Below are 137161 nucleotides of genomic sequence, written 5' to 3' on the forward strand. Positions count from 1 at the left end.
TCCACAAATCATTGTTTAGCGGGTCTGTGAGGCACATCTGGCACAGTTTCTCCATTCTTTGTGTCGAAGGTAAAGATAAGCCTGAGCCGGAAAACTTACCGTACATCTCTATGCCTCTTTTGCCCTGTATACTCTGTGGTTATCACAAATGAAAAAAAATGCACCGGGGGCATGCAGCCCGGGCGATGGAGATGGTGAAGCGTCTGCACAGAGGAGCCAGAAGCCAAGACAGCGTCCGTGGCTTCAGTCGGGCCTCGTCGTGTGACGTTTAGATGTTCTCACTGTACATGCAGGAGTTTTCTGAGCAAGATGGGTGATAGGGACAAAGAGTAAACAAAGAACAGAAAAACGAAAAAGGTAAACGTGAGTGTGATCATGCATGTAGCGTTCAGGCCTGAGAAGGATTTAGTGGCGTCTTCTTCGGAGATGTCCCCTCACTGGTTTGTGTCCCTCTGGACTCCCAGGGTGACTTTTGTTCACCACTCTGTGTCCGGTCGTCCCCGGCTGCCAGAGAGACACACATCGTGCGGATACCTGGAAACAATCAGTGTTTTTATTTCGACCAGTTGTAACTCTGAGGTTTTTCTCCATGTTTGGGCTGACTGGTCCCGTCCCGGTTCCTCGAGGGCCGATGTATGAGTCTGGCAGCATCGCTGAAACATTTTCTCCTCCTGTTGGTAATGGGCCTGGAAAGAAACGAAGTGACCTAACGGCACCAAAGCGCCGAGAGCCCGAGGACGGGAGAAAACACTCGAATCCCCTTACACGGATTTCTGTGCTCATCTTTTTGGCAGAAAAACGCTGCTCCACAGCGGATATACGATAACTTGCCTGACCTCCTGGGAAACAACATAAGGCTCACGTCCCTATATGAACCGCTCTCTTCTCTGGTCCTCTGACCCCTGGCGTAGCGCCGTCCGGCTGAGACAAGCAGGATTTTCTCGTTATGAGCGCACAATTAACAAAATTACTGTATCAGATCCGCCTTCAGTGGAGTTTTCAGACTTTTCAAAATTTACTCTCGACCATTAAATGATAAACAGCTCATCAGTTATGCTGCTCTTGAACGTGGAAATTCCTCTGCAGTGTGATCATATAGGAGCCTCTGTACAGAACAGCTCAGTTAGTAAATGGCTGTATTGTGTAGTTGTATTTCTGCACAATACTATATCACTACTTGTGTGTGTGCATGTTAGAGAGAGAGAGAGAGAGAGAGAGAGAGAGAGAGAGAGAGAGAGAGAGAGAGAGAGAGCTACCTGAGCACCCATAATTGGTCCTAAAGTGAAGTTTTATTGCTCCCTTTTCAGACGTGGTATGTTTTGTGTTTAGCTTTGATGGAACTACATAGTTATGCAGTGAAATAATCCTGCAGCAATAATAATTGAAAAATGAAGGGAAAAATGAGAAGAACATGCTTGGAGCCATGTGTACTTTTCAGCCTGGGGGTCTCAAATACAGGTGTGAAGTCGAGACAGAGAATAAACACGGAACATGCATTTCAAATTATGGCCAGCGCGTGCAGCCCTGACCATATGCTGGCTTTGATATTTCACTTGTGCAGTGATGGTATGGACGGTCATGCTCGCCCTCGTAACACTTATGCAAACTGAAACAAGCTGACACCTTTAAGTGGGAATGACGGCTTTGACCCACTGTAAGACGGGAGAGCGGGAGTCTCGACGCACCTCAAACAGTGGAAGCAGTCAGACGCATGGGGATTATTCAGGATTACAACCATTAGAAGTGTTTGTTTACTCTGCGTGTGAGTTTCCATCAGCTCCTCGTGGTGACGTTACGACACCCTCATCTGCATCTGTAAACACACAGCACAACACATCACTTTTGCATTTCAGTAGTTTAGTTGTTTTTCCCGTGTGGAATTTTGCATGTTTATGTTACTTTCTGCCGCAAAACCGAAAAAATATGAAAGTTTGATGAAGTCATGTTTAGAACTGCAGAAGGGAGCTTGTTTGTGGCGCAGTGGACAAAGCCCTGTTCTTCACCCCGAAAGGCTTTCAGGGAAAACTTTGCAGCAGCTAAAGTTGACAACACAACAATTTAGTTTTATTCCTGGGTTTAAAACTTGGAGTTGGACTTCTAGGTCCCCTCTTTGTGGAGTTTGCATGTTCTTCTTCAGCTTCTTATCACAGTCCAGTGCTGGTCGGCAGCGGTGTGGCCCGGGTGTTACAGCAGACCGTCTGGATCAGCTCCTGAGTGTTCCCAGTCTGTAGTGACCAGTGTCTTTCAAAAGTCAAAAAGCCCAACAACGGGCAGATGGGCATCAAACTGACGGTGTGAATGACCAGTTCAAAATGCCTCCAAATTCCCCGGATTTGAATTCAGCGTCTATTTTGATGAGCAACACTGATACAGCAGGTGGATCTTCAGAGACCTGGAGGACCACATAGTTTGATGTGTCTGAGCCGTTTCAGAAGACACCATGTTTTACAGGTGGTCATAAATTTTTTTGCTGGTCTGCGTGTCACTCAAAAAACTGAATCCACTTTTGTCAGCTTTGTTTGATTTGACTGTATCAAGAAAACAGCGCAGCTCAGAGTATTGGTGGCGTGATAGCGCCGTTCGCCCTGCTATCAGCCTGCACTGTAGCCACGGTGCAGACGTGACGTCATGCTCGTCCCACAGGAATCGGGAGAAATTACTTCTCACCAAAAGTGGGCACAGAAATATGACTTTTCCTGCCAACAATCCTTCAAGCGAAGTGAGAGTTGTTATTCCTCAGATACACACGAGCGTCGGACTGTAAATAGCGTGATTGAAATGAGGCGTGACAGCCATCAACAACACGCTCTCGTCCACCTGTTGTCCACCTCTCTCAGCCTTGCAGCGCCGTCCGTCCGTCCGTCCGTCTGCCAGCTTCACAGGAGCGTATCAGCGTTACAAATAAAGCAGCTGACTGAGCAGCGCCTGTTTGGAGTTTACCTAACGTCTACCTTGCGTTTACCTAACGTCTGCTGCCTATATATGGGCGTGTGCGGGCCGCTTCCACTCTGCAGATTGACCCCTCTGAGCGCGAGCGCAGGCGATCCGGAGGAAAAAAAGGAGGCGAAGCCAGAGGAGGGAGGCCGAAAAGGTGTGACTCAGCCAATAAAACATGTGGCCTCGGTCTTGATAGTCTGGCTGGAGTGGGACTGACAGTCTGACGAGTGATCTCTGCCAGGCAATTTCACCACCACAATTCATGGCAACAATGAGATTATCTGTGGAATTTACAGTCTGGTTTGCACCCTTAATAAGCAATAAAAAAAAAAAAAAAAAAAAACAATTGATGGGTATTTTTTTATTCTTTTACAGCACGGTGAGCTGCAGCCAGGTGATTTATACACCAAGCTGGGAATCATTTGGCTTGTAACATGAGTCAATCAGGCATTGTCAGATTAAATCAGCATCGATCCGGAGAGGAAGGGATGAATTGTAGGTTCACACTCAGGTTGTGTTACCAAAGCTTTACAAAAAAAATAAACGAGTGGAGTTGGCTGCTCTTTCATACCGGGGAGAACCACTGGTGTAGAAACTCGCCAAGTCTACGGTGCAATTTTGCACCGGTGGAAAACCAGGCAAGGTCTGACGACAGATGCTCTTCATGTGGTGACGGGGATTCAAACCCAGGCCGCCACAGCCTGGCTCGACTCCACGTGTGAACAGAGGGATATCGTAAATAAGCAAAATGTGTAATGTGTTTATTGAGTGGTGGTTTCAATAGAAGAGTAGACTGTCGCATGAAGACGCACCACACACACACTTCAGCATCACTTTGGTCAAAATAATTTATTAACTTTTCAATCTTTTTCTTCACATTTTGGCGAAATTCAATGAGGATTACAGTATTAATGCATTTTCTGGACAGCGATTCACATATGTAGCCGTCTATGCAGCCTGTAATAAGAAGCGAGCATCGTGACCTATATATGTGTTTTCTTCATCGCACATTGAAACTATTTCTGCTCTATTTTTTGCGAGATGCAGCCTGTCCTCAGGTGTGACTGACAGAAGTGCAAAACCTGGAATATTGAGGCTATTTGTGTGTCAGTGATTCACAGAGGACTGACCTTGTTTGAGTGTGGCACAGTGACCCAGTGGTTTGCAGGTCTGTCGGCTCACGGGCCGCTCCGGCGCTCCCTCCCTCACGTGCGCTTAATGCCCTATATTGTAATGACAGACATGCAGAGTCACGTGCGGCCTTCGTTGCCTAAGACTGCTCTCATTAGAACGAAGGGATGAGTCACCTGCCAGCAGAGATCACCTGAGATAATTCACCTGTCACTTCGTCTGCGCCGCGTTTGCATAATTCGCATCGCTGAACTCTTGACAGGCGCACGTGCCGTCGCACGCTCAGGCCTCGGCTGTTACTGTTTTTCACCCCATTCTGTCTGTCAAGGCGCTATCTGTCCTGATAATGTGGGGAAAAGTAGGTCAAACGACATGCACAAAAATAACTCTTTTTTTTCTTCTTCCTTTCATACTGGTAAAGAAAGACAAAAAAAACAAACATATTTAAGTCATTTCAAACAGCCATTGGACATCTCCAGTTTCACAAACAATGGAAGAAACTTGGGGCATACTCGAGTTATTAGTGATCCCACATGTGGCTGAAGACAGTAAGCGTTGTGTAGAAGTGCTTTAATTAAGTAATTGGGACAGAATTACATCATGATTGCATGGGAGCACTTATAATCCCCAAAAGGGGTTTCTCTACCTATTTTGACACAGACGAAGAGCACTGGAGTGATTTACACACATGAGAAAAGGTGCCTGATCGCACACGTTTCGCGTAGCGAGACGCGGCCGAGGAGCGTCGCAGGCGGGCGAGCGACGCCGAGCGCCGTCGCACGTTCCTCGCAGGCCTTTCTTCCCATGACTCACGGCGACCCTCGGCACAGAGGGGAGAGGCTTCTCCTCCCCGGAGGGTTGAAACAACACCGAATCAAGAGCAGCGCCTTACATAAACACCGCCGCAGTGTGACATATGGGGCAACAATCCATCAGGGCGCAGCGAGGAGAAACAAGAGACTGAAAGACACGAGGGAAACAGGAAGACAGAGAGAGAGAGAGAGAGAGAGAGCTGGGTAAGGAGGTCATGCATGGACGAGTGAGGAGGTCAGCTCGCTATGAGAGTGAGTGAGGGACAAGCAGTGTTCGTCTCGTGTCCACTGTGAAGTTCAGAACCAGAGAGAGATCTGAGCTCTTTTGATTCTGCAGGAATTTCAGAGTCACGCATGCTGTGAACCCAGCATCAGTCAGAGGGTGAATGTCCTGTGATGCGTCAGAGATAAAAGTTCAGATATCCAGGTGTGTGTGTGTGTGTGTGTCACTCTCACATCAGATGTTTTGCATTGGAGACTGATTTATGAAGTCAGTGCTTCTCCTCATTCCAAGGAATTCACTGCCTGCAACACAACATGTCGTCATTACATTCATCAGCTCTGAAGCAAAATTGCATTTAATATTAGAAATTTCGATCACATCATAACTTTTCAAATAAACATGCATGGTTTTACAAGTTTTCTGTCTCTCTTTTTTTTAATATGAAGATCAACCTCTTCTGTGGTGGGTGTTGCTCTGTGGATGCAGTGTTTGTGCCCTTTTGCCTTAACGATACATTTTACCAAGATGTTTTCATTTCATTCAATACAGATCATGCTTAAAAAAAAAAATCTTAATCAAACCAGTGTTTGTTTAAATCAGACCAAACCTAAGGCTGTGTTCTCAATGCCAGTGGTTTTTGGTTTGGACAAAAGTTGGAAATAAAAGAAAAAAAAACTTCTCGATTTGCGCTCACACAGTCGTTTTTTTAACATCAGAACAAAATAAGTGAACAAATCGCATACCGGAGAGCTCATATATTTATATATGTTCTCCCACTTCCAATCAATCTGGAATTTTTTTACCTTTCTAACAACTCACCTGTTGTCCATAAAATATATAAAATCGTCAAAACATCAGCAGGAATTCCTGTGGTATCCACACCTGAGTATCTAAAATCCATCATGCTGCCTTCATACCTCAGCCAGCCTTTCATCAAACTGTCAGTTTGTTTTGTAGCTTCAGGCTGTTTGTTGTGTTGTCGGCGCGTACCACGGCGAGAGCGGCACCGTTATCGCAGCGCTCTGAAATATCGCTGAAGCATCTGCGCTTCTTGACATTTTAATGTAAAAGGATAAAAAATCAGGTCATTCCTGCTTTCAGGAGAAGGTGAGACAGGAAGAAAGAGGTTTCTATTGAATCGGGTCTGTGCTGAATAAAATCAACAAAATCTTTTTCAGCGCTACTTTTAACTTTGAACCTTCGCCCCTCATTCTTTAATTCTCACTACGATCAGTGGCAGACCGTCAGGTATGGGGGATACGGCCAGTACCACCGCGATAATCCATCCAGAGTCACGCAGGCCTCAGGCCTCAAGTCAGCCCCGAGTCCCAGCTGACTGAAACTCAACGCAGCAATGGCGGCCGCCAGCATGCACTCTGACGTCATGCGGCCCCGCCGTTTAGCGGACGGCCGCCCGGCCGAGGCCTTGAAGACGAGTCCCGCTCTGTCGTCGCTGCGACGTCAAGACCGGGGCGAGCAGATGGAGGCAATCATGACGCGGGGAAAGCGTCTCACGAGAGGAGCCCAATTAGCCAGCAGGCTGCTCCGTCATCCCGCAACATCAGACGGCGGTTTGCACTGCTGTGTGCACGCTGGAAAAAAACCCAGAAAGAGCTGTCTGCAGTCGGCCTGTGATCAGCCGAGAGACGGTGATGAGTTGGGTGACGTGACGATGAGGAGTGTGTGTGTGTGTGTGTGTGTGTGTGAGACTGAAGAGACGTTTTCACCAAGGCTCTCCCATGGCTCCGTTCGTTCTGTCAAAGGTGCTGAAAGTGCCAATCCGTCCGTTTCCACGCCGCCTGGAAACGCGGCTTTTGGTCCCTTTCCAAGTGAAATGTGCTGCGTTTGACCCGGACTGAGAGCATAATTGCGCCAGATACAGGAAAATTCCCTCAAACACACCGTTTTACCGTCGTAGGGAGGCAGACGCTGACATCTGATAGCTGGTAATTATTCACTCTGGGAAGTTCAGCACAGAAATGATTCATGATGGTGAATTAATCTTTTTTTTTTTTCATGAAGACATCTGAGAGGTCACACTGAGACAAGCTGATCAGTGAATACACAAGGTCAAGGTTGATCAGTCTCATTTTCACTGTGTAAACAGCGAACACTTGTAATCAGACAACTTGGACTAAATGTATTTAACAAAACGGTAATTTTTGCATCTGAGTTATGTTTACGTTCAGATGATGCTCACAGATTATGATCCTTAATGAAAAGAGAAAGCATAATATAATACAGCTTTAGATTAATAATTTGTCAAACCGAAATATACCGGAGAAGATGCTGCACACCTTTAGCCAGCGCGTCACACAGACCTGGACTCTGCTCAGCCTCACACGCCAGCCCCACACGGCGCGCCGGCTCCTTATCGCCGTGATTAATGGCATCTGGATGCCACTGCTGCGACGGGCAGGTGGCGGGCGGGGCCCGGCGGCCCGGGGGCCCGGGGGTCCGGCGCGCATGACGTTACCCAGTCACGCAGCCCCTGGGCGCACTGGGCCCAGTGAACACATTACCCTCCGTTTAAGTACAACATCCCGCTCGGGCCGAGACGTTTTAGTTGGCACAGGAACCTGTTTCGATTTCTGTTTTACTGTTGTTTTAACTACTGTGAGAAAGATCTGACAGGGCTATATTTTTCGATAGGAGCACAGCTAAAACATAGGGGGAAAAGCGTCGTAGACAAATGGAAACACCATAGCTCATGTTTGTAGACTCAGCAGATGGAGTGGGAAACTGTAGCGTGCATCGAGCCGGTCGCGTTACTCACCTGCAAATCCATCAAGTGACATGTGTCACCTCACTTTAAATGTATTAATGACTGATATTAAATAAATTAAGGATTTTTTAATTACTTTTCAATGATCTGAGCTGTTGTTTTTTTGAGAAACTGGCAAAATGATTCACATACTTCTGTTGCAAATCAGCAAATTCAAAGACGGAAAACTCTGCCACCAGTGACCTTCAAGGAAAACATTACAGCGTACAAATTCTCATGCAGTATCAGCGTAGAGCTCTCCCTTTCTCTGTTCCTTTTCCCCCTTTGGCCACTAGGTGGCAGTGTTGTATTCTATCCATGGGGAATTTCTTTCAGGGAAGAAGTCAGAGACAGGAAGTGAAGCCAGGTCTGGCTCCTGGTCATGTTGCACACCTGGCCAACAGGTAACCCAGCTGGATGTGAAACAGGAAACTCTAGATATACAACAGATAAAGCCATCACTAAGCTTTATCCTGCCCAGCGGCGTGGGCTTTAAAGTAGATAACACCTTTTTTGTACAGATGCATGACAAACTGTGATTTAAAGGCAGATAATCAGGAAAGCTCACCCAGTGTATTGATGTAACATCAACAACTGGTACACAGAGGAGGGAGAATGAACCGGGTGTGTTCGAACAATTGGTTCTGTCTTCTGTGAAATTGGAACAGTCTGAATGGAGTTAGAGGAGTCTGAGTGAATCCCAGACTTTGTTGACTTGCACAGGGAGAGAAACCAGCTTGAGTTCTATCAGACTCTGCAGAAGATCTGATAAACAGCTCATTTCACTCGGATGTCTTTGTTGGAGCAGGAAGATGTTTAAAGCATTCCGGACAACCCCAGAATAAACCTCAACATCCACATAAAAGTAATCGCAAATGTGGGAAGATGAAGCCGCCGGGTTATAGCCTGGTCTTTTACGACTACCGGACCACGAATTCAAATAAAAGGTGGGTTAAAAGTGTTTGTACCAGTTTAGACTCTACCTCAGAGTTTACCTACAGCTCGGTAGGTAAACAGTTCGTCCTTCAGACCATGAGCACGCATTAATCCTCGCTTGTCTTGTGTGTTTGTGTGTGTGTGTGTGTGTGTGTGTGTGTGTGTGTGTGTGTGAGCTGAGCTGAGCGGGTGTAGCCAGAGCATGCCACAAGCATGACTGTAGTGTGTCCCGCCTCTGCGTCCAGTCCAGAGTGTGATCGGACGGTTCAGGCTGAGGGAAGGGAGAGACGCGAGACGTGAGCTGCCACTCAGACCCCGGCAGCAGAGCGCACGGCTCCGCGACGCGTCCTCTCCTCCTGACCATACATAGAATCAGGCACAGTCGTGCCGCCCTGACGCGAACATCGAGCTGAGACAAGTTGGCAGCTGAAGCCGTGACCTAAATGCTGAAACTATGAAGAGCGCTGATGGCTGTTTCTTAGAAGCACCAGGGAAAATAAAACTAATGAAGTTACTGTAATCTTTTTATAGTCGATCCCAGCGGTCTGCTCAGCTGCGCCATTAATCAGACGGTGACAGAATCCGACCAAAGGGGGGAAGCTTTGGTTCGACATGCACTCTCGGCTCTGATGGTCATCTGCACAGACCTGTAGCTCTTACGGTTTGCTTTCCATGTGATCTCTCCATTCTTGGAGATGTTCCTTGACTTTATTGGCACCTTGAGGTCTTGTTTCAAATTCAGTCTTGTGGTTGTTGAGCTGGTGTCTTTTGGTAGTAAGTCCAGCCTCTGTGTGATGAAGGAATTATTAATGAAGTGCTTTAAACCATATGTGAATAAGTGGATAAATGATAGAAACTGCTTGTAAAAAGTAAACCATGGTTCCTTCCTCTCTGTTATTAGCATGAACATTCTTTAGATGTCTTCTCTCGTCGAATGTTTGGAACATCTGATTGAGACCTTTAGTGTTTGCAGACGTAAACTTGAGCAAAATTTAGTTTACAGAGTGGAGTGAAATTGTAATTTCATGGCTTTAAACATGTTAAAATGCAGGATTGTTTGTAGTCTCGGTGTAATGTTTACTCAACCTGAAACAAAGCCTGTTTTTAGACCGGATGCAGCTTTATGCTCTCACGGTCTGTAGGATTTCTGTCATTATTTATTTAATTATAGTCATTATATGACAAGTAGGTCGACAAAAATACGTCATATGCATTTTAGTTTTTGGTGATTCATTTGACTTAATGTGTCTGGATGATGTACAGATGGCGAATACTGAATACGCTCCTGTAGCATCACATGTCGACTTCTTTGTTTTTGAATAAAACGAGTCTTAATTTATTGATTGCTAAGTAACAAAACTGAATTGTGGAGTCGTGGGACGTTGCATTAACTTAATGTGAGGATCACATGTGAACAAAGCTGCGTCGTCTTCAGAAAGATAAATCCGTCTGCCGTCAGGTCTGACAGCAGAGGCTCGTCCAGAGCACGTTTCTGGATAATTGCTGTGGATTTTATGTGCTCAGCCGGGCTGACAGAAGTGTAACGTATATAAAAAGCTCAATGCAACCCAGCTGTTGAAAACATTTCCCAAAAAGCAATCATTGCTCATGTGTGTCCAACATCTTTACAAATGTGCTCCATATTTACTGCTTGAGTAATTTTTTTTTTTTTTTTTTTCAGTCGACTGGTATTTGAAGACAAATCAGTGGAGACTTGAAGTTGTCTTTTGTGTGTGTGCGTGCGTGTGTGTGTGTGTGTGTGTGTGTGTTCTGAGATAGCTGTTCATTATCTGCCGAGGTCTCAGTGCACTTCAAGCCAAACCCATGAGCTCAGTGCACTGTGGGAAATGTCGGTGATGTACTGCCTCCATCGCGGTTTAATTCAATCATGTTTTCCCTCTGTCAGTGGGATGATATAGATTCACGCAGAGGTCAGTGGGATTCCCATCAACCCTTAAAGCAACACCACATCAAAAGTCCTGGAAGTGAGGCTGACATGTCGGAGCGTGGTGAACTATCCGCAGAGGAATCTTGAGGGGAAATCTGTGACTTTGGAGAGCTTTGCAGTAAGCTTCAGATTATTGTTACACCAGCCGGCTGGACGTCTTCTCTTAGGGAGCAGCTGTGGAAAGTAACGCCTCAGGTAAACCACCAAAAGGTGAAAAACGCAACAATCAGTTGGACTTTAGGGTGTTCAAACCACCATTAAAAATACGTATTCACAGACTCTTCTGCTGTTATTTGAGTTATTACATTCTTTACTAAATCCCTGAATCTATAAAGTTTTGAACTGTGACTGAGGCTTGTTGAATTCTTGATGAGTTTACAGCAGCATGGCCGCTCCGCTCGCTCAGCCGGAAAGCCTCTCCTTTCCTGCACAGGTACTGACAAGAATATTACCTCCACGGAGCCGCAGAGGCCCGTTAAGCGGCGGGCCGGCCGCTTGCCGCTCCACTTAGACGGAGTATTCGCTTACAGCGAGCGCTGCGCAAGGTCAGGGGGCTGGCAGGGGAGGCAGGAAGAGGTGAGATCATTAGCCGGGGAATATCTCCCAATCCCTCCCGACTGTGGATGTTTAATTTACAGCACATTAGCCAAAGTGATACCACATTGTTACCTATGACCTACTATAGTGCTTAATGTGTGCTCGTGGTCCAACATACGGCACCGGACGCGTCTGGAAAGCCGCTGAAAGCCAGGTGACATAACTCAGCTGCTCGCGGTGCAGGAACCTCCACTCAACGCTTTAAAAAACAAACAAATAAAACATTCATGCCTGCAAACTGTGAATTAAACATGCAACTGATACTGAGAGTCCGAGACACAAATTCTAGACGTTATGCTGTTATAGACTGAATTATAAAACTCTTGACTGACATTCAGTCTTTTAATTTTTAATTTGTGTTGTGACTTTTAAGCCATCTCCCAGGACTTCTGCCTTGTGTGTCTGCTACACGCGAGCGGCGCTGTGTGTGGAGTGTTTTGTTGCTTTGTGTTTGTTTTGTTTTGAGTGTTTAAGGCCGATGCTTCAGGAAGATGACTGCTGCAGAGGTTTTTTATTAAAAGTAAGCTTCTGGCCTCTGCGGCTCTTCAATTAGACCGAGGGTTGGCAAACCAGAGACACACAAGTAGCAGCCTTTGTGTTTTCTATTCCGGCGGAGTCAGTGTGTGACTCTGTTCTGTGTTTGGATGGACTGGATTTTTTATTTATTTATTTTTTGTGAATGACTGAAGCCTTGTGATATCTTCGTGAGGGTTGTTTTCTTTTCTTTTTTTTTTTGGATTGTTTGTTTGGTTTGTTTCTCTGGACGTCGAACTGCCACATTTTTTTTCTCCTTTCTTTTCTTGTTTTTGTAAATAAAAACACATCATTTGTTAATTGAAGCCATCGTGTTCACATGGCTCTTTGTTTGAGAGCGCAGGCCTCCTCCTCACTGCAGACTGGAAGTTATTAGCCCAGTTTGGGTTCCTACAAGTCTTCTCACAACACAATCACATCTTCAGCATCAGAGGGAAACAGAGGAGACACGGTGGAGCAGTGGTTAGCACTCTCTCCTCACAGCAAGTGGGTACCAGTACAGAGCCGCTCTGTACAGAGTTTGCATGTTCTCCCTGTGCATGTGTGGCTTTTCTCTAGCAAGCCAACTCATAAATCACTCTATACGGTCCTTTGTGCATATCCGAAGCATGTAGAGACGTCACAGAGGTGTTTCTCTCCCGGCAGACAGAGCGCCACAGTCGCACTCAGAGGAAACTTGGCTCGATCCTCCGCATTTAATCCAGGAGAGCTGGATAATATTTGTGAAAATACTAAATGATTTATGCCCCTCTCCCCCGAGGAGCCACAACTCCCAGCTGATGTCATGGATTCGAGTCCGTCTGGGCGCCGAGCGAGTTGTGAACTCGGATCGCAGTGACACGTTAACTTACCTCTGAAATGTGGAATAAACAGCAGCTTTGCGTTATCGTCATTAGCTGTGACAGGGCGCCGCGTTCGCGGCGTGAGGGTGGAATCACACCACGGCGGCGCTGCGGGTGATGATGGTGGAAGCGGGATGGAGCAACAGCTACGAGGTGAAACCCTGACAACCGGCGCGGCTCTTTGAGTTGTGTCAGTCAGATCCAGCTGACGCTGAGTGACGAAGGCCACACACACCGCAGGCCTTCCACATCAGCCGACAGCGAACCAGGAAAACCTGATTACTGACGCATTTACGTGCACCTCATAATTCCATAATTGAAAAACTCTGGTTTCCATGTTTCAGACCATCTCCGGGTTTCTCTCAGGGCATCGATGTTCGGAGTGACGCAAGATTTAAAATTCTGAACACAAAGATCATCTTTTCGTTCCGGGAGTGGCGTTTCTTTGACTTGTTCATTGTTTTTTTGTTTGTTTTTTTTTGTCTTGAGACAAAAGAATGAAATACCGGTAAATCAGAAACATGCACAAAAACAAGAGAATGTTAGGTAGAAATCAAGGTGTGTCAGTCTAGTTCCTCATTACGAAGTGTAAAAATTGATGTGTGTCGTGAAAGCTCTTGTTAGAGCGCTGCGGATAAACTCTGGCCATGTGACGGCGTTCCAGAAGAGAGCCTGAAGAGTCCGCAGGTCAGGATCACAAATCAGAGCTGGACAAACACGCTGCTCGGGCTGCTTGGCTTCACGTCCAGACCGCATGTTTAACACGCCACGCGCCGCGCTCGCCTCGGGCATCAATCACCAGTAACAACTGTAACAGTGAAGATGGGAGGCGGGGCGCGTCGGGGACAGACAGACAGACAGGCAGCCGTCTCCGTCCGTCCGTCAGCAGCTCGCTTTAACGCTTGGCCTCGGCCCAGAAAGGGGAACATTAACCCTTCGGTCAGTCCAGCGTGAAAACAAACACATTAGCGCTCCGTTCCATGACTCACTGCCGTTTCACATCCGCCGCCACTGCTTGCGGCGCTGAGCGTTTTCCTGTCCGCCGTGCCTCGCCCTTCCTCGGTCGTCGCTGCGCTATCGCACTGTCAACTTTCAGCCCTCCGCGCCGCAGGCCGAACGAGACGGCCTGGCCTTATCGACTCCACCGCCCGAGAAGGCGGGGGGATCAGAGACAACGCTCCATATCTGACCTATTAAACATGTTCTTCTGCATATTTTGATGATGACAATGAATTTATTAGTTTACTATGATGATCATTTAGTTTATTTAGATATTTTTTTGCTGTTGTCGCATGTTTTGGATTCATTTTGTCAGTAGTTGGACGCAGATTTTACAGTGTTCGCGGCCGTAGGGCAAACAGAACAGGAACAAATCCAACAAGTCAGCAGCCACAGTCAGAAACAGGTACGACTTTTAAACCGCGACGTTCATCATTTGCCTTTCACAACAAATAAACCATCAGCTAAAGTACGGGAAGGCTGACTGGAAATTCTGTTTTTGGTTCACGCTATATTACACCTGGGTGTTAATGACAGTTACTGGACAATGGGTTTTCTTTAAAATAATTAATTTTTGATACTAATTCAATGTCACCCAGTGATAAAAGAATCTGGAAACTGCATAGAAAGTTTACTTGTGTCATATAAATATAAAGAAGTGTTGGAAGTGCAGCAAAAAAAAAACAGTACCTGATGAACATGATATATATATATGGCTGCAAAGGGAGGAGAAATATCAATATTTACACAAAAGCAACCAGTTATTGCAGAAAATTGCCACAGCTATTTTCAGTCATGCTGTTTGGTGCAAAATCCGGTGAAATGTCTACGAAACCTTCTCCAGCCTTCATGCCGGCATCACCAACATCGCACTGTTGTGTCTGGTTCGCTTAGGAGATGTGTTCAAAGAATCCTATGTTTACGTTTTCACAATTTCCTTAGTGGTTTGGCATGCAGGGGTAAATAATTAAGCCCAATAGCAGAGGACAGTGTGAAGAATTCGCCTCCAGTCTGTGTGATATTATGACCCTTTCATAACCTTTAAAACAAGGAAACAGGCTCTCATAACCACATCTTCCCACCATTTCCAAAAGTAACTCAGCTTTCCCCGGCTTCACAGAGACCCCATGCGCGGATCCTGAGGGCTCGTCTTAATTCACCAACAGGCTCGGTCAGAATCAAACACAAACACTCGGGCTAAATAGTCTAATCTGTTAAACAAATGCCATATCAGGAGACAGATAACTCACACCGGAGGATATAGGCCAACAGTCTTCCAGCGTTTTAATCTGAGAATATAAAACCAGCTGATTAAGAGGTCAGCGTGTTATCATAGAAAACATAAATGTGCAATCAGAATATGTGTATGGGCTCTCTGGCCTCTGCCTTATGTCACAGCAGCAGTGCTTTCACATGATTCAGAGCTGATAACCAGCCACGTCAAGCCTCTCCTATGTAAAAACACAGGCTTCATTTGCAATTAGATATGTATGTGACTATCTCTGGGTAAATATTGTAATATAGAGGCCATGCGATTGGCATTCGCCGTCTCACCCTCCGATTTGACAAGAGGGAGATTGAGATTGAAAGTAAGCTGCTCTTGCGGGTTTTCACATCATAACTGTGTAATATTTTATAACCTCATACCGACATGTGGCCGTATGAGCTCCGTGGTGGCGGGCGGCGTTATGCAGCACCTCCAGTCTGACCCACGCTGCTCAGCGTCACCTCAGCTCCGCGGTACCTGTCGGACAGCGTGAGCCGCGTTTCTAATGTAAACGGCCTCAGTGCGTTTGAATGAGGCAGACTAAAGTTGGAGAATGCGGTAATTCTGGCAGGGATAAATCAACGCTGCACTGCCTTAAATGGGAAACAGAGACCCAGACTTGTGCTCTACTACAGCACGGCTCTGATTAAGACCAGATTGGTCCGCCTGTGGTTGGCTCTGAGCTGCGGCCAAGGCCGACTCAGGGACGGACCGTTAACGGCGTTGGTTGAATGCATTTACGTTGATTTCTCCCCTGCTTTGCAGTCATATATATCATATTCACGGAACCTGCGGAGGCGCTCATATCACTGCCTCGTGGCTGCATGGACTGTTGGTCATCTAGCAGATGTTATAGACAATAACAAAAACACAATAATTAAAACATATGCATGTTACAGGGTTAAAAATGTGTCTTATTTTTAAGATTACAAGTTGTTATCCTGTAATAACTGGCTAATAAGTGAAATTATTTTAAAAATAACTTGAAAAATATGTAATCATAGGATAGTTTCATTCATTTGCTTCTCATACATGTAGCCCTGGGTAACATACAGTACTATTAACAATCGAAAAATATTAATCAAGTCATTAATCCTGTCTTTACAGAGGTGTTGTTTGGTTTTAGTGAAACGTATTACCTGGGTAAATGAAATTTGATAGAAAGTTGATGTTTGGAATGACATCAAAGTAGTTAATAAAAGTCTTCTGAGTTCCTAGTTGGGTCGTAGTTGTTTTCTGATGACAAGAAGAAAAACAAAACGTTCATTGTTGAGCCTTAATCCTCCATATGAAGCAGCTAAACCAGCAGATGGATGTTCTGCTGTGTTTTTCTGCTCACTTAGCAGGAATCAATGAATAATCTGTAGAGCACTCTTCCTACGGTATGATGCAGCACTGAGTGCTTCAGCAGGATTGATACGTTCCAACAATACACAATACAATTCCTGCTCCAGGCTCAATTTCTTTACCATTTTCAGAATAACGCTGCAAACAATTTATTTTTCTTGTTGTTGTTGTTTTTTGTTGGTTGTCTCTCTTTTAATTAAAATGACCAGTAGGCGTCATTTTTAATTAAAATGACCAGGTGCAGCTCAAAGTCAGGGTCACACACGACTTTCATGGGTCGGAAATGATTTGGCTGCTTTGATATGATTTCTTTTCATGCCTCATATTTTATCTTTGCTTTGCAGTCTTTTCTCCTCTCTTCTCCTCTTCCCTTCTCTCTTCTCCTCCTTTCTCTTCTCTTCTTCTCTTTTCTCCTCTCTTCTCAGTCTTTTAAGGGTCTGTCTTTAGGGAGAGATGCTACCATCTTGTGGCCACAACTTAACAGTCCTAGAAGAAAATTTAAAGTGACGGTTTTGTTCTTTCATGTCCTCTTTTACGTTTCAAATTTTTTTTATGAAGTAGTGAAAGTGAACTGAGGAACCTTTACTGTGTGAAAATAATCAGATCCACCACTGCTAGCTGACAATTTTGTTCCCTGACAGAAGATTTGTGAATGTTCAGTCTATACTCGTATGTATGTGTTTGTGTATGTTGTTTTAGTAATTATCTTAACTTTAACAATGCTTACAGTAGTTTCCATCTGTATATATCTGTTTTTATTTCTATTTAAATTGTTGTAACAGCAGCTGAAATATGATATTTCGCTCCACGCCTGCAGCACCTATGTCTTTGCCATAGGCTGGCAGCATTTATAGATGTGCCGGGTGATTGTCACTCAATCTGTGTAAGACACACAGATGACCCTGTCACTTTCCGAATGCCAGCATCTATAATCAGCTCTCAAAGAAGTTCATGTAGAAAGTGGATTTGAAACAAAAACTGAACATGTAATTCAATAAAGAGTTTTATGATAATATCTTATGAATGCAGTAAAACAAGAATTTTGTTTAAAAAAAAAACAAGAAGAAGAGGAAGAAGAAGAAGAAGAAGAGGAAGAGTTTGGGAAACTTTCTTACATTGTGGCCCCTTTCGTACCCCCTTATCCCACCCCCTTCAATTGGAAATTAAAAAAAAAAACAAAAAAACATAGCAGCTTGTCTACTTGTTGATACAACATAAATATCCTGATTGAAATTTGAACTTGAGAAAGAAAAACATTTTTGACATGGACTCAGTGATCTCTGATCCTTGTCCTCGAGATCCTGCACGTTTTTGGTGTCTCTCATGTTTCATTGATGAATAAAGTTTGACATAATATAGTGAAATCAAACGGACAATAAGGCTCTTACAGTTTTTCACAATTGCTAAAACACATTTCTTGAAACCTCCATCCATTTTCTCAAAACCTTAAACACAAATCCAAAAATCCACACTACATTCACAAAAACCTCAGACATTTCTGTCAAAATCGAATTATCGCCTCAAAACCAGTTCTCTTGTGATCAAAACCACACTATGCGTTCAGATCTTACACACAGCAAGTAAAAACATGCTCACCTCAGATCATTCATTAGACACTACATGAAATAACTGAGGACACAGCAGCAGTCCACACTTTTAAACCTGCTGGGTTATTTTCCCAACCCATTTCCTGGGTAGCCCTAGATTTTGTGCAGATTGAGTCACTTTTACCCCAAATTAGATGAATTGTGTCGACCCAGCAGAGTGAATTGATGATTTGAACAAAATCACCATTTTGAACACTCCTGCAACTCCTTCTCCTTCTTGCATCTGGAGACTTCTGGCAACAAATGCAACAGAAAACTGGAGTCCTGTGTTCTCGCAGAAGATTATTGCAATGGCTAAGAACGAAAAGACATATGACATCCCCCTCCTTATACTTCTGTGGCTGTGGCTCAGTTGGTAGAGTGGTTGTCTAGCAGTTGTAAGGTTGTTAGTTCAAATCTTTTCCTCTACATGTCAATGAACTGCACTGAACCCCAGCTGGCTTCCAGTGGAGGGTTTGACAGCCTTGCATGGCAGAGGGCACGTGTTTCTGAATTCTGAGGGTTTACATTTTTACTGTAAAGTAACTTTCCCAGACCCGCTGATAAATCTTGACCCAGCATCAGGGTCAAATCTTCAGCCCAAACAGCTGGGTAGAAATAACCCAGCATTGACTCGGTCCCTTTTGGGCCCAGCGCTGGGTCAGCAATTCCACTCAATGTGGGTTATTTTTACAGTAACCCAGCAGTTTTCAGAGTGTGTAGCACAGAAAATTTTTATTTTACGTATTTGAAATGCATTTAGAAAAAAAAAAACCCATCTAAGTCAAAGTGATATCTAAATTCACTGTCATAACACAAAATAAATACAAAACAAACAAAACAAAGGCAGACTACTGCATGGTCACGGTCCTGGAGATTCAGTCTCCAGCATCTTGTCTTTGTGCACACTTGGTCTGATCACATCATTAGAAATATGTGTGTTCAGTTTTGAGTTGTTGTGTGTAAAAGATGACAGCTTTGTTGGAGTTGTGTTCACATTTTGCTGCTAGTGAGTACAATTTTGCAAAAATGTTGTGAAATGTGTTTAGTGACTGAGAATGTGTCTAAGGTTTTGCAAAAAAGAGCAGATGGGTTTTGAAAATTGAGCATAGGACCTGAACAGTGTTTAAGTTTTTGCCAAAAGAGTGTTTGATTCGAAAAATGAGTTTAGGCCACTGAGAGTTTGGTTCAGGCAATGGGGTTTAGTGTTTTAGCAATTGTGAAAAACTGTAAAAGTCAAGCATGGTGTGTTCATGAGTCACTGGAAACTGGAAAACTTCCAAATCCCCTCAGGTTAGGAATATCTTCAAACTAGGATGTTGCTACTGGTAAAGTACAAAATACCTTGAAGTTCCCAGTATTAATATGTCACAGCTCAATACAACCACAAATGCTGATGTATGATATAATAAATACAGACTTTCTCACACCATATGCAGCAGTTTTCATTATAAGGGAGATCTATCCACATTACTGACTTTGCTAGCTTTATTTCATCCCTGTCAGGGCTGTCGTTGTTCATTTATTTTTCGATTTTCATGGAGCTTAGTGGCAAGTGGAACATTCACAACTGGGAAGTTTAGGAGTTCCCAATTATTCATGAACTTTAGTCCTAGACTTTTTTTCTTTTGAATGCTTTTTTTTTGGGGGGGGGGCGGGGGGAAGTACACTTATATCAATCTTCGAATATTACTTCACGAAACTAAATATTTATTCATAAGCAGGAACTAATTTGAGAATCGCTTCGATTTTAGTCCCTCGTCAGCTTCCGTATGACGTCATTATTAGGTGACGCGCCGCAGCATGGAGGAGCTGTCTCAATGAGCTCTTTTTGACCTTCTCGTGTTTATAAAGTCTGCTAAACTCAGTGAGTATTGCGCTCATTCAGTCATATCACCACTGTGCACCGCTGCACCGACAGAGGAACTCAGTGTTTTTTCATTTATCGTTACGATGTGGAGTTATAACACAAGTTAGCTAAAATGCTATCTGTTGGTCTCCTCATGTCAACTTCTACTTGTGAATCACATCGGTTTGTGGGAATGACTAGTCGTTATTATTATCTCCCTTTGCTGCAGGATTGAGTGAAACGTTGCAGGATGTCAGTCAAACACGCCTCGGTTCATGCTAAATGGGTCATCGGCAGAGTAATCGGCACCAAGATGCACAAAACTGCCAAAGTGAGGGTGACCAGGCTGGTGCTGGACCCCTACCTGCTCAAGGTGAGGCTTCTCATCACACCTGAGCGCGCTCTACTGTTCTGTTGTTCAACCTGGGCAAGCTTTACAAAGTAAGTGGTAGATAATGACAGTCTGTTTAGTGTAAGGATGTCAGAGTTCAGGGAACATATTCACCTTGAGTGGGCCGGGACGGTAAAACTGCTTAAATCACCTTTGAACTTTAAAATTTCTCTTTGTTGTGTGTCTATTTTTTCACAAAATCAAACAATTGCTACTTAAAATGATCACGATCTCAACATAAAGCTGATTTTAATGAAACTCTCAGGTGCAAAATACAGTGAAATGGTAATCATACAGTATAACATCAGTATAGCACCTTATTGCATTCCACAAACTAGATTTATAACCCACACAATTAGTATGTAAATATGTATCAAGTGAGGCGACACAAACAATATCTCAGAACTAGGAATTAGTGCAAGTACATTGCCAATTCAGTTTTTACATGTGTTGCTCTCATTTCATTCTTTAATACTTTTTTAGTAACGTTACTACAAGTCTTTTTTAAACCTACACTAAGGAACTTTTCAACCTTAATAAAACATTTTAATATCTTTTGTGATGATACTTCGACTTATAACTAGTTGAATGACCCTCTGTCACGGCCTGAGGGCGTCAGTATTGCTTTCACTTGGACTAAGCAGCTGTGAGGAGGGTGGTAGGAACCCTGCACACTAAAAAAAACTCCAAATGTGCGGACTGCTTTACGGCATGCGTCACATCACGATATAACATTGTTTAGCCACCATTAGATTCATTTAGATTCATTACCTCTTCGTTATCCGTCCTTCACACAGCCACTGGAAACAAATGTAGGCGAGTTCAGTTAGACAGCACGCCACCCGGAGCAGCAATTTACGAAGCCACGCGCTAGTCCTCATGGGAACTGTAGTATTCCTTCAGGCAAAACACTACTGCTTTTGTCCACTGGCGCCGCCAAAATCAACGAAGACTGAAATTTCCTTAGTGTTGCTTTAATTTGTATGTTTTTAGAAGTTACTTGATGCTTTCTATTTGTGTTGTACACATAAACATGTGACACATACAAAGTCTTAATCCATTGTCTCAGGTCTCATTTGTCTTAATTATGTTGTTGATTCTTCCTAACATTTCATATCACTGTTTGGAAAAGTGTTTATTTTTACTTAGGGTCATTTTATATCAAGTTTTATGTCATTTGTGGCTCACAGTAACGTTGTTCCACATTACCCTGTTGCCTTCAACCCTGTCTTTTCTTCTCTTGTAGTACTATAATAAGAGGAAGACCTACTTTGCCCATGATGCTTTGCAGCAGTGCACAATGGGAGACATCGTCCTCCTCAAGGCTCTTCCTGAGGCCAGATCGAAACACGTGAAGCACGAAATGGTTGAGATCGTGCACAAAGTGGGCCGCGTGGTGGACCCTCTGACAGGAAAGCGTGCGGCAGGGACAGAGTTTTTGGAGTCTCTGAGTGACCTCGAGGTGGAACAGGACACTTCGCTGGCAGAAAAACTGCAGGAGCTCAACATCTCTGCTGCCTCCAGTGCAGCGGACTCTCCACCAGTGCAAACGTCCTCCTCATGACAGAGAACCAGTCTGCACTGATTTAGTTTTCACATAATGTGTCTCTGTAAAGCAGTAGTCTTGTCATGCAAGTGGTATATATGATCTCTTTGTTATCTCCCTGGGTTACGGGTGGATTATAAGACATGAAAAATATCCAAAATCTGTCCTGCTTTGAAACAAAATATTAAGAAAACATGTTTGATCTGTTGTGGTTCATTTGATTTTTCTGTTATTTTGCATGTATAAGCTGTTCTGTGCTCAGCATTTATTTGTGTCCTTTTTGCTTTTCTTTTAGCTTTTCTTTGTTTTGGTTTCCTTTTTTTGTTTCTTCACACTCTTTATTCTCTCTTTGTGTGAGTCTTTGTAGTAATTGTGAGCCTTATGTTTTCAGATGTTCTCTGTATCATTTGTTTGATATATAGACTCAAAACATTTAGACTGACTTCCAACAGAAGGTCTGGTCCTGTTTCTCTGCTTTTGAATAATAGTGATCTGTTGTTCATTACTTTGATAATTTGAACTCAGATGACTTGTAGTGATTTCTTACACACCAGACAACTGGCAGGTGTCAGAAGAATAGGCGCAATTAAGACTTAACAAGAAAAACTGGTTCATGGAGTTTAGGAGTGCCTAAAGTGACTTAACCATGAAAACAAACAGATCTACTGAAGAAAGATGCCAGATGACTGAGGAGACAGCTACCACAATGTGACTTAGAACAACAATTTAAGGACATTACCATGAAAATGTAAAGGAAGGATTAGGGTCTTTATCTGTAATATGGAAACAAGTTATTTTATTTCATTCCTGACCCAGATGTGTGTTTAAAGGATATTGCATAGTCATATTAAAATGTATGTACCTCTAAGTGAGTTGTGGATTTTTTTTTTATTATTTTTTATTTAATTTATTTTTTTACTGTTAACTCATCTTACACTTTCTAACACTTTTGACTGATTTTTCAGTCTTTTTGTGGACACAACCTTATACCAACCAGCACTGGAAGAAAATTCATACATCTGCTTATACAGATGTTTCTCAAGAAAAAAAAAATCAGTATCATTTTATGAAGTTTTTTTTTTTTTTTTTTTTTTTTTTGCTCATCTAATTTAAAAAGTTCAATAACTTTTTGGAGGATGCAGGTGAAATTAGGTTTTCGGTACATGTTTTAAGTTCACTTTCGGATCATGTGTGATTCGCATTTTCATCAGGAGTTTATTAATTATTATAAAGTCAAACCATTTTTTTCTCAGCAGGATCTAATCTGGTGGGTGACCTGTGCCGGGGTGCCTTCAAACACGTCCGCTCCTCGCAGACTTGCTCGCGTTCGTGCGCGTGCTCGCACCAAATCGACTCAAACCTCCGCGAGCCCTCGGCGTAAACATGGCGACCCGAGTCCTTCAGAGAGTCGGCAGAGGCCTGAAAGAGACGAAACGCGGGCTTCGGGCGAGCGGACAGCCGACCCTCACCGCGAGGTTAGACTTCTACCGACTGCGTCTGCCGCCCCGGGGGGTCACAGCCACTTTGAAGCGTGTTCGCTTTGAGTTAAGTTGACAGCAATGACAAAGTGCCGGATGCTAGGTGGCTAAGCTAGCGCAGTTAAAGTGAACGTTGGTGACGCTCATAACTGTGGTTAACGCAGCTTTAGCAGCGGAGACCGAAACCTGCTAGTTTTTTTTGTATTATTTTTTTAAACTGTGGAAAAAGTAGTGCTTGCAGGGAATAGTTTCAACCTAATACAACAGACCCGTTGCGATAAAAAGTTAATTATAACTTTTTGTGAGTGTTAAACTGATAACAACTTCAAGGTCATAAAGCAGTGAACGCCTCTTCTCAGTGTGTGTGTGTGTGTGTGCAGCCGCGTGTGTGTGTTTTGCATGCTCGATCTCTGCATTAACCCGACACTGTGCTGTGTTTAATAATTATTAAAAGGGAAAACTGCCGGGTGAGCACCTCCCTGTTAAAGAGCAACTTGAAAACCCAGTTTCTTTACCAGAAGCTAAAGTCCTGGGCATGTGTCAAAGCTGCTTACAACTTCATGGAGACTAATCTTAAGACCCTTTGCAGCATGCACAGCTCACACGAGCTGAAACCCCAGGGTTTTATAGCAGCAAACTATACTAAGTCCTTTGTTTTGATGTGGATTTCATTACTTTAAAGTAAAACTAAAGCAAAATGTGCATAACAGATTCTGATTCATAGTATTCAAATTAAATTGTTTTTCAAGAGAGAATTAAAAAAATGAACAGTCACAAGCCAAAGCCCAATACTCAGCAGATATAATTGCAGTTTCTGTTCTGAAGTTTACCTGTAGATCGGAAATTCGTTTGCATTGTGCTCTTTTGCATTAAGTTGTATGTTTTTTGCTACTTAGATCCATTCATAGTATTGATCACATGCATTCCACAAGACCTGAGACGCTTTAATTGCTTAAATCAAGTGTTATACTATAAGTATTATAGGTTTTCTTAATCCACTGTAGAAAAAGCCTTCAAGTAAATACTCCTGACTTTGAAATAAGTAACATTTAGTAACAAAATTACACTCGCATGACTACATTCATTTAACACTGAGAAGACGGATAACTGTCATAGCATTCCACAGCACCATTTGTTAAAACTGCTTGGACATTTATTTATCGTGCTTTCACAGCAGTTTGTGTGGACGAGCATACCCGGTTTGATTGAGCTTCACTAGTTTGGATTGGCTGCTTTTACATACTTCACTATTGTCTGGAGACCAAACGCTGCACTTTGCTCTTATGGGGATTTTTACACCGTCTACATGCGACATTGTTGCCGATATAAAGCGATGAAAGCCTCTTTCCATGAGATGTTTACTGAGCTGTGCTTACACATTCCTGCGTGTTGTGGATTACTGTGCATTTATTAAGTCGTCTGCATTGCTCATCAGACTACAGAAGCCTTCTTGGTTCAGACTAGTGGGCCGTTTGGGGAGAACTGAAGGTGTTTGGTCCACATTGAAATCCCACATTTCACCTGGTTGAGGGGCGGAAGTGTCCCTGATGAAGACAGTGGCAATGAGGTTTCTGTCAGTGGTGTGTGAGCAGCATGGCTGAGTGTGAAAGGTCATTTAAAGCATGTTGAGACTGAAGTGTTACCTTTCATCTGTGAGTTTCCTGAGCCGAGAGTGTTTTCACTGACTGTGGGCTCGATGTACGACTATTAAGACAGCTATAGGATTATACAGCAGGAGGAAAAGTGAAGTACATTTTTAGGTTCCTTCCTCGCTGGTTAGGTTTTCTGCTGTTTATGTGGAGCAGATGAGACACTTGTTGAATGTGCTGCTTTTATTTATTTTCCTGTCCACAGGAGCTTGGCGGCTTTCAGAGAAGACAGCTGGTTCAAATCTCTTTTTGTGAGGAAGGTGGACCCGAGAAAAGATGCTCACTCTCATCTGCTGGCCAAGAAGGAGGACAACAATTTGTACAAGATCCAGTGTATGTGGCGCTGTGACTAATCCTGTGAAACCCCCGATGAGAGGCTTGTTGTTCACTCCTGTTTTGTGTGTTTCTTGCAGTTCATAATGTGAAGCCCGAGTGCCTGGAAGCCTACAATGAACTCTGGTACGAAGTTCCTGTTCTCCTGTGAACTCTCAGCCGATCCTCATTAAAGTCGCCCTCCAGTAAACTCTGTATTGTTTGTCCTTTTTCGCATGTTTGCGCGTGTTTATCCGCAGTGAGGGCGTCCTGCCTTCCATACACGAAGACCCTGAATACCCGTGTGAGCTGGTGGGCACCTGGAACACCTGGTACGGAGAGCAGGATCAGGCGGGTAAGAAAACCGTGGTCACGTTTAAACACATTCAAGGCAAGGGCTCCGCCTGAATGATAGCAGCCAACAGCTTTAAATAACTGCAGAAAATGTTCTTATAGAAACGTATCAGTTAGTAAAAATTCACAATGGAGTAATTGAAGCAAAATTGAGATGGTTGATATGTAGTTTATTTAAACTGGGACTCACTAATTTCAATGTTTTCTTCACACTTACAAAAAAATAAAGCCACCTAATGTCTATTTAAAGAAAACAAAAGAATGTAAAAGGTTTTAAACGTCATAAGATACCTTCCAAGCATATTTCATCCCTGAATCGACACCATTCAAACTAATTCTGGTTAAAAAATTGTACGAAATTAAGAAAATTGATTAATGGAGTCCCTCTCATGCCTGGATTATTTTTTCATCTTTCCATTTGTGCCAAATTCTTCAAACCGCATTGTTGTATTATTGTCATACTGGATTTCCACTTTTTCACTGCAGGGAGATGTCGAACGCTTCTGAGCTTTATATTTCAGGATTTAGTCTGTACCACAGTTACACACTGAATCCTCCTGGATCCACTGAACAGATGAACTAATGTTGGGCTAAGTCTGCTGGTCTAAATGTCTCTGCTGGTTAAGTTTCTGGTGTCTTACAGATTTACCTTTCACCTTCTCTCAACATTTTGGCAAAATCTGATTTACAGTCTGTCCTGCTTTGGTCATTCTCATTAATTTTAAAGAATCTGCTCTCTTGCATGCCTGCAGACGATGTTGCTGACGTGCACTGTCACCTAATGCTCGCTGGGTTGTAGCGAGGATCTTTTGCTGCTGTCTCAGTAGAAATCTTAAACATGACCTTAAATTGTGACCATACATATACTTTTAGTGGAATACCCAGTAACGCATTTCCTCATAGGTTTATCTGAGCTTTATGTTGTACAGACTGTATTTAAAAAATCCAAATCAGTTTAATTCACCGAGTCCAGTGTAACTGTGCATCTCGCCCAGAGCGAACTTCAACACAACGAACCACGTCAAAGAGCTGCATTATTCCTGGCTCCTCTGCTCCTTCTATTCTAGTTCACCTGTGGAGATATCGGGGAGGATACCCGGCTCTCACCGAAGTCATGAACAAACTCAGGCAGAATAAGGTAACGGCTGCTTGGACTAGTGGAGTTTACCGGCAGCTGCTGATCCAGAGGTTTCTAATCGGCGCACCGTTCAATGACAAACTGTAAATGAGACGTAAAGATCACAGCAGACGGGCTTTGAATCACACTGGTGCAGTTTGGGGCCTCAGTTTGATCACATGTTGTGTTTTTGTGTGTAACTTCACAAAGCGTTTCAAAAAGTTTTCATAAATTCAAACTTCTGGAGTTATGATGTTCACAGTGAAAGTTAGTCCAGTGTTTTTTTTTTCTTTTCTTTTGCTCAGAAATTCATAAAAGTGAGAGACTGTTATTGCAATAACCAAAAATTTGAGTCGCACAGTGGTCCAATAGGATTTCGTCATTTATTTCAACAAACCCACACAGAACCAGTAGACCTGCTATTAGAATGGAATTTATTTCAGCTAAGCTTTGTTTCTAAATAACTGACTCACTTTCCCTGTTTGAGAACTCCATCCTGTATTTAATCCTTTTTCAAATAAATGTACAATTTCTAGGAAGTGCTGTAAAAATATTTTTCTTCATAAAATGCTTCCACTAACTTTTATATTTATCTTATATTTCTAAAAGTGATCATTTCATGCTGTTTGGGATTATGAATCCATGGTTTTTGTGTTGTGATTTTTATCTCACAGAAGTGATGTGACGTTGCTGCAGGTGTGAAAACGCTAAAGCTCTAAACTGATCTGGAACCAGTTCAGCCCGCTGACTCGTTATCCTGCAGCGGTTTCAGCGGAGCGCTCTGCCGTGTCGTTGCTGCAGGGGTTCATGGACTACCGGAGTGAGCGAGGGAAGATGCTGCTGTCCCGCAGGAACCAGCTGCTGCTGGAGTTCAGCTTCTGGAACGAACCCGCCCCTCGTCCAGGACCCAACATCTACGAGCTGCGCTCGTACCAACTCAGGGTAGCTCTCTCTCTCTCATGACTCACCGCCGTCTGCGACGGATAAATGTGTTTCCTTCAGATGACCTGGACGCTCACGATTGTGTTTTTCAGCCAGGGACGATGATCGAGTGGGGAAACTACTGGTGAGGCTCCGGTTGATCTTTTTTTTAAGCATCAAAACTGGATAGATTGGAAGAGCCGCTACATGAATAAAAAAATACGCTCACTGCCATTTCATTGGTTTCGCAGATTGTTGCAGGTGAATTTGAGTCAACGGTAGTGTTTACCCGCACAAATACTGCATGATTCTCAACAATACAGCAGATTTCTTTTTAACACAATCGACAGATCTGTCATTAATGTATTTAATATGTACATGCCTGGTTGAACTGATCTTTTCTGGGTAATTTGCCTGTTTTAACCTAAATCCAAACTCTCTGGGGGGATTAACGTGATCCTGAGGTTATGATATGAGCTTGTATGTAATTGTTGGGATTTCGTCTCATGTCAGTGATGACGACAATTTCAGTGATGCTAACTGTTTATCTCCATGTGATGCTGTTGGTGCTGTGCAGGGCTCGAGCTATTGAGATCCGCCAGCAGAACCAGGAGGCTGTGGGAGGATTTTTCTCACAGATCGGAAGTTTGTACACAGTTCATCACTTATGGGGTGAGCATTTGTTATGTGTTCTTTTTCCTTCCAAAAGTTATGTTTATTCTAAGGCTGTGACTTTAACGCAAGTTACGATTGATTAATTACAGAAATTTTAACGCGATAAAAAAAATTATCGCAAATTGTCGCGGAACGTTTGTCACCGGACGAGTTTCACCCGGACATATTTCGCTGTGACACAACAACGAAACAGCTCCCGACTTGGTGACTTTCTCGTTAAATATGGCGACTTTCCAAAGCCTCCTGGCGACTTTTTTTTTTGTCAAAAGCGACTAGCAACAAATTTAGCGACTTTTTCTGGAGCTCTGGAGACGTGACAGGACGTCTCGTTCTGCAGCTGCTGTCCTCAATGAGCTGCGGTGCTGCGTGAGCCCCTCCCCCGTCCCAAAGCACTCACAGGCGTCCAGTCTCAGCAGCGCCCCCTGCAGGCAGAGCAGAGAGGAGACCCACACCACTCCTCCACACTTCAAATGAATCGCGTGTGCGCAAATACGCCGCTGTTCACTTGCTGACAAACCAAGAATCAACAGAAGAAAATTCATTTGTAGTTCTAACCATATTTAGGGTGTTTTTTTAACTCACATTTTGCTTCTCCCATGACGTTATTCCTCTCTCCTACAGCGTCCATTACAATTACATGCAAATTGCAAATTAGGTAACGACCTCATCTAGCGACTTCTGGCGACTTTTAGGACAGCCAATAGTGACTTTCCTTACTGGGGAGTTGGCAACACTGCTCCCGATGACAGCGCACTACTTGGTCTCGTGCACAGAAAATTTTGATTTAAAAAGCCAGCGGATGGCAGCGTGGATAAAACCAAAGCTGGATGCACATTGTGCAGCAAAGAATTTGCATACCATCGCAGCACATGGAGCCTGCTATATCAACTGAATGCTAAGCATGTCGCAGCAGCGGCCAACACGCAAGCCTCGCATACAGCTAGAGCTGAAGAGGACGTCACTCCGACTACTTCAAGGACCTTCGCCCAGCCCAACAAAAGTTGCACTAATCAATGTGTATAGGTTTATTTGTCTTGGTTAAATTCCTCCTTCCTTGCTGAAAAAATGAACAGTGTTTTGTTGCTTAAGCTTATGTATCACTATATTGATTCACTATGCCAAAATCCATTAGAAAAAAGGTTCTCACTGATCTCGGGTCAAATATCGATATGCGATTAATTGAGGTTAATTAATTACAAAGGCCCTAATTAATTATTTTTTTTAATCGAGTCCCCCCCCCTAGTTTATTCAAAAAATAATAATATGACTAGGATCCTGGATTTATATAGTGGACACTGAGACACTGAGGTTACTAATCTGTGGTCTGATGAAGCAGCTCAGGGAGTCCTGTGTCCCAGCGTAATGAGTACATCCTCAGTTCATGGAAGCCTCTGAATTTCCTGGATACCATAACTGAGAAGTGTGTGTGCCAAAAACGTCTGTGGTGACAGAACAGAAATAAAATGGGAGAGTTTGTCCAAATTGTAGATTTGTTTGGTAGACTGTTTCCTTTATGCGTTATCATTTATCAACCTGTTCTTCACAAATTCACTGTTTGACCTGTGAAAAAACTGAGTGTTGATTCCTGGTTTGTTTCAGCTTATAAAGATCTGCAGTCGAGAGAAAACATCCGAAATGCAGCGTGGCAGCGTGAAGGATGGGACAAGATTGTTTACTATACAGGTAACTGTGGCTTTGTGCCTCATCTCACCTTTCTGATGGAGAATATTGTCAAGTATTCACTACAAGAGGAATTATAACGTTTAGTGGATGGTGTTTTACAAATTTAAGTCTAAATTGCGTATGAATGTTGACCCTTATTCCCATGTTAACGCTTATTCATTATGTCTTGCATGAACAATCAGAATAAAATAAAGGAAGCTGGAACTTTTTTCCTTTTTGAGAGGTAGAAGCTGAAAAACCAGGATTAAGTACAGGCTGCTGAAGGCCTTAAGAGAACAATGAGCGTGTTTGCACCATGAAGATCCACTCTGGTGGAGCGCCACAGAAAGAAATCCTTCAGAGGAACACAGTCGTCTTCTTTATGTCAGCAGTTTAAAAGGGGAACTCGTTGGTTCCTTTTTTTTTTTACGCTGCTGATTTGTCTACAGTGCATTAATTGAAGAACCAGCTGCTGAAACGGTTGTTTGTCCCTCCAGTCCCTCTCATTCAGCACATGGAGTCCAGGATAATGATTCCCATGAAGACCTCGCCCTTGCAGTAACCGGCAGCGCCGCGGGGGGAAGCTGGACGGCCGCTGCTCCCGCTGTGCTGATCTGTAAAGAGAGAGTAACCAACCATCCGAGTGCGCACTGCCACGGGCTTCTTTTCCGTTGTTTCTGTTTTATTTTTCTCTGTTATTGTTGGTTTCTGTGTGGACTCTCTCGATGAGGTTAAATGGGTTTTTCTCCAGAACTCCTCTTGTCGTAGTGTGTTACTGATCCATTCAGGGGGAGCGTGTGTGTGTGTGTGTGTGTGTGGGCTTCTTCTAATTTTCACACACGTCCGTCTATGAAATGAGATGTTTGCCCCCCCCCCCCCAACATGTTGAACTTCTAAAGTCATTTAATGTTTGACTGCAGGTTCAATGCTGAAAAAAAAAGTCTTAAATTTCAATGTTGTTGCTAAATGGTCTTGCACTAAAATTCATAACAGTTACTGACCAGATGGAGTGATTTTTTTACTCATGGGAGGAAGTGGAGAATGTAATGAGGAGGAACATGCTGTTTACAAAGGATCTGTTATCAACAGTGAAAGTGATTGAAACCTGTGTTTCGGGGCGTCAGTCGGACTTTATGAAGTGTTCATCCCACTCATACATCCAATGACTGTTTACACGGTTTCAATGCAGCCATCAGATTATGTAGTATAGCAATAATCAGATAGCTGGATACGGTGATACGTCTAAAAATGCCGTTATGAAGATGCATAAAGATTGTTTCCGATGTTTAACTGACCAGGACTCCAGATTGATTTTTCCTAAAATGCAGCATTGGGATGAATTAATGTTAGACTTGATTTCATTGGCAATAACTCATAAATCCGCCTGCTGTGTTGTGGCTGCTGTGGCCAGCTGACAGCCTGTATCTCACCTCTGGTCTCTTTAAATGATCCAGTTTTAGATTTCCACAGTGGGTTTGTTGATGAGGCCAGAGATTTGGACAATCTGAATGTTTGGGCTTTTCTGTCACTGTCTGATGTTGATAACTGGATAGGAAAAATTTCCTATTGTGGTGAATATGAAATGCAGTGCTTTAATGAGGTTAGATGTACATATTTAATTAAACTTCTGATGAAAATGAAAATATGTCCAATTATGGTGTGTTTATTGGCTATTTTGTGATTTTAATTTTCCACAGCTTTGAGTGATTGAAAAGTGTGAAATATCACACACAGAACAGTGTGTGTGTGTGTGTGTGTGTGTGTGTTACATGGGCACACATTTCCTGATTTATTTGAAGAATCTCAGTATTGAAGTTTGATTGGAGTCGTTTTCAAGGAGGTTTCAAGAAGATCTCATTCTAACCCAAACATAGAAAATAAACCTATTTATGGGTTAAATGTTAAGCATGAACGCATCTTTGTGGCCAATTTGTGCAAAGTAAACTTTGCAAGCTTGGACTTCCCTCTGATATTTGATTTATCCAATTGTCACGGTGAAGCCAAATGCTTTTGGACAATCCAGAACAGTGAAAGAAAAACAGTTGCCCTAAAACAAAAGCAATTCTGCAGTTTCATAGTACTTTTACATGTTTTAACTAGTTTTAATTTTAACAACACAAGAAAGAGACGATTACACTTCAGAGTAAAAGCCTCGATTTCAAATTATTTGAACATTTTTTTAAATGAAAATATTGTATTCTGGAAAAAAATATAAAAAGTGGCTGGTTTAATCAATAAATGTGTTACAATTAAAACATGTTTTGTAAACATGAGCGGGAAAGCTGCTGTGACGGGTCAGTAAACGCAACATTTATTTTGCGTTCACGTAAACGGGCGTGTTTTAAAAGCGGAATGTCCCACTTTCTGCCGGCCACCTGAAGGCATCAGGGCAGCACGTGTCGGAGCCTTCTGGAAAGAGACTCCCCTTTCCGAGAGCGTCTCAGCCCGAGCAGCGCGCTCTTCCTACCGGCGACACTTCTCACTTCTACACGCTGGTCGTGCCGCTTCGCCATGGCTGCCGTGAAAGCGCTGAACCCTAAAGCAGAGGTGGCCAGAGCCCAGGCCGCCCTGGCCATCAACATCAGCGCGGCCCGGGGGCTGCAGGACGTACTGCGGAGCAACCTGGGACCGAAGGGGACCATGAAGATGTGAGCGCCGCCGGAGCCCTTTGTGCAGCACGCCTGCTAATGCTAACGGATGCTAACTATGCTAAGATGCTAACGTTAATAGCACTTCGCCGGTTTGCTGTTGGTTTTCAGAGCTGTGCACTCAGCTGTCACCACTGTAATCCTCAAAATAATCCAAGTCTGTCCCAAATGAACAAACTAAAGCACATTGTTGCCGGAGTTGGGCCTCACCGGAGCGGATTTTCCCGGCGCACGTTGCCCTGCCCAGTCATCGTCATCCGCTTTGAGCTAATGTTAGCATCCGAGCTTTAGCCGTTTAGCACATGATGAAAGCTTACCATTTTCCCACAAAATGTATTATTATCAAAGAATATGCATCATTTGAATGACGTTCCACCAAACAGTTTTCTTACTATAAGTTGTCTTTTACTCTGTGCAGTTTTTGCTGACTTTATGTGAGCCGACAGGTTCATGGCAGTTATAATCCGCAGTTAGCATTTCTGCACACACTTCTGGAAAAGTCTGGAAAGACCCTGATTGGATTCAGCATGACAAGAACCGGAGATTTGAGTTTCCTTGCCTCCAGTTAACTTGAACCCCCCTCTGGCTGTCTGGACCCGCAGGCTGGTGTCTGGTGCGGGGGACATAAAGCTGACCAAAGATGGAAACGTCTTGTTACATGAGATGGTAAGTAGATGATGACATGTCTAATCACATACACACACACCTTACATCTGATCTGCTGCTGCCCTCCGGCTGCTGTTGTACTGTACTCCAGTGAGTGACCACACCCACAATGCCACTGTCTGCTGCTGCAGTCTGTCCTCATGAGATGTCAACTTTAATGAAGCCCATCATCTCTGGGGCGGCAGCTCATCCTGCTCGGTGCTATTTTGAGGTGGTGGATCCTGCTTCAAAGTGGGGAAAATAAATCATCATGGGAGGACTCATGTCAGTGTGACAGGGGTTTCAGTTGAAGTAAATAGTTATTCTTATCATATTTTGGCTTGCCACGCATCATCCTAAATTGATTCCTCTCCCCTGCTTTGTCAGTCAGACTGACACGGTTACTTGCTTCACCGCTGCACCTCCCATAATCTCTAGTTCTATTTCTTTTACACATTACATAAACATTTAAAGTATTTGTATGACGTGCATCTCCATGACATTCATCTGAATGTGTTTAATCCCTGAACTTGCAGGATTTAGTAGATTTTATAATGGAATTACAAAAGAGAAACTGCAGTCAGATAATGTCAAAATGAGGATACTTCTGACAGAACATGTTGCATGGTGACGTCCATATCTTGTAGTCTTAATAATGAAGTGCAGCATTAGCATTACTTATGTTCTGTTGTTTTGTTTAAGTGTTTTCTTCAGTTTGACAGCTTGGTGTCTGTTTTACTGACTCATTCCGAGTAATTGTGTTTTATCCAGAACTAAAAGAAATGCAGCAGTGACAAGAACTGATAGATATTTGAAAGGATTATGTTCCAACTGCTCTCTAAAACAATAACATATTTGATTGCACATATTTGAAGGTGACCCGTTTTCTGGAGAACTTGTTAAACTTATGAGAAAAATGTTGGTTTTCCATAAGTTCTTCAGACGGGTTGACACTGTGGGTTAATGGTATTTACCTTTACTTGTTGATTTAAAGCTGAATCTGTGACAGTCCAACTCCGTTTAGGCTGCTTAACAAAAGCTGTGACATGTGTTAGAAATAAAAAGTGTTTCAAGTCAGTAATAATGAATTAGAAACTTATTAATCCTTTGAAAGATGCCAGGAGTTTGATTTGCCAGGACTAGAAATATGTTCTTGCCCAGGTGTTGCCACAACAACAAATAACACTCCACCCTCTCACTGTGTGCAGATGTGTGGCTGTATAATTTTAGAAACACGAATGTGGCATAATGTACCTGTGGAACCGCGCCCGAATACACAAAAGATGGAACACAACGTCATGTTAATGAAAGTTCAGAGGGGCCACAAGACGTCACAGATTAATCAGCTGTGACGGCTAGAGAGCGTCGCAGGCCGGGGCTGTTCTGCAGGGCGGCTGTGCCGATAGAGTCTGAGGGAAAGTCTACCAGATTGATACAGAATGTGGACGTATAAATCAATGTATATATGCTTTTTCAATAAATGCTGAAAATTAACCCACTTAACCCACTTAGAAGTTTAGTAGAGAAAAATAAGGGGCGTCTTTGTTGACATGAATTTGACTCTTTACAGATAAACATTTTTAACTGTTTGTTTTAAACTCCAGCAAATTCAGCACCCGACGGCGTCGCTGATCGCGAAGGTGGCCACAGCGCAGGACGACATCACGGGAGACGGCACCACCTCCAACGTGCTCATCATCGGCGAGCTGCTGAAGCAGGCGGACCTCTACGTCTCTGAGGCGAGTCGTCCTGCGAGTCCCGCCGCCAGCGGGGAGGGCCACACGCGGGACGGTTGAGTTTGTAACTCTGCTCGTTTTGTGCCGCAGGGTCTTCATCCGAGGATCATCGCCGAAGGGTTTGAGGCGGCGAAAGACAAAGCGCTGACCGTCCTGGAGGAAGTGAAGGTCACTCGGGAAATGGACAGAGAGACCCTCATCAACGTGGCTCGCACCTCCCTCAGGACCAAGGTCCACGCAGAGCTGGCTGACCTGCTGACTGAGGTGAGGCCTGAAAGCCTGGAGCCTGTCTGCTCGGGGTTTATGGGGGGCCGCTTCCGGGTTTTGAACACAGTCGTTTGGCTGTGTTTGATGACAGAAGCTTTTGTCTGCAGGCTGTGGTCGACGCTGTGCTCGCCATCGCCAAACCAAACGAACCCATTGATCTCTACATGGTGGAAATCATGGAGATGAAGCACAAGACGGACTGCGACACACAGTGAGTTCTGTCGCTCGGATCAGCCCAGAAGTGACTCAGTCCTCCACCGAGGAGTCTGAGCACTGCTGCGTCTCTCCTCCTGCCTCAGACTGATCAGAGGTTTGGTGCTGGACCACGGAGCCAGACATCCCGACATGAAGAAGAGGGTGGAGGACGCCTACGTGCTGACCTGCAACGTCTCCCTGGAGTACGAGAAGACGGAGGTCAACTCCGGCTTCTTCTACAAGAGCGCCGGGGAGCGGGAGAAGCTGGTGGCGGCCGAGAGGAAGTTCATCGAGGAGCGCGTGCAGAAGATCATCGCCCTGAAGAACAAAGTCTGCCCCAACGGGGAGAAGGGCTTCGTCGTCATCAACCAGAAGGTACGGGTTCCAGCAACGTAAATTCAAATATTACTTCTTAAATCCTGCAGTGTGAACAGTGTGTGGTCTCATGAGCACAGTGAACACCCCAGGGTGCCGGCGTGGCTCCCCTGGTCTCTGAAATCTGTGCTACAGAAACTCTGATCTGTACCTCTGCATTAGGAGAGTCTGCTGCTCCTCCCCTACATGTATTCAGCGGATCGGAACAATCTACATCCCTCACGCGGAGCGGGCTTCTTATTCTGACCCGAACTGAAGTGAAACGGAGGTATTTGTCTGTTTTGCAGGGCATCGACCCGTTCTCCCTGGACGCCCTCGCCAAGGAGGGCATCGTCGCGCTCCGCAGGGCCAAGAGAAGGAACATGGAGAGGTGAGAGGAAGGAGCCGTTCACCATGAAAGGCAGAAAGAATTTAATTATTCACAAGAATAGAACGTCCACAAAAAGCCTGCCGATATATCCAGAGTTTTCACAAAGGTAGTTTTCTTCAAGACCACAAGGGAGGCCCAGCGCCTTTATAATCACAGCCGCAGAACCACAGCAGTCACAACCGGTCTGTCAAGGATTTGTGACACAGACACACACACACACACACACACACACACACACTTATCACCTGTCAGGCTCTTGATAAGTTGAGCAGTGGCAGATTTCGTTGCCCTCCTCTGCTGTGGATCCGGTCTGTGAACATTTTTATGTTTAGGTCAGATTATGTTGTTGAAGGCGGCGTCTGTCTGCAGAGCAGATCAGATCATGATCAGATGATATGACACACACAGACACCAAAAGCACTTTGACAATCCCACCAAAATAAGAACAATGCCCTGGTCGCCTTTTAATGGAAAAAGATTGAAATGTGTTCCTCTTCACTGAAGTCGACCCTCCGTCTGTGTTTTACTCGCTCCTGCTCTCTGCTGGATGAAGCAGTGAATCGGCTTCCATCAATCTTTAACATTTTACTCAGAAAAGGGAAAATTGCTTAGAACAGGTTCTGCAGGCTGAAAGTTTTTTTCTGATTTTTGTGTTTTAGGCGTTAAATTTTCATTCTGTGGAGCCGCTGTCTGATTGTCGGTGTTGTTGCTCCTGACTGTGTTTCTGTTTGCAGTCATCGCCGTGCATGCCTCTAAAGGTTGTTTCCAATATATTTTAACTTAAAGAGACCGCCTGGTTTTTACTTGCTCATTTATTTGTTTTCAGTATTTCAAAATCTAATGAGAGTTTTATACATTCCTCTGCTGACATTCAGTTAAACCATGTTACCATGTACTGCCAGATGAAACCAGTTTAGGTGTGTGCTCGTACCACATGTAGCGGTACGGGCACATGTGGTAGAAACACACATGTGGCACTGGCACACACACACTGACTCATCGCTCCTGAACCATATTGAACTGAAGAACAAAACCCTGAGCGCCATGTGCCGGTCCTCTGCAGGCTTACCCTCGCTTGCGGCGGCATCGCCATGAATTCAGTGGATGATCTCACGCCCGAGTGTTTGGGAAACGCCGGTCTGGTTTATGAACACACGCTGGTGAGTGCCGGGGTTTTTGAGGAGGGAATTAACTCATGGTTTGTTTTTTTTGTAACTCTTTACCTTTACATGTTTTTGAAATTTCTGAGTGATAATGTTGTTGATGATTTCCCACAATGCCGTTTGCAGGGAGAGGAGAAGTACACGTTCATCGAGAAGTGTGGAAACCCTCGCTCGGTCACCCTGCTGGTGAAGGGACCCAACAAACACACCCTCACACAGATCAAAGACGCGGTGCGGGACGGTCTGCGGGCGGTCAAGAACGCCATTGAGGACGGTAAGCGGCTCTGGGAGACTGGCTTCTCCGAACGGCGGCCTCGCCACGCGCACAGCGAACACCCGGAGACGCCGTGTGGCGCTCTCCGGTCCTCCACGTCTGTGCCACAGTCACTCTGGTCTTTTCCTCTGCATTAGGAGAGCCTCGGTCTCTGCTACATGTATTCAGCTGATCAGAACAAACTCCCCCAGTGCGTTTCCTTCAGCCGCCTGTCGCTCCTCTGCTGTTTTCTGAGCTCCGCTTTGTTTTCAACTCGTCGCCCCGCAGGCAGCATAGTGTCCGGCGCCGGGGCGTTCGAGGTCGCCGTGGCAGACGCCTTGGTAAAACACAAACCCAACGTGAAAGGCAGAGCCCAGCTGGGAGTCCAGGCTTTTGCAGACGCCCTCCTGATCATCCCCAAGGTGAGCGAGTGGCTGCTGCTGCTGCTCAGGTTTCCGGCTTTCACAGAGAGCCGTTCAGCTGGTGGCAGGAGGGAATATCAAGGGAAGTTGTGCGACACTGGGCACGGCGTGCTTCATGGGTTGCGTGTCGTTGCAGGTCTTGGCCCAGAACTCGGGCTACGACCCCCAGGAGACCCTGCTGAAGCTGCAGACGGAGTACAAAGAGTCCGGCCAGCTGGTGGGAGTCGACTTGAGCACAGGTCAGAAACACTTTTCAATCCCGGCTTTAGGGTTAAACTCTTACCATGACAGGGACATGGATCGTCTTCAGCTCCGGCTGATGGAGTGTTGGGTTGTCTTTGTGTTTCAGGCGAGCCGATGGTGGCCGGAGAGGCCGGCGTTTGGGACAACTACAGCGTGAAGAAGCAGCTCCTCCACTCATGGTGAGGATCCTTCTTAAACCGATGGATTTGATGCTGCTCCTCAGGGTTTTAACGTACTTCTTATGTGTGTGTGTGTTTTTCCACAGCACCGTGATCGCCAGCAACATCCTGCTGGTGGACGAGATCATGCGAGCCGGGATGTCTTCCCTCAAAGGTTAAAGGTCACCGAAAGAGGCCGCCGCCGTTCTCATGCTCACGGGGACCGTTGTTCACCCGACGTTCCGGTCGACGCGTTCCCTCCTCTCGGCACTCTGAAGCACCCCCGCTGGACGGACGTCCCGCCGTCAGCGTTCAGTCACCACAGCGTCTGTCAGATATCATCGTCATCGGTCGACTTTTTTTTTTTTTCTTCGTGGATTTTTCAACGCCTCCCCCCTCAAATGATTGGTTTATTTATGAGATTTTGTTTAAAAAAAAAAACGGAAAAAGCACTGACCTCTGCCACTCAGTTTTCTTTCTACTCATTAAAGGTTTTCTTGGCTCTTGAAAGTTTCTTGTTCTGTTTGTGAAGGTTGTACCTTTTAAGTTCCAGCTGTCAGACGGGTGTTGGAGCTCGGAGGAGTCCTGTCCTGCAGAGTTTAAACGATTTTCTGATCATTTTATCATAACATGTATAAGGAGTACCTCGGTGTGCTGCAGGAGGCAGACGCCTTCAGGATACTCCTGATGTGGAGTATTTACATTTACTTCAGCTCATTATTTGCGGTTCCGAAATCAGTAGATTGTGTGAATCTCTCAAAAGTGCTTTACACAGAGATATAATCTTTCCATAGTGTCCTGGGTGGGTCGATATCTTGCCTCAGTTCGTGAAAAAGTTTTTACTTTTACCATATACCTATATTCAGTTTAAAAGGGAAAAAAAAAGCACAAATTTACAAAAAACTTAAAATATCAAACTTTCTTTTGAAATTATTCATCTATTTTACTCAATGAGCCATCAAAGTTTGAACTAGTTTCAGTAGACTGATCCTGAAATACAACTCCTAATGTATATTATATCAGAATAAACATTAAATACATAATACAAAATTACAGACTGATATTAAAGCCAGTTCATCTGGTATTCCTATTATGTGTATTTTATTGGGCTCCAGTATGAATCTCTGAAATTAAGAAAAACGCTCAAACATTAAATGAAGCCTGATCAAATCACATTTTTTGTCATTTTTATTACGATCTCAAATGTTTTTAAATTCACACCAAGACAAAACCAGGGTTTAAAGCGGAACGTTTCACTTTGCGCATTTCACACGGAGCTCATTTATGGTTGCACCATTTTCCCAGAGGAAAGGATGGATAAAAGAAGAATATCTAACATATAGAAGTTTATATTCGGTTTAATGTTAAACGTCGCGTTTCCTCCTGGTTTCCTGTCGATGTTCTTTTAAACCTTCTTGGTGAAAATCACCGCTAATGGCGTCGTGGCTGCTTCCGGTGCTCCTGCTGTCAGTGGCGGGTGAGCTTCACACTCCCTGTAATGTGGCCAACATAAAAACACAACAATGAGTTTCAAACTGCTTCCCAGCTGCGGAGGAGATGCTGGACATCCCGGGAGGAAGCCTGCTGATGGGAACCAGCGCGGCCGACGGGAGGGACGGGGAGTCCCCGGCCAGAGAGGTCCCGGTCCTGCCGTTCAGGATGGACAGATACCCGGTGACCAACTCCGACTTCAGGTGAGGACCGGCGGCGTTCAGGCGGATCTCAGATCAGTGCGGGCATTTCAGCCAGAGACGGCGTTCTGTTCTGTTTCCACAGAGAGTTTGTCCGAGCCGAGAAGTATAAAACTGAAGCGGAGACGTTTGGTTGGAGTTTTGTGTTTCAGGACTTCGTGTCAGATGAGCTGAAAAGCAAAGTCACGCAGAGGATCGAGGTACTGCTCTCACTGTGACTTCAGGTTTAATGGATCCAGCTCATCACTGCCCAGAACAAAACATTTTAGGATCTCAGTTTATGTGAAAGTCTAATTCACAGTTTTGCATTCAGGTAAAACTACTGTTCCTTTGCTTACATTTTAATTTAAACAATGTTATCAGCCTTATTGAAGTCCTGATACTCAGAGGATGAGTTCACACTCAATACATTATATTGTTCTGTTTTTATTTTATATCATGTTTGAACGTAGCTTTGTAGGTATAAAGCAGGAAACCTTCTGTTAAAAGAATGAATTTACTTGGCTGTGAAATCCAGAAGGAGTCTGAGGAAACCCACACACGGAGAGAACATGCAAACTCCACACTGAAAGGCCCGGCTGGTATTTGAACCTGCAACCTTTGTATTTTCTTCCTGAAAAACAACAACCAAGAGAAGGTGAATGGAGAGAGTCAGAGTCGTGATCTTTATCTCGTGTTTCTGCAGTCTGCTCCGTGGTGGCTGCCGGTAGAGCGGGTGTCCTGGAGACAGGTGAGGAGCTTTCCACTTCCCTTCCACCAGGTGAGGATGTCCTGAGCTGCTCTCACGCCTCCCATCCTTCACTCTTCAGCCCTCAGGACCCGGCTCGGGGATCCGCGAGCGCCTGGACTTCCCGGTGGTTCAGGTGAGCTGGAATGACGCCCTGGCCTTCTGCCGCTGGAAAGACAAGAGGCTGCCGACGGAGGAGGAGTGGGAGTGGGCGGCGCGCGGCGGGCTGCAAGGTGCGGCGCTCACTCCGACAGTTTGAACATGGAAGCAGTTCGTTTCTCTACAAATACAGAGACTTTTAACTACGTTTGAGATTTCACACAAGAATTTCTCTCATCAACAATGAGGGATTTTTTTTTCCATATCAAGTTTGCTCATAAACTGAATCCTGACTTCATTGTTTGTGCTCCAGGCCGGACGTATCCGTGGGGAAATAAGTTCCAGGCCAACAGAAGCAACCTGTGGCAGGTCTGTACGACCCGCAGCAGCCGGAACAGCTCGGCGTTTTAGAGCCTTTAACGCTCCTCTAAACCAGAAAACCCTGAAAGCAGAGGCTTTTTACCTCGATTCAGTGTTTAATAACACCAGTTTATCTGTTGATTATGTCAATGATGCTATTAAATTAAACTTGCTCATCAGCTAAATCTAGCCTATCCCACTGGATCCTTTCTTATTTCTTGACATCCCATCATACCTCTTCATGGGGTTAGGTCTGATCTCCGCTGGGTGTTTATTCCTTATAAAGCACTTCAGCTTTTCTGTCTGTGAGAAATACTATACTAGATGTAATTTGGCGGTCGTCCCCTCCTCTGGCCCTCCGCCTCACCTCTGGCTCTTAGCGTTCACAGACATCCGATTGTTTTTTTTTAACTCTTTATTTTCTGGATGTGTCAGGGCTCGTTTCCAGATCAAGACGCAGCAGAGGACGGCTATCACGGCGTCTCTCCCGTCGCAGCGTTTCCTCCTCAGAATAGTTACGGTAACTGAGACCGAGCTGCCTGGAAACACAGACGGAGGTTTCATCCTCTGGAACCAGAGATCAGGGTGTGCGACTCCTCCTGCAGGGCTGTACGACATGATGGGGAACACGTGGGAGTGGACGTCCTCGCCGTTTCCGTCCGCCCGGCAGATGTTCGTGCTGCGCGGGGCGTCCTGGATCGACACGGTGGACGGCTCGGCCAATCACAAGGCTCGGGTCACGACCCGGTGAGATGACTGTGGCTTTAAACGCACTGCTTTTCTAAATGATGAACTCCTGCTGAATGTGGGTTTGGATTCCACAGGATGGGAAACACTCCCGACTCCGCCTCGGATAACCTGGGGTTCAGATGCGCCGCCGACGCCGCGCAGAAACAGCAGAGGACCAAAGACAAGGCAGAACTGTAGAAACAAGAAGAGTTCACGTGAGCCTGGAGAGAGTCTTTAATTACATGACTAAATAAAAGAGACCAGTTCAGAAAGAGTGACAGCGACACAGTGATGAATAAAATGACGGTGGCAGAGTGTATTTCTCCTGTGGAGAACATCTCGGTGTATAAGGATCAATAAATGAATCATTTTCAGAAAAGGTTCATCTCCATCTCATTCTGCTCATGCTCAGTCCAAACAGAGACTGTTTCATGTCTGTTTTCTTTTCTTCCACATTCATCAGCGAGTCCTTTCAGCGCCTCTCTTTGACAGCAGCAGCCGGTCGTCTCCCGTCACGCTGGATCAGTCTTTTGTCGAGTGGTTGTACGTGACCGGAGAGTAGATGTGTCCTTTAGTGAAGCAGAGGCTTCTCTAATGTTGTCCTTCTCAATCTGTTTACTTTCACATTGTATCCAGCTTAACCAAACAAACGACCTTTTTTTTTTTTTAAATTAAAAGAAAATATTATTTAAACATTTAACACATGCATTGTTTTATAATCACTCATTATCTCTGTCCAGAAAGAGGTTATGTAACTTTGACGTGGGCCCCAGGATAATTGTAAAATTAGTGAAATGTGTTTACAACACCAAACGTGTACAGAAGTTGTATAACTCTTCTTTAAGACTGCAAAATCAATACTATCAGAATCTGTTAAAACTAATGAAATCATGTCTTTATTTTAAAACCAATGTAACTTCCAGCTCATGCATGAAGAAATTCAGTCAAAAGATCAGCCTCTTACATCTCCATTATGAAGCATTAAAATAATAAAAAAATCTTACATTATCTGTTGTAAAATAAAAAAAAAATGTAGATTTGCATGTCAAAGTGTTGGATCGATCCACATGTTGAACCTGCAGACTGTCTGTTGCATAACAAGACTTTAATTAATGCGCCTGTCAAATAAAGTGAAATTAAAGCCCTGAAGACCCAGACTTTATGGATTAGAGAAAGAAAGCAGGGCGTCTTCCTGCAGATTTCACCAACATGGAGCCTGGACTCTGAACGTGGGCGTGTTCTGGGGAGCAGGTGTGGACTTTAAACGGCGGCTGTCATAATTCTGACAGGCGCGACTGAAAAGTTTCTTTGTTTTTGGACGTTTTGAACAGAAAACAAGCAGCCTCACATTTCAAAAACGTGAGATTAAAAAAAAGAAAAAAAAAGAAAAGAAAACAAATTAAACTGAACAAAATGACCAACTGCTGCTGCAGGTTCCTCAGTCACACCTGAGCTCCTTCCTCCAATCAGCGCCGGTGGATCCAGCAGGAGGACAGTGGGTCCTGCAGCAAGGCCATCCTGCAGGTGGAACTTTCTTTCTTCTCACTAGAATCTCCTGCATTTCCTCCTACAAGTGAGTTAATAGTTGGATTTAAGAAGACTAATGTGCAGTTGCAGATGTTTCAGACGCTTTTCAGTTGAATTGCTGCAGTTAGAAAGTGAGAGAAGTTCCGTTTGATCCATTTTGCTTCAAGCACTATCAGTAATTTTATTTTAATTTGGCAAACCTTTATTTTTGTCCAACTCAATAACAGCACCTTCATACAATTTGATGCACAGTTCCAAATGCTTTTCTTTTTGATCAATATTTAAATAGGTCTTAGGTTTAATTTAACATTTTATTAAAAACTGAAGTTGAAAAATAAGTGTAATGCCAACATTACTGTTGCCTACTTATTCAAAATGCAGTGAAAAGTCTTGCGTTTGCAGCCTTCATGATGCTTTTACATATCCACCCTCAGTGTGTGACTTTGATTTCACAGATAAAATCAAACTTCAGTGTTCTCCTCACTCCTCCCTCTAAAACAGAAAAATCTAGGACAGAACCGTCTCCTGATCAACAGCGTCTGACACCCTTTCTTTCAGCAGCAGGTGAACTCGGGTCATCATAAACGATCTGACTGCATGGCAGAGGTGGGAGGTGAGGCGGACTGCAGCCCTGCCCAGGATGTCTCACCTCCTCGCTGGCTTGCAGTCTGCATTCCTCCGCGCTTCAGAAATGCGTGCATACTTTCATTATCTTGTCAGATGTGCCTCAAAGCCTGGAGCTCAGCTGATTTTTGAGCTAAACTGGACTGAGGTGTGGTTTTGGTGGAACAGAACAGATGCTGAATATCAGCATGTTGATGTTCTCAACCTCGATTTCTGGTTTTCATTCTCATCATAAAACTTGAAGATTTTGCATTTTCGTTCAAAACCTCCAAAGACTAATCAGAGTGAGAGGATTTATGCTGTTAGTGGTTGGAGAGAACACTCGACACACACACACTCATGAATAACCTGGAGCTTAATTTGCACCTAAAGGAAAGTCAAAGTGAAAGAGGCTATGCCAACATGATAAGCAGCAGGGAAGTGTGTCAGTAAATCCCTCCTTCAGTGTGTGACGGTGTACAAACAAACATAATAAAACCAGATCTTCTATAGACTCAAGAACTGCGGCTCTCAGTATCTTCTAAACATTATTTTTTAATATGTATTAATGACACAGAGCCATGCTCATCTCTGTGACCTGAGTTTAGTCACATTTATAGCTGTAGTTGCCTGTGGGTATTTGAGTGCATTAAGTTTGACCCAATTAGATGAATTTGTTCAACACTTGAGTTATGACAAGTCTTTTGATCTGTATTTCTTGGGTGACCTACTTTTTTACAAATTGATCACTAGAATTTCACGTGCAGCTTTCTGACGGGCCAATAGAACAGATAACAGTATGTCCCATTATGCTTCTGCTACATCAGGCCATAAAGTAGGTCGGTAATTAGAGCAAGAAGCGTTAGAAACACAAAGGAAAGCAGCGGGGAGTACGATAACAGAATGTAGACCTTGAAAGCTGATATGTGACTCGGCTCTGCTCGTATGTGTGGGAGGTTTACATCCAAAACCAGGCTCTGAACTCCGCTACCAGGCTACTGGTGCTTTCCCATCAGTATTTCCACATCTGAAATAAACCCATGACTAAGCTAAGTGTGGTTTCGACTTCATATAGACTTCATTTCCTGTGACACAGTTTTTTTTCTTCTTCTTCTGCTTCCTGATTTCCAGCTTCAGCCTCTCTTGAGTTTGACTCGCTGGATTAAAGGTCGGATCAAATCAAGTCCGCCGTCGTGCGTCAGACCTGAAAGATTGTTCCTCTATTGAGGGATCAGACGCTCTTCTCCCTTTGTGTACCTGCTGCTTTGATACATTTGCACGTCATGTTTGTGCAGCGGCTGAGGAGGAGGAGGAGGAGGAGGAAGGAGGGCTGAGGCGGGCTCCTGGAAGCCACAGCCTCCGCTGACATCAGATCATGTCATGCCCTCGTGAAGCCGCGCTCACTTCAGGTAGAACGAGTTTGCTCGCATTCCTCCTCATTCATCCTCCCTCTGTCTCGTTTAAAAGTTTCTGTCTCTGGCTGTTCCACAACTATTCATATCTGAGAGTCCTGTGCAGGCGGTGTGAGCCAGTCCCAGTCCTCGGAGCGCATCATGGACTACCAGCAGCCTTTCTCCGTCCTCAACGAGAGGCTGAGACCTCGAGTGACGGCCAGCGAGCAGCTCTACCTGTCGCTCAACAGGCTGGAGGACAGGCAGCTGTCTTCGCTCAGGAGCAGATCCTCGCCCTACCAGACCGTCCTGTCGGAGCCCGTCTCCCCGACCCTGAGCGGACCCGAGGTCAGCGTGGACGACCCGGAGGAGGGGGACTGCGACGACCTGGTGAGCGGGACCACCTGCCTCATCACCGAGATGAACATCAAAGACTTTGACGACGACAGCAGCTCCTCCAAGTCGGACGAGAAGGACACGTCGGGCGAGCTGTCCTCGGAGGGGGGGCCCGGCACCCCGGAGAGCGACGGGCCCTTCCAGAGGGGCTACGTGGAGACCAGCCTCCCGGACCTGATCAAGAGCGGCAGGCCGCTGGGCCGACGCCGGACCGTGGGCCATGTGTCTCAGACGGTAGGAGGAGACTCGATTACATAAGGAGAAACCGTTCTGTGTAAATGTTCCAGCAGCGGCTAAATCCGGTCTGCTGCGAAACCTGTAAGACTGGGAGGGAACTCTGCCTTTAGTGTCGCTCAGGACCCAACCAACTGTAAACAGAACTGTTCAGTGACATTCGTCCCACATCACGGTCAGAGCAACCCTGTCCACGTGTCAAATCACCGCAATCTGTGGGAAACCGAGACAAGCTAGACCCGAGGCTGACAGCGTTTGCTTTGTGCTTCTAATTAAAATGATGGAAACGTGCTGAAGGACGAGGTTTAACGCCTCGCGGCGCTCACTCGTTATGTCTTTCACATGTATCTTGGAACACGTTCCCAGAGACATTCCTGTCAGATTTGCTGAAAAAAAACCTCTCAGCCAGTACGACTGGATTTCTTGTCTGCCGTTTCAGGGAAGAATCCAGAAGAACCGCTTCTGTTTACAAGGTGTCAGAGTGTCATCAGGTCATAGCTTTGCTGTGCGGGGTGGGAGTCGTCTTTGCAGAAAGCAGGAGTGTCATGCCTCTTTTTTTCTTGACGTTTTGCAGCTGAAAGAAGTGCGCAGGGAAGTGGAGCTGTCCCGCAGGCGAAGCATCAAACTCAAGGCTCAAGTGGACAAACTGCAGGAGCGGCGAGAAGGGCCGGGCTGGAGCCAAGACCGAGAGAGGGTAAAGGTCGCTCCTGATGCCGGCACGCAGTCTGCAGAGGCGTCGCAGCTTTTCACTGCAGTGTGTGTGTGTGTGTGTGTGTGTGCTCGCCATGGCAGGTCACAGAGGAGGTGCTGTCCGTCCTGAGGCTGCTCTTCCCGCTGACCGACAGCAGCTTCAAGCAGCCGGAGCTGTCGGAGGGCGCCAGCCGCCTGGACGCCGCTCTGGACCAGCTGCAGAAGGTGGCCCGCAGCCTGGCCGTCAGCCACACCGCCAAACAGGTCCGAGCAACGCCAGCGCACCCAGCTCTGCCAGGACTGACCCTTCCCTTTCTAAATGATCGGTCCCTCCTTCAACCGCTGAGAAAAGTGGTGAATTATGTGTAAACTGCTCCACTTCTCGTTTCTTTGATGTATCGATAAAAGCTGCTGTACAGAGACAAATCACATGGATTAACTGAACCATCAAAAGTTTTGTACTCCTGACTAATTGCCTCCATTCAAGCGGCACCTTTAAAGCTGCATTCAGGCGTATTTTTGGCCAATACATGTACCCTCTCAGAGTAGTGCGATTACCCCGCCCGGACTGGATGGAGCTATGAGGCCTAACCAGGTGGTGAGTGACTGCATCGGTATGCGCCGTTCAGCCGTGCGTCACTCGGCCATCGGGAGGACGTAGCAAAGTGTGTCACAAAGGACCAGATTACATTTTATGTTGGTTAAACCCAGCGGAGGCACGTCAATAAATATTTGTGGGTAGTTACAGCGGATCTTCTTTTCTAGAAACCTCAAAGTTGTTTTAGACTCTGGCTAACTTTTATCATGATTATGCAGAAGTTAAATCCTGAAAGTGGTGAACCAGCCCAATTTTTACGAGCTGTGACAACATTTAACCCCCCCCCCCCCCCCGTCACCGTCTGTCCACGCAGGAGTTCAGATCTGGGAAGGAGGGTTCTGAGGAGAGCGCCGTCCTGCAGCAGGCCCTGAGGGACCGCGACGAAGCCATCGAGAAGTGAGTGCGCGCAGTCACACTCCTGAAGGGGCGGAAAGGGGGAAGAGGAGAGTCGGTTTTAATGGACGCGTCGCTTTCTCTGCCTTGCAGGAAGAAGGCGATGGAGGCCGAGCTGCTGCGGAGCCGGACGGAGATGATGGTGCTGAACAACCAGGTGCTGGAGGCGGCGCAGAAGCGCCTGGAGATGTCTCTGGAGCTGGAGGCCTGGAAGGTGAGCGTGATACGGGAGAGGGAGGCTAAACGTGATCGCCTGGGACCCGGCCACAGCAGAACACGTGTTTTCAATACATGAAAAGAATGATCTCTGTGAAACACAATGCGCTGCAATTAATAACAAACAACCACCTAACAACCAGCGCACACAGGGTGGCGCTGACCTCAATTCCAGCTGTAATGGGATGATGTTCTGGCCTCAGGCAAGGGCGCTCATCTGGTGATTACCCAGCTTCCTGCAGCTCTAAGCTGAAATAAAACAATATGAAACAATACCGCAGGTCTGGGCTCACTGGGTGGAGGGTCTTCCCAGAGCTCATGACTGAAATTCATCTCTGGAGAGAATCGCTTTATACATGTTTAATCTACACTCTCCTGAAGTAAAGGGGTGATAAATGCCAGCAGGTTGAAACAAAAGATTTTATTTCTCTTCCATCCATTAAAGGCAGGATGCAGCCTCAACAGGGCAAACAGTAAACAGTCACACTCACATCTCCTCCTACAGGCAACGTTTTAGTCACCGGGTAACCTTTACCTTTACCGCCTGTTTTTCGGTAGAGAAATCCCCCGAGCCTCTGTTTGAAGTGGGGATTTTATGACCGCGTAGAGAACTAAAACTTTCTTAATGCCAAAGTGATAAAGGCGGATCCTCTGTGTCTGCAGGTGCAAACACTCTCGAGTGTTTCCTAATGTGTTAAATTTCTTCACTTCCACAGGAGGACTTCCAGCTGCTCCTCCACCAGCAGGTGCAGAGCCAGCAGCTGGCCGAGCAGGCCCAGAAGAAGAGCTCCCGGGGCCTGGGCATCCTGAGGAGGAAGGGCCCCCCCATCCAGCGGCCCAGCAGCTTCCCCCTGCAGTCGCCCTCTCCCACCCCCTCGTCCAGGCTCGCCGCCCCGGTCTCGCCGGTCCCCAAGACGGCGCTTTCCGTGGGAGGAACCTGGAGGGACAAGCTGAGGAGGGGCAAGCCGAGCCGCACGGGCGACCAGGACGCCGCGGGGAACGATTCGGACTACAGCAGAGACGACGACGGCTTCCAGGTCATATCGCTGGACTGAGCCGGCCGAGGTGCAGCAGTCCTGTTCTCGGAAACCTCGTGAGGAAAATGTCTTTTTGTTTGTGACTCCTCAGAATGTTGTAAATAGCTTTCGTGCCAGGAGGAGTAATTTGAGGTTTGCACGAATTTGCCGTCAGAGCCCCAGGGGCATAGCTTGAAGATGCCATTCCTGTTGTGGCTCACGTGCAGAAGACACCCGATGTTTTTCAAATGAAGAATCGTGCCCAACACACCCACTTTTACTAATTGCATTCAGATTTTCATCTCGGCGTTAATGAGATACCAGCACTCCCCCCAAACAGCCGACGGAGGATGACAGAGCGCAAATATGCAGCTGACGTCCAACAGCATGAAATGAAGACGTGAACACCCAGCACGTGTTCACACTTCACATGTTACATTTTGAACTTTTCAGTGAGGATGAAGCTGTTTTAACAGGTTTTTTTCTTTAAATTATCAAGTCTGGTGTTAACTATATTGAAATATACTTTTGTTAATTGTACAAATGTTTATTAAGTGTCTATGAATGACCTGAGTCAGTGTGAAATACTGTAAATACATTAAAATCCTCTTTAAAACTTAAACATTTCAAGGTCTTCATTTAAAAACAAAGAGCCATCCAGGTTGGGTTTTGTGCTTTTATTGTATAATATCACTTTCAATAATATATAATCCACTTCTATAAGCATTTTGCAAACATTTACATATATTTCTGTATATGCCACCATCTAAAATGAGAACCGCCGGTTGGTCGACCGGCTGAAATGAGACGCACAGCACAGCGAAGTTGAACCTGATAAGAGAAAAAGGCATGCTCAAAGACAAACCAAATACAATCCTCGACAGATGATCAGTCTTCAAACTGCGTCTCCGTGTGACCAAGTATTTTTTCCCAAATACAGTTTTAATAAACTCTGCATTCATGTGTCAGACACCCAACAGTCTCTTCAAAGTGCAACAACACGCACCTGCACTACGAATTTAAAATAACTGGAGCTTCACAAACAAAACAAACCCTCCAGTGTCTTTAATTGAAAAGCCTTTTGGCTTTAGTGTTGGCATCAAAGAAACGGAAAAATCAGATTTTAGTAAACGTCTACCTCCTCACACTTCAGACCTGGCAACCCAGCTGCCAATCACAAGTCCACCAGATGTAATTAGAGAATACAAGTCGTTTTTTTCTTCCCTTTATAAAGTTTTACATAATTTGAAAAAAAATTGAGTTCCTGACAAAAGAGGCAGTTACAAATAATCAACACCCTGCTTATTCACACACACACACACACACACGCATACACACATGGCAGTTTCACTACTGGACTGTACGTTTCAAATCCATGAAAACAGAACTGATTGTAACACGGTTACAGTTAAATAACGTTATATATGGTTGCAGCATATATCCGGGGGACACCCATATAAAGTTGCGCCTTTTATCTGTAAATATAAGGGAGATAGGATTCATGGGAACACTGGTCGGACTGAGCAAACACTGAGACACGACGTCACCACGGCTTATCGCCACACACACACACACAAATGAAAGAATAGTCTGTAATAACGAGCACATCCAGTTGTAACCTGAGACGTTCAGGAAACAGGCTGGAATAATACTGCACTGAGAGCTTCAGCTGGGTTTTCGTATGTGATTATGTAAGCAGAAGAATTCAGCCGCCGCTCTCCATGACCTCCATGATTTGAACCGACCGGTAAATCCTCCGCAGAGGAAAGGCTACAGCTACGACCAGTGCGCACACCGCGTCTGTGCTTGTTTCCACGGATTAATGGCTACCTTAGTGCTGGTCCTCCTGATCAGACGGGCCTTACAGCCACGTCGGCCCGACAGGCATAAACGCATTGACGAGAAGAAAGCTCTGTGCAAGGAAGAGTTTCTTTGGATTAGTTAGTCACCTCTGAAATCAGCCCCATTTTTTTTTTTTTTTTTTTTAAATGGAAACTACTTTAATGGTTATTGTCTACATGGCAAAATAAACAAAAAAACCAGCCGGTCTAGAATCTACCAGCTGGCTGCTGAAGAGACTAAACAAATGAAATGTTGAACTACGCCACGCTATGTAACAAGTTAACGACTGGCCGCTGCCAAAAGGGTGAGTTTGGTCCAGGGTTGGCATGTCTCATCATCATCATCATCATCATCACTACGGCTCCTCTTGCTCTCAGAGACACCGAGTCATCTCCTTTGCTTTCCGGCGAGAGGACGCTCAGAGCCGCGGAGCGTCGCCACAAGATGAAAGAAGTCCGGAGGCCCGAGGCAGCTAGGACTGCAGGAAGGAGATGATGGAGCTGATGAAGTCCAAGGGCTTGTCTGCGTGAATCCAGTGGCTGGCGTCGGGGATGTACTGGATGTCGGCGTAGGGGAAAAGCCTCTGGATTTCTGGGTAGTCATCAGAGCTAGATCATTAGGGAAGGGCAGAGAGCGAGAGAGAGAGAGAGAGAGAGCGGATTCAGTGAAACAGGACGCCAAACCAAGGGGGATGAGTCAGCATGTGTGGAGGTTACCTATTGACTAATGACAACAACATGACAGGAAGAGCGTGTTGGATTAATGAAGTCATGACATGTAAGCTGGTTCAGGGTCTCAAACACAAAGCCCGATCTGAGGCCTAATGTCGCTGAATCTGCATGTTTGTCATGTGTTGTAAAAGGAGAATTCTTTAAATGTGAAATATTTAATAATATACTGATATTTTTTGCAAATACTTGGAGTTTATTATGTACTTGAGATCAAATTGTGCTGTATGTGGCACTGGAAATAAAATGAGTCTGACAGCCCTCTGCTGGAGTCCAACTTCAGCTTTTTATTTTCACTCATTTCTCTATTTGTGCCTCATTGATAAGAAACCTTCTTTTGAGAATGGTGTCATTTTCTCTCTTTTTTGTTTTTGCTCTACACTCATATTGTATGAATATCTTGTATTTCAGGGCGTTTTTTTTCTAAATGCTTCCCCCTGATGGTGGAGTTAAGTATTGAGCTGAGTTGCAGGAGACCCGGGTCTGAATCTGCAGGAAGAGGCTCCTGCTGAAGCTGCCATGACCCAGTTTGGCGACCCCTGTAAAAAGAAGCAGCTGAATAGACACTCATTATGTATGCCTCGGCTGTGCACACTTCATTTAGCCAATTTGTTTCAACTTGTCATTTAGTTTCACTTCAACGTGACGTTGTGTTTGGGAGAACTTGAATCGAATCATCCTTGTATATTACTGCTAAGATTATGAAAATAGGTCCTACACGTGGAACTATGTGAATATGCTACAGATATCAGGGATATAAAGTTATATATTGCTTTAAAAAAGGTTTGATTCGTTCATAGAGAATATAGAGGTACAGTGTTTGTAATCAGACTACAATTAACATTGTAATGAGGTGAAAACAGGAACAGATTACCAACAGCTGTCATAATCAGCCTCTATCTAAACTCTAGTTTAGAACAGAATGTTGCTTTTGGTGCTCTGCGTGTGTCTGAGCTTCACGTCTACCTGATATAAGCCGAACTGGCTCCGCCCAGGAACAGCGTGGGCCCCTCGTAAGCGTTGTCGAAGTCGGGGAAGCTCATGATGTTGTCCAGGTGTGCGGAGATGGCCTCCAGGTTCACCCTCCAGGCGTAGTGTCCGTTCTGCTCCACCAGGTTCGTCAGCAGGAACTGACGCACCGAGCGCTCCTGAGGGAGGGAATGTTTAACCACATAACTGCACTTAATCAGTAACCAGGGGGGCGCTGCGCCACTCAGCCCTGCAGCTTCGACTTCAGACGCCCCCGGAGGACATTTCAGGTGCAAAAGCTGAAAATGATTAACTGAAACAGCCCACATACCAGGCTTTTAGCATCCAAACAGTAAGACATTTCCCTGAAGACTTAAAAAAAACCCTTACTGAATACTAATGTAAGGAGTAATAATGCTGCCCTCCAGAGGCCAAAATGATCAGTGGTAATAGGTTTAGCATGAGATTCAACATTAGACACAACAATGAATATGACGAAATGTCTGTCTATATTTGAATAAGTCCATTTCCACAACCTTATATATACATATATGTATTTGTTTCTACATCTATTTTTGCTTTAGTTGTCTTGTATTTTATCAAATAACAGTGAAGCACTTTGAATGACATCTCCATCGTCTGAAAAACGTTTTTCAAATAAAAATGGATTCAAACTAAACTCCATTGTAGCAAATATTAGAGATTTTTAGGTTTTAATATCAATTCAAATCCAGTTCAACTGCGGTAAAAATGACTTTCGTCCTCCCATCAGCGTTTCTGAACACTGGCAGTCTGATTTAAATGAAGGAGCAGCGCTGACCTCCACCAAGTGGCGCAGCTGATCCTCCGCCATCCTCCTGGCGGTGGAGCGCGGGATGTCGGTGGCGATCTTCACCTCCTGCATGGCCTGGATGTAGTAGCGGAAGTTGGAAACCGGTTCGAAGCTGGTCTGGGAGGGACTGATATCCACCACCACCAACCTCTCCACCAACCCAGGCTGTAATCAAAGGGGCAGAGACCAGACGTCAGGCGTCAGGGTGCGGGGAAAATGAAACGAGCGTGTGTCGACAGGGAGACTAAATGGAAGCTGCACAGCTGGACGCTGCCCAGAGATCACAGCAGCAATATTAGTTTCAGAGACGTGGGAAAAGCCAAAGGCTATCCAGCGAAGCGGCCGCCCCCTCATTAAAGATTCATGCTGACATTTTACTGGCGCTCACCTGCGTGAGAGCCGTGGTCATGGCCGTCTTCCCTCCCATGCTGTGGCCGATCAGGACGCACTTCTCGATGTGCAGCTGCGCCAGGAGGTGCATCAGGTCGTTGGACATATCCTCGTAAGTCAGCGCGGGGCTGTGGGGGCTGTTACCGTGGTTACGGGCATCTACAGTCAGCACCTAACTGGACAAAGGACAGTTAGGACACTTGGGACGGGGAAAAGGAGACAAGAAAAGCAAGAGGGCAAACGGAAACTTTGGCGTTGGCGTTTTGGCCGCGGCTCAGGAGCGAACAAAGGCTACAGCGCCAACACAGCATGACAAGCTCCACTCAAGGGCGAAGAGGGCCCGTTCATCAGAGTTTCAAACACTATCGAATGACAGGCAGCGCACCGCGAGCCTCCAGCTCAGCCGGACTCGAGCCGAGCTGTGGGAACGAGCTGAAACACGTCGCACGGACAAAGCAGCTGCTGTCATCACTGCGTTACCTTTCGGCCGGTGCGCTGCACCAGAGACTTGGCGATGGAGTGGAAGTTGGATTTGCTGCCAAAAAGTCCGTGAAGAAACACGAGAGGCGTGCTTTCTCCTTTCCCATCGAAGACGTCATAGGACAGATTCACAGGACTGCAGAAAGACAATGATTAGCCAGATTTGAGGAGATGATTCACAGATGAATCTCAGCAATTAACTCAAAATGATAAAACTTTCAAGATGGAAAAATAGTTTTTTTACTTTTAAAAGAAGTATGAGAAACAAGATTTTTCCGCTTCTTTTTTAACTTTTTTTTTTTAATAGTGAAGCTGCCAAACTAAGGAGGATTGGGGGAAAAAAAGCTATATTAGGATCTTTTTAAGAATAAAATCAGATAAATTCATTTCAATAAAAGCATTTGTTTTGACAACTAAACCTGTCATATTTGAGAAGCTGGTATCAAGAAATCATTTTAAAATATAAATAATAACAACTAGTATCACTAGAAGTATTAACGAAATAAAGCTAAAACCGCAATCTAAACTAAAATACACAGATAACACAATATTCAAGGTAATGAACAAGCAACAGTTTTTATATAAAGAAACATTTAGGACAGTAAACATGCTTAAATACATAAGCAGAGCAGATAAAAGCAGATGACAGTCTGAATTAAATCTCCTGGGCTGGAGCTCATCTGCAGGATGAAGCTAACCAGGCGTCTCAATGTCATTTACGTAAAACTGAGAACAGTCAAAACATAAGATGAGATCAAATAAACAATGAGATGTGTTGGTGGTTTATTTCTCAGGGAACCGTCTCAATCTCCGCAGCCTCTCCGGATAGAGGGCATCAGTTAGCCGGGGAGCTAGCAGCCTACCTGGATGAGCTGGCCGGTCGGACCACCGCCGGAGCCCCGCCGGACACCTCCAGCAGCCCGGGGAACGAGGGACGCGACGGCCGGGCGCACAGCAGTCCTCTGTGGATCAGGCGACACAAAGCACTCATGGCAGCGGAGGCTCCACAAACAGCATTCACGTCTCAAAGCGGCCCCGGTGACAGCGGAGAGTCGAGGAGCGAGCATGCAGAGCGGCCGGAGGTCGACCAGCTTCAGTCTGTGTACAGATGGTGCTGCGTCGTGACGTAGCACGTCGGCTGCTGCTGCCGCGTGACGACAGGAAACGGGCAACGATATCGGTGAGTTTCCGTCCTTAGTGGGGTCTGAGAGAGGGGGGCTTCCGCCCTCTGTGAAGCCTGTAAAGCTTCTGATCATACACAGCAGCAGCAAACGTCTGTTCAAAAAGCTCCAAAGAGCTGCTGACTGCAAATATATAAAATCACAACCACGTCTAGAAGGATCATCGTACAGTTCCAGCACATCTAGTATCGATGATGGAAATGAGTCGCTTTTCAGATCAACTTCCGCTACGGCAATAGGCCGCTTCCTGTTCGGGACATAAACAAACAAATAGATACATAAATACATTTTGAGAACAAGGCGACTATTCCCGACATGATTATTTCATTCTTCTTAACTTCCATGATTATATTGCAGGGTGTGTGACAAACTGCAACAAAATTGAGAATGTGATTAAAAATATAACAATATAAGACAATTATCACACCATCAAATATGAGAGAAACATTTTTATGTAATGAAATTGTTTTACTTATCTGTCATAAAAGTATTAAACATCGAAATGTGATGCACGTCATATTCCCAGTTAAACCACCAGGTGGCGCCACAGTGTGAGAGTGGGACCGCACAGGCCCAGCGTATCATGCCTCCTGAATCAGATGTCTATATTAGCTGCACGGCTCAGCGACTGCTTAGTTATTACAACACAAGTAAATCTAGGAATATCAATACCAGATATTGCTTTAGTGAAATTTGGTAAAACTGATCAGATTCAGTGATATTTCAACATTTTTAAATAAAAACTAAGCCTAAAGGTAGCCTGTACATAACTACGCACAACTACACTACATTAAAAAAGGCATTATTTACACAAAGAAATATCCTAAATATAGAGTATAAAATCCTCAAGTATACTTAGTAACTGCCTGATCCTGTCACTTGCATGTAGTTTTTTAGGGATGTTACTGATGTTTAAGCACAATTTAACACCTTTTTTCCTCTATGTTTTCAAGATAACTGCATCAGGTGAAGATAGTTGAGTTGAGTAGCAGCTGACAGGCCTAAAATAATTTCTACAGTGACTATTTAGGTATCCAGATTTGAGCAAATAAGCCAAACACTCTGGTGTTGTTATAGGAGATAACATGAAAGTATAACTCTGAAGCCCTGAAGTTGGTAGCATTCATTCATCTTTCCGGGAATGACCTGTCTGTGTATTATTCTGTCTTTGGTCCCTTCCTTGTTTCTCAGCATTACTTTGGTGTAGCTTGTGCCCATGGCAGCTGCTGTTAGCCATTCTGTTTCTGTGTCATATACGAGGACCTGAAACGGGCCTCAGAGCACGATCTCCACCGCGTCTCCAGACATTCATTGCTATGGGAGATGAGTCTTCTGGGATAAAGCACGCTACGAGCTGTCGCCATAGCGATGGCATAAGACAAAGGCCTGATGGGAACAGGAGGCACAAACCTCCTGAAAGAAGAGAAAGGAAGTAGAGGATGAGTCTGCTTTTTTTTTCTTTATTTTTATTATTCTGCAGACTCTCAGCTTTATTGCAAAGAAACTACAGTAAGCTGTAAGAAAGGAGCAGCTCAGTGTTTGGCACTGACTCATTTTCATGTATATTTCAAGTACTTCTACAAATAGTAGATTGAATAACTTAGTCAATGAAGGTGATTTTTGTTTGTTCACAAGTATCAGGGTAGGGTGAATGAAATATGAACTGTTTACAAACTTCCTGTGAGAAATGAATCCCATTTACAGAAAAAAAAAACCCAAAAACAAATGGTGAAATATGTCTGGTTTTGGTGAGTTTGCAACTTACAACCAGATTATTTTTAAATATATTTTTAAATAAATTAAAATCCATTAGATGATATTTACATCTAAGATCACCCAACTTTGGCTGCTGGTCTTGAGGTTTCAGCTGTAGATTTATTGCTATTTTTTCATTTCTATGTAACAATACTGGACTGAAACATTTTTATCTGAACGTATTTGAGAGATATTAGGTCAGAAAACAGCGGGAGGCAATAATGAGCATTGTTTTGGTATATACGTTACACACCTTCTGCAACATTTCTGAATCAAAGACACATTTGTTTGGACATTGTGACTTTTTGTCTTTCTATTATCCACAACTAAATATTATTTATTGCTGTTTTTTTCTAGTTTCCTGGAAATCCCTTTATCTGACATGATTCGAAGGTTCTGATTAAAACAGAAGCAAGTGGAATTTTTTTCTTCCAACATAAATATTGATACCAACACATTTCTGTCCAATTAGTCTCTATTTTAGTATTTCAGAGCACAACAGTTTACAGGACCTATCAACGTCCGTATCTGCATCTCCAGATATAAACAGCTTGTTGACTCATTAAGTCATAAAATACAGTGCAAAGCTCTTCGATAAGAGATGCAGGATTATCAGGATCCCCTTTAGGAGCTGAGGAATGTTCTCTTTTTAGAGAAAATAGTGTCATAAGTCAGAAAACAGACATGTCAGTGCACAAAATCCAAACAGATGTCGGATTGGACTTTAGATACACAGCAGGCCTGGTGTCAGCATCGGCCATCAGAGTGCTGACGGCGAGTTCACTTGGACAGGACTGAGGAAGAAAAAGAAAAACAAGCACTGCTTTGTGCTTGTTATACACACATTCTGAAAAGTATAATGTTTTATTACTTTGTATTACTGTTCTTTTTTTTAATTCTTTTTCAGCATATTATCTATTACTACCCAGTATCACTGTTGCAATGCTGGAATTTTCCTTTTGTGGGATAAATAGAAAATCCTGTTTTATATATCATTACGTACTGAGAACTAACGTCTGCATAACGGTGTTGAGGTTTGCACCATGGCTTCTCTGTCCAGACTGGGCTCGGATCGCTTTCTGTTTGAAATTTGAAACGGATCTCGTTCCTCCCGAGTCATTTCCATAACATATCTAATAATCTGCATAATTGTGTTTTTCTGCTGATAATGTATCTGTTTTACACAACTTTACAGTCCATCAGTTGTGAAGGTTAAAATATCAGCGATAACCCAGAAGGTTCCTGGGGTCTCTATCAGGCACCTCGTGGACTTTGCTGTCGGTTCGCCTTCCTGCCGGTGAGAATCCGGCGACCTGACGGCTTCACGTGTTGCTGCTGTCAAGAGACACTCGCATTCAGATGTACGGGTAGCAACATCAGGGTGAACCCTAACCCTAACCCTAACTGTATGCTGTATAGTGGGTAATAAAGCATTGTGATCATTTATGAGTGTTTATAACTACTTATAATGTGTTATACTGGGTGCTTCAAGTAAAGTGTTACCAAACAATTCATTAAACTTTGTGCTCAATTTGAAACAAAAAACAAACAAACATAAATGAGAAATAATAATAATGCATTGGTTTATATAGCGCTTTTCAGGACACTCAAAGACGCTTTACATTGCATTATTCATTCTCTCCATACTGGGTGGTGGTAAGCTACTGCTGTAGCCACAGCTGCCCTCGGGCAGACTGACGGAAGCGAGGCTGCCAATCTACGCCATCAGCCCCTCCGACCACCACCAACCATTCACTCTCACAACTTTCATACTAGGCAAGGTGGGTGAAGTGGACACAACAACAGTTTTACACCTGTGGGAGCGGGGATCGAACCGCCAACCTTCTGGTTATAAGACGACCTGCTCTACCAACTGAGCTACTGTCACCCCAAATAAAATGATTCATAAAATCAATAATTGTAGTCCAAAAACAAAAATGATGCATTCCAGATGGTGACCTCTATTGACCTCTAGTGGTCAAAGTAAATTTGACCGGTGCAGTGAAGGGTCCAACCCTTGGTTAGGACCAGAGGTGTGTGTGTTACTATTGCAACAACACATCATCAGTGGGGTAAAACTAACCTGTCTCACGACGGTCTAAGGCTGAATCCCATTTCACCCCTTAGCCCTTCCCCTTGGCCCTACCCCTTAGCCCTCCCCCTATGAAACGGAGTGCTAAGGGGTAGGGGAGAAAGTCAACCCCTCCAAATTGGGACACCCCTCCGACAATCGCGTACGTCATCAGTAGTCGCCGCTGCCGATGACGTAGGCAGATGCGACAATTATCTGCCGAAGAAGAATGTTTTTCTTACATTTTAAAACTTTATTAATTGACAAAATACTGACATTTATGAACGTCTTTCGTTGCGGACGCCGCCATCTTGCCGATCTTGGAAGGCTTTCTGAGAAATCTGTCATCCAGTGGCGGCCGGTGGCGAGGGGCGCTTGTTTTGTTCGCCTGGACCGTCAGTGGCGGGCGGGCTTAGTTCACTTCCGCATTGTCGGGGGCGCTCGTTTCCCACCCGCGCATTCCAGGCGGGCCGTGTTGAAGAAACCAGTTTATTGAAAATAATCGTCTATCTGTTGTGTTTGGAATGCGCCTGGAATGCGCGGGTGTGGAAACGATCGTTCCCGCCAATGCGGAAGTGAATTAACCCCGCCCGCAAGTCATGGTCTAGGCTGACAGAACAAGCGCCCCTCGCCATCGGCCGCTACTGCATCATACCCCTCCATTTGGAGTGTGCCTCTCGAGAATCTCCTTTTGGAGGGGTGACTGGCCCTCTTTCTTGGCCCTACCCCTCCGTCATAATGACAATTGGGACACTCCTACCCCTCCACGTGAACGCGCAAAACGAGGGGAAGGGCCAAGGGGAAGGGCTAAGGGGTGAAATGGGATTCAGCCTAAACCCAGCTCACGTCCCCTATTAGTGGGTGAACAATCCAACGCTTGGTGAATTCTGCTTCACAATGGCAGGAAGAGCCGACATCCAAGGATCAAAAGCCATGTCGCTGTGAACACTTGGCCGCCACAAGACAGTTCTCCCTGTGGCAACTTTTCTGACACCTCCTACTTGTATTTTCTCCTTTACGATGATTTACATGGACTATTTGTACTTATCCGAGCAGTTTTATTACAACAGACTGTGACAAAACTCAGTTGACCACAGAACTTTTCTGTTACGAAACAGTATCAGAATCGAGACTGGAGTTTAATCTCAAAGAAATTCTGAGGACAAGACGTAATCATGTACTCTGTTACCTTCTCCTAATGCCACATATAAAATAATCTTCTTTCCACAAACAATGCTCGGAGGATAACTTATAAATCTCCAGAATGAAGCATTGATGGAAATTGTGCCTTTTCTGGCTTTTTCCCAAAAAAAAAAAAAATTCTGTTTTTGTTTTTCTTAATGAAGATTAAGCTTATAGGTGATGTTGTTAGTGTTATAGTTAAAAAAAAAGAAAAGCTCTGAATGATGATTGAGTGAGAAGATTAGGAGATGAAAATGAGTTTCTCAGCTGATCTTGGAGGTGAAGACGCTGAATGTGGAGGTCCTGGACTGATGTGGAGGTCCTGGACTGATGTGGAGGTCCTTGGATGGTGTGGAGGTCCTGGACTGGTGTGGAGGTCCTGGGATGGTGTGGAGGTCCTGGACTGGTGTGGAGGTCCTGGGATGGTGTGGAGGTCCTGGACTGATGTGGAGGTCCTGGACTGATGTGGAGGTCCTGGACTGGTGTGGAGGTCCTGGACTGGTGTGGTTACACTCGGTCCTCAGATGTGAGGCTGGTTGGATGTGTGGCTTAATTCTCTGAAACGCCTTTGGAGGCGGTTTATGGCAGAGAGATGAACATTCAGTTTATGAGCAACAGCTCTGGCGGACGTTCCTGCTGCCAGCACGCCAACTGCACACTCCCTTTAAACCCATAACATCTGTGTCATCATGCTATGAAGGAAAACTGCACTTATTTTTTTTATTGTGACCAACCTCAGACACACCTGAGCAATAATCCTGCTGTCTAATCAGCATGTTGATATGACACACCTGAGAGGTTTCGGGACTATCACAGCGAACGAGAGGTGCTCACTAACACAGATTTAAACAGGAATTAGGCTTTTTGTGGACATAGAAAAAAGTTTCATATCGTTGAGGTGAGCTTTTATGCTTTACGTTTATATTTTTCTTCAGTGTATCAATACATTCAGGGTTAGGCAGTGGCTGGTCTAAGCATAGGAGAGTGAAATTAACAGAAAAAAGCCTCCCAGCCTCAGGAAGGAAGGAGCTCCTGAATGCTTCTTTTATCGTTAACATAACATCCAGTTCTTATTTTAGAACTAATAGTTCATTGACCATGTTTTAATAGCAGTTAGCATTAATGTCTTTAAAAAAAAAAAAAAACGACATTATGTGACGTTGTTCAGCCCATCCTGTTCAGTATGAAGTTACAGGGCTGAAAAACCTGTCTAATAACTCATTATATGAGATGAGGGAAAAGCAACATGCGCTTTTTCCTTTTCTCTCTGTTTTCACTGTGAGTAATGCAGACTACACAGCCTGCAGCATCGGCCACACACGCCCGCCTCAGCAGCGTGGATATCTCTGGATACACTGATGGATGAATGAAACACACCTGCTGGCTAAACAAAGACATCAAACTCCCAAAGCCCTGCCCGACTTCCAGCTTTTTGCAATGTTTGATTTCAGTTGATCATTGTTTGTCTTGGTAGCAGGAGCTTTGCGACGCCCCTCCTGTAGTGCCTTTGAGCTTTCAGTGAGGGTTGAACATGTTCATTTGGATTGCAAAGCAGCTGAATTGCTTTTATTTAAATATTTAACACATTATAGAAATTCAACATAACCGCTTATCATCCAGTAAAGCATTTTATTTTATGATACAGTCTCAATGATGACTTGAGTAAAAAAAAAAACATAAAGAAAAAGCTACACTTACTTAAGATATGCTGCTTCCAGGGATCACACACTCCCTTACACATGAGTGAACTCACATACTTGACAAACTGTAGTTAACAGTAACATAAATATATATATATATGTACATGAGCTTACAAAAGAGTTTTGACCAATAGGACAATATGTCACACTAGATATAGAACAGCAACAACAACAAGAAACATTGTTAAAATACATCTTCAGTACATTTGTATCACAGAATTATAATTTAAGTTCACACACACACACACACACACACACACACACAGATACAGCGAAGTCTTGGAATGTAGTCTGTTTTCATGACAGTGAAACCGTGAGGAGGAAGATAAAGTTTGTTTCCTGGGGCCAAATCAATGATCCATCTTCAGTTTCAGTCTCAACAGAAACTCTCCTAGTCAAATATTACATGCAAAACACACACACACACACACACACACACACACACACACACACACACACACACACACACACACACACACACACACACACACACACACACACACACACACTGAACAATCAACACAGCCAAATCCATGTAAAACGAGAGCCGGCTCTTCCTTGTCATTGTCAGAGAAAGACACACAATGTTTTAACAGCGAGTTTCAGTGAAAGACGACACCGCCGAGCCGGCGTGAAGCAGGCAGGTAGCAGGTGTTTTCAGACTCACACACCAACACAAAATCCCTCCTGCACTGGCTGGGTATGCACATAACAGGCGAAGGACAGTTTGAAAGAATGAAAGCGATGATCAGCAGTTTGTTTTCACAAGACAGGAGGACGAGGAGGAACATCTGAACCCCAGAGCAAAGCAGAAAGGTCAATGTTTGCACACACACACACACACAAACACACACACGCACACACACACACACACACACACACACACACACACACAGACATACTTCATCTCGGAGTCTTTTAAAGGGTTTCGCACTGTGGCTTCAGACAAAAAAAAAAAGACAACAGCAAAAACAAAAATGTGCAACATTTTTTTTACCCTAATTTTGAAATCTATCGCTCACACACTTCAAACATAGTCCTTCCTGTCGTACCCTCCCGCTCCACTGGTGCTGCGAGGGGCCGAGTAGGCCATCCGGGGCGGCTTGTACTTCTTCTCTTTTGGCGGGCAGCTGCTGCACAGCATGGCCCCTCCAATCAGGAGCAGCGCGGCGGCGCCCCAGCCGATGTAGAGGGACGCTCCCAGCTCCCTCCTCTGGCTGATGACCACGATCGGATTGTAGAAGTCCCGGATGATGACGCTGGCGGTCCAGGAGACGGGGATGAGAACCAAGAGGCCCGCCAGGATGAAGAAGATCCCCGATATGATCATCACTTTGGCCTTGGACGGCTCGTCCTCGATGCAGTTGGTGCACTTGGCGCCGACGATGGAGATCATGACCCCCAGCACCCCGAGTATGATGGAGATGATGGTCATGGCTCTGGACGCCTGCAGCTCTGGAGCCAGGGCCAGCATGGAGTCGTAGATCTTGCACTGCATCTGTCCTGTGCTCTGCGTGACACAGTTCATCCACAGACCCTCCCAGATGGTCTGAGCAGTGATGATGTTGGCTCCGACGAAGGCCGACACCTTCCACATCGGCAGGGCGCACGTCACTATCGCAATGACAAACCCGAGGAATCCCAGGGCAATGCCCACGATCTCCATTCCCATCGACATGCTGGCTCTCCGTCTGGAAACAGGACCCGGTTCAAACAGTGAGTCCGCAGGCTGCCCCGAGAACAAAGGAGCTCAGAACACGAGAACGAAGGTCCTGTGAGTGTCTGAGAGCACCTGCACGAGGGCGTGAGGAGGCTGTGGGATGCTGCCACGGAAACCACTGATCCTTTATACCTCAGGGGAGCAAGGAGGAGTCCCCTGGTGATGATGTCAGGGGAAGGCTGTCTCCACACACACACACACACACACACACACAGGATGGAGGCTGGGTGTGTCCGTTGGTTGCACAGGGTGAGGCAGTCTCATTACCAGAAAAAAAACAAAAAAAAAAAACACGTCATCTCTTTAAAAATGGCTGCAAAGAGACCAATCACTGATTAACACTGCTGTGCATTTCTAAAAATGTGTGGAGGTGTTTGAGTTGACAACATTGCAGAAAACAAGTCTTCTGTTCCTACTTTTCAGTGAGGTTGTGCCGAGTAGGTTTGTTTACAAGTTTTGCTTCCTGTTTCCACACATTTGTTATTCCTGTTTTGGTGAAAACAAACCCTGAATGATTTGTTACCGAGATCCGTTGTGGATGTGTGAAGGCCGCCGTCTGAGTCCAATGAGCAAACTACAAGCAGACCCAGTCAGCTTCAAGGTGGTACACTAATGCCGGACCCCCTTCAGGAATCACCTTTAGCCCCTCACCCCACTGCAGCTGACTTTGTGTGACTGATTCCTCTTTTTTGTTGTTAATGTTTCACCTTTCTGCTGGTCCAGCAGGCCACAGATGCTAAGTTATTTGATATAAATGTATAAAAAGGACACTTCCCACTGTGACATGCATGCACTGTAAATCTGCATGTTACCACCATGAAAGGGATTCATTTCACCGCAGTTCAAATCGCACGAAGGAACCAAAACTACAGAAAATGATAGTGATATAATTCCTGGTTTTGAATTAGGAACGCAGCAGGTCGTAAACAAACCGCATCTTCGTAACTATTTCCAGTCTGAGTCTTATTTTTCCGGCCATCTCTCTCAGGCTGTGATCCTATCTGTGTTTTCATGACCCAGGATTAACTCGTGGCTTCTTGCTTGGTTTGGATTCCCGGAAGGAGCGTTAAGATCCAAACAACCCTGAGCTGACCCTGGTTACTGGTTAAAAGAAGTCATTAAAAAGCTTTGTTGCAGATAAAATGAGCACACACACACAGTCTCGTATTTCTATCCTCGTGGGGACCGTCCATTGACTCCCATTCATGTCTAGCCCCTAACCCTGACCCTTACCCTAACCCTAACCCACACCACAACAAAGCCTAACCCTAAAGAAATGTTTTTGCACTTTTACTTTTTTCAGTAACAACAACATGGTCAAGAAAACACTGTTTCTCCTACTTAGGACCGGAAAAAGGTCCCCACAAGGCACGTCGTTCCACGTTTTGCTATCCTTGTGGGGACATTTGGCCCCGACAAGGATAGAAATACGAGAACACACACACACACACACACACACACACACACACACACACACACACACACACACACAGCCTGACACAATCACTCTGGCTACAAGCCAACTTTTTTCGTCGTTTACTACTTCCTGCTTCCAGTAGTGTGGGATTTTTAAACAGTAATGATTCGGTGTGAAGAAAACAATCCAAACGCCTTCAGTGAAACTCGAAGAACTGCACCAAGGGTAAATAAGAGCGGAGAGAAAACACAACAGGCGAGTTCTCAGACACCTTGAGCATACAGACACGGTGATCTTCTCGGTTTCGGTTAAACTCTGTCCAAACACTTCTCTGAGTCGACCATATGATGAACTGAAGCGCTCAGAAAAGAAAAAATGATTAACTAAGAATTCTTTCAAATCCGACAGGATTTATTAAGATGTGCTGCTTAATTTTCAAGGAGAAACTTAGTATAATGTTCAGAATTTTCACCAGGTGGGTGAAGGACCCGTCACTCGAGCGCACACAAACAAGGGTGGCAGGTGATCGACGCCCGGCTGTTTGTTGTTTCATCAGAAGGGTCTCCACCACATTCTCTCTCCTGTTTTTGCCAAAACACTGACTAGAGCATCTCTTCTGCACCACTGGCCGTGGCATATCAAATCATCTTATCAAACGTCTCCTCTGTTAAAGAACTCTGGAAACTGGCACTCAGAAAAAAACTGCGTCGTCATTTCATTTCGTTTTCCTCATTCCAGTGCAAAATAACTTCAGAAACAGAGAACTTCCATGTAACATAACATGAAATAACTTTAAATAATACCATCTGCCACTGCATGAGAGGGCAGATTTATCAGATATTTCTCAAGGGAACCGAAACCAGAAAAGTAACGCAATGGTGCGTCACAGAACGACTGCTCAATATTTCACTATTCAAAACAAGACGGAGATGGTGTCTGTCATCCAGACTCTCACTCAGACCGACGGCAGAGGGAATTAAACTTCCCCTCTACAGTGGGAATGGAAATTTTCTTTGCCTAAACATTTTCAGCTTGCTTGATCCATTATGCAATACGGCGCACATGACTACATTTGCGGATGTCTTCATTTCTGTGCACATTATTTATGACAATTACCTTACAATAACTGAACACATGGTTGTGTTTGTGACACGCGATAGATGGATGTATCACCAAAAATATGGCAAAATGTGCTTTTTTTTTTAACATATAACAAATAAGAATAGTAAGTCAAGTTCAGGGTAAATTCTCTAAATAACACAACAGAGACGCATAGAGAGACTTTAGGGAAACTACAGGCCCCTTAGATAATTCTCCAAAAAAAGATGAAACATATGTAGGTTTTGGTTTTAGCTTGACACCATTTTGGTAAAATTAACATATGGATTTAAAGAAAATGTATATTTCAGTAAGTATAATTATTTGAGTTGTAGCTTACTTTCAGGGACCATGTGACCAGAAGTGCTTCCTTTTTATTTTTTAAAACTACAGAATCAAAGCCTGGTCACAATGTTATGCACCAATAACAGTTAAAAAATAAAATAATAATAATAATGAAAAAAAATCAGATGCTAACAGACAGAAAAGTGTAATTTTTCAAAATCATTTATTTCCATTTGATTTTGTTTCATCGGGAGATCTGGAAACCAATAACACACAAAAAATGCAAAATAAAAAAAAAAGTCACACGCATGTATCATTGAAAATAGAAAATAAAAGCTGTGTCGCAACAATAAAGTTAAAGACAAAGTTTCAAATACAGTAGAAAATAAACGAACACACAACATTCAGTGCTTTGAAACGTGATACAGATGAAAAGTTGAAAATCATTGAATTCATGTTCATTTGAAACAAGCTGACCTTGCATGACTTTCATCAGTCTTCAAGCTTTACTCCGTTTGGACTGTTTGCAGATTGATCACAAGACGAACATCCACAACAGACCCGACCGCATGCGCCCAAATGAATACAGAGCATATTGCTGTTTTCTGGATTACACATATTCCTCTTTCGCCACATTCTGTCCTTTGTGTATCACGGAGTATCTGTGAATACCAACAACATCTACACAATTTATGACATTGAACATCAACAAAAGTTGCTGTCATTACATTCTGTACAAGGAAATCGATAAAAAACAAACGAACAGGATAGAGCGGAGCGGTGCTGCCGGCGCTCACACATAGTCCCTCCTGTTGTAGGAGTTCGGAGCCGTCATCGCTGACATGGGCGCTGCAGAGTACGCGTAGCGGCTCTGGGGGGGCATGCTGTACCTCGTCGGTTTCTCTTCCCTCGGAGGGCAGCTGCAGCAGAGGATGGCGCCGCCGGTCACCAGCAGGGCCGCGGCAGCCCACCCCAAGTACAGCGCCGCCCCGATCTCCATCTTCTGTCCCGCGGGGACGAGCGGGCTGTAGAACTCCACCACGATGGTGTGCGCCGACCAGGAGACGGGCACCAGCTGGGCCACGGCCGCCGCGATGAACACCGCCCCGGAGGTGATCATCACCCTGGATTTGACCGCCTCCTCCTCGATGCAGTTGGTGCACTTCGCCGCCACCATGGAGAGGAGGAGCGCCACCATCCCCGCGATGATGGCGACCATGGTGAGCGCCCGGGCGGCCTGCAGGTCCTGGGGCAGCGCCAGCATGGAGTCGTACACCTTACACTGCATCTGTCCCGTGCTCTGGACCACGCAGGTCATCCACAGGCCCTCCCAGTACACCTGGGCCGTGACGATGTTGGCGCCGATGAAGGCGGAGACCCTCCACATGGGCAGAGCGCAGCTGACGATGCTGAGCAGCCAGCCCACCACTGAGAGCGAGATGCCGGCCAGCTCCAGTCCGAACGACGCCATGGTGAACCGAGACTCTCCTTTCTGTCCCTGCTCCCTCCTCTGGATTCAGATATGTAGCTTCCGTTCCTCAGCTCCTCCGTTTCTGTGGGTCAGGTCAGTGTTTTGTCCTTTGAGCTTCTCCGTCTCCCGCCGGCTTCACGCTCGCCGGAGGTAACTGCTGGATCCGCGGCGGTGGCTCTGTCACTTGAGTCGTCCTCCTCGGTCTCTCCGCCTGATGTGTCCCTCCAGTGATCCGCGGCTCTTATGGCGTCGACGATCCTTATCTCGTTTATTACGCTGAGGTCCGACCCGCCTGGGAGAGGACATCACTCGCCAACCCAAGCCAATCAGAGGAAAGTGGGCTTTGTTTCCCGCCCGACCTGGGAGTGCTGCTGAGAATACGGAGCCTTTTTTCAAATGACAGCTGTTTTTATGGCTTAACCTTTTGCCTGTGGAAGCTCCGGGTGTGTCGGTTTTACTGCTCCCAGGAGGTAATGAGTGGCCAGAGCAGGCCTTGCTGCGTGGTTGATAGGTGACCACACCGGACCGTAACACATACACAAACATGCTCTCTACTGCGTGCATGTGTGTGAGTGATTAGTGTGTGTGACTGGAAGGAGCGTGTGTCTGTGGACGGAGACAGATGAAGACAGGAGAGGAACCATACCTGCTGTTTTCCATATATTCTGGGCTCCACCTGTGTTTACCTGATGTGTTGTGGATTTATGGCCGGCCCTCTAACGTGACGTGATGCTTTTTATGGCAGAAACATGACCCATCTTTACTGGGTCACACGCTCAGTAAAATCTGAGTTAATGAGAAACCACACGAGCTAAAAACATATTTTCCAGACGTGTGACTTGTGTGAACAAACTGTGCTCATCTGCTGCCTCTTAGTTTTTATTTTCATGCCATGACCGTGGTGAACAATAGCGCCACAGTGCTTTGGACAAGGGCGTATCGATGAAGCTGGCACCGATCCCAACAGTTGATGGGCAGGTCAAACACTGGATAAGGAACCAGTCTGAGCCGACGCAGAGATGACACACAGATTGTACACATTGTCCTCTGTCAATGAGGAGAGAAAATCATTGAAAGGAGTCACAGACGTTCAGAACTGATTCACTGGGTCAGAAATGCTCCACAGCTTGCTGCAGCCGGTGTTTTCTGTTCTCCCTCAAACTCAGGCAGATGTCAGCATCACACTTATTGACACACTTATCTTGAGATTGTGTGTGTGTATGTGTGTGTGTGTGTGTGTGCACTTTATTATTAGTCATCTCTGTTTGCATTAAAAGAAAAGAGACTTACATAGCAACCATGATGAGGGGAAACTAATATTATTAAGTTTATTATGAGTTTAGGAAGTAAACATTTATTCATTTTATTCTTTACTGTGATTTCTGCACAAAGACCTTACTCAACAAGAAGTATGTTAAAGTACATGCAGGTCAGTGTAACAGGAAACTAGATAATTATTTTTGATCTCCTGAAGCAGCATAAGCCAGAGAGAGAAACCATAGACAGCAATAAAAAGTAAACCAGATAAGCGATTAGATTAAACAATAATAAAAGGCTCAAGGCCTTGTTCATCTGCAGCGTTGGAGGCCACTACTTTCTGTTAACCTGTTTTCATGTTGCCCCTCGGTTTATGGATGCCAGGGTCTGCATTTTAATCACTCGGGAAACCGATTAATCATTAACTGACATCCATCTCCTGCAAAGCGAAACCTGAACATTATTAGGAGCGAGCAACCAAGGTTCAAATGTGTGAAAGAACCGTGAGGAGTGCACACACTGTATGTACCGCTGAGGTTAGCGAAATGAATTAAAAGCTGTTATAAGATTTATTAAAGCATACAAAGTTTCTCATTCAGATATTTTATTTTTTGTCTTGAAATTCCACTATTATCATCAATAACTTTTCTTTTTATAACTTTCGCTTTATATTGTGTTTGTTTATATAGTATATGGGGCTCATAAATTTCCTACAGATGGCTGAAGACAGCAGGATATGTGAGATATATGATAAAAAACAAATTCTGAGTCAGCTCTTTCTCTTTTCCCTCATATGACCCAGTTTACACAATACTTGGCAGCTCTGAACCACAGGGAAAACTAAAAAATGAAGGCCACGAGTCAGAGCATGCAGAAACCTCTAAGTTATTTATGTAAAACGAAAACACAGATTGTGGATGACCCGGCTTGACCAGGAGTTGATTTCACTTGAACAGCATTTATAAATACAGCTACTGAATTTTTTCCACGGATGTGAATTGGCTCAGTTCGGGGAGTTTTTTGCTGCACGGTTTCATCTCTGAAAAGAGCTGATGAATGAGCCTCAGTTTATAGAAGGATTAGTGTTTCCCAGCTGTTTACTTCTCTGTGTGGCAGAGGATTTGCGAGAGCATACTAACAATCAATCTTTTATTACAGGAAGACGGAAGTGCTGAGAACTTCTTCAGAGGACACAGATCAGTCGTCTGCCAAAGGAAGCTCTGATAGCGAATATACCTACAGTGAATCTGTGATAACAACCAACGCACTGATCACAGTAACCTAAATACGGGAAGAGTTATAAAATGTCCTTCTTAGAGGAAGTTCTGAGGAGGATGGAATAATCCTGAAATAAGCAGCTCTCGTGATTGAGTTGTTGTCTTTCAGTGCTGAAAATGTGAAGCAGCTCTGACAGGTCGATTGATTTAGGAGATCTGCACAACAGTCAGATGCAAATAAAGACAAGATTGTCCACCACCGACAGACCTGAAAGGGAAGTAGGTGTTCAATTTCAGATCTGCAAAGAGAACGAAAGCTGTTAAAGTCACAAAAACTGAATGTGAAACTTTACATAGTTGAGCCATGTTTATCTGGCGTGATTGACTGAAGTCTTCAGAAAAGACTCACGCACACATGGAAATACCTGAAAGGCTGTAAACAGTCCAATTTACAATCCAAAAAACAGAAAACAGTAGGATTCTCTGTCCACTGTCTCCAGACTTGTCTTTCAGAGAGCTGAGCCTGCCTCAGGAAACACAGGTGACTCGCATCCCGAGGTTGGTAGTTCATTACAGGGTTAACACACAGACTCAAGCAATCCAATTTTATCAATCAAATGTATTATTTATTTATTTATTTATTTTTTTGACAGAGGAGGATGGTAACTCAAAGGTTCCACGCTGACAAGCAGGAAAGTTGTGCATCCGAACGACAGAAACTGAAACAGCTGCACCAACCCCATTAAAGATAGCAGAGAAGTTCAACGACCCGTCCATCAAGGCGAGTGAGCGGCAGTAAAGTGTTGTAGAAACTGCTCACCTGACCGAGCCTCGTAAACACGCTACACCCCACGTTTAAACACCGTAAACCAAATAAAAAGGCGCACACATACACATGCACACACAAACGTACACACACTCGCTTGTGTTTTGCTCACGTCAGGAGATATTGCACTAACTTGCAAACTCTTACGTAGAGAATAACTTTTTAACTTTTCCAAACTATTTACTCATCTAATCCTAAAATGGATGTAACTCGAAAACACATTTTCCCTTTAGATTTGAATGATTAATGCTGTGAGGACTCAAATTTTGTCCCCACAATTAAGACGGATCCTTACATTGGGAGTGTGTTAACAGGTCAGCATGCCCACAAAGTAGGTCAAACACACACATGCCAGCACACACACACACACACACACACACACACACACACACACACACACACACACAATACTTTAGTACTGGCTTTAATACTGGCTGAAGTCTGGATTTCCCCCCATCGGCCTGTCCTTCACTCACAAGCCTGTGCTCAGTTCTACAGTGAAAAGAGATTCAGTCTCTTTGTCTCTTTGAAGTGGTTTGATTTCCATGGATTCTTTGAGATTTATGGTTCTGTATGAACTGCAGTTAACAGCCAGTGAACGCCGGTTCAAGCTGCTGATGCCTTTTACCCTGCAGGAACTCTGTGTTTAGAATGAAGTTGTCGTTTTTAGGCAGTGTTGTTAAAATGTGCCAGAGGATCACCGGGATGTGAAAATGACTGGCCTGTCCGGACCGCTTGACTGCTGTAAGGTTCACTCCAGGATGACGGAAATGTTCCAGGATGGGCTGCCTCCCGTTGGACAGAGCGCGGCACTGCAGGCAGGAGGAGGACCAAACTCCAGGCGGCCATGTTTTCCTTTCATGTCTGTGTGACAACAGTCAAAAGCCGGAAAATCCAGACCCGTCAGAGACGCTGTTCATCGTCTCGCTCACTGTTCTTTGTTGCCGTTTGTTGCTCCGCCCGTCAGCAGCTTCACATCTAGTCCAAGCTGTTTTCCAATGGTCCTCTAAGGACAAGAACTTCCTGTATGTTCACACTTACAATCAGCCTTAAGTGTGACTTCCAGAGCGCACACACACACACACACACACACACACACACACACACACACACACACACACACACACACACACACACACACACTGTCTGAACATGACAGAGCTTTGCTTTGACCTCGACCTTTAGTTCAAAGACTCTTTTATGTCATTTTCTTTTTTGTCAGTGATTTATCTCTATGCTTCCAAGAAATTACGACACTTACATGCCTTTTTATTTCAATGAAACCAAAATCCTCCCCTTGAGTGGTGTTGTACTTTTATCATACATTACTTTCTCAGCTACTTTAGCCCACAGTCTGTCATTGAGACACGAGACGGAAATCTGTTTTTTTAAGCTCAAACAGTTGAGCAACAGCAGTCTGACGTTACATGAGTTTAGCCCGGTTACATTTCATCCGTAGCTTGAGAAGGCGTCACACAACAGCATCACTGCGGATGCGACCATATTAGTGCAGTCCAAAGCTTTCGTCAGAGGTTTGTTATTTGGAAGCGACAGAGTCACTCTCAGTACTCCACCCTCCTGCAGGTGAGGGGAATCTTGGGGGAGGGGGCAGACGGACGACAGGTGAACAATGATAAGTCTTTTTAACATTATGTTCAGGGTTCTTTTTTGATAAAATGGGTGTATTCATGCGGCTTGAGGAGTGAGTTTGGCTCGTTTTGCCACATGTGAAAGAGAGCGATGAGTGCTTTGTGTTAAACTGCTTCACACAGGGAAGGTAAACAGGTTATGGGCTGGTGGAGTTGTGCATGAGACCTGAAGAACAGGAGACTTGTGTTCCCTCCATGGCTCCTCCTCTTTCAGCCTTATGTAGCTGCTCTGCTGCGAACCCTCACTCATTCAGCTATCTTGTGTGATTGACAGAGCTCGCATCCGTCACAGACGCAGAGCGAACAGCCAGGGGGCCTCCAGCCACTCCAAGAGAGGATTTATATTACACAGAGACTGTCTCTGACAAGAGGAAGACCTTTGACCTGAAGAAACTCAGAGGAGAAAACCACAATGGTGTCTGCTGGTTTCCAGATTCTGGGTGCCGCTCTGGGGATCCTGGGCTGGATTGGCGCCATCATCGTGTGCGCCCTTCCCATGTGGAAGGTCACCGCTTTCATCGGCAGCAACATCGTCACGGCGCAGACGTCCTGGGAGGGCATCTGGATGAGCTGCGTGGTCCAGAGCACCGGCCAGATGCAGTGTAAGGTCTACGACTCCATGCTGGCCCTCAGCTCGGACCTGCAGGCCGCCCGGGCCCTGATGATCATCTCCATCATCGTGGGCGTCATGGCCATCCTGCTTGCCGTCGCCGGTGGGAAATGCACCAACTGTGTGGAGGACGAAACGTCCAAAGCCAAGGTGGGCATCGCAGCTGGGGTCATGTTCATCATCGCCGGGATCCTCTGCCTCGTTCCCGTCTGCTGGTCGGCCCACACCATCATCCGAGACTTCAACAACCCGCTTGTGGTCAGCGCCCAGAAGAGAGAGCTGGGAGCGGCGCTCTACATCGGCTGGGGAGCCGGTGCCTTGATGCTGATCGGTGGGGCCATGCTTTGCAGCAACTGCCCTTCCAAAGACGAGGAACCCTACACTGCCAGGTACAAAGCTGCCCGGTCCGAGGCGTCCGCTCCGAACTCTGACAAAGCTTTCGTCTGATAGCGCTCCAGTAAACAAGACCCTCCAGGAAGCAGCATTTGTGGGACAGAAACACTGTTGGCACTGTGTGTTGAAACTTCAGGATCTGACTCGGTGAAAAAGCTTCTCCTCATGAGAGTGTCGATGGCACAAGAGGAACCACGCCCAAAGGAGAAAACCTGTTTTAAATGCTTAATCCATGTTTTTATGTCCTGAATGAATATCACTTAACCTCTTCTTGTTACTACATTATTCTGTTGTTTTTGTTTTTTATGCTCACCTGTGGTTATGTGGATTGTCTTTATGAACTATGTGTATGAATCTCATCATGTGCCAGTTTTACTGTAAATAAATATTTTTTATTATTTGTGGATCTGACCTACTTGTCTTTGTACTTCATTTTCACACAGCACAACATATTGATCGGTCTCAAAATTACACCACACAATGCTGCATCGATTTACTCAACTATAATGTATTTACAGTTTGGACCATCCTGTTTTTACACAGTTTCTGATGCATGGGTGTTCTATTATCCTCCAAACAAGGATCCCTTCAAGAGAAAAAGAAAAACCACCCCAACGGTATTTGAGAGGTGTCTATTGTCTGACTTTCCTGTTAATCAGGTTTAGGTGCGGCCAATGGGGAAAAAAAGAAAAGAACAAGATGGCTGGAAACCTGTCTTCGTTCAAACTGTGAGCCTACAGGCAAAGGTATTTGCACTTTGTGTGGACTCCAAACATGGGGTGGGAAGACCAGAGCGTTTTGATTATGATGAGATTTAGACTGTCGCCCCAGTTTTCATGAAGTCGAAACTTACTCAAACACTGCATCAACCTGGAGTTAACCCAGTTCTTAAACTTCTGACAGACGGATAGCAGAATAACCTCTTCCTATCTGTTGCATCAAAATGCAAATTGTCATGTGGAGTCCATGTCTTATGCTGAATTCTCCTTACAAATCTTTAAATTTCCTCAAGTAAAGCTCCATAGCAGCCATGAGCTATCGCACACTCATTCATTTATTTTACCAAGGTGCTCTACTTTCTAAAATCAGATAGCGAGGTTGCCTTGGTTTGTCTTTGCATGTTTTTTTTCTTATTCTCATCATTCAGGGTGAAGTCATAATGTGAAGAAGATCTGATTGTGTTTTTACTGCTCTTGCTTGAGCTGAACACAGTGAAAAAGAAACCCTCAAGTTTCATGTGAATGTTTGCACAAGGGTTTGAGCTGACCTGTGTGTGTGTGTGTGTGTGTGCGCGAGTGTGTGTGTAAGCACAGCTGGGATGGAAGGCTATTGTTTCCCATCTTAAAGCCTTGCTTTAGGTAACAAAGCCTGTATGCCTGTGAACAATGAAAAGAGAGAGAACAAGGGTCGTGGATATCAGTTCTCAGTTTCCCCTCTTTGTCCAGGGAGCACAGAAACTCCACCCTGAGAGTTAGAACCACAACAGCAGGCATTTATCTTCTCACAGTCGGACCTCAGCGCCTCACAGCGCAGTAAACATCCTCAGCTCGGTACGGCGGCGGCGATTTATCAAACCAGTAAACCCAGCAGTGTTTCATTTCCAGAGAGTTTAATGAATGTTTCTTTGTTCCAGTTTCTCGTGCAGAAGTTTGCGGCAGCAGGTGCGCAGCCATGGCTTCACAGGGCCTTCAGATCATGGGCGTGCTGCTGGCCTTCGTCGGCTGGCTGGGAACGATCATCACCTGCGCTCTGCCCATGTGGAGGGTCACCGCTTTCGTCGGGGCCAACATCGTGACGGCCCAGGTGATCTGGGAGGGCCTGTGGATGACCTGCGTGGTGCAGAGCACGGGCCAGATGCAGTGTAAGGTGTACGACTCCATGCTGGCGCTGCCCCAGGACCTGCAGGCCGCCCGGGCCATGGTGATCATCTCCGTGATCGTCGGGGTGTTCGGCGTCCTCATGGCCGTAGTCGGGGGGAAGTGCACCAACTGCATGGAGGACGAGGTGGCCAAAGCCAAAGCCTGCATCGTGTCCGGAGTGATCTTCATCATCGCCGCTTTGCTGATCATGATTCCGGTGTCGTGGTCGGCCCACGCCGTCATCAGGGACTTTTATAACCCCCTGGTGACGGCGGCTCAGAGGCGGGAGCTGGGAGCCGCTCTGTACATCGGGTGGGGCGCGGCGGGGCTGCTGCTGCTGGGGGGGGGCCTGCTGTGCAACAACTGCCCCCCGAAAGACGGCAGACCCTACATACCCGCCAAGTTTGTCCCGGCAAGAACCGCATCATCAAATGTGGACTATGTGTGAGTCTGAAAAGGTTTTTTTTTTCAATTTTCTGTGTGAAAAATGCAAAAAGATTAATTCCTTAATGCTCAGGATTTTCACTCATAAGGCCAAGTTTGATTTTTTTTCCCACAATTTTCTACACTTTATTGAAGGTTTGGCTGTTTAAAAACATTTCCTTTCCTTGAATTTTAATGTGAATCCTTTTTTATGATTGTTATTCATTTGTGTAAATAGATCTGAAATGAAGTGAAATCATGCTTCTCATCTTAGTTACTTTATGACATTTATGTTCAGCATGACCCACAGTGAAGTTTCTGTCACACATCCATCAAATTGCCTCCAAAGTTAGTTTTACACACCTTGATCCTTGGCTTTAATTCATGAAGAGTAAGGTTTGGTATTTACTCAAAAACACCTTCAAATTCACTTTATGAAGCCTTTTAAAGAACAGACAAAGAAATGAATCTTGGATATTTAAATACAGCGTATGATTAAGGTTAAATAAAACAGCTTAGGCCACACTGTGTTTTGTTAAGATAAACATGTATGCTGCTTTTCCAAAGGTAACCAGTATCATTAGGAGCAAACGTTTTGGTCAGAAAATGACTGTAGTTATTAGATTTAGAAGCTATTATTATTATTAAAATGCATGCCAGTGAGTTTCTTGCATGGCGTATTTTTTGTCCGTAGGAGAAAATGAAAACAGTTTTTTTTTTTTTTTATAGCTTTCTATTTTTCTGAGTTTGTCACAAACACCCTCTTGATCGGCTGCATTAAAGCTCAATTTAATAATTGAAAATACACATGGAATCGTTTATTTGATGGCGTACTGATGACTGTCAGACTTCCTGTTGTCCTTGAAATGTCAGAAATAAAGCTTCTTTATTCGTACTCCTGCTTCTTTTATTTTTTTTGCCTGCAGGCTCACTGTAAGGAAACTCTGCTTCTCACCAGCGTCTCATGACAAAATGTGCAGGAATCCACGGGAGTTGACCCATGAGACTTTGCTGTATCTGGCTGAGATGTTTGCCATGCTGTAATCAACGGCTCTATTATCAGGGAGCTGATTTACAGTGTCTTTATCCAGCAAAATGGATGTCCGTGTCAGAGACAACACTGCGCTGTGTATGCTTGGATTCATGTTGCTAAGGAGCTGTTTTATATCTAGAGAGAATGGATATTTACACTTTGGTCAGTGAGCGCACATCTGCCAAGTCCTGCCAGCACCATTTATCCTGCTCCTCTTTAATGGTTTTCTCTTTGTGTTCGCATTTTCGGTTGAACCCAGTCTGACGAGAGGAACAGTACAGCTCTGTAACTTTTAACCATTGTTCAGCTGAACTGAGCAGTCTGACTTTTTGCAAAAAGCAACAACAGTGCTGAAAAAATTGTGGTATACAGAATTTATCCCAAACATCTCAAGCAGCCAGGATAAAATTAGGAATGAATTTGAAACCCACAGATGAATCTGAATCTTTTTGCTTTATTTTAATTAACCTGATGTGCCTACAATACACACTCTTCCTTTGAGACAAGCAACAACTAACAGTACATGAGTTTACCTTTATCATCATCTTTAAGCAGAGTCGTTAATAAAGATGATTTTTTTTCTCTTCTTCTAAATGAACTATTTTAAATTATACACACAGAGCTGATGAGAAAATATCCTTTATTTTCTGAATTTTAAAACACTGGAAATGAGGAATAACCATCACAAACAAAACATTCCTCTGAAGTTCTTTCTGTTACAGAGTTTATCACAAAAACATCAGAAGAATTCAAATGAATACGGAAGTCATCATACAAAAGGCATCAGAACTACAGCGGCGCTGCGTGGGTCCAGCGTACCTTTGGGTTTCAGGTACCCTTCTGAAACAGGAGATCACAGAGTGTTAGTCAGAAGCTGTTAGTCAGAATGCAAATCTAAACTTGATCAGCCACTCGATTGGGCTGCATGTGAAGTCGAGTCCTGAATGGCGCGTGCTGCCTCTAACGTGTTGCAGCAGTTCAGACAAATTCCTTTCCGGGCGTTGTGGACTTTGGTGGGGAGTATTTTGCCCCGCTGTAGTGGTCTCTCCTCGCTGGGCACTGACAGCAGAGGAGAGCGCCGCCGATCAGAAGCAGTCCCGCTGCTCCCCAGCCCATGTACAAGCAGGCGCCCAGCTCTCTCCTCTGAGCATCGGGCACCGCGGGGTTGTAGAAGTCCTTGATGATGTTGTTGGCGGGCAGAGAAACGGTCACAAGACACAAAGCTCCACTCAGGATGAAGAAAACGCCCGCGGCGATGGCCACTCGCGCTTTGGCCGCTTTGTCTCCGACGCAGGTGGTGCACTTTCCCCCGACGACGGACAGGAGCAGGCCGAAGAGAGAGGAGAGGATGGCGATGACCACCATGGCCCGGGCCGCCTGCAGGTCCGGAGGCAGAGCCAGCAGCGAGTCGTACACCTTGCACTGCATCTGACCCGTGCTCTGCACCACGCAGGTCATCCACAGTCCTTCCCAGATGGTCTGAGCCACCACGATGTTGTTGCCGATGAAAGCGGACACCTTCCACAGGGGCAGCATGCAGATCAGTATGTTTCCGATCCAGCCGAGCACTGCAAGCCCGACGCCCAGAATCTGCAGCCCTAAAGACGCCATCGCCGTTTGCTCTGGTTCCTCTTTTCTCTCTAGCTGTGGCTGTGCTCTTCTTGTGGGTGCCTACTGAAAAATTCTCTTGCTGTGGAGACGTTTTATATGACGTACAGATGCCCCCATGTCACCCCCTCCTGCCCCTCTCCTCCGTCCTGTGGGTGGGCTTGGCTCCATTGGTCAGATATAAACATCTATCATGCAGCCTTTAAGTTCAGTGGCGTCTCTCCCACAAAGAGGCCCTCCAGTGCCCCAGCAGAGCTCAGAGAAAGAAAGGCTGCTTTAATGGTGCAGCTCAATCAAAGACGTCCACAACTCAGACATAAAAGCGGCATGAAATTACAGAAAAAAAGCATAAAGCCACATCCTTGAGAGTTTTTTCCAAAATCGTTGTAAAACAAAACTATTGTAATGGTGAGAGCAGATAGAAAGGGTCACAAATAACAAAAATATTTATTTGGTTTAAACTAAACTAAACAAGTCAGTCATGCTGCAACATAATCTGAGGCCACAGTTAAATTATGGCAGCAGGGCAAAAACAAGAAATGGTAAAACCTCTTTAGAAAACTTTCATAAGTCCATCATTCACCTTCATAAAGACTCACTCACGGACACTGAATGATATGCAAGCATTTTATCTCCTACTTGATCCAGCTGAGGCTTGTAGGGCGCTGACTCTCTCCCCAGCTGACTTTGGGTGAGGGCAGATTACACCCCGGTCATCAGGGCACACAGGTTCATAATCACACCTATCAATTAACCTCAAGCAGATATCTATGAACTGTGGAAGGAAACCAGATTACCTAGAGGAAGTCATGGAAACTTGGATTTGCACAGAGAGTGTTTCCACTGTGAGGCAACACTATACCGCTGTGCAGCCACCTGCTGGTGCTGTGCAGCTGGAACACTGCACAACACCAATTCACCTGCTGATCACAGCAGAAGAACCCAGATAACTGCAAGATCAATGCACATTAATGTTTTTTCAGAGAAATAAAACCATCAGTGCTAATTACTCCACAAGAACTTCCACAGCTCTCTATTTCATGTTTATTGAAAGATCCATATGAGTGTGAAAGTAATGAAAACATAAATATATAGAATCTAAATGTCAAGATAATTGAGTTTCATTCAAGTCATCACAAGCACAGAAATGCACTAATCTCAATACAATGTAATTAGATGACCTTTTTTTTGTTTAATTTAACTTGACGTTATTTTATTTATCTGTGACTGTAATCAATGAAAACACTTTCAGGTGACGCAGCGCTCCACCAGAGAGCCAGAGCCACTGAATGACCACAGGTGTTTCCCATTAGGGGGATTGGAAACAGCCAATCAGAAACCATGCCACCATGTGGATATAAACCCAGCAGGAGAGCCCTGCCTTCAGTTGATTTGTGAAGAGCACTGGACTTCTCTTGCACCTCGACTGAGACGACATGGCGTCCGCAGGTCTCCAGATTCTCGCCGTTGCTTTGGCCTGCATCGGATTTTTGGGCGACATCATTATCTGCGCCCTGCCCATGTGGAAGGTGACCGCCTTCATCGGGAGCAACATTGTGACGGCGCAGACCTTCTGGGAGGGCCTCTGGATGAATTGTGTGAAGCAGAGCACTGGACAGATGCAGTGCAAGGTGTACGACTCCATGCTGGCGCTGCCTCCGGACCTGCAGGCGGCTCGGGCCCTGGTGGTGATCTCCATCCTGGTGGTGTTCGTAGGAATCCTGCTCGCCGTGGCCGGGGGGAACTGCACCAACTGCATCGAGGACGAGGCGTCGAAGAGGAAGGTAGCAGTTGTGGCTGGGGTCTTGATCGCCATTGGCGGGATCCTGTGCTTGATCCCCGTCTGCTGGTCTGCTCATGCGATCATCCGGACCTTCTACAACCCCATTATGACCGACCCGCAGAGGAGGGAGCTGGGAGCGTCGCTGTTCATCGGCTGGGGGTCGGCAGGTCTTCTGCTGATCGGAGGAGGACTTCTGATGTCTCACCTCTGCTGCCAGGACCAGAGAAAGGACGACCGGTACCCCTACAGGGCCCACTACGTGAAGTCTGGCCCACCGTCCAGCTCCGGACCAAGTGTGAATGCCTATGTGTGAGTCTGCAAGCTGTCCGACTGCACAAGTGAAGCCTTCCAGACACGGAACGTTTTTAATTTTTATGTTGAATGCGGAATTCAATTTGTTTTTAATAAAGTCTTTTAAGTTATTTAGTGGTTTGGGCCTTTTTTGTCTGAAATACTTGAGAATTTTGTAAATTGCACAATTATTGCCACACTGAACATGCATCATCAGTGACGTTGACAAGCGGCTTCAGTCTGTGGGAACTGGATTTGTAAACATAAGGGTGTTTGAGAATTCCAGCAGCAATGGGAGTTTAAATCTTTCTGCATGTTAGACTAACTAGAGGAAGCAAGTCTTCAGTTTTTGCAAAGTGATGTTCAAATGAACCACGCTATCTCGTTGAGCCTCTGATGGGCTTGGCATCTCAAATGCATTTAGTGTCTGGAAAGCGTAGACTCTTCAGTTAGGCTGAGCATATTAAACCCTAAAGTTGGACACCGAGGTCTTCAAACTTAATGGAAATGCATAGAAGCTCATAAACTAGCTGCCAGGAACTTGGTTTTGCTGCAGGTTTTTGATGGGGATGAGGGCTCATTTCAACGCATTGAGGAACTCTTGAATGCTTTGGACGGTGAAAGGAAGTTGAATCACTTCAGAAAATAGGGAAACTAGACTTAAATGCCCCAACTAGGAATCAAACTCTGGTATTCATACTGATTTTTCCTTATCCAGCACTTTTCTACCACTTGAGCAATCCCCAAAGCACTTTTTGCTGAATATCGCATCGCCCATTCAGACACCAAAGGAAGCGGCTGTCATGCAAGGTGCTCATCTACTGGGATCGGTTTTTCGGGTTGTGGGCAGGCATGGAATGAAACCTGCAATTTCTGATTGAGGCGACCGGCTCTTCCAACTGAGCCGGCTGGTGACGGTTTCAACAGTTGGTAAACTGTCATGCAATTCATACATGTTTAAGTCCTGCTTACTTGCCAAAAAATCCAAAGATTTATAGAATTCATGGGAAAGTGAAGTCTAGTGTGGATTCTTTGCTTTGCTGGACAGGTCCTCCAGTACATTTAAACCTTGTACCTTTAGTACAGCTCAAGACTGTCTTTTGTCTTATTTTTGTCTTATTTTTGTTTTTACTTTGTGTTTGTACAGCACTTTGCTCAACACTGTTGTTTTTAGTAGTGCTTTATAAATGAACTGGATTGGATTGAATCACAAAGACGTTTCAGAAACATGACCCCTTTTAACATTTCCTCCTCCCTCAAACCATTCAGCTGTGAGAAGGAATCAGGTCAAGCAGGAAACCCACACACCAAGTCTCCTCCCTGTTGCTTCACTAATACCTGCAGTGCAAAACAAAGAAGCATACCTGCTTTTGCTCACACTAAAATGGTGTCAACCTCCGTCGAGGGTTGATTTTGCTGCTTCACTTTCAAACACAGCTCGGGACTGTCTTTTGGACGCCATGCAGACTCAGCTCGTCGGCGTCAGTTTGGCGATCATCGGATTTCTCGGCACCATCCTCATCTGTGGCCTGCCTATGTGGAAGGTGACGGCTTTTGTGGGTTCGAACATTGTCACCTCTCAGATCTTCTGGGAAGGCCTGTGGATGAACTGCGTCGTCCAGAGCACGGGGCAGTCTCAGTGCAAGGCCTACGACTCCATCCTGGCTCTGCCACGAGACCTGCAGGCCGCCAGAGCTCTGATCTGCAGCTCCATCGGCGTCAGCGTGGTGGCCATCGGCCTCATCGTGGTCGGAGCCCGCTGCACCAACTTCTTTCACTACGACAGGCGGCAGAAAGACAACATCGGCCTGTCTGGAGGTGTGGTGTTCATCGTAGCAGGACTGCTGTGCATCGTACCGGTCAGCTGGACGGCTCACAACATCATCACAGGGTTTTTCAGCCCTGGAGCCATCGAGGAGAGGAGGGGCGAGCTGGGAGCTTCCATTTATGTGGGCTGGGCGTCCGGTGCTCTCCTTGTCCTTGGAGGAGGAATACTGTGTAGCACTTTTGGATGCTGAGGACACGGAGGACAGAAAGAGACATTCATCCAACAGTGACTGTCTGTGTTGACTGTGACTGGCTTCATCTGCCTGAGATGGATTTTTTTTTCTCCTTTACAATTGCACTAGAGTCATTTAGTATGTTCAGATTCTTTTAAGAAAAACATCAGAATTGATGTATTTTAGCTTGCGCAGTACATTGTTGGTACAAACAAAAGACCAAAGCAGCTTTTTTAACCACAATCTGTAATATTCATGCTGTTATGCCTGTGTATAAATAGATTTTGTTGTTTTGTTTTTCGAACTTTGAGCTACTTTTACTTTCAGTAATTGCACTCACAATGTCTGACATGAAATGAAAAGCAAAATTGTAAACATAAGGACAATCTTGGATCTGTTTATTTTCATAATTTTTTGAGTTTGTCATCTAACAACAGTACATTTAATTTTTTGGTCATATTTATATGTTATCAGTATGTTTTACTGATGTGTGCTTCAGCTTTTCACTTTGATAACAATTAAAACCTGCAAATCAAACACTTACTCAACATATTTTTTGTGTCAAAGAAATGGAGAGCAAAGCAATATTATCATGAACTTTTACTCTTAAAGGCCAGAAAAACCACTTTGGGCTGTTTGAGTACTTTATTGACAGACATTAAAAGTTCCCCCTCTCAGAACACAATTTGCATTTCCTTGTTGATCTTTGTGTCATCTGACTATTTAATCTTTAAGGACAACATAACAACTGTGGAGCATAGCTTATTCTCTCTTACACCTGACAAGAGAAATGTTTTGTAGATTTTCTCCGTCACTGAAACTGTGACAGTTTCTGTACTTTTCAGGGTGACGCTCGGTAGTTTTGTTGTGTTTTTTTTTTTCCTGGTTTTGCTGCAGCAGAAGAAGGTTGTATGTTTTTGAAATGGGGGGCCAGGGCAGGCTGATTGGAGGCCTGGCGTTATGTCTGCTGGGGGTTTTAGGAGTGTGTTTGACGTGTGGGCTTCCAATGTGGCGCGAAACAGCTTTCGTGGGAGCAAATATTGTGACTGCACAAACGGTAAGGCCATCCGTGTTCATCTGGTATTAAACGTGATGGTTAGTTTTCAGGTGTACATGCTACTTTTTATCTTTACATGTTCGATATCCGTTCTAAAATACAGGAAACCTCCTCTATCTTGTCCAGCTTCCAAACCATTAATGGTGTCGTTGTCTGTGTTTGAGGTGTGGGACGGTCTGTGGCTGCACTGCATTTTCCAATCAACGGGCCAAATGCAGTGCAAGAGGCACACAGGGTTCATCACGCTGACCACGGACATCCAGGCCGGCCGCGCCCTCACACTCATCTCCATCCTTGTTGGGATTCTGGGCTTCATCGTCACTCTCCTCGGAGGAGGAGCCGTCAACTGCAGTGGAAATCCTCCCGACCCACTCGAGCCTCCGTCGCCTTCTTCCTCCAAAAAGAAGGTGCTGAAGCTGTTGGTCTCCTGATTGTTGTTTGGCAGATGAACAGAATGTGGTGCTGGGTTAACATCCTGCCTGTTGTGGAATTTTTGGTGAATCAGAGCCAAAGATGAAGAGTCAAGGTGTTGACGCTGCACAAGGAGGATTTATTGAGGACTGCAGAGAAAGCACACACAATCAGCTGATTGAGAGCGAGGCTGTTGCTCTGGGGAGAATCCAACCCGACTCTGGCATGACTTCCGGCCATGCCATCTCATATAGCTAGATCTCACGAGACTAGCAGACGCTGTTTCCAAGTGACTTCAGACAAAACAGAGCAGCCTTCACACTGTGTTCCTGAGAACTTTGAAAACAAAGCATTATTCCATATCACTACCTTTACATGGAGACCGTAGACTTTTGAACATGTGAGTAACACTTTATTTAGGAATGCCAGCCAAGAATTCATGACATTTATTCAATAATTCAGCTAAAGGCCTGATGGCAACACTCCAAGGTTTTGCACTGCTTGCATTTTTTTCTGTAGTAATTTTTAGTCAGCGCATTTATCAGAAATTCAGCCTCGCTGCTGTTCCCACTGTTACACAGTGACACATTGCATGTGTAAAACAACTGATTTTCACACTCACAGAACTACCTGATTTCATTTTAAGGGGTCGTTGTGCAATACTGATGTGTTGTTTGGGGACTGGAAAACATATTGTGTTTATTTAAAGGTAAAATGAATCCGTTTCAGGCTCTGGTCGCACTGTTAATTACATTTTCACCTTCCCCTTGTGTCAGTCCTTTTATAACAAAGAAAGTTGTGCTATGATCCATCCATTTTCTTTAAAGCTTTAACCAATTCAAAGCTGGAACCTGTCCCAGCTGACTTTAGGAGACAGCAGGATACACAGAGAGGTGGACAATAGCACACTTCCGCATTCATGGAGCCTATTGAGTCCCCAATTAAAAAACCTGATAACACAGGAAGAGGACATGCAGCTTCCTCACAGAAACGTCTATCAGGAGTCAAATCAGGGATATTCTCCATGTGACAAAGGAGCGCTAAGAGAGATTACATTTATTATGGTTCAATTCTGTCATTTTCTGATGGATTTCACTCAAGTCTCTTGTGTTCCAGGTGTGCTTACTGGGCGGGCTGCTGTGCTTGCTGTCCGGTGTCCTGTGCCTGATTTCAGTCAGTTGGTCAGCAGCAGCCACCCTCTCCTTCTTCAACGACCCTTTTGTACCGGCTGCCTTAAAAAGGGAGGTGGGCTCCTCCATCTACATCGGCTGGGCCTCCTCGGCGCTGCTCCTGCTCAGCGGCGCCCTCCTCTGCTTTGTCTGTGGGCAGGACGAGAGGCCTCTTCCCTCCTACTACTACTTGCCGTACAACTCCAGCACTCAGTTCACTGACAGCTCGACCCGCATGGCCACCATGAGGGCAGATTTAGCGAGACCAAATGACCCGACAATGGTGAACTACGCAGCTCAGGTGCATCGACAGAACTCCCGAAACTCAAGGACGGCTGGATTTTACAATCAAACTCAGGCCAGATATTAAAATCTGAGCAGAGACTTTCCTGGCCAAAACACATTACATAGATCAGGGTTTCTTAACCCTGGTCCTCGAGGCCCAGTGTCCTGCATGTTTTGCCTCTCTCCCAATTGGAACACACCTGATTGCAATGAGAGCTAATTACTGGGCTTTGTTACAAGCAGCCCAGTAATTAGCTCTCATTGCAATCAGGTGTGTTCCAATTGGGAGAGAGGCAAAACATGCAGGACACTGGGCCTCGAGGACCAGGGTTAAGAAACCCTGACATAGATGATTGTCTCCAGATAACAGAATGGGACTTATTGACGTAGTTATGGATGACTTTAATATGATACTATTTTAAATTTTCTTGAATTAATGGACTTCTTCACACAGCAATGTGGACTTCATTTTTCTGATCATGTTACTTATTTCCCATTTCCCATTGTGTATGGCTTTCCTTTAGGAGGCTGTCAAAACAATACCAATAAAGACAAAGGGAATCGTGGTTTTAGTGTTAGTTCCTTGAATTCTTTGCAGATATTTATTCCAAGCCTTCCTCGCTCCAAAACGGCACCCTCTAATTAAGCAAAAAAAAAACAAAACTCCCTTTACTGGAAACTACATGACCGAGTAGATTTTCCAAGCAAAATACTCATAGTAATGTAAGATACTTACAGTATAGATGGGGTTAGTTTTCAAAACCACACATATACAAACATTTATTTTGAACAGACCACCTTATTTCAAATAAAAGCACACATCAAATGGAAATTGAACATTTTGCATTTATGATAAAAATAATGAACAAATAAAATCTTGCATCCAATGTGAAAAATAAATACCTTTAATTGTGAAATCATGGATCTTTTCATTTAAAGGGACTTAAGGCAACTTTACAAAATTTACCTCAGTGCTGCCGTGATAGGTGCTGTGGGTAACTGCAGCCACCAGCCAAGGCAGCACGGGAGCGCGCACAAACATTTTACAGAAAGTCCGGCTTCACAGCGCTGCACCAGGGATGCTCATGCTGTTTACAACATCACAGTTTAATGCAAGACCACAGCGCATATTATGTGATTTTGGTAAGCATCGTTTTCACTCCCAAATGCAGCTGAAGTTCCCTCCATGAATCAAATGCATATCCAATATTTATTCGGGTGCCTGTCCGGCTTCAGTCTTTTTTTTTTTTTTGACTCACGAGATAACGCTGATAAAGTCCTTTCACAGACGGGAGCAAAATATATAATATTACCGGGAGAGCGGACAAATGAAACTACAAATAGAACTACAAATGAACTTTCTTCTGTTGATTCTTGGTTTGTCAGCGAGTGAGCAGCGGCGTATTTGCGCAGCGCGATCCATTTGACGAGTGGACGGAGTGGTGTGGGTCTCCTCTCTTCTCTGACTGCAGCAGGGAGCGCTGCATGACACTGGCCGCTCGTGAGTGCTTTGGGACGGGGGAGGGGCTCACGCAGCACCCGCTGCTTGTTGACGGCAGCAGAGACGTCCTGTCACGTCTCCAGAGCACCAGAAAAAGTCCCTAAATTTGTCGCTAGTCGCTTTTGACTAAAAAAAAGTCGCCAGGAGGCTTTGGAAAGTCGCCAGATTTAGCGAGAAAGTCACCAAGTTGGCAACACTGCCCGCCCCTGACCCAGCAGCGTTTGAGTCCGCGTCCACGGCGGCCATGTTCTTCCTGTTCGGTAACGCGCATACAGTGTCAATTTACGTCACATCCCCACGACTGCGCGGGAAATTCGGACCCCGAACAGCAACAAATTATTTGGCACACAGCCTGTATAAGGCAACAGACAGATACGCGGATTGGCCTGTTATTTTAGGTTTTTAATGCTTCACGACCCATTAGCATTGAATAAACTGGAAATGCATGTGTAGTTTTTCACAAATCTTGCCTTAAGTCCCTTTAAGACAGATATGGGTGAAGGACACAGGTTATTTCATCACTATTATTATGATTATGAGTAAAGGAGACAGCCATATCAACCACACATGGAGTTATTTGTGCTGTTAAATGTCAACATGTTCCAGAGATAACAATGAGGCCAGCTGACAGCTCTGCTGGGGTTCAGGAAGAGATAACTCAGACGCTGTGTGGGAAGTGGTTCAACTATCAACCAAAGCCATCACTCCAAATTACAGGATGGTCCGACTGCTTTGAGATACATCAGCATATTTCTTGAGCATTGCTTTAGTCCTGGAGCCTGCGCTGAACTGTGGATGCCTCCCTGCTCCGGCACACCTGACTCAAATGAATCAGCCATGACGAAGCCCTGAAAACACCTGATGTCTTCAGCTTCATGCCTGTTCTGTTACCTGATCTCAACACTGCACACTGAGGAAAATCCCTTCAGGTTGCTGTTTACTGATTTCTTCACAAATCAGTTTAAGTCCCAAGACAACTGAGGATAACTCCTCCTCTGACTTCCCCCTGAGTGTCATACATTGCACAAGAGGAAGCCCTGGTCATTTCTGAGTGGGTGATTTAAAAAAACAAAACAAAAAAAAAACTCTACCCTTGCTTTCTTCACACACCACTCAAGCTCTGGGCAGCAGACAGCTTGGCTCATTCCACGAGATCGCCGGAGCGTCAGCATGGTGTCTGCTTGTAGACAGATTGTGGGCTTGTCCCTGGCCGTCATCGGGTTCTTTGGGAGCATCCTCATCTGTGCGCTCCCCACCTGGAAAGTCACAGCCTTCATCGGTGCCAACATCATCACGTCTCAGTTGATCTGGGAAGGTTTATGGATGAACTGCGTGACCCAGAGTACCGGCCAGATGCAGTGCAAAGTCTACGATTCCCTGCTGGTCTTGCCTCAGGACCTGAAGGCTACCAGAGCTCTGGTGGTCATCGCCATCATCGTCGGGGTGTTTGGGATCTTGCTTGGTGTGATTGGAGGCAAATGCACCAACTTTGTGCGTGATGAATCTCAGAAGTGCAAAGTGGCCATTGCCTCTGGAATCGTCTTCATCATCACAGGCCTTCTGGTGCTCATACCCGTCTGCTGGACCGCCAACACCATCATTCGGGATTCCTACAACCCGATCCTGATCAACGCTCAGAAGAGGGAGATGGGGGCTTCGCTGTTCATCGGCTGGGGGTCCGCGGGGCTGCTGTTCCTGGGGGGAGGCATCCTCTGCAGCTCCTGTCCTCCTAGCTATGAGAGGAACATTAAGTATTCCAATGCTCGCTCTGTGGAAAGCAGCAGGGCCTCTGTATAGGTCCAAGATTCTGTGACAAGTAACTCCAACTAAGCCTTATCAGCCGGAAAAACTCTACCATTAGAATTTCTTTTGTGATTTGCTGAATGAATGTGTAACGTCAGTGTTTTTATCTCAGACTTCTAGATCATAACAGTGCAACATGCTATGAAATGTGGAAACTATCATTCTGTCAGTAAACATTTCTACCGTCTAACCGTTACTAACGGATTGTAGTTTATTCACATTTGAAGTTCTATATAAATGACTCTCATGAAATGAGATAGAAGAATCATTTTAATGTCTTTGAATGTGAAATCTCCTAATCTGAATTGTTTTCTTTCAGTCCACTTTTATAACTGAAACTGGCTGAATATTGATTGAAATATAACATTTGCTGCTTTTAATAAACATTTTACTTAAATTCAGTTTCTCTTCACATTTATGATCATTTTTTAAAAGTTATCTGCTTAAAGGTGCATTAAGGAGTTTTTCAACTTTTAAAATACTTATTTTCCACCATAAATATGTTACACATTTTTAATGATGTGTACAATGTGCCCTGACATATTCATTACAAGTACCTCTAACAGGGCTAAATTGTCACTTGAAAGTTGCAGTGCCGGTCCGGCACCAGAATTTTTTTGGGGAGAATTTGAGAGAATGTGATGTATTGCGCGCTGCCGCTGACCTGATATCCTTAAGTTTCGTTTTGTCCGCCATTACTCTGCTAGATGCTTAGTTAGCAACAACTGAGCAGGATCTTCCAGAAAGTAAGAAAAGACTGGCTTCTAGCACTGCCACAACTCCAGCAGACTCCACCAGGTAAAAGAAACTTAAATTTTACTCGAGCGCTACTGAAAGAGTGAGGAAGGAGTTCCCCTCTTCTGTGCATGCAAGCCACAGGCACGAGTGTTTCACTAAGCTGCATTACGCCCAAGGCCTGCAGGGGCCGCTGTTTCACATAAAACGTGCAAACTCCTTAATGCACCTTTAAAGCTAGGGTCGGCAATCTTGGAAAACTAGCATGTAGCATGAATGTAGCATCTCCCCAAGGCTCTGCCCAGCTCCCACCCCATTGGAGGAGCTCCCGTTGATCGCCTCCAACGTTATTAACCTTTCTGACTGCCCACACACAACGCGCATAGGAGCGCAGCGCGCGCCCGCTCCGCGTTCTATTTTTCACGCGAGCATCGAGAGCGCCCTGGCAACGCGCGCGCGCATTGAATCAGGGCCAGTGCACGCCATTGAAATGTACGCGCAGGGGGCTGGTAGGACAGCGAAGGGATCTGATTGGTTTCTTAAGAGCGGTCTGCGCCTTACGATTGGTCGGAGTTTTTACTGTCCTTTGGCCGCTACAGTTGTCAGATTTTTTCCGTACCTTTTTCCGTACACATAATGTATTGACTTCTCCCAGGGGGCAAGGAGTATTTCACTCAGTATGACAAAAAGTGCTTTTGGACAACATCGTCTACCCTAGCTTTAAATCATGTGGATCCGGTTTTACGAGCGTTCGTGAAAGATTTTTTTTACAAACTGATTGTGACCTCTCCACTCTGCAACTCTTTCCTGGTCAATTATTGAGTCCACGTTTCATACTTTTGGGGTTTACATTTAGTAATTTGTTTTAGATTACTAGATTTGTATTAAATTACTGGATTACCAGAGGTAATTGATTAATTTAAGTAATTTAATTAAATTAATAATTTCAGTAAATTGTCATGTTCTAATTAATAATTGCAGACTGTTAACTGTGAATCACTAATAACAATCAGTTATGATGTAATGAATTGTTTAAAGTGTGGCACAAAGCAATTTATCCAAAATCAATTATTTAACAGAATAAACTGTTGTTTATTCATTAATAACGTAGGATAGTCAGTTATTTGGGAATGAGTAAATCACAGAGTAATTCATCCATCCATCCATTTTCCACCGATTATCTGGGACCGAGTCGTGGGGGCTGCAGTCTAAGCAGAGATGCCCAGACTTCCCTGTCCCCAGACTCTTCCTCCAGCTCTTCTGGAAGGATCTCAAGGCGTTCCCAGGCCAGCCGACAGACATAGTCTCTCCAGCGTGTCCTGGGTCTTCCCCGGGGTCTCCTCCCAGTGGGACATGACCAGAACTCCTTCCCAGGGATGTGTCCAGGATGCATCCTAACCAGATGCCCGAGCCTCCTCAGCTGGTTCTTCTCAATGCGGAGGAGTAGCAGCTCTACTCCAAGGTCCTCCCTGGTGACTGAGCTCCTCACCGTGTCTCTAAGGGAGCGCCCAGCCACCCTACGGAGGAAGCTCATTTCAGCCGCTTGTATCCGGGATCTTGTCCTTTCGGTCATGACCCAAAGCTCATGATCATAGATAAGGTTGGGAACGTAGATTGACCGGTAAATCGAGAGCTTCGCCTTTCGCCTCAGCTCCTTCTTCACCACAACGGACCGATACAACGACCGCATCACTGCAAATGCTGCACCGATCCGCCTGTCAATCTCACGCTCCATCTGTCCCTCACTCGTGAACAAGACCCCAACATACTTGAACTCCTCCACTTGGGCCAGAGTCTCTCCACCAACCTGGAGTCTTCCGGTCGAGGACCATGGCCTCGGATTTGGAGGTGCTGATTCTCGTCTCTGTTACTTTACACTCGGCTGTAACCTGCCCCAGTGCATGCTGCAGGTCTGGGTTCGATGACGCCAGCAGAAGAACATAATCTGCAAAAAGCAAAGATGAAATCCTGTGGTCCCCAAACTGGACCCCCTCCGGCCCCTGGCTGCACCTACAAATTCTAATTATTAACAGAACCGGTGATAAAGGGCAGACCTGCCGGAGTCCAACATGCACCAGGAACAGGTCCGACTTACTGCCGGCAATGCAGACCAGACTCCTACTCCAGTCATACAGAGACCGGGCGGCCCTTAATAAGGGGCCCCGGACTCCGTATTCCTGTTCCTGAAGCACCCCCCACAAGGCACCATGAGGGACACGGTCGAATGCCTTCTCCAAGTACACAAAACACATGTGGACTGGTTGGGCGAACTCCCACGAACCCTCGAGCACCCTACAGAGCTCTATGTACTTGGGGCGAATCTCATCCACCCCCAGTACCTTGTCACCTAGGAGCTTACCAACCACCTCAGTGACTTCAGCTTGGGTGATGGATGAGTCCACCTCTGAGACCTCAGCCTCTGCTGTCTCCACGGAAGATGTGGCGACGGGATTGAGGAGGTCCTCAAAGTATTCCTTCCACCGTCCAACAATATCCCCATTTGAGGTCAGCACCTCCCCACCTCCACTGTAAACAGTGTTAGTGGAGACCTGAGTCCCCCCTGAGGCGCTGGACGGTTTGCCAGAATTTCTTCGAGGCTGACCGGTAGTCCTCCTCCATGGCCTCCCCGAACTCCTCCCAGACCCGAGTTTTTGCCTCCACAACTGCTCAGGCTGCAGTTCGCTTGGCCTGCCGGTACCTGTCAGCTGTTTCGGGAGTCCCATGAGCCAACAAGGCTCGATAGGACTCCTTCAGCTTGACGGCAGCCCTTACTTCTGGTGTCCACCACCGGGTTCGGGGGTTGCCGCCACGACAGGCATTGAGACCTTACGACCACAGCTCCGAGCAGCTGCTTTGACAATGGAGGTGGAGAACATGGTCCGCTCGAACTCAATGTCCCCATCCTCCCTCAGGACATGAGAGAAGCTCTCCCGGAGGTGGGAGTTGAAAACACTGCTGACAAAGAGTTCCACTAGACGTTCCCAGCAGACCCTCACAACATGTTTGGGTCTGCCAAGTCTGTCCGGTTTCCTCCTCCGCCAGCGAATCCAACTCACCACCAGGTGGTGATTGGTCGACAGCTCTGCTCCTTTCTTTACCTGAGTTTCCAAGACACGCGGCCGGAGGTCAGATGACACGACAACAAAGTTGATCATCGATCTCCAATCTAGGGTGTCCTGGACACCCCTGTGCTCGAACATGGTGTTTTTTATGGACAAGCTGTGGCTCGCACAGAAGTCCAATAACAAAACACCACTCGGGTTCAGATCAGAGAGGCCACGCCACCCAGTCACCCCCATCCAGGTCTTACTGTCGCTGCCCACGTGGGTGTTGAAGTCCCCCAGTACAAACATGGAGTCCCCAGTTGGAGCACTATATAGCACCCCTCCCAGGATCTCCAAGAAAGTCGGGTACTCTGCACTGCTGTTCGGCCTGTAAGGCGCAGGGACATGACCCTCTCGTTTACTGGGGTGAACTCTAACACATGGCTGCTGAGCCAAACAGACAAACCAATATTCGCAAACAATCTTCAGAGTGGCACATGTGCAAATGAGCATATCACAGGTTAACTACCTGATACACAGAAATGAAATGCAAACAGACTGTAGCAGCCCTTGGATTGACGAGGCGTGAAATCAGATTGATGCGTAAGGTCTTTCTTTATTCCCATTGAGATGTGCTCCTTACTACACTGTGAAACTGTTTTAAACGCATGGATACAAACAAACAAACAAAAAAAAACATTTTAAATAAACATGTTACAGTGTAATCGGATCCTTATAACAAACTTTTCACAATCATAAGTTCACCGTACAGACCTCGCTGCGCTCTCCAAGGAATGCAAACAAATCCGAGGGATGCCGCCAGCAGCAGAGGTTGCTTGACGGCTGTGTCAAACTACAACTGAGAGCCAAGCGGATGCATTTCATTGATCGCGCACAGGTACGCGCACAGGTAACTTCCGGGTCATTTAAATGTTTACAATGGATAAATATCAAATATACAAAATAAATCACAACATTGTTCAACATTCAATATTCTCACGATTTTCAAATCAAATCCACATTTGTCCAGCCCTTTGTCTCTTCTCTCCATTTTGTTTTCATTTAATACATATTTAAACATACAATAAAATGATGTTATGGCCATTTACACGGACTATTGTTATGCTGATTAGTGTTTCACACCACAAATCACTTTTATAACCAAACATACAAAGAATCTATTTATCGTGTGTGTCCTTGACCAGTTGTAGAATTATCATGAACTTCTCCTTTGCTCTTGTCTCTATCTTCTGTGTCTCTGTCACTTGTATGTGCCTGTCCCTCATGTATCTCTACTTCCTGTTTTTCACTCAGCGCTGTGTCCACCTAGTGGCCAACAGGGGGATCTAATGACCTGACAAATTTAATTATGTCTCCATTTACACTGCCACCAATTATGGTTTGATTTATGTGCAAAAAGTTCAAATTCAAACAGCTCCTGAACCCAAGTGACTTCCTGAGTGTGTTCCTGAGAACTTGAACACAAAGCATTATTTCATGTCAATACCCATAGCTAAATAAATCAATGGTAATTTCAATGGTGCTTCATGAGGCGTTCATTCCAAGACACAAGGGCCCTCATTTATCAAACGATCTTTCAAACGGGTGTATATCTGAGTGGTGAGCTCATCGTACAACGGGGCTCGCGTGGCATTACTGAAACTTCCGTACCTCGCCCATCTCAGCGTTTGAATGGTCGGGTGTTGATAAATACGGCGGCTGAATTTGATCATCATTAACATGTTACGCCCTGAAATATTCACAGTTCTGAAGCCGCGCCCACTGAGGTCAAACACGGAAAAAGAACTGATTTTGGCAAAAAAAGAAACGTTGCCGAGTTGGAAATCAATCCTGTCAGGTCTGAGGTCAATGTAAATCAGGATGAGCTCTTTGGAGGAATAAAAAATGGAATTAAAAGAGAATAAAAAAAAAGCTGTCTGTAGGACGATCACCACAGCGGTGCACAGCGTCGCCTGGAGGAAGGCTCACCGGCTGAATTCTGAACCGAATATAGGTCCGTTAATTTAATGCTGATATTACAAATAATGAGGCTGACTCACGGTATACAGTTCAGATTTTTATTGTTTTGTTTAATTATGTCTCAGAGTCAGACAGCAGCGGCACTGCAGCCCGGTCCCCTCCCCACAGCAGTGACGGTCCCACCGAGACACACACACCCAGCACCGGACCCGGTGCCGAGCAGGACACAGAACCGAACCGGACACAGGACCGAGCGGACCCGGGACTCAGGCCACGAGGGCGGTGCATGGCACCCGCTGCCGGTGCTGCTTAAATTAAAGACAATTTATAGAAGTCTTAATAAAATGTTTGACTAAACGACCACTGTCTGTATTTACTCTCCCTTTAGCTAATATTTCTAGGCTACTGGCATCACATCACTGATTAAAAAAAATCATTTGCTCAACTTTAGAGTTTATTTACATTTCAGTAGCAGTTCTTCAGGTCCTGTCTCCTCTGTCCAGCATGCTGGTTTCCACACCAAGTCCTCTCATGGTGCAGGTGCATCCAAAATAACTCTATCAGCAAATGCAATATTATGTACAACACCCATACCCATTCTGTGGGTTTTTGAGCTTTTCTGCAGGTAACACACTGCTTTATCTAACTGGCCACTGCTTTACTTCCTCCAACAATCTAGTTACCATTGGCTTTGATTTCATTGAGGGTTTGCCCTCTTACTTGGTGCTGGGTCTTCTTGTGGCAGTTGCCAATGATGAGTTGTGTCATATGACCATTGCTTGGTAGGATTATTGGATGTCTCATATCGAAGGATAGGGATGCTTTCCTCAAATGTCCTCCTTCTGTCAGTATGTCATCATCGAGCTCTTGGTTGAGCTGGTAGAGTGGGTGATTGCATGAGAGTTTTCCAGATTCCTGTCTTAGGATGAGCAGTTCTTATCTTAAACAATTTTGCTGCACAAGCTTGATGAATTTAAGTGACGCTTTCCTTATTTCTTTGACATTTAAAAGTTGAGTCTTCACAGATCTCTCAACGAGCCGGTGAATATATGCTACAACATTCACCAAAGTTATGCATTTTGAGAATCGTGACAGTCACGCCAGAAAACGGCCTTCTTCTTCGGTCAGTTTCTTCAGCACCTGTGCTACCTTGACCTCGGGGTCTCTCACCAGCAGCTCTGATGTTCCCTGCTTGATGTCGAGTGCTCGTCCCCATAGGAACTTGGATCCCGGGACCAATTCGAGTTGATCAACTCAGACACGCTGAGGCCTCTGGAGGCGTGATCAGCAGGGTTCTCATTTGTGTCAACATAATGCCACTGTTGGGGTCGGTTGATTCACGGATTCTCTGGACCCTGTTTGCTATGAAGGCATGGAAATGCTGAGCCTCATTGCTGACATAACCCCGGGCTACTGCAAGTCAGTCCAGAAACACTCTTCATCAACTTTGAGCTCTAACTCCTCCTTCAGCATGCAGATCACAGTAGTGGAGACCACAGCGGTTAACTCGAGTCAGAGTATCGAGACTACATTTGTGGGTGCGACCCTTGCCTTGACCATTACCACGGTGCAGTATACTTTGTCCTGACTGATAGGTCTTATGTATGTGCAGTGAAAGTAACCTTGACTGCTCGCGTCCGAGAAGTAATGCAGCTCCGTTCTTTGGATCTTTCCAAAATTCGCAGGAGAGTAACATCTCAGGATTTGAATCTTTTCCAGATTCTTAAAGCTAGGGTCGGCAATCTTGGAAAACTAGCATGTATTCGAATGTAGCATCTCCCCAAGGCTCTGCCCAGCTCCCACCCCATTGGGGGAGCTCCCGTTGGGAGCGAATGCACTGGACTCGAAAGCACGGAGTTTGTGATCGCCTCCCATGTTATTCACCTTTCTGACGCATTTTTTATCAAATCAAAATATGTGACTGGAAAAATAGACCTTTTTTATTTAAGAGTCACAAAACGATACAGGTGCATTTTGTGCACTGCAGCAGGCTGAATTCTGAAGTCCAGAAACTGCAGATGATGAAGCTAACTTTAACTCTGGGACCTGATGTGTCTGCCACAGATGTCATAACAGAACTGTGCTCTGGAGTCAGATGTTGTAACGCACTTTGTTGCACCTTAGCAGGATGGAGAGTAGGCCACATTTTCATTGTGAGTACTTCCTGGTCAGTTATTGAGTCCACCCTTCATACTGATGAAAATAAAGACATTTTTTCTTCTAAACTTCTTTGAACAGCTTCACTAAACACTGTGAAAACTAAAATTAGGGGATGAACATCTCAATAATATATTTTCATGACATGAAACTCTTCAGTGCTGCAGACTCCACCCTGGACTCTCGAAACTCAAGGAGGGCTGGATTTTATAATCAAACTCAGGGCAGATACTAAAATCTGAGCAAAGACTTTCCTGGCTAAAACACGTTAAATAGATCATTGTCTCCAGATAACAGAACAGGACTTATTGACATATTTATTGCTAAGTTTAACACGATACTATTTCAAATTTTCTTGAATTAAAGGACTTCTTCACACAGTAATGTGGACTTTGTTTTCCTGACCACGTTACTTGTTTATTTCCCATTTTCCCTGCGTATAGTCTTCCTGGAGAAGGTCATCAAAACAGTACCAATGAAGACATCATGGTTTTATTGTGAACTCCTTGAATTCTTTGCAGATATTTATTCCAAGCCTTCATCGTTCCAAAACAGCACCCTCTATCTAATTAAGGAAAAAATAAATAAATAAACAGATTCCCTTTACTGGAAACTACAAGACTGAGTAGATTGTCCAAGCTTTTGAAAAGAATGTAAGAATAAATAAAAACCCGTAGTACTGCAAAATATTTAGTTTTGATAGGGTTAGTTTTCAAAACCACAGATATACAAGCATTTATTATGAACTGAGCACTGGATTTCAAATAACACACATCAAATGTAAAGCAAACCTTTAGCACTTATTAGAAAAACAATGACCAAATAAAACATTGCATCCAATGTAAAAAGTAAAGATTTGATTGTGAAATCATCTTTTCATTTAAGACAGATATGGGTGAAGGACACAGGTTATTTTCACTATCATTATGATTATGAGTAAAGGAGACAGCCATATCAACCACACATGGAGTTATTTGTGCTGTTATATGTCAACATGTTCCAGAGATAACAATGAGGCCAGCTGACAGCTCTGCTGGGGTTCAGGAAGAGATAACTCAGATGCTGTGTGGGAAGTGGTTCAACTATCCACCAATGCTGGCCCTCCAAATTACAGGACGATCCGACTGCTTTGAGATACATCCACATATTTATACAGCATTGCCTTAGTCCTGGAGCCTGCGCTGAACTGTGGATGCCTCCCTGCTCCGGCACACCTGACTCAAATGAATCAGCCATGATGAAGCCCTGAAAACACCTGATGTCTTCAGCTTCATGCCTGTTCTGTTACCTGATCTCAACACTGCACACTGAGGAAAATCCACAGTTTGTCAACTGCTTACTGCACTAAGGAGAAGAAGGCAACAACTTGCTGGTATTGTTTGCAAATTTGATCTGTGTTTTGAGCCTTCATTACAAGTCAAGGTTCAGTGGTGCTGTAGCCGCTGCATCCTCAGTATGAGCAATGAAGCTAAACCTGCAGTTCAGTGACTTTTACTTCAGTGTTGCACAAAAATACTTGACATGTTTATATTTAAAATAGTCATTCAGGGCAATGTGTTCATGGCTCTCACGTCTGTTGCTGCTGTTCTTTTTTTGTCTTCAGGTTTCTGTTTACTGCAGCTGAAATAACCTGGTTTGGTGAGATTTCTTAACAAACCAGTTTCAGTCCCAAGACGACAGAAGATAACTCCTCCTCTGACTCCCCCCTGAGTGTCATACCTTGCACAAGAGGAAGCTCTGGTCATTTCTGAGAGGGTGATTTAAAACAGAAAAACTTTACCCGCCTGCTTTCTTCACACATCGCTCAAACTCTCGGCAGCAGACAGCTTGGCTCATTCCACGAGATCGCCGGAGCGTCAGCATGGTGTCTGCTTGTAGACAGATTCTGGGCTTGTCCCTGGCCGTCATCGGGTTCTTTGGGAGCATCGTCATCTGTGCGCTCCCCACCTGGAAAGTCACAGCCTTCATCGGTGCCAACATCGTCACGTCTCAGGTGATCTGGGAAGGTTTATGGATGAACTGCGTGACCCAGAGTACCGGCCAGATGCAGTGCAAAGTCTACGATTCCCTGCTGGCCTTGCCTCAGGACCTGCAGGCTGCCAGAGCTCTGGTGGTCATCGCCATCATCGTCGGGGTCTTTGGGATCCTGCTTGGTGTGATTGGAGGCAAATGCACCAACTTTGTGGGGGATGAATCTCAGAAGTGCAAAGTGGCCATTGCCTCTGGAATCGTCTTCATCATCGCAGGCCTTCTGGTGCTCATACCCGTCTGCTGGACCGCCAACACCATCATTCGGGATTTCTACAACCCGATCCTGACCAACGCTCAGAAGAGGGAGCTGGGGGCTTCGCTGTACATCGGCTGGGGGTCCGCGGGGCTGCTGTTCCTGGGGGGAGGCATCCTCTGCAGCTCCTGTCCTCCTAGCGATGAGAAGAACTATGACGTTAAGTATTCCAAGGCTCGCTCTGTGGACAGCAGCAGGGCCTACGTTTAGGTCCAAAGTTCTGCGCCAAGGAACTCCAACTGAGCCTGATCAGTCAGAAGAACTGTACAATGTGAATTTTCTTGTGTTTTTGCTGTATGAATGTATAACATGTTTTTATCTCAGACTTCCAGATCATAACCACCCAACATGCTGTGAAATGTCTAAATGATCATTCTGTCAGTAAACATTTATCCTTTTTAATGGACTGTAGTTTATTCAAATTTAACGTTCTACATAAATGACTCTCATGAAATGAGAAGGATCATATTACTATCTGTGAATGTGAAATCTCTTAAATTGAAATGTTTTCTTTCACTCCACTTTTATAGTTGAAACTGGCTGAATAGTGATTGAAATATAACATTTGCTGCTTTTAATAAACATTTTACTCAGATTCAGTTTCTCTCGTCATTTGTGTGAAAGGTACTTTTTTTTGTTTGTTTTTTTACTTTCTTTTTTAAAAGATTTCTGAGAAGGTATGTTAAACATGTGGATCTGGTTTCATGAGTGCTCATGAAAGAATCTTTGCAAACTGGTTGTGACGCCTCCCGTCTGCCCAGCAAAGGAAATATGTAAATATGCTGCCACAACTATACGTCTTCAGTATCCTCACATTTCCATGTTTTAGTCAATAAAAACACATTTGTTCCTCTGATTTATTTATTTTTTTTAAATCTTAATTGTTTCAGTCAGATTTCAAATTCTGGTGTTGAGGAAGCTCAGCTGTAGATCAATGCAGAGACCAGATCATAGATGATTTTGAGCCTGAGGCTGTTGCGTTTGGTGTGCTTGCTGCCATGTTGTGGGTGATAAGGGGGTTTCTGCTTGTTTCAAACTGGTTTTTCAGCAGCGCGGCTGCTTCCTGAGTGAAACTGGTTTGTCTCCTTGTTAAAATATTGGATTCCATCTCCTCCAGTTACAAAGGCTTTCTGTGTGCACACAGTTCACGTGCAATGCTCACTTAAGCGTGCACAAAAGCTGCACTCCTCACTAATTGTGTTCACAAATCAGAATCGGCTTCGACGGAGAGACTGAATGATGCGAATGTTTCAGGCACAGAGGGCTTTTGTTCTCCTTCCAAAGCCTTTTTTTTCCCTTCTCCAAAATAATCTCAAGTCATTTTGCATAAAAGATGGGAAAACATGATGTCATGGTTTCTCCCTCACTCCCTTCACCTTTTAGTTAGCCTCCTCCCCTTTTGCTTCCCGGTGGAGTGGGTGTGGTGCAGCTACACCTGGCCAGTAGCACAGGCAGCAGCTCAGATGACAAAAAAGGTAGAAACAGGGGCCGGATGGAAGGAGAGGCGAGGAGGCAGCGACACAAAGAGGGAGGGACAGATGGAAAATAGGCTGCAAACAAATGAAGAGAGGCTGAACTGAGACACACCTGGAGTCAAGCAAAAGCTCCCGGCGGCAGGGCAGACAGAAAACAGCCAGGCAAGGCTCTGCGTCCACTGAAGAAGAAACTTTGTAACTTGCCAGAAAATGTTTCACACCAAAATGGAGCAGCGTGAGAAAAGGAGAAATTCCTGACAAGAGAAGAAAAGCTGTTTTTCTAAAACACCAAAAGGAGACTGAGCACAGAGACGAGGACGGAAGGAAAGAAGCTGCACAGAAGGGACACGACACTGCAGCAGTTTTTCTCCCTGCGTCTCCACCATGGCCTCGCTGGGGATGCAGATGCTGGCCAGCGCCCTGTGCCTCGCCGGGTGGGCGGGGGTCCTCATCAGCTGCCTGTTGCCCATGTGGAGGGTCACGGCCTTCGTGGGCAGCACCATCGTCACCTCGCAGACCATCTGGGAGGGCATCTGGATGACCTGCGTGGTCCAGAGCACGGGCCAGATGCAGTGCAAGCCCTACGAGTCCCTCCTTGCCCTCAGCGCCGACCTGCAGGCCGCCAGGGCTCTCACCGTTCTTGCGATCGCCACTGGTGGCATGGGTCTCATTCTGGCGTTTGTCGGTGGAAAGTGCACCCGCTTTTTGGATGAGGAAGGAGGCGGGGCAAAGAGCAGAGTGGCTATAGCGGCGGGGGCAGTGCTGATCGTCGCAGGGGTGCTGTGCCTGATTCCCTCGTCCTGGGTGGCCGGGGCAGTGGTCAGGAAGTTCTACAGCGCGTCCATAGACGCTCAGCGGCGGGAGATCGGAGCCTGCCTCTACATCGGCTGGGGGGCGTCCATCCTGCTCATCCTGGGAGGGGGTTTGTTCATCCACTCGTCGTGTCCCCTCAAAGCCCACGACAAAGACAAGAGCCCCTCCGTCCGCTACCTGGTGGTCCGCTCCTCTAACGGCTCAACCCAGATGGGTTCTCACCGCAGCCAGGTACCGTCTGCAAGGGCGCCGCCCGTCACAGCGATGCCCCCCAGGTCTCACAGCCACGACGGATCCACCTCCAAGTACGCACGGCCTCCTCTGGAGGATGGACCCGAGCATTACTCAGAGAGATCATGGGCATCTTCGTCAAAATCACAAATGAAAAGACAAGACTCTTTCCGCTCTGACCCCAGCGAGGCGTTATCCACAAAGTCTCAGCTGAAACGAGCAGAAATGGAAGACAACTCATCACACAACAGCTATAATGAAGATGTATCCTCCAATCCAGCAAGAACATACCTATAATACGATACAAACACATGAGTATGATGCATGAAGTTATGTTTATTATGTTTACACACAGTTTACTGTAAGAGGTGAAAGAAGAAATGCTGGTTTGTTTTTGTGAATATTTACTGTTGAATAGCAGCTCAGATATAGCCATGCTTTACTATGCTTTGTTTTTAAAGTACAGACAGAAATCACTCTCATGTTTACTGGACATGTGACTTGCTGGAGTGGATGTCTTCTTTTGTGGAGCGTGTTGTGAACCATCATTACATTAAGATGCACTAAATACCGAATCCGTCGCCATGAAGAATTTTACCTCAAACCTTTTAGCTTTGTGTTTATGCCAGACTTTCAATCATTGTGAGTGGAAAAGTAGCTTCATCATTTAAAAGCATTGCAGTTTAACCTTGTCAATAAAAGCACTAACGTGTTGAATGTATAAAATCTGACAGTGCTGTTCTAACAGGGACGTTTGTGAAGACTCTGCTTGTTATCACTGTGAATTACCTTTGATTTGTTTTTAATTGGACAAATGTTCATACACTTTCCAATAAATGATTTTTTAATTTCAATTTTGAAATCACATCTTTTATTTTACATGTTTAATTGCATTGAATATACAAAATGAGTCGTAGCGGTTGAAGGGCCATTCAGCAGCATCCCCCCCCTGGACTTTGAGAGATTCCCAGGTTAATAAAATCCACAAGACAAACTGGTTTGACAGAGAGTCGCAGGTGTGTGTTGTCAGAGGTGGAAGCACAATGTGTTTGTCGTGGACTGACATTGAGTTTCAGTGAATCATGTTTGCAGAGTGTAGCTTTGGTTTCATGGCTTCAGATATTCTGCAGCATCATCCTCTCATCATAACACAGTGTTGTGGCGAGACATGCATTGGTGATGACTCAGAGAGTGGACGTTCAATTCTCTAAATGCTGAAGCAATAAGCCTCAATAAGCAAAGCAAAACAACAAAAAATAAACGGTGATAAAAGCATCTGTTGGAAGGAATAATACTTTTTACTTGTATTGTGATAATTTTTTTTATAGCAGCTTGTTTTAAATGCATTACTATCCAGAGTGGCAAACAAAGAAGATGTGAAAGATGAATAAACAGCATAAGTTGAAATTTAAAAACACATACTGACTGTGTAAAATACTCTGGTAAAAGAAAAAAAGTTCTTATATGTACTCAAATAATACCAATTAGGTAACACTTTATAATAAGTGCACACTATAAAGTATTAGTAAATCATTGATAAAGTATTTGTAACTGATCAACTCACTATTAATTAAACATTTACAAAGTATTCTTTGACATTAGTTAAGCATTTATAAGTACATAAGTAGATGCCTCACTACATATGTATAGGCACATATCTAGTGTCTTTATAAACATTAGTTAAGGGTTTTTTAATCCTTAATAAATTATTTAAAATACATTCATAATTGATGATAAACTATTTATAAGCGCAGAATAAGGGGTTCATACAATTATAACTATAAGGTAATTAATGTGTTTGTAAACATCAAATTAAGCATTGACATATGCTTAATTAAGGCTTAGTTAATGCGTATTGTGTTTGAACAGATTACACATGTTGTTAACAACGAATGTAATGTTAAGTCTGTTGTAAATCCTTCACAAATCATAATTTAACTATTAACTAATGATTTATTAAAACTTGCTTTCGGTTCAATAGGATTTGCAAAAGTGTTCTAAATCAGGGGTTCTTAATTTCCAATTACAAAGTGCCCAATTTTCCAAGTACAAAGTGATCTGGGGCCCATTTTAATATGAGCATTTTCATTTAAATTGAATCAAGTCTAGGTTGAATTGTAATCAATAATTAAATCAAGTCCACTTACAGTTTAACAGGCTAAAACCTTGTAAAATGAATGATATAATGCACTGTGATCATCTCAAAGACATTTATATCATGTATGTATACCTGCACATACAACAACAGTAAAAGTTCTTACTTTGCGCAACAAGTCTAGCTACGAGGTAGCTGGCTTTTAAAGCACATTTAGAGTCACCAGTCAGTGACACAATGGATCTTTTCTGCATCTGTAGCCCACTTTCCTTTCTCTTAAAAAACTCCACCGGCTTTCCAACTAGTGTCGGATGTTTGGTTTCCAGATGCCGCCTTAATTTTGAAGGTTTCAGTGCTTCCTTGGCTAGCATGACGCCACATTCAACACATTGGGCTCTCGGCTCCATAGATATATATAGAAACACTAGATGGCTCATGCGCGCTGTAACCCAATGGGGACTAACGTCGTCACATGGCGGCCATCTTGGTACAGGGCCGCTTACTCAGTCATCACATTAATGTCAATTGAGCGTCAACTTTGAAATAGCTATAGATTGCTCAATGTTCAATTGATTTTCAAACGACTTGGTTTGTTACAAACGTCAGACATGTAGGCATTTAACTGCATGCAAAAAGAAAAGTTGTGATATTAAAATTTAGTCTGCATCATAGCAACGTAACGTTAGTAATGAATCAAACTGTAAATCCATGAGGAATTCAGTGAGTTCAGTATTTTAATTAGTGTAAATCACTCACCTTCCCTTAGATTACACAGAGCGCCCCAGAGTGGTCCACTGTCCTAAGATGACCGCCAGTGAACGACGTTGCTGACTCCGCCTTCAGGCATCTAGTTTTTATATGATATCTATGCTCGGCTCTGCCTCGCTACCACAAAGCCCAGTTTTATAAAATCAGGGTTATCCTCGTGCACAAATTTCGCCTTTGAGGAGGGGGGAGCATCACTTCGATTTTCGTATTTTCGCTTTAGAAACTTCTCCATATCTTCTGTCAAAACTTTGCACTGGCTTCTTCTTCTGCTGCTTATTGGAGCGTGTTCAACAACTGAATGACATCTCACTGCCACCAAGTGGTGGAGAGTTGCATTGCAGTCCCGCGGCCCTCGCTACCCACAAGTGAAGAACCGAAAATCTTTCGCGGCCCAGTAGATGGCGCTCGCAGCCCACTGTTCTAAATAATGAACAACACATGTTATTCTGCGCTTATAAATAGTTTATCATCAATTATGAATGCATTTTAAATAATTTATTAAGGATTAAAAAACCCTTAACTCATGTTTATAAAGTGACTAGATATGTGCCGATACATATTTGGCATCTACTTATGTGCTTATAAATGCTTAACTAATGTCAAAGAATGCTTTGTAAATGTTTAATTTATAGTGAGTTGATCACTTACAAATACTTTATTAATGATTTACTAATGCTTTATAGTGTGCACTTATCATAAAGTGTTACCCAAAATTCTGTTCACACATGGTGCCTTAAAAAAGTATCTTGAATCATTTTGAATTTGATGATGGTGAGAATGCCGATATGCATGAATATGAATGAGCACACGTGGCAACTTTTACTGGGATTTCAATCATGATTTGACTTTTGTCATAGTTGAGTCAGAAACAATGAAGAAAAAAAAACTACTAATGATTTAACTTGAATCAATAAATTGAAGTCAGCTCTGTATGTTTGAAATGTTAACATAAAGCAGTAACCTGATGCCTCTTGACTGGTCCAACTCTGCCCCTGCAGTGGATACCTGCAAATGCCAGCTGCTCTGAACGGGTCTCAGTCAGGTTAAAAGAAAGCATTTTGAAACAGGTAAGGAAGAGACCATTCTGTAAAGTCACCATAAAGCAAAAAAGAGAAAGAAACAGGATTTACAACTCTGTTAGATTTATTTTGCTGCTTAGCTTCAACATTTCAGAATGTAATTTTCTTTATAAATCTTGTGTTATAGTCTTTAAAGAGGACCACATATACGGGTGTAAAGACATTTTCGCTGAAATGTTTACTATTCTAGTACCACTTCCTTCTGTTCCAGCAGAGCATCCTGTCCTGTATTTAACTCCACAGCATCACAACTGTCTGAACCGATGAAACACTGACATCTTGTGATCTCCGCTGCACAACAAAACTTCATCTCTGCTTGACTTACAATAAAAGAAAAAAAAATTTTTAGAGCAGCTGTATGGACAACACAGAGACGATAAGTTGACTGATGCAGAAAGTCTGCTGTTGTCTTGGCTTACAGCATGAACATTGAATTTTGATTCTGTATGGAGATTTTAGGAGATTTTATATCAGATGCATTTTCTCCAGTTTGATCAGTGACAGGGAACATTTGTCTCCCTATATTGTCCTGATAAAGCTCAGTGTTCGCCACAACCATAAATTAGAAAAATTAGGTGCAGATGATGGATTGCAATGACAAAAACAATTGCTAAAATAAAATAGGCTAAAATATATATATATTTTTAGGAGAAATGTACTAAAAGCACCAAAGATATTGTTTAATATCAGCACATCATTGTGTGACAAAGCATCAGTTGCGTTGCGTGGGTCTTCAGATTTTCTTGTAGACGTAGGCGGCGCCAGATATGTAGCCAGTTCCCGACGTTGCCTTCTCCCAGTTTTCCACCAGAGTAACTGCTACTTTTGTCCAAAGCCTCTCTTCCTCCATCCTCTCTATTTCATGCTCCAGATCAGCTTTGTATTGAAGGTTATCTGCACCGTCTCTGGAGGTCATGCAAACATAGCCACCTAGTGGACACACGAGGAAAAACATTTCACTGTGAGTTGGAGACAGATCCCAGGCAAATCCACAAGTCTTTAACCTGCAGTTTCTGTGTTTTAAAATGTGCATTTATCATATTAATTTAGAGGATTAAAACAGTATTAAAACCATAAAAACCACAGTAAAAAAAAATGTTTTCAAAAAGGCGTTTCATCTGTAAAATGGTAAAATACATGCGATTATGGTGTCTAATACTAATATTTGACACCAAACATTTGACGTCCTTGAGGATAACATTCACTGTTGATTCAGCAATTTCACTGTTCATATGAACATTTGTAATCAGGGAGGTGGTTGAGTGGTAAACTCTGTCGCCACACCGCAGCGTGGCGTTACCATGGCCTCCCTGTGTTGGATTAAATTCATCATAAATGTGTGTCTGCAAGCGGGGCTGTAATCTGCCTTTGACTATGTTGAGAAGAGAATACCTCAGGAACATGCAACCCTAACTTGGATAAAGTGAATATCCAAGATATTGATCATGTTGGATCATGTAAACTAGAGGTGGTGCCACATAAAGAAAAAAGAAAGAAAGAAAGAAAAAACTAGGCCAGGTGTTGGAAAGGGTCAAAATTTGTACTGTTGCACTTTGTTCTGACTGATAACGATAATTCAAGCTACTTTCTTATGACTTGGAGAAAAGTACATTCAGGAACTAGATGAACTAAAGAAATCTGCAAGGCTTGAACCCTCGAAGTGAAAGTGAAAAGGTCACCCAGCATGCATTATTAGAAGAACTGCTTTTGGACAAAATGCTCTGTCTGTGAAGGTCAGTAAGATCTGGAACAGTCTCCCCCTCACTGTCAGAGAATGCTCCACTTTTCCTCTTTTCAGAGCTCAGCTCAAAGTGTGGCTTAAAGCAAACCAGTCTTGTAATCACTGCTTCTATTTTTAACATGTTTTCTTTTGTACTAATTGTGTTCCTTTTTTCTCATATCTGCCTAGGGACTACGGATGTAAATTAGCCTTGTGGCTATAATCCGGCATATTTACGCCTGTTTTGTTTTGGCAATGCAGATCTTTATTAATGTGCACTGTCCCTATCAAATAAATAAATAAATAAATAAAATAAAAATTATCTGCATTTAATAATGGCAAAGGTTCACCTAAAGTGTTGCATGTGGCCCGCGGTATGGCCCGGTTCTGTTTCAGAACAGACTCTGATCAAATGTTTCAATTTACTAATTCTAACCGGGATAACTTTAATCTGTGTGAAGCCATTTGAGAACAGATTCTTTACCTGGCTTGCAGACGTCGCAGAGCTCTCTGATAACCGACACTGGAACATGGCCGACACTGAGCGCTCCAGCAATCACCACCACATCGAATGATTCTGTCAAAATAAAAGAAGCTTATAAAAAATCAAATTTTGCCCTGTTTGTTTTTTTATGTTTGTTTTTCTTTTTCCTCACGGATCCTTCTTTCACAGCCACTTTATGTGTCTGCACAATTATGCTAACATAACACCAATAAATTTGATAATATATGTGAATGTTGCAAAGTTTCGGCTGCCACGTCTGCTGAAATCAAGGTTGGAGATAAGCGGCACAAACAAAACACTGCAGCTCTTCTTATCCCAGTCTGACCACAGCAGCACTTTCACAAACTTTCACACCTTTTTCTACAGGCAGTGGCTGCACTCCCAAGATGCACTGCTTGAGATCTTGGTAGATTCCCAACTTCCTGGCCTTCTCCAACATCGCTGTGCTTCCATCAATTCCCACGAAGCTTTTAAAACCATCAGCCATCAACTGAAAAACACAGACACCGTGGATTTATTCGATTCACTGAGGTAAAATACAGGATAAAGAGATAAATTAATAAAACCGCAAACATGACTATATTTGAAAATGGTTCCAGAAATAATAACAACTATTATTATCATTATTTTAGTTTGATTCTTTTTTGTGCAAACTGTGATGCTGCTGTGGTATTTACGTGCACAGCGACCCTTCCTGTACCGCAGGCCACGTCCAAGACATCAACCTCTGCACGGTTCCCAACAAAATGGGTGGAGATGCTGTTTGCTGCTCCTTGAGGCGAATGAAAGTCCATCATACTCATATCCTGAAACACAACCACCAAAAACAAGGCAGATGCTCATATTCTACACTGCATGTTGTATCTGAGCTACCACGATCACAAAGCATGATCGTTTCATGCTGTGTAAGCTAAATTATCATTTTGTCACTCATCCACACAAGCAGACACAAGGGGGAACATGCAAACTCTACTCAGAAAGGCTTTGCAATACAGATTGAGTCAGTTAACAGTAGTCACTGGATCATTTCTACAGTTTTCTCAGTGATAATGCAGAATAATGAGTGTCTTCTGAAGAGATTCCAGATATCCTCAGTCGAGCAGCGTGAGCAGTTCCACTACCTGATCGTAGGTCTCGGCCCAAATGTTGTAGAAGGCAAGTTTTTCGTTGACCGGCTCGCTCTTGTGAACTGAGTGAAGCACTTGCCTTGCATTTTCAAAAGTTCTTGGCATTACTGAATCCATCTGTTGAGATACGAGATCAACCCAAAAACCACAGAGGAAAAAATGAAGAACACTTGATCAGCACTTAATTTTAGGATCACAATGTTTGATCCAAAATGGTCACTCTAAAAAAAAAAAAGTTGTCATCGACTTGGCTTCATTTTTGGTTTTCTCACTTCTACATTTCCCTTTTGTGGTCTTCTTCTCCTTCTTTTCTGTTCAAGTATGTCTCGTGGATTTAAACTGGTTATTTGTATGAGTCTTTAAGGCTATGGGACTCAAGGAGAATCTGGATACTTATGCTGTCTTTTTTATAAATGCCTTTCCTTTTTTATTCAGAATTTCTTTTCCCTGAATTCTGACTTAAATCTTAGAATTCAGTGTTTTTTTTTTTTGACTCAATACCAGGTGACAGTGACATTTTTGGCCTGTTTCAGATTAAACTTGTCTGGAAGTTCAGCTCAGTTTCATTGGACACTAACAGTGATCTACAGCAGTCAATCCACTCAGTCTGAATTCTGATTTAAAAAAAAGAAGAAAGAATTAATTTTACAAGACTTTTTTTAACATGGTCCTAATCCTTTTATATGGCCCTTTAATCCACTTTCATCGACCCTGCTGAAGTCCACCTGTAATCCAGTCCAGTGTGTGTTGAGATTTACTCTGCTGTTGAATGACATTAGATCTCAGAGAAATCATATCTCTTAAAATAGCAGGGTGATTACCAATAAAAATATGCACCGATTATTAGAAATGCTGCAGTTAAAGATTTGGAAAGAAAGCATACTATGTCATCTGTAATAAATAACTTGGATATTGGAGCCATTATTTATAATAACATTTTCCCAATCATCTAATGAGTTGACTTAACTTGAATGAGTAGCATTTTTTATATTGCATTAATATTGCATTAATACATGAACATTCTTGGAGCTACTTCTGGGATTTTTTTTTTTTTTTTTTTTGCTGGTCTTTTTAGAGTACAGCTTTACTTTATTAATCCCAAACTGGAAAATTCCAGTTTTGTGCAATAAGATGACATAATAATTTTATTTTACTTTGAATCATTATCATGAGGGGTTGCTATCTTCTTTCTGGAATGTTCTATAGTCAACTATAAATTGTAAAACGTACCCTGGTGTCCAGGACTTTAAATCTTCTCAGAACACTTTAGGAGCTGAAAGTTTAAAAGTTGTAGTATCATGCTCATTCTCACCTTCTCCAGTCGTTGAGGTGTATCGCTTCAGTTTGCAGGGATTATCTTTCTTCCACTGAACGTCGAGTCGGAGAGTTATCTGATGCTGGTCAAACATTATACAGCCAACCCTCTCTACTTATAGGCTCACTTCGTTGTGAAATTGATATATTTTACCCTTCAAAGTTCATGGCACAGTGTGAAGCATGTCCACGTGTCAAGCTCAGTGACTTGTGTCAAAGTTCACGACCCTCCATGTCACTGTCCTCCAATCAGTGTAGGATGTTCCTTTTTATTACAACAGACATTTTCTAGTGCAGGGTCATGTAGGAGTATTTCTTTGCAATGAGAAAATGCTATTGAATGGAAATGTTGTAAGACAAGGACCGCAGGATTTCATCTCTGTTTTTTGCAGATGATGTTGTCCTGTTGGCTTCATCAAACCCGGGCCTACAGAATGCACTGGGGTGGTTCGCAGCCGAGTGTGAACCGACAGGGATGAGGATCAGCACCTCCCAATCCAAGGCCATGGTCCTCGACCGGAAGAGGGTGGTCTGTCCTCTCCAGGTTGGAGGAGAGACTCTGGCCCAAGTGGAGGAGTTTAAGTATCTTGGGGTCTTGTTCACGAGTGAGGGACGGATGGAGTGTGAGACTGACAGGCAGATCGGTGCAGCGTCTGCAGTGATGCGTTCGTTGTATCGGTGTATTTTGGTGAAGAAGGAGCTGAGCCGAAAGGCAAGGCTCTCGATTTACTGGTCAATCTATGTTCCCACCCTCACCTATGGTCGTGAGCTTTGGGTCATGACCGAAAGGACAAGATCCCAGATACAAGCAGCTGAAAGCGGCCGTAGGGTGGCTGGGCGCTCCCTTAGAGATAGGGTGGAGCTCAGTCACCAGGGAGGAGCTCGGAGTAGAGCTGCTACTCCTCCGCATTGAGAGGAACCAGCTGAGGTGGCTCGGGTACCTCTTTAAGATGGATGTTGCAAGACATCTGATGCACATATTCCTTTATTTTTTTCTAACATAAATAAAATAAGGTCTAAAAAGTTGAAAACAATGCATAACCAAGGTTATGAGTTACTTTTCTCTACTGAGTGCTTTTGTTTTGTTCTTTGGTAAACTGATGAAGCATTCAAATTGTGAACTGAAGTTAATAATCCTTCCATCCATCCATTCATCCATCCATCTTCCACCACTTATCCAGGACTGGGTCGTGGGGGCAGCAGTCTAAGCAGAGATGCCCAGACTTCCCTGTCCCCAGACACTTCCTCCAGCTCTTCCGGGAGGATCCCAAGGCGTTCCCAGGCCAGCCGAGAGACAGTCTCTGCAGCTTGTCCTGGGTCTTCCCCAGGGTCTCGTCCTGGTGGGACGTGACCAGAACACCTCCCCAGGGAGGCGTCCAGGAGGCGTCCTAAAGAGGGGCCCGACCCACCTCAGCTGGCTTCTCTCGATGTGGAGGAGTAGCGGCTCTACTCCGAGCTCCTCCCTGGTGACTGAGCTCCTCACCCTATCTCTAAAGGCCAGCACGCACTACAGGAGCATTGGGCCAAATTTTGCTCCGATCTTCTCCTCCTGATCGAAGCCGACAAGGTCCAATTGTCGGGAGTATGCAAATGAGTTCGGGTCCGATCTTCCTGTAGTGTGCGGTGTGTTCCGTGGAAGCTCCAGTGCCCGAGCTGTCCCCAGGGGAAGGGAAGAGTGAGGCCGCTTCACCCCCAACACTCAATTAAGAGAAGAGATTGCCGAGAGGTTAGGAGTGAATCCCTCGACCAGAGGAGACACCATAGCAATACCAGCCATCATTAGAAGGAAGGTGAAAAAAGGGGGTGACTGCCATCGCAGCCTTCAGAGGGCAAACCTTTGTTGTTCCAACCAACATTGTTGCAAGGCTACCCGCAATGTAGTGTGATGCTGTATAGGCTTGTCCCATAATCTTCAAGCTGTATACTCGGCTGTATGCAAACTGCATGCAAGAAGAAAAGAGGAACCAAACCTGGGCTGACACAGGAACATATAACCTTCCGTTTTTGGTATACACTACCGGTGAAAAGTTTTAGAACACCCCAATTTACCAGTGTTTTTACTGAAAATTATGCCGTTTAATGTTTCATTGCACTCAGACGTCAAAGCATAGTACAAATAAGCAATTGGAGTCAAAAAAGAAATTATGGAATGAATTTATAGACCAAAATGTATTCTAAACTGTTGACTCATCAACAGATATAACAGCTGAACACACACCTGGCATTCTTTCTAAAATAGAAATCAAATATTCTTCAGAATGTTCTTCCCATGTCTGCTGCAGAAGTTCCCATAAATGCGTGGCACTTGTGAGTTGCTTTGCTTTCACTCGTCTGACCATTTCATCCCAAACCAGCTCAATGGGGTTTAAGTCTGGAGACTGTGCTGGCATAGCTTGGACTTATATTCTGGGTCATTATCTTGCTGTAAGATGAACCCCTGACCAACTAGACGCATACCAGAGGGTACTGCATGGCGCTGCAGGATGCTGTGGTAGCCGTTTTGGTTCAGGGTGCCTCTCAGTCTGAACAAGTCACCAACCCTGGATACAGCAGAACAACCCCAGACCATCACACTCCCTCCATGTTTGACCGTTGAAGCCACACACTGTGGAAGCATCCTTTCACCTGCTCTACACCGTACAAAGATCCTGCATGATGAACCCAAGATTTCAAATTTTGATTCATCAGTCATTAATACCTTTTTCCAGTCTTCAGTAGTCCAGTGGCAGTGTTTCTTGACCCAGGCAAGCCTCGTTGTCTTATTCTGACGTCTTAGCAATGGCTTTCTTGCTGCAAGTCGTCCAGTCAAACCCGCAGCTCGAAGTCTTCTCTTCACAGTTGAAACAGAGACTTGCTTAGTATGACCACTATTAAGCTGTGCTTGAAGCTGTTGTCCTGTGAGCCGCCTATCGCAAACTGTTGACTCTCAGAAACTTGTCCTCTGATTCAGTTGTGGCTTTGGGTCTGCCAGACCTCTTCCTGTCAAAGTTTGCCCCAGTTTCTGACTTCCTTTTGATGGTGAAGGAAACTGTACCCACTGACACCTTGACTCTCTTTGCAATTTCTCTGTAGGAAAGACCTACATTTTTCAGTGTTATGATTGTCTGTCTCTCTTCCACTGTTAATTGCCTTTTTCTTGCCATTTCTGTAGCAACACACTACTTTCTGCGCCACAATACTGTTCAACGGATGCTCACGAGGGTATGGTACCACATTGTGTTCAAAGTGCTGTAATGCCGACAGAGGGGCTTGTTAGTAATCAAGCAAACTTGGAACACCTGCAGGAATTAGTAGCGCCAGCTTTTTAAGGCCTGGTCACCCTCCGCTGCTGCAGGACAGCTATTAATTGTTAACCCATTTTGTGTTACTGTTCAGAAATGTACTCTGTTTTTCAGTTTTGGGTAACCGTACTTTTTGTTTTACCCTCTGGTAGTTCACCACTTATCATTGTATCATTTCAAGCTACTGATTGGACTTGAGTGACTTGAATTGAAATAAATAACTGGAAAAATTGGGGTGTTCTAAAACTTTTGACTGGTAGTGTACATTCTCGAACTGTGCATGCATGAAGGGAACAGTAAGTGCTTCAAGCACCGTCTTCTGGTGCTCAGTATGGCTGAAATAGAACTTTGCTGAAATAGTCTCTATAGGTGAAAATGATCAGTGTACCTGGAATGTTTTTTTTTTTAAATTAAGCATCTGTTTTTCTTCTGCACTGTCCAAGTTCACAGAGTAAACTATATAACTCAGAGTATTTTGAACCTGCTTCTATTGCAGTTTCCTCTACGATGAATTCAAATTGAGGAAACATGAAGGTAACGTGAAATGGCGATGAATGAACTTTAATTATATAACACTTTCCCACTGCGTCAGCAAAGTTCAGAGCCCTTAATATTTCAAATCACAAGCACGCACGCACCAACGATGATGACTGCCAAGTCTGCCATGCAAAGGTTGGTGTCCTCAAGAAAACTTCAGCTTGCAACCTCATAACTGAAAGGTTGCACAATCCACTTTGTCAACTGAGATTACTTGTCCTGAGATTATCTGTCTTTGTGTGACAAATGAATTCATGCATCTTGTGTTAAACATGCAATAAACTCTGCAAACAGCAGACAAAGTTATGTCACCATGTATCACTGCATATTATTAGTGTGTGCAAACCAAAGGCGCGGTTGAAGGTAATCTTTTTGTTATGTAGACATTTGACATCTGCTAAATAAATTAAGAGGCTCTGTTGCCCTTAATATCAGCTTCTCTTCACTGGCTTCCTGTTCAATCAAGAACAGAATTAAAAATCCTTCACTTATGAAGCTCTTAACAACATGGACTCATCATATCTTAAAGAGCTGTTTGTCTCATATTTCCCCTGGAGAACTCTTGGTCCTTAGAGTGCTGCTTACTGGAGGTTCCTCAGTTTTCTGAAAGTAGAACAGGAGGCAGAGCTTTCAGCTATCAGGCTCCTGTCATGTGGAACCAGCTCCCTCTACTTTCGAGGCTAGGCCGAAGACCTTTCTATTAAAGCTATAGGTTTAGACTTCTGGGAGACCTTCACTGCATTTTTTTGCATTCATGTTCTCCATACAATGTATCTGGATATGTACATGTTATTGATATTCTGCCTAACTCTGTCTCTCTCACTAGAACTGGACATTCATGGTCTGAAGCTTCTGCCTCCATCACATCTGGACTAAGTGGATGTCTGTTTGCTGCTTGTTCGTCTCCTTCTGTCCTCTCACCACAGCCAGGACAGAGCAGAACAGTCACCGCACATCTGTTAAAAGCTCTACAGCAGCTCATGAAAAGTGCTCAGAAAATCACTCTGTTGGTCGATGAACTCCTAAAACCCGATCCTGACAAGCTATAAAAAGGTTTATGGAAGAGCCAACCTGTAAAAACCTGAAAGTGATTTCAATGTGTTTTTGTTATTTCAGGTTCATGACCAGATTAGCTAAATGAGAATTTTTGATTGATTTATTTGTGAAAATGTGATGAGACATGCTCAAAATAGATGAAATTTACACCTCAGTCACACATTTCTGACTGAATTCCCAATAACACATCACCTACCTAAATATCAACCTGCCTTTTGAAGCTGCTGTGACTGTAACTAAAGCTTTAATATGTGCTAATACGTAAGCCAGCAGGCAGAGAATCTGAAGGAGGATTGAAGTTTCTGTTATTTAACAAACTGATTAAGCACGTCATGGTGTCATGGTGTCAACTTTTTTTGAGGAATGATCCAGGTTTGTTCATGCAGCTGCAATAAACATTTTGGTGCTGGGGAGAAGCTATTTTGGGGTTAATGAGAATAAAGTGGAGGTTTGGGGGATACGACATAAGAAACGTCACAGTTCAGTCGAGTGAAACTAACCTTGCAGAAAGCCAAAAAAATGCATTAAATTGTTACTTTTAAATCATCACAGGATTGTATTTACTGTGGTAAAACAGTGTTTTAAAATTTCAGTAAGTTCGTCAGTGAAATGTAGAACAAAATTTCAAAAGAAAAATACAGAGAAATCAACTGAGGCATGGTTTTTGTTTATTTGCTGCCTCATTTCCCTGCAAATGTGTCCTTTTTTTCACAGTTACTGCCTTTTTCTGTAGAGGTACACTGAACCAGAAATGTAGCCGTCCTCAGATCCCGTCACTGCTTTGGACCACTGGTCCACCACGGAGACGTTCTCGCAGCCCCACAGCCCGTCCTCTTCCATCTGCATCAGTTCACGCTCCAGAGCAGCCACGTAGCCCAGGTTGTCTTCACCGTGTCTGCACGTCATGCACACGTAGCCACCTGTAGGTACGGAAAACACAGTATTCAGTCACTGTAGGTTTGCATGTTCTCCCGGTGCCCAGTGGATTTAGGTTTAGATGTTGGATTAGTTGTTTTAGCCATTTTCACCAGATGATGTGGAAAGTCTGAAAAAGCCCCGTTATGTCTGGTGAAATGGACAGAGTGAAGAATGAGAATGGCTTAAACCACAGCTATGCAAAATGCACGATTGTACAGCGCAGTATTTCACCTGGTTTGCAGACGCTCCACAGCTCTTTAACCACTCGTACTGGAACGTGATCCACGCTTAAAGATCCACAGATGACCACCACGTCAAATGAGTCTGTGGGGCGCGAAGAACCAACAGAAAATAATGTTTTGGCTCTTTGCAGTAGTTCATACTGGATTAAAACTGATAGAAAAACTACAGACATAGACGGATTTTGACTCAGAAACTTGTTAGTTTCAGCAACTCTGTGTGTCCTCGAATCAAAATCACTTCCAGTCAAACAGGTTTGGCTATTAAAAAAAATGTGACGAAAAAGCAAACAACCAAAAACAACACAAAAAAGAAACTCGGTGGCCTCTGCTGTCTCTGTAGTTGCCTTCTGTAGCGCCATGCCTGCTTGATGTGTAAGAGGACAATGCTCATTCTAAAAATTTAGCGATGAGTTAAAATAACCTGTACAGTCAACAAACCTGTTTCTGCAGGAAGCCGCTGCTCTCCCAAAAAGCAAAGCTTGAGGTCTCGATACAATTCCTTCTTTTGGGCCTGTTCCAACATGACCTTGCTTCCATCAATGCCCACAAAATTCCTGAAGCCAAACTGTTTCATCTGTATAAGACACACATTTGGATGGATTTAGGCCACAGGAGTTAAAGAATGGACAGAAAGCGATATGAGAGGAATGCTTCAAATGCGTGATTCCAAACGCTGAAATGCCTGACAAGTCATGTGGCCGTACCTGCTTGGCCAGCAATCCAGTGCCACAGGCTACATCCAGCACAGCAGCTGCTCCACGCTCACCGCTGTAATGGCAGGAAACCGTCTTTGCTGCAACAGTTGCGGCATGGTAGTCCAGAGCAGCCACATCCTGAAAACGTGAACACATGCTTCAATATGCTTTGAAAAAAATATATAAATACAGTATAGCCTATATAGATATAATAATAATAATAATAATAATAATAATAATAAAATTGCATCAGCACAGCACCTGATCATAGTTTTCAGCCCAGGAGTCATAAAAAGCCATTTTATCTTCAACTGCAGCTGAACTGCGAGCTGATGAAATCATTTTTTTTACAGTCTTGATGGATCTTGCTGATGTTACTCCTTCCATTTCTGGACATATGGGAACAAAGGACAATAATGATAACTAAAAAATAAAATAAAATAAAATAAGGAAGCATCTACACACACTCAACACATCAGCTTGATCTTCTTATTGAGCCAACAAAGGTTCTCTAGTCAAATCAACAGTAGCTGGAGTTTCAAGGCGCCGTACCTTCTCTGTGTCTTGATGCTGATCTTGCTGCAGCTGCACATGACAACATTAGCTACTGAGAGGATATGTCAGGAGCCTGAAGAGTCACCGCAGGGGCTAGACTCAAACCCAATCAATGGCGAAGCTGGATCAACCTGTTGGTGCAGTGTTACTCTCAGAAAGTGTAAAGCCTGTGTCGTGTTCTGCCGCAGTGAGATCGGTGGTCCTGTGTTCTTCTGTTCTGGCGTCAGGTGGCCGGCGCCAGGCTGTGTGCACAAGCAGGGAGCTGGCTGCTGGTAGCAGGTTTGTTTCGCCTGTGGTGCCGGGGTGGAGATCGTTCCCCTGATGAGGAGAAACTCTACTTAACGGGACGAGAGACTCCACTTCAAGGCTGGAATGTGATGGGACAGCAGCGAGCTGAGAGGCGTGTCACCTGTCAGTGTTGCTTGACTCCGGTCTTCTCTGCCTCCAGTCTGACAGCCTTTACAGCCAGTATTCCCGGCTTCCCTGGCCACATTTTGACTGAAAATTAAGTTCTGTCCCTGAAACGCCTGCCCTGGAAGGGTATCTTGGGGCCTGAGGATCTGTTCTGGAGGAACCCCACTCACAGCGCCTTGGACTACATTCCTGATTTCTTGGTTCTAAGACTTTATGTTCATTAAAACGTTATCTGAACTTTATATCTCCGCCTTGCTTGCTTTCTGCGCCTGAGCCTCCATGCCATGGTGATGCTACTCATAATCTATGAGCTAAGTAAACAATGCACAGACAAAAGCTGCAGATATTACATGGGTGTGTTTATTCAGGAGGGAAACATTTACAGCATGTCAATAACGTGCATGGAGAGTGTTCTGTAAGAGCAACGAGCCTCTGGATCTACCATGAATATTATGATATCCAGAAATTGAAGAGATTGTTGACTGTGAACATTTCAAAGCACCAAAATGTGCAGGAAAATGTTGACGTTGTTGCAGCGTATCGTATCGTATTGCGTTACGTCTATAGTTTCTTATAGAGGTACACAACGCCAGGTATGTATCCGTCCTCGTGCTCCGACACGGCCCTCTCCCACTGCTGGACCTCAGTCACCTCCACGCGAGTCCAGAGCCCCTCCTCCTCCAGCTGCCCCAGCAGGCCCTCCAGGCTGGCTTTGTACTGCAGGTTGTCTCTGTTACTTCTGGTTGTCATGCAAATGTAGCCACCTAGTGGAGAGAGCCGGCAGTGCAGGGGTGTTCCAGGGAAATTACTGGATTTAAAATCCATGATCAGAAAATTACACACACATATACACACACAAACACACACACTCTCCTTCTCACCAGGTTTAGCGAACTTGCAGAGATCTCTGGCCACTTCGACAGGAACCTGACCGACACTGAGAGCTCCGACGATCACCACCACGTCAAACGACCCGGCTGGAAGAGGTGAAGAGGGAAAGCTTTGCTCAGTCATGGAAATAGGATTGAGATGATTGATGAAATATTATTAATATTAAAGATCGAATTACCCCACTTGCCAGGCAGTGGGTCCTCCCCCAGCATGCACTGCTTCAAGTCCTCATATAATCCACTTTGTCTGGCCATCTCCAACATGGCTTCACTTCCATCTACACCCACAAAATGTTCATATCCATTTTTCTTCATCTGTTCAACAGAAACATTCGCTTCTGCATCACTGACAGTGACAGGATGATATCTGCATTAAATTTCAGCAACAATTCCACCCCGATAAATAAGATCATAGACTGTAATGACTTAACACGGACTGGACTACTACACCAGCTGCCAGTTGACATCTTACTTGTTTGGCCATGAGTCCTGTGCCACAGGCCACGTCCAAGACCACGGCTGCCTCTGGAGCGCCGCTGAAATGGGACGAGATTCTGCTTGTTGCCAGAATGGGTGCACGGTAGTCCAACACGGCCAAGTCCTGATCGAAAGAGTTCAGACAGCAGCTTTAATGACAGCAGTATTAGCCATAGACACCTGAATATATGCTGGAGGGCCTAAAGTTTGCCCTAATCGTTGCCACAGTTTTCAGAATTGATAATTGGGAACACTCCTATTTCATTTGTTGAGTCACTTCTCCCACCTGCTCATAGTTCTTTGCCCAGGAGTTGTAAAAGCTGATCTTGTCTCTTGCCGTGGAATTTTTATGAGCTGATAAAATAACAGCTTTTACATTTTCAAATGTGTTAGGGACAGAAGACATGATGTAAACCTGTGAAAAAACAAGTGAAGAATGAATAAATACAACAACAACGCCAAATAAAACTAAATAAGTTAATGGATTTTTACGTTGGAGTTGAAAAAACGCAAGAAACAAAGATCCCCCCCCCCCATAGAGTGCCATAGTTATTGAACAATTTCAGAAACCACCATCCTAATTTAAAATTAGTTAGTTTTTGATTTGCTCATTTAAATTTAAAACTTTCATACATAATATATGTATTTTTAAGAGTTTATTACGCTATTAACTTTTCTGTCGTCTTCCAGTCGTTTATCGTTTGATCTTGTTTACTGCTTGTTGTTTCAGTTTAAACATTCATTCCTGATTCCTGTTTGCTTTGTTGCGGTATCATACTTTGTACCGTAACACTGTTTTTTAGTTTATCTATTCATCAGAATATGTAAAGAAGCTAAAGTTTTCTAGAGAAAACTAAGACCACCAATCGATTCTCAAAGTATTGTTTTTCAAATGTCAATGTGCTGCAGATCTAACCCAATTACCGCAATAAAGGGAATGACTGGGTCTGGACAGTAAACACAATGTTACAACGAACAGGAGACATTAAAGAAAACGTATACAACACCGGAGTCCTGCTGGTGAAGCAAACATGCAGAAACGGAGACGGTCACCCGCAGAAACGTCGTCTCCTTCCTGAGCTGACCCGATCCCGATGTTATGGATCCAATTCATTTGTTCATATCCACAAAATCCACCAGGAAGCGAAAAGCAGCGTGCAGTGTGATTGGATGAAAAACGGTAAACCCTCAGTTCAGACTGTCAGGTAAAGGTGCGTTCAGGAACCCTCACCTACAATAGAAATAATAAAAACCTTTCTCTAATCATGTTCCTGTACTTAATTTACGATTCAAACAGCAAAGCAAACGGAAGATATTACTGTCATTTTTCCAGTCCCACAAGTCTTGAGAATTAATCATACTGATCTGAGCACAATATTTTTTGTCTTTTAAATATTAACTTAACATCAAATATTCTGATTGTGAAACGTTGACAGAAGAAGATAAGTTGTTTACCATAGTATTGTTTTTGCGTGTTTTCATTGTAACATTTGCATTCATGAATATGTCTAATTGTGAATATATGTAAGTTTAAAAACTCCTAAAACAATTCCCTCCCATTGTCAACATAAATGATACTAGATAGTAAAAATTAATGGCTGGCAGACAGATAAGTAGATAGATTCTTCATTTGAAGTAATTGGAACTAAAATAAATGTACAATAAAGTTGCTCTCTAAGATTTGGGAGGCAGGATGATAACAAATTTGATCATTATATTGGGGAAGGGGTAGGATTAAATACGTTTTATGTCCTCCTACGCTTTTTCAGACATGTTCAAATAGTTATGTGTTACATGTATACACATGAAACTTGTGTCTGGAAAGGCATGCGTTCATTTATCTATTTTTCTTTTTATTTATAGTCCAAAAATATTTATTTACAAGGAGTTTTACATTTGTGTGTATTTTGTGTCATATAATGGTTTTGACATGTCTGGAACAAATTAATAATGAATAAATCAACATATCACCATCGGTTTTACTGCGATATTTTAATCCAGGGACGTATTTTTTTCTGCATGTAAATTCATTAAGTGTTTTCTGCATTGTAATCTTCTCAACTATCCAAGCATGTCGATAGGGTGTGGTGCGTTCGCGGTCACCACTAGCACGGCTCCTAAAGGTAAGTGAACGCAGCATTTCGGACTCCTGTGAACGTATCCATGGGCCTCAAATTCTTGCGCATGCGCAGTGCAGCTGAGCCTCAGAGTCAAAACAAAAAAATCAGAGTTAAGCTAAACCACGTAGCAACACACAGTGTTAGCAAAGTGTTTTCCGAAGTGTTGTTTTTCTTCTTATCGTTATTTATTTATTATCAGACAGGTTGGGTTGCTGCATTTCACCATGGAGGTTTTTAAAAAGTTTCGCTTTCTCCGCGGTTTGTTCTGGAAAGTTTTCGTGACTTCGCTGGAAAGTTGAGCAGCAGGAACAGTTAGCTTAGCATCCCAAACACAAAACCTCCCATCAGCCTCGGAGGACGGTACAAGTTTTACTCTCAGGTAATCTCCCTCATCTACACTTCAGATGTTTAGTAGAGCCCGTGCGAGGTATTGCAGCAGTTTAACTGCTTAAATAAGTACCGATTTGAGTCTTGAAATGAGTAGCACATCTGTCCCAATGCTTCAAGTGTTATGCACCGCTTCTTTTTGAGGCATTTTCATATGTCTCGACCTCAGATTTGTCTTTTTTTCCCCCCACAGGTTCCTCTTAAAAACAACTTCAAAATGTCCATCCTAGGATTAAAGAAGAAACAGCCCAAGACTTTTAAAGTTAAAGTTATAACTATGGATGCTGAGATGGAGTTTAGCTGTGAGGTATGGACTGATGTAAATCAAGATTTTCTTCTTATTTGGCCTTTATTCAGTGTTTCAGACTCTTATTATTTACATACTGCGTGCAACATGTGAGTTAAACCCGAGCCTTACACATGCCCATGTGATCATTCATGTCAGAATTTTTGGTGGAGTCTGAAAGGCCTTTACTTGATTAAACTATTTGCTGTCATATGTTTAAGTTGTGATTCACACAGATTTCATGGACTTTATGTCATATATAGTGTCTTGAAAGTGGAATAATTCCCTCAAATATATTGCAGTATATTATAAATCCCTCTTCAACAATGGCATGCATCCTCATTAGAAACTCATAAATATGATAAATCCATGTTTATTTATGTTGTGTGGCATGTGTGAACTGCATAATTCATATTCAATACATCACACCAGAATTTTGCTAACTTTATGATTATCGTTATTACTCATAATTGGTGTAGAATACCAGATGTAAGGAAGCACAATAACTTCTTGCATCGCGGGTCTAGTTTTCATTATTTTTTGTTTCATTCAGGTAAAGTGGAAGGGTAAAGATCTCTTCGACCTGGTGTGTCGCACTGTGGGATTGAGGGAAACCTGGTTTTTTGGACTGAGATACACAGTAAAAGACACCTATGCCTGGCTGAAACCAGAGAAACGGGTGAGTTGGAGGTCAATTGAACGATGAGGACTTTAATTACATCTAAAGTGACATTTCAGATCTGGAAATCAGTTACTATCTTTCATTTTAACTTTGTATTTAATGCTTAAATAGATATTTTACTGCTACTCCACAGACACTAAGTGACGTGATTCCAGAGCATATGTTGTTTGCAGTATTCATGTGATTGTGCACTTTATTCATTGCGCTGCCACTTTTCCATTTTTTCCATCAAGGTTTTGGACCAGGAGGTTCCGAAAGACTCTCCCATCACGTTTCATTTTCTGGCTAAATTCTTCCCAGAAAAAGTAGAAGAGGAGCTAGTTCAAGAGATTACTCAACACCTCTTCTTTTTGCAGGTATCACAGAAAATAATGATTTATTTAGATTTTATTGTTCTGTGGTGGAATAAATCATTACGTGTTTCAAACAGGCTGTATGAGAAAGCTTTTTCTGGTTTACTGCCTTTTTGACAAACAAAACTGAAAGACTGAAACAGCCAAAGCTGTATTATGTTCTCTGCAATCTTTTTGTTGTTTACTACTGGTTGTCTGTGTATCATCTCTTGTGTCAAGTTTCTCCCTCAAGTGTGCCAATCAAATGCTGTAACCTCAAGAAAGCTGGTTAACGTCTTCTTGCTTGTTTATTTAGGTTAAAAAACAGATATTAGATGAGGAGATATTCTGTTCCCCCGAAGCCTCCGTTCTGTTGGCATCTTATGCTGTTCAAGCCAAGGTGAGAAAACTGCGAAAGACCAAATCCGTGTTCCGTGTGTTGTCTTTTGAGGCTCACCAGGAACTTGATGCAGAAACAAAATGTTCTGAGTAGAAACGGGGAAGGTTTCACTGTGTGCATCAAATCAACAAACCTAAAATAACTCCTGCAGGCTTCAGATTTAGAGGAAAATGCACAAACCCAGATGTTTGCGATAGCTGCTGTGCCACATAACAACTTCTTCTTCTTTCTTTTGTTCTCTTCCACCCCCTCAATCTCAACCACAGTATGGAGACTATGATCCAAACTTTCACAAGCCGGGCTTCCTGGCACAAGACGAGCTGTTGCCTAAAAGAGTAAGTATATAACGCAGTCTGCTATTTAGACTATTAAAAACAAAAAAACCTGCTTCCTCACTTTTATTATTTTCCTGTTCGGAGAGATTTCTTCTCACACAGCCAGAGTCAGTGTTTCAGTGTTTGTGAGCTTTTGTGCATCAGTGTAGATAATGTTTCCCTGTGATCTTGTGTCTTTGTGTCAGGTTCTGATGCAGTACCAAATGACAGCTGACATGTGGGAGGAGAAGATCACAGCTTGGTACGCCGAGCACAGAGGCATCGCCAGGTAAGACAGCCCCAGGAGGGCCGCTGGGATCATGCGAGTGAAGATAAACACTTTAATGTTTCTGGATTCCGACTCGTGGATCTCGGTCTGTGCAGGGATGAAGCTGAAATGGAATACCTAAAGATCGCACAAGACCTTGAGATGTACGGCGTCAGCTACTTTTCCATTACCGTGAGTAGAGCTGTCTGCTTTCGTCGCTACGTTTGTACAGATCCCATCATGTTTTCCCAGTACTGTCTCGCCAACCCTTCATGCTACAACTCATTACTCCTCATGAATTATTCCAAAAATGATTCAACATCACATTTTCTGTTTTATTTCAGTCAGAACTGTAATCACAGCTGTTTGAAATGCTTGAATGTGTGTAACATTTAACACGGTCTCGTGTTTTCTGTGTCACGTCTCCAGCAAAATAAAAGGGATACAGAGCTGCTACTTGGAGTGGATGCTCAGGGTCTTCACATCTACAGCCCCAACAGCAAACTCAACCCCAACAAGTCCTTCCCCTGGAGCGGCATCCGCAACATCTCCTACAGCGAAAAAGAGGTAAGAGGCTGAACTGAACCGATCCGCTCTGACAAACTGCTTCAATAGATGTCTTCATTACCTAAATCTTAAAATAGCTCATTGAGATGTTTCTGTTTTAAAACTAAAAATGAGAATCAACATCAGATCCCGTCACCTTCTGCTGCCTGAACTGATTTCAGATGCCTGAGTCACATTTTGACGTTAATCTCCACAATGGAGGTTTAATCCTAAAACTTGAAAGCAGACAGTGTTTCTAAATGGAAAACAAACCAAATCACATAATATCACCGTGGTTTTTAAGACGGGCTTTGTTTACTGGAAATTTCTAGGGACACAGACAAAAGTGTATATATGTATGTGTATATATGTGTGTGTATATATATATATATATATATATATATATATTTTTTTTTTTTTTTTTTTTTTTTTTTAATTAAAATGCAAACTGTTTCACTGTTAGAATTTCCTCAAAGCAGTGAATTTACATTTAAATCTCTGAGTTGAGTGTTTTCGTTTTGCCATTTTGCAGTTCACCATCAAACCTCTGGACAAGAAAAAGGATGTTTTCAAGTTCTACTCGTCTCAGCTGCGCGTCAACAAGCTGGTTGGTTTTCATCTCTGTCCACGTAGCCGATCAGCTGTTTCCCAGCTGTGTTAGGACTTGTTTTGCGTCTCTCGGCTCCGCAGATCCTGCAGCTGTGCATCGGTAACCACGATCTCTTCATGAGGAGGAGGAAGGTGGACTCTATCGAGGTGCAGCAGATGAAGGCTCAAGCCAAGGAGGAGAAGGCCCGCAAGAAGGTCGGATCTCCGTCGGCCGCCCGGTGCTTCGCCGTGGTTGCTTTCTGTGCAGATGAGAGAGTTTCTTGTGTTTAGATGGAACGGCAAATCTTGGCGCGAGAAAAGCAGATGAGGGAGGAAGCCGAGCGAGCGAAAGAGGAGATGGAGCGGCGACTCTTCCAGCTGCAGGACGAGGCGCGACTGGCCAACGAGGCCTTGGTGAGAACTTCCTGCGTGGCCTCAAGAGTTTCTTCAGCACAACCTGAAAGTTGTGTCTGGAATAGTTTGGTTTTTTGTTAATACAAATAAAATTGACTTCATTGTCCAGATTCGGTCTGAAGAGACTGCAGACCTGCTGGCGGAGAAGGCCCAGATCGCCGAGGAGGAGGCCAAGCTGCTGGCCCACAAGGCCGCTGAGGCCGAGCAGGAGAGGCAGAGGTTAGAGGTCACGGCCATGAAGACCAAGGAGGAGAAGAGACTCATGGAGCAGAAGATGAGGGAGGCCGAGCAGCTGGCCGTCAAACTGGTGGAGCAGTCGGAGCGCAGGTCTGAAAACGCCCCAGCTGCTGACACGTCGAGCTGAATTCAGTTAATCTGTTTTTCGGCGTCTCTGCTGAAAGCTGGTTCCTGCATTATCAGCACGACTCTTCACTTGAACAATGTTCTTTTCCAGCAGACTTCGGAGTGCTTGACACTGAATTGTGCTCAGGTGCAGCCCGTTTGCTCCGGTTATCCTAATTCCAATCTGATTAGGGTACAGCTGGAGCACGCCAAATTCAACGGATGTCGTTTAGAACTGTGCAGCTGTGCCGTGACCCAGCAGCGTGGGTTTGATCCTAAAGGGTTTCAGTGAAACTCCTTCATCTGGTTCCCCTCAGGGTTCGGTCTTGACCTTGAGTGTTATTGGAAGGACATTCGGTGTAAAAACTGGCCAAGTCCACACAGCTTAATGCCATCGTCATCACTGTAGAAGTAAGCATGTTTTACATCCGAGGAATGACGTGACTGGTGTTGGCAGGTTGAAGGAAGCAGACCACCTGAAGCAGGACCTGACAGAAGCAAAGGACGCCGAGCGGCGAGCCAAGCAGAAGCTGCTGGAGATCACCAAGACCACGTACCCTGTAACCACGCCATGGTTCTTATTTCTCTGAACGACTGTGTGTTTTTATCAATGAGTGTGTGTAAGATATCAATTTAGGATGTTAAAGTGCAGTCTTTGTAATAACTGAGGCCACTGATTAGCTGCTGTGCTTTAAAGGTGATTTATTAGGTCAGAGTTTGAATCACCAGTGTGGGAATATTTTTTTCCTCTCATTCAGTGTGTCAGTTTGCTGACGCCGGTTTGCTTGTCTCCCAGCTCATAGCAGCATACTCTCCCCCTCCTGCTCCTCCTGAAGCCGCTGACTTTGGCTACGAGCCCCCCCGCCTGGACTTCAAGGACTCCGACATGAAACGGCTGTCCATGGAAATCGAGCGCGAGCGGTGAGCCGAAGCGGACGCGTCCCGCCGCGACGCTCGAGCCCCGAGTGTTAACGCCGTGCCGCTGTGCTTTGAGCGCAGGCTGGAGTACATGGAGAAGAGCAAACACCTGCAGGACCAGCTGAAGGAGCTGAAGTCCGAGATCGAGTCCCTGAAGCTGGAGGAGCAGCAGCAGCAGGCCGGCCTGTACAGCCTGCAGGGCGAGGCCAGGGGGTACGTCCCGGAGCCCGTCTACATACCTCACAGCAACGTACGTACGAGCCACGGGACCACGCACACGCCGCCGCCGCCGCTCATGTTTCATCTGCTCAGTCTCCTGCCGCTTGTCTTGCAGCGAAACTCTGCCTACATGTCTCAGATGACCTTCTTCGAGGAAGTGTGAGCTTCGTCCTGCGCGGCGGGGAAGGAGACGCCTCTCGCCGCTGTGGCTCAGTGCTTCCTCCACTGGCTCAGTCAGCTGAAACACAACTCAACACAGAACGACTCGCACACACACACACGCACACACCACGAGCGTGTGCTCCCCGGCAGACGCTGCCACGCTAGGCTGTGCCACCTGCTACACTGCAGCACCTTCAGATGTGTGACGTAGATTACCTGCAACACTACTTCAGGATGAAAGTTTTTTTTTTATTCGGTGAAGTGTTTGTGGTTTTAAGGGACGCTCAGAAATCCGCTTGCCTTAACGAACACTCCAGTGCCTTAAAGCTCTTCGGGATGTTGAAGCTCAGGACCGGCTTCAGATCAAGTTCCCGCCTGGCGCGTGCTTTTCTTCTTCTTCTTCTTCTTCTTCTTCTTCTTCTTCTGGGGTGAACTTTGTAAATATGGATGTTTTGGTCTCTGTGTTTCAAACTCGCATCCCGGTCTCTCATCGAGGGCGTGAAACAAACCTGGGTTTGAGATTCCCCGAGCTGCCGTGGAATGCAGCTTGGAGCACTAAACTTGTGGACATTTGAGGTGAACAGTGGGAGTGTTGTGATCCGTGAGAGTGTTTGCTGATGCTTGTGGGCCGTCCGTGTGTGCAGCGACGACACCCGACACTCCACCGTGTTAATCTCAGTATTTGATCTTTGCTTTGGTCCTTTATTTGTATCCTGCCTTCACTGATAACGGCACACAGGTGCCTTTATTATTAGTCGTGCCTGATCACGAGGAGGTTAATACAGTTTGAAGCTTGTGCTCTGCCATTTCAAGTTTTTATATTTTCTACAGCTGCTGTGCCTCTAACTTTGTTCTTTTTCCTTTTTTTTTTGTTTTTTTTTTGTTTTTGTTGCTGTTTTGATTTCTTTCATCTTGAGGTTACATTCGGCGTCATCCTGCTCACGTGCCTTAGAATTATTTGAACTTTGGAGTTGATGTGTTCCCCTCATTAATTGACGAAACTGCAATAGATTGAGGGCTTTCTTTTCAGATCAGAGCACTTCTCAGGGTTTTTGTCAGTGACAATCACTGCAGGTAGTCTTTGTTTTTTAGTTTCCCCGTGCGTCTGTTGTTTCATCTTTAATGGCTCTAACAGCGATTCATTAAGGGAAAAAGGGAGGGAGCGGCTGGTTGTCAGATCCACTGACGGAAACGCGGCCTGTGGGACTGGCTGAATCACCAACACTCATAAATAAAACAATAGACCATCATTCAGGAACACTAACCTTACTGAAAAATTCCTATCCGCTTCACTTTGCTCATTTAACCTTATTTATTTGTGCTAAAACAAAAAACAAACCCTCCACTAACATCACCATCGTCTTTTTCCAGAGGTCTACGGCTGTGGGAGGAAACCGGTTATGTAATTTCGAGTTTGTTCGTCCGTTGTGCGACGGGACTTTCCTGCCAGATTCAATTGCAGTGTTAAAAAAAGAGCCTCGCATCTGAAAACAGTAGGAGGTTGTGTTTACTTTGAAGAGACTAAAATGCTACGATTCCACAGCAGGCCTCCGTCTATGACTTTGTAACCTCATGTTATCATGTGTGTATCATTTCATTACAAAAGTGACAATACAACCGTCTGTGTGTGTGTGTGTCTTGACGTTTCATCCCAAAGTGTAAAATGCAGGCGTTGCAGTGGACGAAGCTGGGAGGTGAGATACCCGCTGTGGAGAAAGAACACACTTTGATCCATCAATGTATTTTAATAAAATGGAAGAAAGACGGTCTATTCGAAAAAGAGATTTACCCTCCACATAAATGATAAAAGTCACTGCTGCTGATTCCTTTAAACATCAGGAATTAACCCCCCTCTAGTGGTGAAGGTGTGCATTGCATCTGCTTGAGGTTACAATGCTCTGACTTTGTTCTCCCTCAGTGGTTAGAAATTAACAGCAAAGCTCAGATATCACACATTCCAGACGGAAGATGTATTTTATATTTACTATTTCATAGTGAAATACTGAGTGCAGCAAAGGAAATTCACTTAAATAAATCAGATAATCCCCAGTCACTGTAAAAGGCAATAACATGCGTGTAAGTGGATTTCTGTGCGTATGTGTGTGTTATCAAACAGCGCACGCCCTCAGCTGTAAGTGTAGGAGCAAGTGTAACCCATTTAAAGTGTTTCACCAGCTTCAACAGTTTGCATTTTCATGTGTTTAATGTGGAATTCTTTCAGAAAGCCACATCATTTAGAAGTTTGCTTTCACATCTGACCTTAAATGAAGTGAATTCACATATATCACATGAGCCTAAACGACCTAAAATATTCCTATTAAAGGTAAACTCTGAAGCCTGAGTGATGGGAAGGGAATCCAGGGTAGATCTGGCAACAAATCAAAATCTTCAGATCACGTGATCGTCTGTTGTGACCCCAGAAGGAAGCAGCCAAACCGAGCCGCGGCGCAGGATTGATGTAGCGTGAATGAAGTCAAAAAGCTCACATATCTGAATGAGTGGCTTAAAATCCTACACAGACAATAAAATACTTTACTGTAGTGACAGATCAGGAGAAGCAGACAAATGTCAGAAGCATTTTTTATTTTAAATATTTGAGTTTCTTCTTCTCAGCATGGTGCAGCAGATGTGTTGGCCGCAGTTGACATTTATATGAAAACTCAAAGTTTCTGTGTGAAGATGTGATCTGACTGCGCAGAGAACCGCCATCTTTCCTGTGTCAGAATTATTTTGGAATAAGCAGGAAAGTATGCCGTCGTCCCATGAATCAAGCGGTTAGTAAATCATGACGCTGTTTCCTCTCCCTAAAGAGAAGAAGATCCATCCAGATTCTTACATATTAGAGTTCGTGTGAATTTTGTTGTGATTTTCTCTTCTTCTCTGAGTTTCTCCTCAGGTCAGTCTGTGCTGCTGCAGCGTTCCTTCCTCCTCATGTTTTATGACTTGTTGTTTCCTCTCAAGGTTTTTGGACCCGGGTCTTTTCATTTTTCCCTGCTCTGTTTGTCGCTCTGCACATCTCTGAAATGTGGACGAGTCCCCTCCCAGCAACCGCTTTTCTTCACAATGGTTAGTTCCCCTGTTTCGATCTTCGATCCATGTCGTCAAGTTTTCATGTATAATTAGCTTCCTGGTTGGAAATGAACCAGACATCTTCATTGTTTTTTTCCAATTATCTTTCCAAGGTAGCTGCTCTCAGAGCCAGTCAGCCTCAGGCTCGGGCTCTGTGGAGCTCTGAGTGGAACCTGGCTTGTCTCCTCTCCATCTTTTAAACCGTACAACACTGATGATTGTGTATTTGTCATATTTATTATAGCTATATAACAAATGACTCCCAAAACCTTTATTTGTGATTACAGATTTGCAGGATGAAAAGCAACATTGTGGCAGCAGAGATGGCTCAAGACGATGCTGGAAGAAGCTTTTACTTTTGCTTTCATGTGATCACATCATTGTTACATGACTGGACGTTGTCCAGAGGTTTTATTCTCTTCACACAGCCGCCTGGACGTTCCCCCTACAGCGTGAAGAGCAGGGACCCGCTGAAGGTGGAGCGGCTGCTGACGTCGTCGTAGAGCGAGCTCAGTGCGGGGAGACGCATGTGGATTTCGTCTCCGGCGTCGAGCTCCAGGATCACGGAGTTGGTGAAATACTCCATTCCCAACACGTCCTTCCACTGGCCGTTGTACACGATGAGGTAGTCGTTCTTGATCAAGTGCACGCCCACGGCGCCCATGGAGATGCCCGACGCAGTGAACTGGAAGTAGTAGACACCCCTGACAGGCGCTGTGAAGAAACCTGCAGAGTAAGGAGAGAACAATGGTTCAAAACTGATTGCATTTGTATTGTTTTTCCGTTTTTCCAGCTCGTGTGCCTTGCAGTGTTGAACCTGTAGCTGGGTTGTAAGCGTCACCGACGTTGGTGAAGACCTTGTTGTATTTCAGAGTAACATCGACGTTGTAGGGTCCGATATTTCCCGCATTACTCAGAGCTGCATTGAAGGCCACCTTCGGCTTGTCTGCTAACACAGAAGCGACCAGGACATTAAACTCAGCTTCAGGACATGAGATGAGTAAACAGATACAAAAAAAAAAAAAAAAACCCCTCAAAACTTACCTGCAGTTTCTTTCTCCAGCTGACCAATCCTGGTGTTGAAGTCAAGAATCTGCTTCTCGCTGCTGCTCAGTCTGGTCTGCAGGTCTGCACTCAACACCACCACGGAAATCACATCTTTTAATCTGCTCCACTGACCACAAATCAGAAGAGACTCTCTGAATGTATGCAGCAGTGGTTGTTTGTGAACACTTTAACCTTTCAGCTGCTTCTAATCAGAATGTTTTAAAACATTTTGAATAAAGTGTTTTAACATATTCATGAGATCTGGTAAATATGTTCACTATCAACTCTTTTCTTGCATCTTTATTTTCCAGGCATTCATCAAGATGATAGGACTTTTTGAATTCACTGTTAGAACTGCTGTAATATTTGTTGTGTGAGTAACTTATTGTCAAGTCGTCACCTGCGCTCTGCTTTTCCAGGGCGCTGGTTTTGCTCTCGCTGGCAGCGACTCGAGGAGGCAGTGACTTCAGTTCTGCAAATTGAAAACAAAAAAGAGAAGTTATTTCTGTGTCAAATGCTCAATACTTTTTGGAACGGAAAGACCCGAGTCTCTGTCAAAACAGCTTCAAACTAGTTTCCCATGATGCACCTGAAGTTTCTTTCTGCAGCTCCTACACGTCAGCTCAGCTCTCATGCCCTCCACCTTCCCGTTGCTGTCTTTCACGCTGGTCTCCAGGCTGCAGCTGGCCCCGGAGCTCCTCCACCATGCTGCTGAGGGCCTTCGCCTCCTCCCAGACATCGGGGGCGGTCTCGTTTCTGGTCGGCTCAAACCGCCGCGGACTCCCCGAGCGCCGCACTGGCACAGCAGCAGAAAAACGAGCACAACCCTCATTGTTCGACTTCACGTCTTCCTCGAGGGCCAGTGGAGCTGCTGAGGTTTATATCGGCCTGCAGAACGAACGGGAAGCGCCACAGCTGCTGCAGTTTGACAGATGTTTCCAGGTCAAATTCATATTCTGGTGAGAGAAATCCAGGCAGTGTCAAGTCGGTTGTGAATTCTGTCTGTCACACATGTTAAATATACACCTATGTTTGAAAACATGCATGCACCAAAAGACACGAATCGCAGTGATGAGGTCATTCAGAGGGACTCCTCCTGAATTCGAAGTGAACAGAGAGGTCTTACCCGACCATTTCCAACTGCAAAGCCCAAAAGCTAAACTCAAACAAGATGCAAGATTTTACCCATGAAAACTTGACAACATGGATCAAACGTCACACAATATTACCCAGGAAAGAAACAGTGATGGAAAGGACTAGTCCATATTTCAGAGTAACACGGGGCTGCAAACCCAAAGCAGCGAAAAGACCAAGGTCCAAAAACCTTGACAGGAAACAAGAAGTCATAAAACATGAGGAACAAGGAACGCTGGAACAGAACAGACCAGACTGAGCTGCGGAGAAATGGAAATACGAATAATAAAGAAAATCTGAACAAAATTCACCCTTTTAATCCACTAACTAAACAGGATGATTCTCTTCTGATGGTGCAGAGTAAAACTATTGGTTCAGGGCGTGAAGGACGCTTCTCTGTTTCATCTCAATCGTTAAATAAGTCTGACACAAAAGAGATGGCAGCATCCGGTTCACTATGGAATCATAGAAGCACAACAACCAAAAGAGTTCACCAACTTAATTCAAGATTAATTTTCATAAAAGCATCTCTTCACGTCTACTAAAATAGGCTAAGAGAACAAAACAAAGCAGGTTTTCACATGTGCAGTGTGAGTGGCGGTGCCCCGGGGTTTATTTTAATGTCTGGAGACAAAGAAAGGCAGAAATGGACACTTCTCTTCTGGACACTTTTCTCTGTTTTGCAAAACAGGACTCTAAAATTGCCTCCGCTTTATGATCAAGTGTGTTTTGTACATATATGTGTGTGTTTTCACACCCGTTGTGTGCACAGCTGTATCTGTAGGATACGGTATATCACGATAACAAAGTTACATCATCTGGAGTCAGTGTTTACTCACCGACAAACTGATCTGACCTTGAATGTTTCCCAAACTCTCAGAGCATTCACTGGTTTCGTGCACATTTACAACAGATCCCTTCTTTTTAACACTTGACGAGGAAGAGCATGAGGACAACAACACCCTCCTTCCTGCTGCGGTTACAGGCTGCAATCAACAAGTTTTCAGAGGAAGAGTTGTAACACAGATGGTGCAGAGCACAAAGCAAAACGCTCCTGGCATCAGGACAAAAACTGAAGGAGGCTTTTTATTGAAGCTTTAACTTACGCAGGAAATATTGGATGCTGCAAAGCATCAGCACTCAGTAGAATGACTCTCTGTCATGGTGGAGTGTGTTTTTCCTACCAGGAGGGAGAGAGCAGCTGTGTCATCCTCACAATCAGGTGTCATGGACGTAATGTTGGAGAACACATAACTGACTATCCTGCACGGTAGTGGTCCCGGCAGGGGGGTTTCTTTGTGGTGTTTGCATGTTTTCTTATGCACGCTTTCCTCTCACAGTTCAGAAACATGCATTTCAGGTCAAAACTATAACAGTTTTACTGGTTTTCTACAGTCTGTAAACAGAAAGGTTTGCTAAACATGGCAAAAATACCTCGCCGCTTGCATTACTGTTTCACAAACACTTTTATCAGCTCGTTGTTGTGAAGTTAATAACAGGGAAGCTTTTGTGAGGTTGTGATGCTGTACTTTTGCCGTGTTTTACTAAATGTGCGTTTACTGAAGCTGAAGTGCCAGATGAAACATGTTTTACTGTTAGCCTTGGATTACCTGAACCCAACTCATCTTTTTTGTGAATTTAGCCAAACGAACATTTCTTAGACTGACCCACACAAGACTGACAGCTCAGCTGCGTTACAGCAACTCGAAAACCCTCAAGGGAGACAAAGGTTACTTTCCAGAGGAAAACGTCTCCATAATGAAGGTCTAATTTCACACAGCAAAGACTGATGTGTTCACAGCAGAGGATCTCTGTTCCAGTCTGTTCTGGAGCATTTCTGGGAAATGTTTGCATGTTCTCTCCAACTTGTGACTGGTCAGGGTTGTCTGGTGTCGTCCCACCATCCAAACGCATGAAGTTTGCTTCAGCCTATGGATGGATGGATGACTTACCTCAAAACAATTTTGAATTTGCATTGAACGTGTGATTTTTCTCGCCAAAATATTCATTTCACCTTGAAACATGTGTCAAACTACAGCAGTTGTTGTGTTTCCCATTCATTCTGTGGGCTTATTTTAAGGCTGACATACACCACAGCTGCTAGTCTTATAATATATGCACACAAAAAAAAAGAGAGAGAAAAAAATAATGAAAGCCGAAAACACATTTTTAGAACTCCATACTGTGCAGACAATGAAGAAGACAAATCAAAATGAGAAACCAGGCTGTAACTGTAATGGCAGGTGCACTGGTTTAATGCTGTTTCTCACTGTCACATGGCACCGGCTGATATTTACAGCCCGAGGAGCTGAAACAGCCCCAACAGTAATATCTCCTGGAGTCGGTCAAGGTGTTCAGGTAAAAAAAAATCAATTATCTGGCATGAGACTAAACGTGTAGCGTGTGAGAGTGAGTTCACAGTTATCTGTGTGATTTTTACTCTCGATAAGTGACAGCTGCTGAAGCAGTTGTCTCTGGTCTGCTCGTCAAGCAGCTTTATTTTCTCCGAAGTCCATTTCCCTGCATGCCTCATCCCAATCACTCTCTGTAGAAGACACTGGGGAGAAGGTGAAACGTGCGTGAAGGCATCAAATGTTAAACCAAACCATACCAGGAAGCTCTGCAGCAGCTGAGAGCGAAGGATTGAAGCCAGCTTTAAAGACTTCTCCACACAGAGGCGAACGTCTTCCTTCACCCTGCTGGCAGCGGAGGAAACACAAAGAGGGAAGCTGCAGAGGACATCGGCACAATGCAGAGACTTAGATATGGTTCAGGCTTACTGTGGACATGCAGTGTCTGATTGAGAAAAGGTTGCCCACCAAAAACACCGAAGAAATCATTTTCAGGGTGAATTCTAATTGCCTAATATTTTATCTGTGGCCTCCTGACTAATTCACTGCAAGCAGTGAGAATGAAATTCTAGTTTCCAAATTGAGGACTGACCAGCTGGAGAGATACGATGCAGGTAATGATCGTATCTCGTCGTACAATAGCCCAGTGTGAGTTCAATGACACTCATTTCTGTGTTCCCAGAAAACTGAAGCTCTGACTAATGCAGGAACTGCTGCTTCCTGCAGAGTGAAATTCAGCAAAGTCTGCTCCAGCAGTGGCTAAGGTGAGTGTCCACTATCTTTTACCTATATTTGAATGTCTATTGATAGTTTACATGTTTTAAATGGAACTGTTATCAAAGGTTTCTGGACTCTAAATGTCTGAGAGGTGACAATACAAGAATAACAATGCATTCATGCTTGATTCAGAGTGGGAGATAAAGGACGGCCTCGAGTTGTGCAACAGATCTGTTGTGCTGGATCTCTTTGCATGGCATGAAATTCCCAACAATAACCAGAGCACTTTTTATTGGGTTCATCATTTTCCACTGAGGATGATGGGAGACAGTTGTAAAACTGCTGTTATTCACTATGCAGCGATGCTGATGTTAGTTTAGAAAACATTCTGCATAGTTTCGCCAGCTTACCTAATGCACACGGAGTCAAGGACTACTCAAAATCCTTTATCTTCTGAAAATGATCTGAGGCTGTTATTTTTATCTTTTAAATCTTCTGGTTAAGTCGATCTATCCGTCTCCCATGCTGCTTCGGGATCGCAGCCAGAGAACACAGGGAACACCCTGCATGGGCTGCCAGCGCAGCGCGAGGGCGAGAACCGATAAACAAGGTCACCAATGGACCAGGAAGGAGGGCAAAGAGAAGCCATGAATGAAAACATGCAAAGACTAGAGTGAGTCAAAAGTATTAACCACTGCACTAAGCTATACAATATTTTCCAGTTTTCTTTTCATTTCAAGTGGAATAAAATAACTGAATTGTCTCTGAGGAGTCACAGGGGTGCAGTGGTTTGAATTTCTGTTAGACTTGAGGGATATTTTTTCCTGGGACTTGCATGTTCTAACTGTTCATGTGTGGATTTTGTCTGGTTTTCAAACATTTTTCTGCAAGAAGTTGTCAGTTTATTAAAGAATTTGTCAAAATGTGGAACACAGTTGCACTGATTGAACCTTGACTGAAAACAGTAGATGGTTTATGTCTACAGCTGATACCAGTGTGAAACAAAGAGAAGAAATGAATGAAAATCCTCATGCAAAGCAGTCGAGATCCATAATCATCTGCAGTACTTGAGTAAAAGCAGTCACTGGTCTCCTTCCAGAGGCTGTTCAGGTCTATACTGTGGTTTCAGTTTGTGTCTGTCGACGGCGGGTTGTT

The 137161-nt window shown here is 44.4% G+C and overlaps 21 protein-coding genes across 25 annotated transcripts; 14 read left to right on the forward strand and 7 right to left on the reverse strand.

Annotated features, from left to right (window-relative positions):
- Positions 1-19666: 19666 nt before the first annotated feature.
- Positions 19667-22571, forward strand: mrps17 (mitochondrial ribosomal protein S17). The gene is made up of 3 exons (XM_030101015.1): positions 19667-19790; positions 20002-20145; positions 21410-22571. The coding sequence occupies exons 2-3, from the start codon at positions 20023-20025 to the stop codon at positions 21725-21727; spliced, it is 441 nt and encodes a 146-aa protein (XP_029956875.1). The 5' UTR covers positions 19667-19790; positions 20002-20022; the 3' UTR covers positions 21728-22571.
- Positions 22572-23046: 475 nt separating this feature from the next.
- Positions 23047-31514, forward strand: LOC115395974 (protein NipSnap homolog 2). Its single transcript, XM_030101687.1, has 10 exons — positions 23047-23184; positions 25042-25169; positions 25250-25295; positions 25409-25503; positions 26570-26640; positions 27421-27561; positions 27654-27685; positions 28118-28212; positions 29815-29898; positions 30375-31514. Exons 1-10 carry the CDS (start codon positions 23093-23095, stop codon positions 30437-30439), a joined length of 849 nt encoding a protein of 282 aa, XP_029957547.1. The 5' UTR covers positions 23047-23092; the 3' UTR covers positions 30440-31514.
- Positions 31515-32283: 769 nt separating this feature from the next.
- Positions 32284-38848, forward strand: cct6a (chaperonin containing TCP1, subunit 6A (zeta 1)). The gene is made up of 13 exons (XM_030101171.1): positions 32284-32525; positions 33128-33191; positions 34775-34909; positions 34997-35170; positions 35281-35384; positions 35473-35743; positions 36031-36113; positions 37177-37273; positions 37403-37550; positions 37818-37951; positions 38088-38190; positions 38301-38373; positions 38460-38848. The coding sequence occupies exons 1-13, from the start codon at positions 32389-32391 to the stop codon at positions 38530-38532; spliced, it is 1596 nt and encodes a 531-aa protein (XP_029957031.1). The 5' UTR covers positions 32284-32388; the 3' UTR covers positions 38533-38848.
- Positions 38849-39633: 785 nt separating this feature from the next.
- On the forward strand, positions 39634-42579 carry sumf2 (sulfatase modifying factor 2). Its single transcript, XM_030100864.1, has 9 exons — positions 39634-39829; positions 39899-40046; positions 40129-40243; positions 40729-40773; positions 40853-41003; positions 41183-41238; positions 41665-41749; positions 41835-41976; positions 42054-42579. Exons 1-9 carry the CDS (start codon positions 39787-39789, stop codon positions 42154-42156), a joined length of 888 nt encoding a protein of 295 aa, XP_029956724.1. The 5' UTR covers positions 39634-39786; the 3' UTR covers positions 42157-42579.
- A 2925-nt stretch (positions 42580-45504) lies between these two features.
- Positions 45505-49639, forward strand: bicdl2l (bicaudal-D-related protein 2-like). Its single transcript, XM_030100862.1, has 6 exons — positions 45505-46109; positions 46684-46803; positions 46902-47063; positions 47711-47793; positions 47884-48004; positions 48723-49639. Exons 1-6 carry the CDS (start codon positions 45642-45644, stop codon positions 49059-49061), a joined length of 1293 nt encoding a protein of 430 aa, XP_029956722.1. The 5' UTR covers positions 45505-45641; the 3' UTR covers positions 49062-49639.
- Positions 49640-49753: 114 nt separating this feature from the next.
- abhd11 (abhydrolase domain containing 11) lies at positions 49754-56409 on the reverse strand. The gene is made up of 6 exons (XM_030100863.1): positions 55127-56409; positions 54264-54399; positions 53782-53955; positions 53382-53558; positions 52559-52740; positions 49754-51472 (listed from the first exon to the last, which is right to left on the reverse strand). Exons 1-6 carry the CDS (start codon positions 55252-55254, stop codon positions 51337-51339), a joined length of 933 nt encoding a protein of 310 aa, XP_029956723.1. The 5' UTR covers positions 55255-56409; the 3' UTR covers positions 49754-51336.
- Positions 56410-62112: 5703 nt separating this feature from the next.
- Positions 62113-63972, reverse strand: LOC115395627 (claudin-3-like). The gene has a single exon (XM_030101247.1). The coding sequence runs from the start codon at positions 63828-63830 to the stop codon at positions 63180-63182; it is 651 nt and encodes a 216-aa protein (XP_029957107.1). The 5' UTR covers positions 63831-63972; the 3' UTR covers positions 62113-63179.
- A 3023-nt stretch (positions 63973-66995) lies between these two features.
- LOC115395904 (claudin-4-like) lies at positions 66996-68363 on the reverse strand. Its single transcript, XM_030101584.1, has one exon. The coding sequence runs from the start codon at positions 68141-68143 to the stop codon at positions 67466-67468; it is 678 nt and encodes a 225-aa protein (XP_029957444.1). The 5' UTR covers positions 68144-68363; the 3' UTR covers positions 66996-67465.
- A 4926-nt stretch (positions 68364-73289) lies between these two features.
- On the forward strand, positions 73290-74506 carry LOC115395638 (claudin-4-like). Its single transcript, XM_030101265.1, has one exon. The coding sequence runs from the start codon at positions 73505-73507 to the stop codon at positions 74147-74149; it is 645 nt and encodes a 214-aa protein (XP_029957125.1). The 5' UTR covers positions 73290-73504; the 3' UTR covers positions 74150-74506.
- Positions 74507-75021: 515 nt separating this feature from the next.
- On the forward strand, positions 75022-89704 carry LOC115394938 (claudin-4-like). Of its 3 annotated transcripts, none has more exons than XM_030100244.1 (2): positions 75022-75027; positions 88634-89704. In XM_030100244.1, exon 2 carries the CDS (start codon positions 88686-88688, stop codon positions 89310-89312), a length of 627 nt encoding a protein of 208 aa, XP_029956104.1. In that variant the 5' UTR covers positions 75022-75027; positions 88634-88685; the 3' UTR covers positions 89313-89704. The 3 variants fall into 3 exon arrangements, with proteins under 3 accessions (XP_029956104.1, XP_029956105.1, XP_029956106.1); XM_030100245.1 differs by having other exon boundaries at positions 88651-89704; XM_030100246.1 differs by having other exon boundaries at positions 88679-89704.
- Positions 75636-76402, forward strand: LOC115394935 (claudin-4-like). Its single transcript, XM_030100241.1, has 2 exons — positions 75636-75645; positions 75729-76402. Exon 2 carries the CDS (start codon positions 75767-75769, stop codon positions 76400-76402), a length of 636 nt encoding a protein of 211 aa, XP_029956101.1. The 5' UTR covers positions 75636-75645; positions 75729-75766.
- Positions 78079-79065, reverse strand: cldn29 (claudin 29). Its single transcript, XM_030100243.1, has one exon. The coding sequence runs from the start codon at positions 79019-79021 to the stop codon at positions 78389-78391; it is 633 nt and encodes a 210-aa protein (XP_029956103.1). The 5' UTR covers positions 79022-79065; the 3' UTR covers positions 78079-78388.
- Positions 80421-81215, forward strand: LOC115394934 (claudin-like protein ZF-A89). Its single transcript, XM_030100240.1, has one exon. It carries the CDS (start codon positions 80455-80457, stop codon positions 81112-81114), a length of 660 nt encoding a protein of 219 aa, XP_029956100.1. The 5' UTR covers positions 80421-80454; the 3' UTR covers positions 81115-81215.
- On the forward strand, positions 82443-83846 carry LOC115394939 (claudin-4-like). The gene has a single exon (XM_030100247.1). The coding sequence runs from the start codon at positions 82553-82555 to the stop codon at positions 83108-83110; it is 558 nt and encodes a 185-aa protein (XP_029956107.1). The 5' UTR covers positions 82443-82552; the 3' UTR covers positions 83111-83846.
- LOC115394933 (claudin-4-like) lies at positions 83980-86580 on the forward strand. The gene is made up of 3 exons (XM_030100239.1): positions 83980-84149; positions 84314-84556; positions 85677-86580. Exons 1-3 carry the CDS (start codon positions 84015-84017, stop codon positions 86097-86099), a joined length of 801 nt encoding a protein of 266 aa, XP_029956099.1. The 5' UTR covers positions 83980-84014; the 3' UTR covers positions 86100-86580.
- A 9259-nt stretch (positions 89705-98963) lies between the features above and the next one.
- Positions 98964-100113, forward strand: LOC115395697 (claudin-4-like). The gene has a single exon (XM_030101331.1). The coding sequence runs from the start codon at positions 99096-99098 to the stop codon at positions 99726-99728; it is 633 nt and encodes a 210-aa protein (XP_029957191.1). The 5' UTR covers positions 98964-99095; the 3' UTR covers positions 99729-100113.
- An 892-nt stretch (positions 100114-101005) lies between these two features.
- Positions 101006-102891, forward strand: LOC115395239 (claudin-4-like). The gene has a single exon (XM_030100678.1). It carries the CDS (start codon positions 101378-101380, stop codon positions 102332-102334), a length of 957 nt encoding a protein of 318 aa, XP_029956538.1. The 5' UTR covers positions 101006-101377; the 3' UTR covers positions 102335-102891.
- A 3821-nt stretch (positions 102892-106712) lies between these two features.
- LOC115394995 (methyltransferase-like protein 27) lies at positions 106713-109436 on the reverse strand. Its single transcript, XM_030100335.1, has 5 exons — positions 109326-109436; positions 108882-109010; positions 108559-108694; positions 108184-108276; positions 106713-106909 (listed from the first exon to the last, which is right to left on the reverse strand). Exons 1-5 carry the CDS (start codon positions 109434-109436, stop codon positions 106713-106715), a joined length of 666 nt encoding a protein of 221 aa, XP_029956195.1.
- Positions 109437-116233: 6797 nt separating this feature from the next.
- On the reverse strand, positions 116234-117726 carry LOC115395241 (methyltransferase-like protein 27). Its single transcript, XM_030100683.1, has 5 exons — positions 117636-117726; positions 117384-117512; positions 117118-117253; positions 116669-116761; positions 116234-116439 (listed from the first exon to the last, which is right to left on the reverse strand). The coding sequence occupies exons 1-5, from the start codon at positions 117714-117716 to the stop codon at positions 116234-116236; spliced, it is 645 nt and encodes a 214-aa protein (XP_029956543.1). The 5' UTR covers positions 117717-117726.
- Positions 117727-118701: 975 nt separating this feature from the next.
- LOC115395240 (methyltransferase-like protein 27) lies at positions 118702-120845 on the reverse strand. Of its 3 annotated transcripts, none has more exons than XM_030100680.1 (6): positions 120718-120845; positions 119997-120125; positions 119706-119834; positions 119413-119548; positions 119225-119320; positions 118702-119107 (listed from the first exon to the last, which is right to left on the reverse strand). In XM_030100680.1, exons 2-6 carry the CDS (start codon positions 120114-120116, stop codon positions 118905-118907), a joined length of 684 nt encoding a protein of 227 aa, XP_029956540.1. In that variant the 5' UTR covers positions 120117-120125; positions 120718-120845; the 3' UTR covers positions 118702-118904. The 3 variants fall into 3 exon arrangements, with proteins under 3 accessions (XP_029956540.1, XP_029956542.1, XP_029956541.1); XM_030100682.1 differs by having other exon boundaries at positions 120764-120843; XM_030100681.1 differs by having other exon boundaries at positions 119997-120127; positions 120708-120824.
- Positions 120846-121934: 1089 nt separating this feature from the next.
- nf2b (NF2, moesin-ezrin-radixin like (MERLIN) tumor suppressor b) lies at positions 121935-129303 on the forward strand. Its single transcript, XM_030100677.1, has 17 exons — positions 121935-122209; positions 122411-122524; positions 123057-123182; positions 123419-123541; positions 123834-123917; positions 124184-124252; positions 124438-124520; positions 124616-124691; positions 124929-125066; positions 125578-125652; positions 125736-125849; positions 125925-126047; positions 126157-126374; positions 126847-126949; positions 127186-127310; positions 127389-127557; positions 127642-129303. The coding sequence occupies exons 2-17, from the start codon at positions 122435-122437 to the stop codon at positions 127687-127689; spliced, it is 1764 nt and encodes a 587-aa protein (XP_029956537.1). The 5' UTR covers positions 121935-122209; positions 122411-122434; the 3' UTR covers positions 127690-129303.
- Positions 129304-137161: the final 7858 nt, after the last annotated feature.

This window comes from Salarias fasciatus, chromosome 10 (genome assembly GCF_902148845.1).
Source record: "Salarias fasciatus chromosome 10, fSalaFa1.1, whole genome shotgun sequence".
NCBI lineage: Eukaryota > Metazoa > Chordata > Actinopteri > Blenniiformes > Blenniidae > Salarias > Salarias fasciatus.

Coding starts and splice junctions, on each gene's coding strand:
- mrps17 (XM_030101015.1), top strand. CDS start 20,023: ATGTCAGTCAAACACGCCTCGGTTCATGCTAAATGGGTCATCGGCAGA. Junction 20,146..21,409: donor TGGACCCCTACCTGCTCAAG/GTGAGGCTTCTC, acceptor CTTCTCTTGTAG/TACTATAATAAGAGGAAGAC.
- LOC115395974 (XM_030101687.1), top strand. CDS start 23,093: ATGGCGACCCGAGTCCTTCAGAGAGTCGGCAGAGGCCTGAAAGAGACG. Junction 25,504..26,569: donor CGGAGAGCAGGATCAGGCGG/GTAAGAAAACCG, acceptor CTTCTATTCTAG/TTCACCTGTGGAGATATCGG. Junction 27,686..28,117: donor ATCGAGTGGGGAAACTACTG/GTGAGGCTCCGG, acceptor GGTGCTGTGCAG/GGCTCGAGCTATTGAGATCC.
- cct6a (XM_030101171.1), top strand. CDS start 32,389: ATGGCTGCCGTGAAAGCGCTGAACCCTAAAGCAGAGGTGGCCAGAGCC. Junction 37,952..38,087: donor CCCTCCTGATCATCCCCAAG/GTGAGCGAGTGG, acceptor GTGTCGTTGCAG/GTCTTGGCCCAGAACTCGGG. Junction 38,191..38,300: donor GGGAGTCGACTTGAGCACAG/GTCAGAAACACT, acceptor TTTGTGTTTCAG/GCGAGCCGATGGTGGCCGGA.
- sumf2 (XM_030100864.1), top strand. CDS start 39,787: ATGGCGTCGTGGCTGCTTCCGGTGCTCCTGCTGTCAGTGGCGG. Junction 40,244..40,728: donor AAGTCACGCAGAGGATCGAG/GTACTGCTCTCA, acceptor GTGTTTCTGCAG/TCTGCTCCGTGGTGGCTGCC. Junction 40,774..40,852: donor AGCGGGTGTCCTGGAGACAG/GTGAGGAGCTTT, acceptor TTCACTCTTCAG/CCCTCAGGACCCGGCTCGGG.
- bicdl2l (XM_030100862.1), top strand. CDS start 45,642: ATGGACTACCAGCAGCCTTTCTCCGTCCTCAACGAGAGGCTGAGACCT. Junction 46,804..46,901: donor GGAGCCAAGACCGAGAGAGG/GTAAAGGTCGCT, acceptor TCGCCATGGCAG/GTCACAGAGGAGGTGCTGTC. Junction 48,005..48,722: donor TGGAGCTGGAGGCCTGGAAG/GTGAGCGTGATA, acceptor TCACTTCCACAG/GAGGACTTCCAGCTGCTCCT.
- abhd11 (XM_030100863.1), bottom strand. CDS start 55,254: ATGAGTGCTTTGTGTCGCCTGATCCACAGAGGACTGCTGTGCGCCCGG. Junction 54,400..55,126: donor CGACCGGCCAGCTCATCCAG/GTAGGCTGCTAG, acceptor GTCTTTCTGCAG/TCCTGTGAATCTGTCCTATG. Junction 53,956..54,263: donor TGCAGCGCACCGGCCGAAAG/GTAACGCAGTGA, acceptor TTGTCCAGTTAG/GTGCTGACTGTAGATGCCCG.
- LOC115395627 (XM_030101247.1), bottom strand. CDS start 63,830: ATGTCGATGGGAATGGAGATCGTGGGCATTGCCCTGGGATTCCTCGGG.
- LOC115395904 (XM_030101584.1), bottom strand. CDS start 68,143: ATGGCGTCGTTCGGACTGGAGCTGGCCGGCATCTCGCTCTCAGTGGTG.
- LOC115395638 (XM_030101265.1), top strand. CDS start 73,505: ATGGTGTCTGCTGGTTTCCAGATTCTGGGTGCCGCTCTGGGGATCCTG.
- LOC115394935 (XM_030100241.1), top strand. CDS start 75,767: ATGGCTTCACAGGGCCTTCAGATCATGGGCGTGCTGCTGGCCTTCGTC.
- cldn29 (XM_030100243.1), bottom strand. CDS start 79,021: ATGGCGTCTTTAGGGCTGCAGATTCTGGGCGTCGGGCTTGCAGTGCTC.
- LOC115394934 (XM_030100240.1), top strand. CDS start 80,455: ATGGCGTCCGCAGGTCTCCAGATTCTCGCCGTTGCTTTGGCCTGCATC.
- LOC115394939 (XM_030100247.1), top strand. CDS start 82,553: ATGCAGACTCAGCTCGTCGGCGTCAGTTTGGCGATCATCGGATTTCTC.
- LOC115394933 (XM_030100239.1), top strand. CDS start 84,015: ATGGGGGGCCAGGGCAGGCTGATTGGAGGCCTGGCGTTATGTCTGCTG. Junction 84,150..84,313: donor ATATTGTGACTGCACAAACG/GTAAGGCCATCC, acceptor TCTGTGTTTGAG/GTGTGGGACGGTCTGTGGCT. Junction 84,557..85,676: donor CTTCTTCCTCCAAAAAGAAG/GTGCTGAAGCTG, acceptor CTTGTGTTCCAG/GTGTGCTTACTGGGCGGGCT.
- LOC115394938 (XM_030100244.1), top strand. CDS start 88,686: ATGGTGTCTGCTTGTAGACAGATTGTGGGCTTGTCCCTGGCCGTCATC.
- LOC115395697 (XM_030101331.1), top strand. CDS start 99,096: ATGGTGTCTGCTTGTAGACAGATTCTGGGCTTGTCCCTGGCCGTCATC.
- LOC115395239 (XM_030100678.1), top strand. CDS start 101,378: ATGGCCTCGCTGGGGATGCAGATGCTGGCCAGCGCCCTGTGCCTCGCC.
- LOC115394995 (XM_030100335.1), bottom strand. CDS start 109,436: ATGCCAAGAACTTTTGAAAATGCAAGGCAAGTGCTTCACTCAGTTCAC. Junction 109,011..109,325: donor GGGCCGAGACCTACGATCAG/GTAGTGGAACTG, acceptor GTTGTGTTTCAG/GATATGAGTATGATGGACTT. Junction 108,695..108,881: donor CAGGAAGGGTCGCTGTGCAC/GTAAATACCACA, acceptor TGTGTTTTTCAG/TTGATGGCTGATGGTTTTAA.
- LOC115395241 (XM_030100683.1), bottom strand. CDS start 117,716: ATGATTTCATCAGCTCGCAGTTCAGCTGCAGTTGAAGATAAAATGGCT. Junction 117,254..117,383: donor CTGGATTGCTGGCCAAGCAG/GTACGGCCACAT, acceptor TGTCTTATACAG/ATGAAACAGTTTGGCTTCAG. Junction 116,440..116,668: donor GTGGAGCGTCTGCAAACCAG/GTGAAATACTGC, acceptor CCGTACCTACAG/GTGGCTACGTGTGCATGACG.
- LOC115395240 (XM_030100680.1), bottom strand. CDS start 120,116: ATGTCTTCTGTCCCTAACACATTTGAAAATGTAAAAGCTGTTATTTTA. Junction 119,835..119,996: donor GGGCAAAGAACTATGAGCAG/GTGGGAGAAGTG, acceptor TCTTTCGATCAG/GACTTGGCCGTGTTGGACTA. Junction 119,321..119,412: donor CCCACTGCCTGGCAAGTGGG/GTAATTCGATCT, acceptor CACCTCTTCCAG/CCGGGTCGTTTGACGTGGTG.
- nf2b (XM_030100677.1), top strand. CDS start 122,435: ATGTCCATCCTAGGATTAAAGAAGAAACAGCCCAAGACTTTTAAAGTT. Junction 126,375..126,846: donor GTGGAGCAGTCGGAGCGCAG/GTCTGAAAACGC, acceptor TGGTGTTGGCAG/GTTGAAGGAAGCAGACCACC. Junction 126,950..127,185: donor TCACCAAGACCACGTACCCT/GTAACCACGCCA, acceptor CTTGTCTCCCAG/CTCATAGCAGCATACTCTCC.